The sequence below is a fragment of the Sphaerodactylus townsendi genome, linkage group LG03, assembly GCF_021028975.2.
Source record: "Sphaerodactylus townsendi isolate TG3544 linkage group LG03, MPM_Stown_v2.3, whole genome shotgun sequence".
Taxonomy (NCBI): domain Eukaryota; kingdom Metazoa; phylum Chordata; class Lepidosauria; order Squamata; family Sphaerodactylidae; genus Sphaerodactylus; species Sphaerodactylus townsendi.
Genome location: NC_059427.1, coordinates 140925170 through 141045948, shown reverse-complemented (window position 1 = coordinate 141045948; position 120779 = coordinate 140925170). Strand labels below are relative to the sequence as shown.

At 44.6% G+C, this 120779-nt stretch overlaps 2 protein-coding genes across 2 annotated transcripts; both read left to right on the top strand.

The window, feature by feature from the left end:
• Nucleotides 1-16506: 16506 nt before the first annotated feature.
• ESYT1 (extended synaptotagmin 1) lies at nucleotides 16507-88885 on the top strand. Its single transcript, XM_048489628.1, has 31 exons — nucleotides 16507-16947; nucleotides 46790-46831; nucleotides 46920-47054; nucleotides 48221-48294; nucleotides 50578-50650; nucleotides 52180-52269; nucleotides 52756-52811; nucleotides 53534-53657; nucleotides 53763-53939; nucleotides 54151-54233; nucleotides 54543-54591; nucleotides 54914-55003; nucleotides 56072-56164; nucleotides 57544-57615; nucleotides 58057-58143; nucleotides 58227-58376; nucleotides 59996-60148; nucleotides 61075-61251; nucleotides 67826-67908; nucleotides 71167-71215; nucleotides 71312-71401; nucleotides 72072-72167; nucleotides 73288-73359; nucleotides 76435-76521; nucleotides 79545-79688; nucleotides 79773-79936; nucleotides 80736-80834; nucleotides 82086-82217; nucleotides 83388-83490; nucleotides 83878-83927; nucleotides 86541-88885. The coding sequence occupies exons 1-31, from the start codon at nucleotides 16513-16515 to the stop codon at nucleotides 86572-86574; spliced, it is 3363 nt and encodes a 1120-aa protein (XP_048345585.1). The 5' UTR covers nucleotides 16507-16512; the 3' UTR covers nucleotides 86575-88885.
• A 6473-nt stretch (nucleotides 88886-95358) lies between these two features.
• On the top strand, nucleotides 95359-120084 carry LOC125430098 (myosin light polypeptide 6-like). Its single transcript, XM_048491853.1, has 7 exons — nucleotides 95359-95631; nucleotides 103822-103849; nucleotides 111282-111425; nucleotides 113839-114012; nucleotides 116950-117027; nucleotides 117776-117818; nucleotides 119772-120084. Exons 1-6 carry the CDS (start codon nucleotides 95461-95463, stop codon nucleotides 117802-117804), a joined length of 624 nt encoding a protein of 207 aa, XP_048347810.1. The 5' UTR covers nucleotides 95359-95460; the 3' UTR covers nucleotides 117805-117818; nucleotides 119772-120084.
• The last annotated feature ends 695 nt before the right edge of the window (nucleotides 120085-120779 follow it).

Below are 120779 nucleotides of genomic sequence, written 5' to 3'. Positions count from 1 at the left end.
GGCTGGGGGGAGACACCCAGTGCGTTGAAGTTTCCCAGCCGGGCACTTCGCTTCTCGAGTGGGAAACTTTTCACAGCTGCACTGGGGGCATCCGGGTTTTTGGCGGCCTCGGAGAGGTCTTAAGCATGCTCCTGGGGGAGGACCCCCCTCCAAACCGAGTTAGTAGGCCCCCCTGCGGACTGCTCTACGCTCCCTCCGGAGGAAGTGTCCCGGCCTGCATGGTGGAAAACAATCATCCTGGGGCTGTCCCCTGGCGGTGGAAGTACTGCGGCGAGGAGACTGGCTTGAATTGGAAGCTGAGGAGGACCCGATGTCCCTGGCAAGCCTTAAGCATATCGGCCAGTTCGGGGTTCTTAGCCGAGGCCGTGATTGCTCTCGCGGCACTTTCGGTGGAGGCGTTTTTTTTCCCTTGGCGAGGCGCATAAGGAATTCGTTCATGGAGCCACCCTCGCTATCCTACCTGCACCTTTTTTGAGGGCTTCCTGGAGCCTATTCACAAAGAATCGGCATAGGACTCTTGAGGTTTCTGCCGAATGGTGGAAAAGCTTTGGGTCGGCTGCCCGGCGCTGGGGAGACCTTGACCGAAGGCATGCTTGTAGAAGAGCATGATCGGAGAAGCTGACGCAAAGGGTGGCCTCACAACTTAGGAACAATTTGTCGTTGGGGGGTTGGCGAAAGCATCGAAGCCGTAAAGCTGCGCAGCGGTATAGGCGCCGCCAAGGCAGCTCCCCTATTGATGCATTGTTGTCGGAACTCGCTTTCCCAGATCACATACTGCGCAGGGTTCAGAACGCATCGCGAAAGGTGGTTTTCCAGTCATCTCTGGAACCATTAAGGTGATTCCTTGCGACTGCTTCCAGCATGCCTCTCCGCAGTAGGGAGCTAAAGTGATTCCCTACCAATCCACGCATTGCCCTTGCGGAGTTCCGGGGTGGGGAGTGTGTTATAACCCTAAAAGAGGCGGTACTTTCGACAACTGTAGCGGATGACCCCATCCTCCCCCTTGTTATCTGTGCTTAATTGAAGCGCGGGCTGGGGCAAGGGATGTCCGGCATGCGATCTTCCGTCAGGGTTTCCTTCTTTTGCAGCTTCGTGGTTAACCACGTTCTGCTAAAGGTTTTGAAACCCAGCGCCACATGCTATGAGGAGGTCGCGGTGGCTTCAGAAAATGAAGTGAAGGGAGGGTGGCTGAGCGGCAGGAGAATTTGAAGGAGGCGGGGAAGCAAGGGAGGCAGAAGGAGGACAAGAGGCGTCCAATTTGCAGTAGATAAGAGAAAGTTTCGGAGGTGAAACTGGAAGCTGAGAAGGAGTCGAGAAAGGAGGGCGATCTACGACAGGGAGCCATAGACCTGCACAGGCTGATGGCGACATAACATTGTCTCCACGTCAGATAGCAGTGACATCGGCCAGTAGGCTCTGTGTGAAGAAGTCGCCCGATGTTTTCCCCAATCCTTAAGATTCAATGTCCCCTTTCTGCGTTACCATGGACACTGAGCTTCCAATCTCCCTCTCAACCAATTTGCGCAGCTCCCCTCTCTTCACTACGGAGACCCTGCAGCTTTTAAGCTAAGCGCTTTCAGTTAAGCTAACGATGCTTGTCATAAGCCCTGCTTTTGCAAGCTCCCCATACTACCGGTGTTCCATTCGGACCAGAGAGAATGTCCCTAGGACTTCGGGTCCCCTGGATCGCGCCGATCCAGCGGATGGGCGATACCGAAGCGTGGAGTCCCTGGATGCGCCCGATCCAGTGGGCGTCGGTACCGCAGGCCGCCTTTCCCAGGCTGACCCGGTAAAGCAGGGTGGAGGTTCGAGGATTCCCGGGTTTCGGCACCAGCTTGTAATTAGTGCCAGCGTGAGTCAGCATAAGAGCGAGGCGAACTGAGGCGGAGATATCCATCTGAGTGGAGAGTGCCAGCAACGGGATCGCGGGAGCCCGTGGTCCTGACGACTCTCTCGCGTGCTAGCATCTGGCACCTTTTATTAGGGTTTCCGTGGGGGCGTGTAGAAGGGCGGTCCGGGGGGAAACCGGGAGAGCGGGAGACCAAGAGATCATCATGTGATGCATGATCTCACCTGGCTGGTACGTGCGGGAGGAAGCATCAGCGTCTGGGTCTAATCCTGGCCCGAGGGCAAGGGCCCATTGTCCCTTTGTATGGGACACCTGGTGGTTGTGAGCCAGGCAGTTCATGACCCGTGACTCATCGGGGGGTGAGGGGCGGGGGAGCGGTGCGACCAGAAGATCGTAGGAGCGCCGGCATCCTGGCGCTCTACTTACGGTGCTGCTGGGTCAGCGGCTCATCCCTACAGTGGAGGTCTTGCACTGCTCACTATCAGAGTCAAGTAGTCGATACCACCTTTGGTGATCTTCACATTTAGCTCCTGATCAACCACAATCCTCTCACCACACCAGAACTTCAGGAGGGGCTTCACACACCGGCCCTCCTGCTGAAAGTGACGTTGGTGTCCTTTGGCATGTCGGTTTCTGCCGTCTCCCCAGAATCTTCTTTCTCAGGGTGATCCTCACATGAATCATAGGATTTGATGACGTCGAGAGATTAAGTCACAGTGCCTGTGAGCGCCCTTTTAGAAACCTTTCAAACCTTTTTTAACTGACAGTTTTACAATCGTGGCCTTCTCTCTCTTCAACTGTCTTATCTGGGAAACTTTGTAGTGACTGGGAGTCCAGATGTGGCAGTGAGCTATTTTAACGCCAAGCTCTTTTTATCCTCCTTCTCAAGCCCCTTTCTTGTCTAGTGTTCTTTTATCTGCATCATTTATTGTGTTTTGGGCGAGTGCCTGAGAGGTTCTGAGAGGTTTTGGCTGCCAGCCCAGGAGTTGTTTTTTGTTTATCCATCTCCTTTACGGTGAGCAACCAAGCTCCAAGACTTTTGCTAGAAGAGAGGAGATGAGCTCATTTCCCGGGTTCTCGCCAGCATAAAGCATGTAAGCAAACCAAAATGGATCAGTTTTATACTGAAGTTCCTGTGCCTGATGCTGAATGGGACATGCTAATGGATATGCGGTGCTCGATGTTGAAACTGGGACAGCCCCACTGGCTCCTTTAGGGACCACATACACAACACCTTCAGCTCCAGCTGTGAGAGACACCTGTGTGATCGAGATGCCTACCAATCGCTGTAGAACTTTAACCTTTGAAACGTAGAGTCATCTGCAGGATCAAAGTCTTAACTCTAACCCTTCTTTACTGCTTAATCTTCTGTCCCAGCAGGCTATTTTGATGTCTAAAACTTTCGAATTGATATCAAAGTGCTGAGTGTTGAGTACAAAACAACTGAGTACAAAACAGTGCTCCATGGTGGAATGGCCCTTCCTGAAACCTATTTGCTCGGGTCCTAATAATAATAAAGGGTTGCACATTTTATTTGATTGTCCCAGATACGCTGATTTTAGACCTGATTTTCATTGTATTATCCCTCCTCTGTTAAGGCATTCTGCTCCTAATCTTTGAGCTTGTTTTTTTGTTAAATAGTGGCTCATCTGTGATATTGGAGACAGTTGCAGATTTCTTGGGAAAGGTTCTGGTATGTTGATCCTCCCCTGTATTTCAGATTTTGCACTGTTTGTTTGTTTCCGACTCTGTATTTTTAATGCCGATCAAAGGTTTATTTGATTTGGTTCTGGTGGGTTTTCCGGGCTGTATGGCCTTGGTCTGGTGGATCTTGTTCCTAACATTTTTGCCTGCATCTGTGGCTGGCATCTTACAGTGATATCACCTCTGTGATACACCTCTGAAGATGCCAGCCACAGATGCAGGCAAAATGTTAGGAACAAGATCCACCAGACCACGGCCACACAGCCCGGAAAACCCACCAGAACCAGTTGAATCTGGCCATGAAAGCCTTCGACCATACATTTATTTTATTTGATTGTTATCTTGAGACTGGCAATTGGCAGGAGATTGAAGAGTAGGGAGAGGGTCTCACTGATTTGTAGTGTCATCATCATGACACCAGTTACACACACACACACTCTCCCATTTTCCTCCAGCTGCCCAGTTGATCAGAGCAGGAAGGATTGGAGGGGGGATCTCCCAACACTGCAGGAACCTGGCATTCTTAGTTGTATTCCTAATCACACTGGTTACGCAGTAAGCCCTACTGAGCTCAGTGGGATTTTCTTCTGAGTTAACATGTGTCCGGCCTTGAAGCCCTCTCCAGCTATGTGGGCAGGAGTGCCAATTGCCTGGAGAAAATAAATGATGTCCCTTTCATAGCGGCTTAATGGGATGCTATTTACCTCCAGGTCATGAAAAGCTTCAGCTGTCCGTATCATACATTAAGCCTCTATTAAAAGGGACATAACAGTTTTGTCCAGGCTTGCTGGCAACTCTGTGTTGTTTGGGCCATATCCTTATCACAAATTTGAACTGGTTCGCTTAATCTCCAGTAATCCTAGAAACTAGTTCCGGGAGAGAGAGGGGACTGGGGAATCCTAACAGAATGTTCAGCAGCTTCCCAAAACTACTATGCCTGGGATAATTTGAGAGAAGCCATGACCGCTGAATTGATATAAATGTGTAGCATGGATGTGTGCTAGGAATACTCTCCTACAACTTGTCATAATTGATCAAATTGCAGTTCATCCATTTCTTGTGATTATGAACAGAATTGGCACAGGAGACAGATTCCCACAGATGCCTGTAGTGGTGGAAAGTGCCATCAGGTTGCAGGTGACCATGTTGGGTTTTCAAGGCGAGAGGTGAACAGAGGTGGTTTGCCGTCGCTTGCCTCTGCTAGTGACCCTGGACTTCCCTGGTGGTCTCCAGTCCAAGTAGAAGCCAGGGCCAACTCTGCTTAGCTTCTGAGATCTGATGAGAACCGGCTAGCCATAGTCTGAATTTAAAACCATTTTCTAGTCTTATGGAAATGCATTTGAAAATATGCAGATGGGGACAGCAACGTAATCTAAAGAAAGAGTGAGGGGGATATGGCCATAATCCCTCCTTCATTGTCTTACTGCTACCCATATCTCTGATCTTAACCTTTTAAACAAAAAAAATCACGTTGTACCAAAAACATCCAAATATCTGCATCAAAATAAGAAAGTTATAGTTCTACGTTATGCAAACATACAATGAACATAAATAATACACTCCAAGTGCAAAACATAAGCCTTTGGCACAGAATGAGCATTTTTTTCATTTTATTTTATATGTTAACTATCGATTGTCACAATCAGTGTTCTAACAGCAAAAAGCTGTGTGTGATGAAACTGCACAGAAAAATCCTTGGATTAAAAAAACCTGTATATCTGGACTTTTAAGCACAGTATAATGTTCTGGTAATTAATAAACAGCCTTTTTAGAAGAGTCAAGTTTGTTTTTATTTCATTTTTATGTGTTTATTGTCTTTCCATAATGGAGACATGGTAACTTCTCAGGGAGATCATTGGGGAAGGACATCTGTATCACAATCAGGGGGTTTGTTTTGGATTCTACTAAGCAGACAAGAAGGCAAATCTCACCTTTTGGCCAACAGCATGCTGAGCTGCAGCAAAACAGGAAAAAAGGGCCAGACTAGCAAGCATAATTCCCACACCAGGAACAAGACATCACATAGGGAATTAGGATCTGCCCAGTTGCCCTGGAATTAATATCAGCTGGGGGAACAGCAGAGAAAGGCATAGCAGTGTGGAAAGGCACAGGCCTTCTCACATGAATTTATCCTCACCACAGCAACCTTGCCAGGCAAGTGAGGCTGACAGATTATGACAGAATTTGAACACAGTTCTCACAGGCCCTCTTCTAACCAGTACACCACTCTCAAAAAGTGCAAATTCAAGCTGGCTAGGAAAGCCAGTATGGAGTCCCAGGTACATCTGAACATAATCTTGTGACAGGCTACTTATGCTGATTAGCTAATCCATGTGTCCATCATTTTGACTGGCAACCAACCCCATCATCTCCCTCTCACACTCAGTGAGCTCATTATCACCCCAGCAACCTTTGTGCGCCATCTGCCCCCTCCCCTTCTATGCACATGTGGTGCACCAGCCTTCCTGTCTGATCAGATGCCAGCATCTGGGGGAGTGTGCAACCTGGAAACTCCTCTTTTACATAAGCATACTTGTGCACACATTGGGGTGTGTTAAATGGTAAGAGTATAGCATAGCCCGATCTTGTCAGATATTGGAAGATAAGTTGGGTCAGTACTTGGGAGACCTCAAAGGAAAACTCTGCAGAAGCAAACCACACACACACACTGCCTATCAAATCCCAATGACATGGCTCAGCCTGGACTGGCTAGGGACCTCTGGGAGGAAGACTCAGATGGAGAGAAGGGGATAGTTTTGGTTCCAAATTCCCAGGCACTGACTGTAAACGCAGAGCCTGAGCAGTCAGTAGTTCCAGCAGGATCAGGTCCACAGGCTCAGGCAGAGCATTCAGGCTGGGATCCACAGGCAGGTCCAAGCTCTGAGATTCCCCAGACAGGGTCTAGCTCTAAGACCCTTCAGCCTCTTGATACTAAGCCAGAAGGGACCCCCCCTCCCCCCATCTCCAGAGCCCCAGGAGCAACGCAGGAGGACACTGCATGCTAGTTTACAGCAAAGGAGATGCAGCAGAAGGTAGCAGCTATGGGGCGAGCTGGATTAGATGCAAAATTGTTGCAGGAGCCAGATTAAAGTAACCCAGCTGCAAGAGGTTATTGCACTAGAGAATGGGAGGCTGGCTATAAAAGACAGGTTGCAGCTGAGCTAGCTTGTGGCAGTAATGTTGTGGTTCAGTTTGCAGGTCACTGTTTCTAGCCTCGTCTTGGTTCCAGGCTCTGTGAATTTATTAAATGACTGAACCAGTTAAGAACTGTGTCTAGATTATCTTTGGTGCCTGAGGGCCCGTCTACGACAATGACAACTATAGCTATGCATCAACCCCCACATTTATTGAACTGCATCGGGAATACTGAAAAGGCAGGTAAAAAGGCAGCCATCTCTTTTGTCCTGGCAATACCTTTCTGCTTACATAAGCTTCGCTAACAGACTGCAGAAAAACAGGTCGAAGTTTCCGATGAGGAGGAGAACTATGCGTGTCTTCTATCTCTGACAATTCACAATGGGGTAAGAGCTAGGCTAAACCAAGAAAGCTGGCAGCCTCACAGTGGAGCGCCTGAAAGTGAGAAGGAGAAGAGTTTGGATTTATATCCCCCCTTTCTCTCCTGCAGGAGACTCAAAGGGGCTGACAATCTCCTTGCCCTTCCCCCCTCACAACAAATACCCTGTGAGGTGGGTGGGGCTGAGAGAGCTCCGAGAAGCTGTGACTAGCCCAAGGTCTCCCAGCTGGTGTGTGTGGGAGTGTACAGGCTAATCTGAATTCCCCAGATGAGCCTCCACAGCTCAGGCAGCAGAGCTGGGAATCAAACCCGGTTCCTCCAGATTAGATACATGAGCTCTTAACCTCCTACGCCACTGCTGCTCCGGAGGCCATTGGCCCTGTTGCCTGCTTGGCAGATGATTGGCATTGTGAATGGACTCCATCCTGGTGTCTTCATGGCCTGCAAAGAGTAGAAAGGCACCAGAGCAGGAAGGACTAGCGGCAAAGAGAAAGTGGGTTTCAGAGGTTGCATGTGAACGTGCATGAAGCTGCCTTTCACTGAGTCAGATCCTTAGTCCATCAAGATCAGTGTTGTCTACTCAGACTGGCAGCAGCTCTCCGGGGTCTCAGAGGCCTTTCACATCACCTATTTCCTGGTCCTGTCAGGGAGCTCAGGTGGGGTTTGCAACTCCCTCTCGTTACCTTGGGAGGAGTTCCTACATGGTGGGCTACCCCTGTTAGGGAGGAAGATTGCTAATCAGCCTGCACAGAGGGATCCTATCCCTTTAATAGATGCTTAATGGGATGTTATTTACCAGGTGATATCATTTACCTCAATGTAGAGGTATATCTCTAGGAAAATGTAGCCTGGTGCAAAATCTGAGTTTCCCATTCCACCCCCACCCCCTTGTATGGACGGCCACCCTTACCCACCACGACCAGTGTCTGGAAGTGTATGGACCCAGGGAGAAGGAAGAGGGGTGTGGGGGCGATTTCCCCCCCCGCCACGTGACTAAATGGCCGCAGCCCAAGGACATTTTGAACACATGTTCCCCTGGGCAGTACACCCCTGCCTCCAGGCAATGACAAGCTTCAGCTGCCCATTCTTCGCAATCCATACTGGCTCCACTATGCAGTATTTTTTGCCTGAACCCTGGGGCCCGGGTTTGGAACTAGTTATAAAAGTCAAACATAGAATGGTTACTCTTCCTGACCCTCAGCGATAGGATGATTTACAAATCCAAATTCAATTAATCTTGGAAATGGCTCTGGAGTCCCTCCTTCCCTTTAGAATTAGCTGAGGGCCCTGAAATAGTTCTGTACCAGAAGATGGCACCATCATATTTCTGACATGAACTTATTCTACGATAGCAGCTGGATTGAGGGCCTCATGCAATGGCTTTCACCTTTTTTTGCGCTAAGTCCACTTGTCAAGGGTGTAACTCTATTTAGGGTTGGACTTTTTATCATGTTAAAGCTTGGCTTGATTCCAGGGTCACCTGACATGCAATAACTTTTTTATTTAAAATAGGAGGGTAATCTGATCTGATCTGCCACATAATTGGTTACAAGAAAGGGTGTAGAATCTTTCAGTAAAGCATATTTATGGTCCAGGTTAACAGAATCAACCTTTTTTTCTACCAAGTTGATGCTCTAGATGAAAGGCTACATTTTATTGAAAGGTGGGACATAGGATCTTTAAAATAACTATAAGAATGGCTTTATGTATTTTGTGACAATGCAGTATTTAATACTGATGCAGCATTCAGTATCCAAAGAAGCTCCATCCCTTGATAAAATGAGCCTCTATTAAAGGGACAGGTCATTTTTCATCAGGCAGCTGGCAACCCTAGGCCCTTCTGTGCCATATGGAGCGATTCTGGGTGAATCCAAATAATTGCTTTTAAAATAAAGTGCTTCTTAGGTGGAATGATTGGGCATACATTCAGCCTCTCAGCTAATGCAAATGAGTTGCCTCAAGTGGAAAAAAGCAATTAACAATTAAATGTCATAGATTTTATGCCAACCTCACACATTTTAACGAGGGCAGGAAAAGTTTGCAAACAAAGAATCCTGTAGACTTTATTCCTGCATTGGGTGAATGCCACTTTTAAGGCAGGGTTTTTTCTCAATGCGGAAAAGGGTTTCCCATGAACATTTAAGAATACTTCAAAAAATGATTGCAGAATATATTCTTCTCCCTTGTTATAACCATTCTAAACGGGTCTACTCAGAATCCTGCTCAGATTATTCAATGAGGCTTACTCTCAGAAAAAAAATGTTGTTAGAATTGCACTGTTATTCTACTATTATGCCTGCACTAGCAGGCTTATTGATGATACAACACAAAGCTCTGACATTAGTATACAAAATATCTAAAACTAGCGGGGCCCGGCCATGCATTACTGTGGCTTGCATTACTGTGGCTTATTGTGGTTAAATGGGAAAGGAACAGTAGCAGCAAATCAATTGCAGAGGCCAGCAGTACGTGCTCATGGAAACGCGCAGGCTGATACTGTGCGATGTCATTGATGTGTGTGACCGCATCCTCCTTCACTTCTCTTCCCTTGCATGCCACCCCTCCCCCTACCTACCTCCCCTTTCCCTTTGCTAGAGTGAGTGGGACATATCCAGATGCTGTGCCCCCTCCCTCCTCTCCCTTGCATGCCACATGGTTCCATTTTTATATATATAGAAGATTTCTACTCCTCAGCAGCCAAGCATGCTTAATAAAGGAGTAAACCTAAGCCCTAAGCCCTGCAACAAATCCAGATGCCAACCGTGTCCCCAAATCCACTCAGGCAACACTATTATGGGACCTAGTTACCTCAGCAAGAGACTCATCCACTTGCTCATCTTTCAGCATAATTCAGCATCATATGACAGCTGTACCCTTCTGCTGTTTATGTAGGACAAACAAACCAGTCTCTGAGCAAAAGGGTAAGTAAAGGGCTACAAATTTTACATCAAAATAGGCTATATTCAAAAACCAGATAGACAACATAGCCTCCCAGTCGGACCTGAAAGTCGCCATTGTTCAACAGAAGAAGTTCAAAGGAGAATCCAGCAAAAAATTGCTGAACTAGAATTTATCAGCAGAGTTAACTGTGTGCAGTCACAAACGAGGTTTTCTCTATTTGATTAGAACTGCAAAGCCAGTGCTGTTGCCCATAGCAATTACTGTGACAGATCCCTGCATTTATATTTTCTGCATATGACTTTTGCATAGAAATGGCACAAACAATATTTTATTAACATTTTCCTCTACACTCACCTACACGTATATCTGCTGCCTGAGAATACACTTAATTTATCTGACAAAATGGACCACAGCTCACAAATGTCCATGCCACAAAGAGTTAACTGACTTTCTTTCCTATTGGGCCCAGAGGAGAAAACTATAACTGTGACATCAGAAAACCATTTCTGATATTGCTGCGGGCAAGAGGGAACTACAGGGTTGGATCCAGGCAAGAACCATACAAGGTGGACACCTGTTCTTCCTGACCTTCACTTCCCCCTAGCATCCATATCCAATCCCAGAATAGTTTATTCCTACAATTGCAAAACCCACATGATGGTGTAATAGCCATGTCACTTGGGCCACTTACACAAGTCTCAGGAGAGAGGGGTTTAACCTTTTTTCCGTGGATGGGGCTGTGAATCAAGCTGCTGCAAAAAGGTTGCCCAGACTGATTACAGACAGAGGCACAACTCAATGGCCAAGATGATCCACTGGAATGTATGCAAGAATTACATTAGGATGGTTAAAAAATGGTGGGAACATCAACCAGAGAAAGTCACGGAAAATGAGAAGGTCAAGATCTTGTGGGACTTTCAAATCCAAATGGACAAAGTGTTGGCACACAATACACCAGATATTACAGTGATCAAGGACAAGAAAGTGACCATTGTCGACATAGCAATAACTGGTGACAGCAGGGTCTAGCTGAGGTCGTTTCTGAGGCCATCCTGAGCCAACCAGTGGTAATTGGCACCCTGGTTGCCATTCCAAAAACACTTGGGTGGCATTTAAAACATCTTCAAATCAACAAAATTAACATCTGTCAGATTCAGAAGACAGCCTTGCTGGGATCCACATGTATACTACGCAGATACATTACAACATCCTAGGCCTCTGGGTGAGGCTCCAATTATAATGAAATGCCAACAACCAGCAAAAGAACTGGCAACTGTGATATTAAACAAAATTAAATAACAATAATACTAATAGAGATTAAAATTATATTCAGAGGAAGCTGAATGAATAGGTTAATATGTTATTAATATGTTCGTAGTCAAGGCTAATTGTTTATCTGGTGCCTACAGGTGTTAATTACATAGTTAAATAGCAGAATGTTAGATGAAATAAGTAAGATAGAAGTCTGTCTTAAATTTGTATCATGTTTATATTTTATTGAACATTAAGATCCATTTTATTATTGTTTTGTTTGTTATTTGGTTTAATATTTTTTCTATAATTTTCTGTTTTGGTGGGTTTATGTCTGGATAACAATTTATAAAATATTATTTTAAAAATCTGGGATATTTTGGAACAGAACACACTCACTTAGCTGTGACAGTATTTTCAGCAGCTGAATCTTGAATGAGGGTCTCCGGGAGTGGCATTAATAGTCTGTCTATACAATCACATTCTAGACATTTATGTAAAGCCAAAATCTCTGCTGTCCGTGGTTATGAGCAGTTTTGCTCATCTTCAGTGAAAGAAGGGCTGAACATCCGGTCAAACAGCTCTTCCGTGCCAGAAATGCTTCTACCCAGATAAACTTATGAAAAATTTAACAATCAATGCATTAGTAGAGTAAAATATCTCCAAGACTGAACACCTCATAAAAACAGTCTGTGGGCGTTACGGGGTGTGGCTTGGAAGCGACTGGTTTCAGTTCAAAGCCTTATTCTATGCAGAGCCAGGCACGCCTTCATCCATTGTTTTCAATGGACCTGACTTTGCATGCTTGACTCTGCAAAAGATCAGGCTGAATTCCCGATTTGTGGTGACCTTAGTATAAACCATATGCCTGTCATATGCTTTCATTTCCCTTTAAATAGAAGTGACAATGCATAGCTTTGATTGATAAGCAAGCCACAGGCCTGCCTGCAGCTCTGTGCCTTCTGTCTGTGTGTGTCTGCAGCACAGTTCTTGTTGCTTGGTTGCAAATGGGTTGCAAATATTAGTCTGTCATAGCAGAATAAAACAAAAACCCAGTGGCACCTTAAAGATTTACAAAATTTATTTCAATATTAATCTTTAAGCTGCCTCACAACATTTTTGCTTCCCTGTGATCTGCACTGATGTCATTAATAAGCCAAATAACTGTTAACAGTATTTATATTGTGTGTGTAGAGGGCTGTCAAGACACAGCTGATTTTAAGGCAAGAGACTAACAGAGGTGGTTTGCCATTACCTTCCTCTGCATAGCAACCCTGTTATCCATCAATAATAAGACCATGGTCCTCAGAGATTTCTTTGAGGACCAGAGAGGGGGATCTGGCATCTATCACAGAGGCCTGGGTAACAGAGAGGGAAACAGTGGCCCTCAATGATCTCACCCCACCAGACTCTGTGGCTATCCATCAACCTCGGACACAGGGCCAGGGAGGTGGTGTAGCTATGCTGATCTGGGATTCCATCCCTTTTTGGACAACCCCCAGTGCCGTTGCCTATCCTCGTGATAGGCACAGGGTAAGGCCCAGTCCACAGAGCAAAAGCTCTGACCAGTTACAAAAATAACCATCCAAAAGCTTCTTCAGTGTTCAGAGATTTATTGTTTTCACTCAATTCTGCGCAGAAGAGGGAACTCTCCTCTGTTAGCAACAGGGAGGAGGTTCAAAGGGGCTGTTGCTTGTGTAACATAATTTATACCCTCTTACAAACATCCCTCCTTGTCTTCTGACCATTGGCTAGATTTGCAATACGTACACATTGCCATTTGAATCTCCACTCCTCTCCAAAGCCCACCTTGCTTTCCACAATTGGGCGTGTATTCTTTATGTCATCTTGCCCCATTCAGAGATCTTGGTTGCTATAGCAACCAAGTTTTACTTCACCCTTATCTGTGTTTTTCTGTACGCCTTGTCTCCTTTATCTTTCTGGTGAGAGGCCGTACCCAAATTCCACAGCATGTGTATCAGACTTTACTGAAAAGTGCAGAAATCTCCCCCCTTTCTTCCAAGCAAAGCCTCTCTACTAATAAAATTACAGTTCTTTGTTTAACTAACAGCATCTTACTGATCTTTTATAAATTACCTCTAATATACTTTATATGATTAAATATATGGCTTAAAACATTATAAACTATATGTTCATATCACTCGGCTGTCCAAGTGCCATGGTCTGTCTCACATTCTGATTGGTGGCTGTTTTTGGGTAGCCGTGGGGAGAAATGAAGCCCCCCCTTTTTTCAGTCCTGGATAGGGCCCGGTGCAGGCCTTAACACAGCAAGCAGCAGCAAAAAAAACAAAAAAACAAAGTGGTATAGCATCACATCACATTGCCACTCACATTCTCATATTTTTGTGGAAAACTAGAGACTCCCCCATCTCCCGTGATAACATTTGGCCCAAAGTGCACATCTCCCTAGCTATCTGTGCCAAGCAACCAGTACATGTACAGAAAAGAAAATGGGGACATTTTGGGAGTCCATTCCTGATTAACCCAGGCGAAATGGCACCCGGTTGATACCATGAGCAGAAAACGTGTTTGAGGGAATGTTTTGGGAAGGGTGCACTGCAGTGGTCAGCGGCTCAGCAGAGTTGAAAACTGACATGACGTCAGGTGGGGAAATCAGGGGGCGGGCAGCGGGGCAGGGAGATCAGGCAGCTGGGTGGGAAAAATAAATTGGTTGTGCTCCTGTGATGTTTGCTGTGGGATTTTTGAAAATCCCACAGTGAGGGAAATATTGTGGGGCAAACCTGCTTTAAGACCAGGAACCGTGCAAACTTCTTGGCCAGACTGGGATATTTCCCTTGCTCAACCTGGGATATTTAAACTGTACAGAACAGCCAAGGAGTCTTGAAAGTACTGTAATAAAATAATTCATATATACATGAAAACATACAAAACATTGTCAGCTATTTTGGTTAAGACAGGACTGCTAAATTATCAGGCTATTGGAAGTGGTTACTGGGATTTGTCCAGCCCTTGATGATAGTTTGGGAAGGGAAATTTCTTCAAAGGAATTCATTCAGTTGCCCAGCAAACATAGTTTCAGGCAGTTTGTTAGATCTGCATTGTTTTTGTGAACAATTTGGTATGTTAGTGTGATGTAGGGGTTAAGAGCGGGTGCACTCTAATCTGGAGAAGCGGGTTTGATTCCCCACTCTGCCACTTGAGCTGTGGAGGCTTATCTAGTTAACTAGATTAGCTTGTGCACTGCAACACATGCCAGCTGGGTGACCTTGGGCTAGTTACAGTTCTTTGGAGCTCTCTCAACCCCACCAACTTTACAGGGTGTTTGTTGTGAGGGGGGAAGGGAAAGGAGTTAGTAAGCCCTCCTCCTCCTCACCCTACAACCTCAGGCATCTTGAATTGAGGAGCATAATGCATATTTCAAATAGTCTTGTTGTAATCACTGGTATTATGGAACAGCATTATCAGAAAGCATTCTTAAAGGGAGGCAGCTGAGGCTGACTTATAAAATGTAGAGGTGCTTGTTTGTAGAATGCTTGTATTTACTTTCTAGTAAGAGATAGTAACTCTTCATATACTCAAGGAATCTTGTTAATTACTGATATATGTGGCCACAGGCCCTGGTTTAAATTAATCTCTGACCTGAAAAACCAGAATGTGTGCTAGGAAACCTTGCTGAAGATTAGGAGTGGCTTTGATATCTTTGACATATTGCTTCAAGGATTCAAATTCCCCAGCTCTGAGAATTTATCTGTGTGGGTGTAGCAGGTATATTTCTGCAGACGAATGAAAAAGCAGGCGTGGGAGTACTGGGAAAGGGGAAAATGTAGCCAGTGTTGCAAACTGGACAACATGAGCACTGCTTTCCTGATAAATGTTCAGTTGTTGCCATATTATTGTAATTTCACACTCAGCTTTTGAGCTTGCAGTAGGCCTATGAAGGATCAGGGCATTTTTAGCAGGGGAGCAGCATTTGTATTGTATGAAAATTGTGGTTATATCATCTTCGTCTTGGGAGGAGGAGAGATGATTGGTAAATGCTGCTGGGACAATGAAAAGCATAAAGTAATTGAACAGGAATGCAGCCTGACAGGATTTGAGTATTGTTTGCCAATGATGGTTGTGGAACGTTTCAAATAATATTTACCAATGGAATTACAATTTATATCAAACTAGTAGGGCTGCGGGAATCAGGACCCAGTCAAAATGTTGACATCATTGAGTTTCTAGCTATCGCTACCAAGTGTATAGAAAGAAAGGCTCACTGATTTGACTCATTTTTGGGTAATTTAGAGGTTGTTTACCAGAACCAATCTATGCTTTGATTCAGATCTTATTGAGAACTGTTAAGTAAACAAAGGCATATCTCAAACTCTAGATTGGACTAGATATTGGACTACCTATGGTGTATGAAGCAGATGGGAAAAGGCCTTTAAAAGAATGACCTACTTCTGTCCAGAGAGTTAAATGTATTAATCTTTTGCAACAAAATAAAACAAGCATGCAAAATAATAAGCTATTCCAGGACAAGCTGTGTGTGTGTGCGAGAGAGAGAGAGCGAGTGAGCTCAAATTTGCAAATACACTGAAGTGAGAATCTGATCAAGTGAGCTGTGGCCCACAAAAACTTATACTGGAAAGACTTTCTTTAGTCTTTAAGGAGCCCCTGGGCTTCTGTTTCATACTGTATAAGCATATCATCTACTGAACACTTTTAAGTGGATGAAAACATTAAATTCATTTTGTGCAAAGTCAAACTGATGTGCGGCCCTAATAAGAGGAAGACTTCTTCCTGCTCCACCAATAAATCCGAAAGCAGATGGCCGTGGTTACCCGCGTCAGTAGTGTGGGAAATGCACTCTTCACATGACCAGTGGCACTTTATTCTTCGTTCTGAAATAACACGTTCCAGGTCAGGCCGAAAAAAATCGACATTAGCTCAAGCCGCAGGGAGGCTGTAAGTACACTGCAGACACCCAGACACTGCCACTCCTCCCTTCCCACCCACCACACTTTTAGTGGACCAGTCGGAGAACGAGGAGGGGCGTGGTTTTCGCACGTGGCCCCGCCCATCCGAATAGCTGCAAAATTAGCCTCATAAAACGGAAGCGAGCAGGCGAGAGGCTTTCATCGTTGCCAGGCATCCTTCTCTCGAAAGCCTAACGGTCCAATAAGAACGGAAGGGGCGTTCTATCTTCTCCTCATCGCCTAGCCTTTGTTCAATCCGAGAGCGGGGAGGCGGGGATTACTCACCACCGTCCAATCAGGTAGCGGGCAGGGGCGTCGCTCCTGCTATGCCTCGCCTTTTTCGTTCCATGACCGTAGCAGCCGCGGGAGCCGTGCAGTCAGCCGCAGTGAGCCTGGCGCTCTTCGCGGCCATGGAGCGAGGCTCGGGGCAGGCGGCGGCGTCTGCAGCAGCGCCGGGCCCGGGCCCGGAGGTCGCCCCCTCCTCCGGCTTCCGCTCGCGCGGCCTGGGGGGCATCGGCTCTGCAGAAACCCTGGCGGCGCTGGGCGCGGTCGGGCGGCGCCTGCTGTGGTTGCTGCCCGTGTACCTGGCGGGCCGGGCGGGGCTCAGCCTGGGCTTTGTGGTGGCCGGGGTGGCCGTCTACATGGGCTGGAAGAGCCGACGGCTGGGCAAGGAGCGGTCGCTGCGGCGGGCTGGGCTGCTACTGAGCGACGAGGAAGGGGCGGTGAGCGGCGCGGCCAGCTCCGCAGAGCTGGGCCTGGGGAAGAGCGATCTGCCCGCGTGGGTAAGAACCGTCCTCCCGCTTTGCCCCCAAACTCTGGCTCCCGTTCCGGGGTGTGTGTGTGACTTCTAACGAAGGCGAGGTGCAGGGATCAGTAGTAGTGGCCCCATGTACGCAGACCTGCTGAAATCTGAGCCCTCCCAAATCAATGCACTTAAGCGAAAGTGTTTTTGCAAACGCCTGTTGGCAGTCACTGAAAGCGCTGGAATGCATCTCGTTGTCAGGACCGACCAACATAACCTAACTCAGTGACGCAAGCTTTTGAATACTCCAGAACTCTTCATCAGGCTGGTTATTCAAAGAGGGAGAGAGAGAGAGATAGGAGTGGCTTCTTGTGTGCATTTCTGCCTCCTCTCCTTTTCTGAATTCAGAAATGTGAGGGCACAGCTTGAGTACACGAGGATAATATGATATGTGTTTTTATGCAGTCATGCAGAGAAGCCTTCACAGGTTTTGTGACCACAGAAATGTCTGTTATATTGCCTGCCTGGATAATAGTTTTAACTAAGGGTGCACCTGCCAGAGGGACATGGGGAAACCCATGTCCCTGGGCACCACCTATCTGGTCACGTGGGTTTTTTTTTTGCAAAATGGCCCCCCACAGACTGAAGCCTTCCACGGGCCCGCTGTGTGCCCCTTAGCCCGGCCTTGCAAGAGGCTGAAAACAAGGCAGCAGGCCAGGGCCACTGCCGATGGAGGTTGAGTGGGGGTGGAGGATAGCAGCAGCTGGCGGGTCCTGGCAAGCCACAGGTCTGCCGGCTGCTGCCACCACCCCCAGCTCAAACCTCCATCAGCGCCAGCTCTGCTGCCTCTGAAGACAAGGCAGCAGGCCTACGCCACCGCGATGAAGTTTGAGCTGGGGGAGGGGCAGGGGGCGGCCATAGTCCGCGGCAAGTGAGTCCCACTATTCTTGTCATTCTGGATTTCCATTCTGACTGGGAAAAGTATGCTGGAGCTTGGCCCAGCAGTGCAAGAATTCTCCAAGCTTTTGCGTTCTTTTCAGCCATCTCCCTTTTGATGTAAGACAGCAAATTGTCTGCTGTCTCTCAGTTTGTGACACAGTGGTGCTACTGACCAACCTTCCAGGCTTGTTGTAATGACTACATCAAGATAATGTACCTGAAGAAATGTGGATACTATGCAAGTGCTATACATGCTTATCATATCTTTATTTATTTAGTAGATACCTGGCTTCTCCATCCAAATAGCAGTCGGTTGGCTTATAAGAATAATAAGTTCTGTGGCCTTAAATCCTGGTGTATGCCTCCACCCTACTATCCCTTTGTCTGTCTTATAGGATAGGAGCTTGGATCTATCAACTGGTAAATTTCTTTGTTTCTGTTTTACATGTAGGAAAAATTTAAATTATTACAGGGAGAAAAGTATGGAAAGACAGTTTGAACTTGCTACAACAGGGGTCTGCAACCCACGGCTCCAGAGCCGCATGCGGCTCTTTCAGCCTTATACTGCGGCTCCACATGGCCTGGAGGTTGGAGGGTAGCGTGGGCATGTCCCTCCAGCCGTTCAGAGCAGCGCTGGAAGGAAAGGTGAGTGGAGGGGCCGAACCGGAGGCGGCTCCATGCATGAGGGCACCGCTTTTCGTGTCCCCTCCACTCACCTCTCCTTCCAGTGCTGCTCTGGAGGGCTGGAGGGACACGCCCACGCTGCCCTCCGACCCCTGGAGGTCGGAGGGTGGCGTGGGCATGTCCCTCCAGAGCAGCCGCCATCCCCCTCTGCCATCCCCCCTCTGCCCCACAGAGCAGGCGGCTGCCTGCTCCATTGGGCAGAGAGGGTTTCCCTGCCCGGCACCACTGCCTCCTGCAGCATGCGAAGCGGTGGCACCGGGTAGGCCACAGCTGCCATTCCCCCGCTGCCCCACAGAGCAGGCGGCTGCCTACTCCGTCAGGCAGAGGGGTTTTTCCTGCCCGGCACCTCCGTCTCCCAGCACTGGAAGGAAAGGTGAGTGGAGGGGCCGATCCGGAGGTGACTCCGTGTGAAGCCGCCTCTCTGGCTCGGTAGACCTTTGGGGCCATGAAAAACAGGTCCAAATGGCTCTTTGGGTGGTAAAGGTTGCTGACCGCTGTTCTAGAAGAACATATAGAAACCTCCCTGAACAGCAATTGCTTAATTTAGTATTTGCATGTGACTACAAGGTGTTAATAATGCCCACTTGGTATTCCCATCTTCCATCTCTATCCAATACTTCCTTTCTTCTCCTTTTTTCATAACCTTACACTGTGCTTCCTGTTTTTATCAAACCCTATACACTCTATTAAAATTGCATTTATTTATTTAAAACATTTATTACCTGCCTTTCTTCCTTACAGTGTTTAAGGCTCCTTATAGGATAAATAAAACATATAAAATACATTAACAAGTTTAAAACCCAGAAACCCCCCCCCCCCCCCCAGCCTTGACTTCCTTCTTCTCTTTGCAGTATCTTCCTCGCATGCCTGAAATTCTTCCCTGGAGACTTTGCCTCCCCCCCCCCCCCCCCCCCAAGTTCTACAAATCTTGGAGTCATCTTCTGCATCTCTTACCCTATTCCTTACTTGATTTTTGGCTGCCCTTTCTGGGATTTGTTCACTTTATACTAGCGAAGTGTTCGACCATGAGATGTGGAAATAAACTCTGAACAGTTGAGTAGAGGGAAGGTGCAAAGCAGCAGATATGTTGCTATTCTATGGTGATCTTCCTATATTCGTTGTTATCAGGTGTGTCTTTAAGTAGGGGAAACCGTGTTCTTTCCATTGCATCCTGTTGGGCTGTCTGGTTTGCCCAGGTTTAGTTATGACAGTACAGAAGCAGACCGTTCTTACTGTTTAGGATCAGAATGCCCCAGGGAAACAGAGGAAGGCACTGCTAAAAACTGATCAATAGTTTGGTCATCTAAAAACTTGGTGTGTGCAAAAAAAAATTGCCCTGAGTTTTCAAAATCCCACTCCTTGTATCTAAAGGGCTGCGGATCTGAGACCTGCCATGAAGCAACGGATATAGAAAGATCCCGAGTCTCTGGTTAGACTCTTGGTGCCTTCATATAAGCAGAGTTTGTAATTTGTCATTTTTTTTCCACAAGATTGTTGCTTCTATCACTTGATTACTTTGATGCATACGGCTGTTGCAGATCAGTTATCTTGTCACTTGCCTGGAGAAATGAGAGAGCCTATAACTGTGCATGTTTTCAAGCCAGACATGTGAACTTGCCCCTCGGTTTAAAGAGGGACACGAACTGCAAGGTTTGGATTACTTAACTAGGTACAAGCAAGTCTTAGTCAACCTGAGGCTGAGCCTGTTATCCCAAATATATTAGATACTTGCTAGATGAAGTGCATACTGGCTCTTTTAATCAAGCTGGTATTGTCTGTTATGCAGTTGCCAAAATGAGCAACCATGTGGACATCTCTGTAGCCCTGCTTTCATGGTGGAGTAGGTTTCCCATCCTGCTATCAGCTGGACTGATAGGAGGTAGGGAAAGCAGAAGTTGGGAGTCAGGGCTTGGATAATCACTGGTAGGTTACAGAAGGGGATTCAAAGTGTGGTTGGTGGTTTCGGTGGCAGTTGCACACTCCCTTCAACATGTGGTACTGGTCTGAAACACCCACACAAAGAGTTCCTAAAACGTGTTATCTTGTCATCTAGCAGAAACCTCATCTCTCAGGTTGTTAGCTTCACCCACTGGTTTCTTGCCTTCTCTGGATTTCTACATTGTAGCTTTTCCAGAGAAAAAACATTTGCTATGATGAGGCTTGCCACATTCCAGTTGTGGTGTATAGTAGCATCATTACATGTTCATGCTCAGTGGTCTGACTTCCCTTCAATGGGAGAGCAAAACAGGATATGGAAGTCATAATGGGGGGGGGGGGTTATAAGTTTTAATCTGTTGGAACCAGCTCTTTTGTTGCTTTAGGCTTTTGCGTCGTTGCTGTTGGGGCTAGTATTTACTGCAATGGAGGAAAGTTCATGAAAAACTCTCTTTCTGTGGAAATCTTGACTAGTCTGTCCTTGGAGTAAAGTTGGATACTTGTGTGGAGCAAAATTCTGACAGAGCTATTGTCACTGCAGCCGCAAAAGGATGGGGAAGATCTCTCTTCTTAACAGCCACGTACTAAGTCTACTTCTGTTGCTCAACACCAGTAAGAGAGATCAGAGGACATGAGGCTGCAAGTTAAAATTGTTTCTTGGTGTGAGAAAGAGCTTGTGATTCACTGCTGCACTTTATTGGTAAAGATGGGAGTTTTGAAATGAATAATTATGGGTATCTGAAATACAGCCGAAACAACCTTGCTAACTTATCAGCAGCCTTGAATGCAGCTTTGCTTGGAAATTTGCCCTCCGAATGTTTGTGGGAGTAGAGGATGTAACTTTTTGCAGGAAGACGATGTTCCATGTGCGTGAAAAGGATTTTTTAAATACCTCTTTGAAATTAGTTCTGTAACTAAGGTTGCCAGCCTTCACATCTCCCAGAATTACAAGTGATCTCCAGATGACAGAGATCAGTTCTTCCGGAGAAAATGGCTGCTTTAAAGGGTGGCATCTATGGCGTTATGCCCCACTGAAGCGCCTGCCCTTCCTAAACCCTGCCACCCCCAGGCTCCACCCCCCGGATTTCCAGGAATCTCCCAAGCTAGAATTGGCAAAACTGTATTATAACTAAGTGGGCTCATGTTTCATGAAGCCCTTTGTTTTAGCCCCCCTCAGCCCAGACTTGTGCACTGAAACAACAATAAAGTCCTGAGAATCTTCAAACAGTTTCATCAGGACAGGCTGATTAAAAGATCATGTAACTCCTCCTCCTTCCGTGCTGTGGTTACCAACCCTGAAGGCAGAGAAACTTCCAAATGGCACTTTGCCAGTCAAAATGGAGATTGTATTCAGCGTGACAGTCAGGCCTGTAATATCATCGCAGCTTTTTAAAAAACAAACAAACTTGTGTTTGAGTGCCTGAGATTACTTGGCTTGTATCAAGTTAAGATGAGAGCCTTAAAAATGTCTTCTTAAAAAACAACAACCTTCTACAAACAAGGGAAGAGCCGGTTTATTACCATTTGCAAGCTTAAAAGGCAGTAAGTCTAGGAATGGCTTTTCCCATCATCCTTTTAAAGGGTGGCTGTTCTGTGGGGCTGGTATGTATGTGTGCCTGCTGTCTGCATGCACACAGCCTGTGAGGATTAAGTGATTCGTTGCATACCATACATGGAGAGTTTTGCATTTGCTCGTCACAGCACTGATGACCACAGTCTCCTAGACTTGCGCTGAAATTCCCAGAATTCAAACCGTTGCGCATGGCCGATGCTGTTTGTATTTCAGGCTGTAATTCTAACATCTGGAAATCAACAAATGGCTCAGGCGATAAATAAATAGTTTTACTCTAGGAGTAAGCTGTTTCCTTCTTGACTTTAGAACCGCAGCGGTGTGCGGTATAATTCTGTCCATGTTTGGAAGCCATGGCTTGCTTCCAGTTAAATGTGCTTATGGCTAAAGAAAGCATTTTTTAAACTAGTGAGGTCTCTGACACTTGAAAGAATTAGCAGGAATAAATGTTGATTGTCTGTAAGGTGCAGCTAACCTCCTGTTGCCTTCAGATGAAAATGTGTTCTGTTTTGCAACTGCCTGTTTTCCTTCTGCAACTTTCCTTCAAATATCTTTTACATGCCCTTGACCACTCTTTCTCCTTCTGCGTGGCTCAGGTACCACTCCTGTACTGTTTCACGCCCCTCCCCTGCCTGCTTCCTGCCTCTGCTACAAACTGCCACAATCACCTGGCTCCTCCTCCCTCCCACCTTGTGCTTCTTCTTCTCCTGCCTCTTAGTTTCAAACTCTGTGACTTCAGTCTTCCCCGATGAAGATCCTAGTGCAATATATGACCCATCCTCTTCAAAACTTTCGTTCTCTGTAAGCCTGTTCTGTAAAGGATGTTCAAAGAGTTTGCCCATTGGGCTGCTGTGTGGTTTCCTCTGAAGATGCCAGCCACAAATGCAGGCGAAACGTCAGGAGAGAATGCTGCTAGAACACAGCCATACAGCCCGGAAACCACACAGCACCCCAGTGATTCCGGCCGTGAAAGCCTTCAACAATACATAGTTTGCCCATTGCTTGGTTGAAGAGCTTTTGAAGCTCCTCTGCAATCTTTTGGGAGGAGCAGGAAGATGACATTTTGAAGTTCTTAAGGCGAAAGGAAGAGAGTCAGCTGAACTTCTAAATATAAGGCCCAGATGTTGGTTATTTTTGCTGCTTTAGCACAAGGCAGGCCAAAGAGCAGTGGATTAAGAACACAGAGTTTTGTGCACGGGCTCTCTGTTTGGGCAGCAGTCCTCTCTGAAGTGATGACCGTATTTTTTTTCCTCTGAAGTACCTTTCCTCTGAGTTTCAGTTAACATTTTACAGGACCATTAGCTGAGCTGGAGTTTGAACTTGCATCTCTCTGGCCCATGGTCAAGGTGCACGGGATTGTTGCTCTGCTGGACTGTAGATTCCAAGAAAGTACACCAGTAGCTCCCAAATGGTGTACCCCAAAAAGACTGGTAGCAGGTCATGTGAAATTTATTCATTGAGCCCAAAGCCCCAGTCTGCAGAGGAGGCATCCCTGTAATGTCTCTGCTCAGCCCGCTCCCTCAACTGCTCACTTCTCATCATCCTTTGTACATTTCTGCATCGAGTGTGAGTGAATGGTGCCGTCATGCAAAGAATTCGGCAGAATGCCTCATCCCCACCCCGTAAGGCTGCTGGTCATATGTCTGGGCGAATCACTATTATTGGTTTCCTTTTCTTGCAATCAGGAGCCAAGCTTTGAACAGTGACTCGTGTAGAAACATAAGGGTGGTCTTCTTTGAGGGCAGTTTATTCTTATTCTTTTAAACTTTATTTACACCCTACCCCAAAAAGTTTAATTTGTTCTCCCCTGCTCTTTTGATGCAGGTTTAGGCTGAGTGCCTATGACAGTGATGACGAACCTTTTCGAGACCGAGTGCCCAAATTGCAACCCAAAACCCACTTATTTAGCACAAAGTGCCAACCCGGCAACTTAACCTGAATACTGAGGTTTTAGTTTAGAAAAAACGTTGACTCCGAGGTGTGCGTTACTCAGGAGTAAGCTTGGTGGTAGTCGGTGGCTTTGCTTTGAAGCAACCATGCAACTCTTCCAACAGGTGAATCATGACCCTAAGAGGGTTTACTCAGAAGCAAGCCCCATTGCCAGCAACCGAGCTTACTCCCAGATAAAGGTTCGCGCTTTAGTTCTTCACATGAAAATCAATGTTACCTACACCGCTTCCCCAAAACTAGGTCTTAGGTTTAATGCTAATAATCGAGCCCAGCGGCCCAGGCCAGACTAGATGTGTGTGTGGGGGGGATGGGGGTGACTCTGTTTGCGCGTGCCCACAGAGAGGGCTCTGAGTGCCACCTCTGGCACCCGTGCCATAGGTTCGCCACCACTGGCCTATGACTTGCTAGTGAGCTTCCATAGCAGAGTGGGGATTAGAACTTGGGGTTTGGAGGGATGAGGGAGTCTCAATTTGTTATCAAAATTTTGGTGAAAAATTAGACTGTTCCAAACACCTTCTGGTCTGAAGAGCTGAATGTCTAAAAGAAAAAAGTTCTAACAGTTTAGCTGAATAACTTTGGTTTTAAATAATAGATTTTAAGAATATGATGTCCCTCCAACTTGATGTCCCTCCAATAGATTTTAAGAATATGATGTCCCCATTAAAGCCTCAACCACAAACGGTACCTAGCCCAAACTGAAAGATCCCAAGTTTGCCAAAGATGCGGGAACGGAAATTGAATAGCTCTGAGGTGCATCACCTGAATCTAAATGGAGCTAAATCATCAAAGTGCCAGCAGAAGTAGAACTCATGTTCCCTTCTCAAGTCCCCTGAATGTTGGTCGGTGTGGATTTAGCACAATCATACAAGATTGAAAGGCATTGTGTGAGAGAGCTGCTCCATGAATATTTAATCTGTTTTATAGAACTGTCAGATTGGAAGGAGAACCTCTAACTTGCCTTATTCCTTCATGTGGTAGTTTTTGACTTGGAGGGGTTTTTTTAATGTGGGGGAATGTTTTAAAAGGATGGAACCTCTACCTGTAGTCTGCTTTAATACAACCCAGTGTGAGTTTTTTTGAAGGTTTTCTTTTGCTTAGAGCAGTGATGGTGAACCTTTTCAAGGCCGAGTGCCCAAATGGCAACCCAAAACCCACTTATTCATCGCAAAGTGCCAACACGGCAATTTATCCTGAATACTGGGGTTTTAGTTTAGAAAAAATGGTTGGTTCCGAGGTGTGCGTTACTCGGGAGTAAGCTTGGTGGTAGTCGGTGGCTCTGCTTTGAAGCACCCATGCAACTCTTCCAACGGGTGAATCACAACCCTAGGAGGGTTTACTCAGAAGCAAGCCCCATTTCTAGCAACTGAGCAGTCCGAGAAATATCCCAGAATCCCCAGGGTACAGGAAACAATGTTTTTGCTTCACTGGTTTCCCTTCACGTGTCTCACCATCATTTACACCTGAGCAGGGGAAACGCTAGCTGAAAAAACATGATCAACACTCCTTTGCCTATCTGTGAAAGTAGTTTCAGGGTAACTACTGAGTGTTAGGCTAAATCGGAGAGTGTATATTAAGCATTTATCTTCCAAAGCTGTAATTCTTACCTGTGGGGTGAAGATATTTCACCACAGAGAGGAGCCAGCGGCTGGAGAAAAGGAAACGAAGAAAGCCAAAGGTGGGTTCCTGCACGAAACAGGGCTCTGGGAAATATAGGAGTTGGAAATGAAACCCCCCCTCCCCCCGGTCTAAGAGCATGATGGGCTGTGAAGATGTTTGCATAACTAAGAACCCAACCCAAAGGGAATGTACACTCAGTGCAAGGGAGACCCCATATAAGAACATAAGAACATAAGAACTAGCCTGCTGGATCAGACCAGAGTCCATCTAGTCCAGCATCCTGCTTCTCGCAGTGGCCCACCAGGTGCCTTTGCGGGCTCACATGCAGGACGTGAAAGCAACGGCCTGCTGCTGCTGCTGCTCCTGAGCACCTGGTCTGCTAAGGCATTTGCAATCTGAGATCAAGGAGGATCAAGATTGGTAGCCATAGATCGACTTCTCCTCCATAAATCTATCCAAGCCCTTTTTAAAGCTATCCAGGTTAGTGGCCATCACCACCTCCTGTGGCAGCATATTCCAAACACCAATCACACGTTGTGTGAAGAAGTGTTTCCTTTTATTAGTCCTAATTCTTCCCCCCAGCATTTTCAATGGATGCCCCCTGGTTCTAGTATTGTGAGAAAGAGAGAAAAAATTTTCTCTGTCAACATTTTCTACCCCATGCATAATTTTATAGACTTCAATCATATCCCCCCTCAGACGTCTCCTCTCCAAACTAAAGAGTCCCAAACGCTGCAGCCTCTCCCCAAGTCAGTGGCGGTGAACCTTTTCGAGACCGAGTGGCCAAACTGCAACCCAAAACCTGCTTATTTATCGCAAAGTGCCAACACGGCAATTTAACCTGAACTTTGAGGTTTTAGTTTAGAAAAAACGGTTGGCTCCGAGGCGCACATTACTCGGGAGTAAGCTTGGTGGTAGTCGGTGGCTTTGCTTTGAAGCAACCGTGCAACTCTTCCAACGGGTGAATCGCGACTCTAGGAGGGTTTACTCAGAAGCAAGCCCCATTTCTAGCAACTGAGCTTACTCCCAGGTAAAGGATCGCGCTTAGTTCTTGTCATGAAAATCAGTGGGGTTTAACAGCGCTTAATAGGGTTACCTACATTGCTTCCCCAAAACTAGGTCTTAGGTTTAATGCTAATAATCGAGCCCAGTGGCCCAGGCCAGCCTAGATGTGTGTGTGTGTGTGTGGGGGGGGGACTCTGTTTGCACGTGCCCACAGAGAGGGCTCTGAGTGCCACCTCTGGCACCCGTGCCATAGGTTCGCCACCACTGGCTTAGAGTCACTGTAATACTGGTAAATCAATGGTAATCATATTTTATTGTTATTATCTTGTTATTTTTGAAACTGTTTCTGTATCTAAATAAATATTGACTGGTAATCTCAGGCTTGGATTAGAAGGCAAATAAAGTGCATTTGATAAGGTTAATTTAGTTTGGATAGGCTGGTACACAATAGTCTGGTGCAGTATCTTTCACCTCTAACTACTGTTAAGAGATTAGGAGCAGAATATGGGATTGAGCTCGTAATGTCTAAAATGACCACATTCTGTGTTCTTTTTCTGATGGCCTTAACCACAGGTGAGCGTTATGTCTGTGCTCAGGTTTGTGGCCAGTGTCACAGGGTCTGTTTTAATGGGGTACCACTGATTGGCGTTAACATTGGGTAAGGTTGATACTAGCATAACTTCGACCATAGTGAAAGGTGAGGGGAATTTGTGCATGAGATGGAAGGGATGGTAGGAGTAAGTGATACCATGGTGGATTCCCAGTCTTTTAAGCTTGGTTAAGGACTGGGGGTTTTATATTTCCAGTGGGCCATAGGCAGGTAGAATGAGAATCTTGCAGTGTACTGATCCATTTTATACACACTTTGCAGGAACTGAAGCTTGTCCAGACCAAAACCATATCTTTGAAGTTTAAGAATAGAATAGAATAGAATCTTTATTGGCCAAGTGTGATTGGACACACAAGGAATTTGTCTCCGGTGCATATGCTCTCAGTGTACATAAAAGAAAAATACATTTGTCAAGAATCATAAGGTACAGCACTTAATCATAAGGTACAGCACTTAATGATTGTCATATAGGTCTAGTAAGCAATCAGGAAACAATCAGTAGTAATGAAAACATAAAATGTAAAATCATAAAATAAAATAAAATAAAATGTCAGCACAGGCTATAGTCATACAGTCATAAGTGGGAGGAGATGGGTAATAGGAATGATGAAAAAGAAAGTAGATGCAGTAATTATATAATGAGAGTATATAATAAATAGTTTAACATTATCGAGGGAATTATTTGTTTAACAGAGTGATGGCATTCGGGAAAAAACTGTTCTTATGTCTAGTTGTGCTTGGTGTACTTGCAGTGCTCTGTATGGCGACGTTCCCAGAGGGTAAAGAGTTGAAACAGTTTATGTCCAGGATGTGAGGGGTCCAGTAAATATTTTTTCACAGCCCTTTTTTTGACCCGTGCAGTACATACAGGTCCTCAATGGAAGGCAAGAGTTAGCCCGAAAGCAATTGTTTTTTTCTGCAGTTCTGAGTTATTCTCTGAAGTCTGTGTGTCGATCTTGTTGGGTTGCAGAACCCAAAACCACACAGTTATAGAGGTGCAGATGACAGACTCAATGATTCCTCTGTAGAACTGTATCAGCAGCTCCTTGGGCAGTTTCTGAGCTTCCTGAGTTGGCATAGAAAGAACATTCTTTGTTGAAGTAGCTTTTTTTGATGACATTTTTGATATTAAGGTGACCATTTTAGGTCATGTGAGATATGATGGAGCCTAGAAATTTAAGGAAGGTCTCTACCTATTGATACTGTGTTGTCTAGTATTGTGAGAGAGGAGGTAGGATGGGAGGGGTTTCTCCTGGAAATCCTACCACCATTTCACACGGTTTTTAAGTGTGTTCAGATTCTAGATGACAGTTCCAGTGGCACCGCTTGAGGCTAGTTGTTCAACCTCCCGTCTGTATGCGGTTTCATCGTTGTCTCGAATGAGACCAATCACTGTTGTATCATCTGCAAATTTCAGTATTTTAACAGATGGATCGTTTGAGATGCAGTCATTGGTATACAGAGAGAAGAGAAGTGGTGAAAGTACACAGCCTTGGGGGGGCCCTGTGCTCATTTTACCGGTGTCTGATGTAATTTTTCCTAGCTTCACCTGCTGTTTCCTATCTGTTAGGAAGCTTGTGATCCACTTACAAATATGCTCAGGTACTGCTAGGCAGGAAATAGTAGAAAATGTAGAAGCCATTTGAGAGCATTCCACCGAGGCAGCCCTCATCGGCGCCATCTTGGTGTCATACTAAGCCATAGTATCTGGCTGTTTTGCAAGTAAATAGTCTGCTTGTACATATTTGTGTTGGTTGTTTGTGGTGTACAGACAGCCTAAAAGAAGGAAAGAGGGCATCTGTCTTCCTGCTTATAAAAAAAACAACTTCTTGGCTGTGATTCCTGTTAGCCATAGATGACAAGTGAATCTTTTCCTGCCTATCTGGCAATGCTAGCCATTTAGGTCCTTTCTGTGTGCATATGGGTGAAGCTAGAATCTCTGCAGTGGAAATCTTTGGTGTAGAAAAAAGGCCCCTCAGCCTGTGCCACGGTCTGTCTTGCAGTTCTAACAGCAGTGGTATTTGGGGAATGTTTCTGTCTGACTCACCACTTGCTTCCTACACTGTTTTATCTTGAACAGGAAATGCTGCCGCTTTTGCTCATCTTGCAGTCACACAGTTAAGATCTGTGGGTGCAACATTTGGGGCAGGCAGTACAAGGGGACTTTCTAAAAGTAACCAGTCTGGCATCTCCCTGCTGCTTCTCAAACACCTTTCAGCTAATTGTTTTATCTTGTGACTGACTCCTTAAAAAAAATTAAGCTACCCCAGCTGATGCAAAGATGCCCATGGTTTCTACTAAGCAGACCTAGTACATACATACATAGGAAAATAATGTACCTGCATCTCCAGGTTCAGAGGAGGATCTTCGAACTATCTCGGTTATGATAATGTACTATGTTCTACGTTTGCATACTGACATTTCCCTGCCACTTTTAAATGAAAGTTTCTGACTGAAATGAGCTTCTGTTAATTCATAAGAAAATCCCCACTGGATCATTTTAGTGATCCATCTAGTCCCAGCACCCCTTTTTACACTGTGACCAACCAATAGCCCAGTACAGTAACAAACAGGAACTGGACCCAAAGACTTTCCCCTGCTGTTTCCTCCTAGCATTGCTATTCAGAATTATGCTTCCTCTGAACGGGTAGGTTCCCTTTAGTTACATGGCTAGTAACCCCTGATAGACTTGTCCACAAATCTAATTCCCCCTGGTTAAAGCCATCTATACGTGTGACTTTCACTACATCTACTTTGGGTTTTTATTTTTGCCTGGCTATAACTGGGTCATGGAGATGTTTAGAAGTTTATTTATTTAATTTATGTACCCTGGAATTTAAAAATATACCAACGATTGAATGGTTTGCAAATTGTAAAATGCTCTAATAGTAACCAATTCTAACAACTTAAAAATAACAGTAGAAGATCTAACAATAAATCGTGTAAAATATCACTATAAATTCATTCATTTTCCTATGAAAGGAAATATTTTGCATGGCTTTCTGAATGGTTGCTGGCCGGAGCTGAAACCAGTGCTTGAGTAACATTTTTGCCCAATGTTGTGGATCCACAATATGTGTCTGTGACCCTTGTTGCTCTCAGAGGTTCTTGGATAGAGTCCAAAAATTAGTACAAACTGTGGACTTGCACTATTATAGGGTCCTTGAAATAAAAGGCTGGAGATCTTCTGTGGCATGTATTTTGCAGGCATCTTGCTTGTGCTAGAAATGGCATGCTTGCATAGGAAGTGTGGGCTTATATAGACTGATAGTCTGACACGTGAACTATATTCAAACATCCTGTTAAATCATATTTGGTTCAACTGTAGTGGTGAAAGAACTGTAGTAAGTCAATCAAACGAAAATAATGCATCCCTGTTTATGTTTAAACCTGGGGTGTCTGCTTTTAACTTCTTAGCAAGGGAGTACATCTGCTGTCCATGTGGTCTGATGACGGCAAGATTAATTGTGAATCCATATGTGTAGAAAGCCACGTTTACTACAAATTGTGGTTGTCCTGGGAAATCGCAGTTTAGTACCATCATAGTCTGACTCCAGCCTTGTCCAAATTTGTGTAACAAAAAGGGACTTTGGGTTAACCTGCAGTGGTGTGGAATGAAATCAAACAGTCCTCAAAGGCTGGTGGCAGTTTGCATTGAAGAAGGAAGTGCTTAACCCTTCCCCTGCCAGTAATTTTTCCAGCTGCCTCTGCTTCACCCTCTATTCTAGATCCGTGTTTACCTCAAGTGTAAAAGAAGTAGGTGGAGAGAAGCAGATGGACAAAGTTTGTAAGAAAAATCAGCTGGCACAGAAAGGTTAAGGACTCCCCTCCCTTCTGCCCTTTCTTTCTCCCAAGAGTATTTTGCAAGGGAAAGGGGGTTCTCAGGAATTCATTACACATGTGATTCTTGTATCTGTTTTTGGTGTGTTAATGGAGCGCCTTCTTCTCTTCAATCTAGGCTTCTTCTCAGAGTGGACTGATTTTGTAATAAAGCTGATTTAAATCGCCAGGAATGATTTTAATTTTTTGCTCTCAAAGTTTCTGATGTTATCATGTCTGTTACTGACGCTGTTTGTTTACTTTGGTCGTAGACTAGTATAAAAACATTCAATTAGAAAGTTTCAGGAAATTAATCAAAATATAAGTTTTTAAACAATTTCCATCAATAACACATATAATATAACTAAAAAATTAAAATGAGATTTTAAACTGCATCTTTACCATATTTAGCATTAAACCCTCTGCATGCTTCCTATCCAAAGACTTGGCCACCTGCCTTGAAGTCATAGGATTTTCACCAGCAAGTAATTTTTCAAGACTTACTTTATCAGAACGACCTTGGAAATTAGCCAACAATGGATAAATAATTTTCAGTCATAGCTCATTGTAATATAAATCATACATTTCACAAGCATTCATGTTTACAGATTACTTGTTTTGCAGTAAAAACTTCAGTCTAATCCAAGATCATCTTTGGTCATGCTGCTAACATGATTTTAAATTGATTCAGCTTAGAGAAAAGACAAGTCTTTGTGAAATTAAAGGACATCTGTTTGGCAGTCTCTGTACATACAGATTTCAGGGAAGTTAAATTGAAGTACTTTTGTGGAGGATTATGCTGCTGTTGGCTTAAATAGAAAATGAAGTTTGAACTCAGCATATTTGATAACGGATCACGGATTCCATTTTGAGGAATTCTTCCAGTCAAGATGAAATTGTTGTGCTTCAAACTCACTGAATGGCGTGCCTGTTGACCTCTTCCCAGTCACCAAATTCAGGTTTACCAAAATCAGTTTATTGTCTCAGAGTAAATGAACAGGTACATTCTAGAGAGTTTTGCTGAATCTAAAATTCCCACACTAAGCAGTAGCCTATATTCCCCTCTACGCATACCCTCCCCCTAATGGTTTCCCCCAAAGCGAAAGAGTTCAGAGGTCGTGCAGCTCCTCCAAGCTTGGAACCCAATCAGGGACAGGTGCTGTCTGGCTAGGGAGGAAAACTATTACTACAAGCTTCTAAACAAGCCAAGCTCTAATACAAGCAGAGGTTCTTTGGCGCCACTTTCTCCCAGACTCCCCTGGGTGAGGATGGCAAGACCATAGGGATGGGGCCCTGACACTGAAATTTTACATCAGTCGGACTTGAGTTAACTATGACTGACTTGTTTCACTGTTTGTGGGGTACATTTATGCATAACTAACTTTCCTTAGGTTCCACCCATAAGGGAGTATTTTAGCATGTTTGCATTCAGATTTCATTTAAAACCAGACCTTTTCTTTTTAAAAAATACATTATAGAATTGGATTTTTGATGAACAAACTGTTTTAAAATTTTAAAAATCATGCATGTGCCCACATTATGCTTTTGTTTAGGGACCCCAAACCAGTCTTGTCCCCAGGATGTAACCCTACTTGATTTTTTAAAAAATTGGTAACCCTAATCTTCAGTGTTTGCTCCCAAGCACATAGTGGTCAAGGCATTTGACTTTTTTGTGTTGAGGAACTTTGTTGTAACAAAGGTCTTAAAACCTTTTTGAGAGTTGCTTTATGTGAGCATGCAATCCATTCACTGAGTTCATCCCCTATTCCATGTGTGCATTTGTGCCATCAAGTTGCAATCGACTTATGGTGATCCCAACAAAGGACCCAAACGCAAGTGAGAAGCAGAGGGGGTTTGCCATTACCTTACTTGGTGGTGTCCCATCCAAGTACCAACCCTGCTTAGCTTCCAGTATCTGATGAGATCAAGCTATATGTTCCTTTCCACCCATGCAATAGCTGGTGCATCATATTAGGTCATAGTTAAAATGACTGGGAATCTTCACAACATGATCAGAGGGACTCAAAGGGGATTACATCCTTAAAACCAGCTAAGATTTTATTTTGCAAATATAATACAAATACACAGAATGTAAGCTATTACCCCATTTACTGGTAACTATCAACTCCAATTGCAAAAGCATGTCAAAAAAGCTCTACCTTCCTGTATCTGAAACCCATATCTGTGCCACACAACCATAATGTAAAAGACCCCAAATGCATGAATTGTTCCTTGTGTGACACCTGTTCAAGGAATCAAGTGTCCACAGTTGTGGCAGGAGCTGAGGTCTGAAGTTTGATTTCCTTAATCTCAGCCAAGAGCCTTATCCGGGAAGATCCATCTGTGTATGTTCAACCCGATATTCATTTAGGAAGGCAAACATGTTGACAATTTATTCAGTCCCCAAACAAGCCTAGCAGGTTTGGAAGTAGACCTAGGCAGAGTTTGCTTTTCTGCCAGCTTACCTACTTAAGGTTTGTTGAATGGTCTTGGAGCAGAACTTTAAGTTGTGGCATTGCAGGTGGGAACAGAGTACATATCCAAATTTGGTCTTCATTTTTCCAAACATTATATTGGAATTTGGTTGAGCAATCTGACATGAACTAATGTTCTCAGATGTGGGAGACGAGTTCATTTGTATGACAGAAAGTAAAAGATTGTTCTATGGTACAGGGAGACACCTGCATTCAAGTGTATTCCTAGGGCTTTACTAATGAAACTGTGCCTCATTATTTTTCAAGCCATGTTCTAGGGAGCCCAGGGGATTCTGGGAGCGTGGCAACGTAAAGATTAGGAACAGCAGACATGTTTCCCTGACAGGCAGCTTCTCCACAATTTCCAGTTTTCCCTTGAATGTTTAGCCATGAAGTGTTATATGTCTGGGTTTCATCACTGGCAATAGTGAGGTTGAAAAGTCTGGCAGTGACTTAACCATATGCTTCCCCTCTTGCCACCTAATATATGTGGTAGGATGGTTCAACCTAGCCAGTTTTATGCCATGCTATTATTCTGTATGTAGTTTTATTTTCCCATGGGATGGAGTACAAACCGGCAACCTCTGCCCCAGCCTGTAGTGTAGTAGTCCAGGAAAACCTTTACCTTTCGTTCTCCTTCCTGTGTTAAATAGGTTTAGGTCTTGGTAGTGCTGTGCCAGTTAATGTGTAGATCTTGGATCACCATCTCTACTTCTGTTTATTTCAAAATTTCTACCCTCTCTTTTATGAATTCCAGGCAACTTGACATTCAACATAATTAAAATCAGATACAGTTGGAATTAACCAGTGTGTTCCTCTTGTCTGTGTTCCTGTGGAGTGTTTATAACAGTGCAGTATACACATACAGGAAGCGGAGGTGAATTGGGTGAAAGCAAGCTTGTAATTGTGTCTTGGCTATTCATTCTAGGAAATCCAAGAATTGCCTCCAGGCAACATGGCAAGGAAGCTTTGCAAAGAATTCATTTCCCTTTTTCCATTATAGGACAGTTGACTAACATTGTAGGTAAGTGAGCAAGCGGGTGGTCAACATTTGTATGGGATATACCTGTGCTCATTTCCTCATGAGGAGGTGTTTTACCTCACTGCTGCAGACGCCAGCCTGCAATGCCTACCTTCAAGCTGATTTACTCCAAAGCAAAAGCCCCACAGTGGCTATTTCAAACTTGCAGAGGACAATCACACTCAGACTTGTATTCATTTCTAAAATGAAAGAAAAATGACAAGTAATATCCATACACTTTTCCTACTAGATGAAGCATGCAAAAAAAAAAGTCTAATGAGAATGTATCTTATCTAAAAAGGTATCTTTCTGTTACCACTGTGCACTGAGTAGAATGCTGAGCTAGGATCTGGAAGATCCTTTGTAATTGAAGGTTGCTGGATAACTTTCTTTTTCTTTCTTTTCTTCTTTTTTTTTTGCTGTGAAATGACAATTGACATGGCAACCCTATATAGTTTTTAAGGCAAGAGACATTCATAGGTGGTTGGCCATTGCCTTCCTCCACATCATGACTCTAGTATTCCTTGAAGGTCTCCCATCCAAATACTAGCCAGATCAGGGCTGAGTATATGACTGGTCCAAGGTCACGCAGCAAGTTTTCACGGCGTGAGTGGGGATTTTTTCCCATATCCTAGTCTGATAACTTAACCACTACTCTACCGCAGCTCTCATTCTTAGTCTAGCCCAGTGGTTCTCAACCTTCCTAATGTCGTGACCCTTTAATACAGTTCCTCATGTTGTGGTGACCCCCAACCCTACCATTTATCTATTTTACAGATGGAGAACACTGATGCAGAGAGTCTTAGGCGGCCCCTGTGAAAGGGTCGTTAGACCCCCAAAGTGGTCGCGACCCACAGGTTGAGAACAGCTGGTCCAGCCTGTATTATGGGAATAAAGTGAAGAAAGGATGAATAATGTTTTGGAATGCTTTGTAATGCCATGGGGTGTGTGTGTGTGTGTGTTGGGGGGGGGGGGAATGGAGTACAAATTCCTAAGTAAATAAAAGATTAATATTCCTACATCATTACAGTGGAGGAGAGACAGACACACAATCAGTCTTAAGCTCATGGATACTGTGACAGTGGATTGGAATAAGCAAAGACAATTTACAGAATAATTAATAAACATTAGCTCCAATGAGCACCCAATAACTGCTGGTCACAGAGGCAGCTGTTGAATGGTAGCTCTTCTATGTTTCGTTCAACAGCAGTCTTTTTGCTACATGTCTGCCTTGATGTCTCTTTTCTTGCCTCTCAAGTTCCTGTTCTGCATCTTTTCCATCTGTTCCCAGCCTTGCCCCAAGGTTCTGCTTCCCTCTGGTTACATCTTGTAATATCAGCATTATACCTTGCTTGCCTTTGTGGCGCCTGAGCGTTGCCTAGTTTCCCGTGTCAGGAGCAGATGTTCCCCATTCCTCTGTGTGTGCTTTGGGCCTCAGCCTCTCCATCAAAATTACACATGAAACAGGTGCTCTCCCCACTCTAATTCGTTGCTTGGTGTTCTGCATTAATACCTTTGATTATAGGACACTAGGCATTCTGACTCTTCTTCACAGATTAGGAGGACTTAGAATTTCTGAAGTGCAAAGGAGCATATTGGAGTTTAAAAAATTGGGAGAGGTTGCTAGGAAGGACTGGAAAGTGTGGGATATGAAAACCTGCGAGACCTTGAGATAACATTATCATCTATCTATATATATAAAAAGCTAACCGTGTATTTGTTAGTGATGGTATAACTCAGTAACTGCTGGACCAATTCCTCTGAAAATTCCCAGCCACTATAGTCAGCCAGGCGAGAGTGTTTTTAGATGTTCACATACCTGAAATTTCACACCTGGCCCAGGTAAAACGCCTTTTTCCTGCCGCTCCATGGTGAAGGACATGCAGCTGCCTGTGTGTAACTGTCACCCTTAGACTGTTCGTGCAGCTTTGAATGTTTGCTCAGATGGCCAGATATGAGCAGTGAAAACAGTACATAGGCAATAACTCGAGTGGAAGTGAAACACATATACACACATACACACGAGGGAGAGGGGAGGGAGGGGAAGGGGTGGCATGCAAGGGAAGAGAGGGAGGGAGAGGGAAGGGACGGAGGGGAGGCATGCAAGAGAAGAGAGGGGAGAGAGTGAGGGGTGGCATGCAAGGGAGGGGAGGCAGGGGGCCCAGCATCTTGATATGACCCACCCACCATAGCGGAGGGAAAGGGGAGGGAGGGAGGGGAAGGGGTGGCATGCAAGGGAAGAGAAGTGAGGGAGGGAAGAAAGTGAGGGGCGATATGCAAGGGACGGGAGGGAGGGGCTAGGCACCCTAGATACCCTGAATACTGCGGTTACAGTTAAGAAAACCAAGCATGCATTACTCAGGAGTAAGCTCGGTAAAGCAACCGTGACATGGTCAGTCAAACAATATGGGGCATGCCTTCCAGTGGAGTATTTTTTAAAAGGTGCATTACAAGCATTACGTGCATCTGTTGTACAGTATATCAAGCTTGTCTATTATAATTTTTTACAGGGTTGTTCCCCACCTCTTTCAAATAAAGTTCCCGTTTGGAAGAAAAGGTTATATTTTTTCTATTTCTAAGGAACATTTGTTTTACAGTGCAGCTTGAAGTCTAGTCAGTGGGTAGCTCGAAACATGCACACATCTTAAAATTAATTTGAAATACTTGTGACCAATTGATAATTTATTTATATTTCTTTTTATATTTATACTTTACATTATATCCCGCCAATCTCCCAAAGGACTCAAGGGAGAGAAGGGCACGCCTACCCCCTATCAGCTACAGAGGAAGCAGTGCTGCTGTTGGGCATAGCATATGAATCCAGATACAGAGATTGTTCTCCTGAATCAACAATCCTCGGGCTATATTAAGAAGGGACTGCAAGGTAGATTACCCATACCTACTGAATTTGATTTGGTTCATCCATAGGTCAGTATATTTCTCTATGGAACTGAGAATATGAGCCAGAGATTATAACTGGGTTATGATTATTTATCTCTGAGTTGATTTGATTAACTTCGGAAGCTTCATATTTCCAGAGGCTGATGGTGCCGTTTCAACCCCTGAGCACAGAGTAGAAATATTTTTAGAGGGTTGCACCCCAGGGTTAGCTAATTGTACAGCTAATTAATTATACAGCACACAAGATTCATATGGCCGTTACGGTTTTGATTCAGTACCGAATCATGGTCCAGGCTGTGGGAGAGGGACTTTCTTCAAAATAGTTAGAGGCAAAACACTTTCAGTTACAGGCAAGACACTGATTACTGGAATTGTTTCCATCCTGCATCCCCCTAGCTTCATCTTAGACTTTGGTGTTTTCATTGAAACCTTTTGGGAATGTACTTCCTGCTTTTGTGTGTGCTGAAGACGGAGAAGTGATTATCCTTTGATTTAATCCAGTGTCCACAATTCTGTTCTCTATCCCTTAACGCAGTTATCACTTCATAATTGTGCCTTGCTGCATGCTGGAACTTCTTGCCACTAGATTGGTACCTTCCGTGCTCTTACTGAAATGTATGAGACTTGCTCTAGCTTGCTGCTCTTATTCATTGTAATGGTAGGGCACAGGAGAGCATTATGGTGGATTGGGTCCTAAATGCCAGGGTTACTATACCAAAATTCCTTAGCAGTGTTGGATAATTATTTTGCAACTCATTCTATCCTAACCCCTTTCTACTTTTATCAGAGTTTATACCTGAGCAAAAATGCATTGTGTAACTTATACTAACTGATCTTTTTCTCCCTCAATACTTTTTTGAATTTGGTGCTTTTATGCCTATTTTATGACCATTTATCAGACTTCTCTTTAGTGTTGTCTCTCTTCCCCACTTTATGGATTTCTGTACACCTCATTCACATTTAACTGAGTACTGGAGTCATCTAAAATTCATGTGCAAATCTGCTGCAATTTAAACCCAGAACAAAATGGGATGTCTGTCCCCCTTCCTATCACACACGCACTCCAGAATATATAGCCCAGACAAGAGGAGGAAGCTGGTAAAGTGGCTACAGACTATTAAATGAACAAAAAATGTATTCAGAGAATAATATGTAATAAGCCTGTATTATGGGAATAATTGGTTTGAAAAATGGCAGACTTTTAGGCTGCAGCTACATCCTTTGTTCAATTACTGCTTTTTTCAAGGGCCTCTGTTTTTCTTGATCACATTTTACTTTGATATAATTACATCTCACTCAGTATGTTCTGCATTTTGTGGCCATTTTGCCTCTGCTGTTTACCCTTTTTGTTTTCATGATTGTGTGTGTGTGCCTGCCTGCCTGCCTCATGAGGAGTGCCCGCCATCCAACAAAGCGGACCACAGTCCACTAAAGCGTGCCACCCGTTCATTTTTGCCGCAACGAACTAACATGGCAACTTGTCTAGAGATTCTCTGCCCTTGAATATCAACGTCAGAGTGTTAAGGCAGCAAAGACGGCAGTGCTGTAAACAAAGCTTTTTCTGTTCTTGGTCTCCAAACCCCACCCTCTTTATGTGGATGAGAGGAAATTAAACAGCTGCGAGGAGGGCCTGTTCTTGACATTTCCTCCCTTGCCCTGAAGAGCTTCTGTGGCTTTCTTCAACAGTTCTGAAGACTAAAAAGAGAGAGAAGTGATTACAGGCGCATGGATGGGAGTCTCCAAAAGCTGCCTTCTCCTGTCTGGCTGGAAAACACACTCAGACTGGAAGGCCAGATGAAGCCTGAAGGCTTAAATTTGGCAGTGCCCCTTGATCGGGGTGCCGCCTCCTCACTCAGCAGAACACGGGCCCTTTTGTCTCAAGGACAGAGGAGTCTGTTGGCTGCTTTTGTCTGGTCTCATCCCTCAGATCATCACAGAGTACAGACTCTGGAGTGGCTGTTTTCTGCAGGAAGCAGCTGTGTATGGAAGTGTACAGCCTGCACTTCATAAAAATATCTTCTTCTGGGTGGAAAACAGGGGGACGACAAGGACTGCATCACTAAACCTGTGCTGATCTCTTAGTTACTTTTCCACTGCCAGTTTCAATCTAGGGGGGATGCGCACATACTTTTGATTTCCTTTAGAGACAAGATACCCCTCTCCCGACCCTCTCAAGCTGAGTTTTAACTTGCCCTTCGATTGCCAGCAGAGTGGTATTTGAGCTGTTTAACAAAACAAAAATGGTACACAGCAGTAGGAACAAAGCAGTTCCTGGATTAACTCTCCTGTTTTTTTCCACTCCTGTCCCTCTAAGAGAAATTGAAGCTCCCTGGGTGGAGACTGTGTCACTTCTGAATGGTGCCTAGCAACCTGTGTTTGCTCTTCTCATTCTCTCCCCCGCACCCAGGTTACCAGCCCAACTGTCATTGGCCACCTGGCTTCTCAGAAGCAAGGGGTAAAATAGCCTGGAGCTCTAGAGGCCCAGACACTGCTGTGAAAAGATTGCAATTGCCAGCTGCTTTCTGAGTGGCTGCCAAAGGGCACTGCCTGTCAGAAAGCTATTTGTGGCAAAGCGTTTCTTTCTTGCCCCTCTTCAGCAGGTATAAACTGCGCAGAGCTTCGAAATACTGGTTAAGTGCTGTTAGTAGAGTTCCAGGAAAGTTATGTGACTTTGCGGAGAGTGGGAGGATCATCCATACCATCCATCCTGACTCGAATCGTCTCAATCAGATTGTGCCAACAGAGACAAACCTGGACCACTGTCAGGTTTTGAGACTGAAGTCAATAAGTGGACTCTGGTAACTGGATCAGAAGTCTTTATTGATGACAACAAGTACCTGGCTTTCAAAAAGCTGGTTCTGCCAGACCACGAGAATACAGTTGCCTTTATCCCCCCAGAATTCCCGCCATAGTTCACCCCTCCCGGTTTCCCATGGAATATGATAATAATAGGACAGAAAGAGAGATGTCTGGGAGTTGAGCATCTCAAGGCTAGCGCAATGATAGTTCTCAGCCACCTGCCACCCCTCCTGCTGGGAAGGCGCCAGGGTTGCTCCTAGTTAGCTACAGTTACAAGCATCAAAGGAAAATGAAGGGAAAGATCCATTAACATATCAGGTGAAGGAAACTGCCCCCTCCCCACAGCCAGGTGTGACTCCACACACTCTCTTCCATCCCTTTGATGGCAGAAGAGAGACATCCTGACAGCCACAGTTCCAGAATGTGTGCAAAGTAAGACACATCACATACTATAAAGACACTTAGCTGGCTAAAGTACTTTGTTTTAATTTTGTTCCTAACTGCTTTCTTGGTGGTGTTTGCAAGTCCCATATGATTCATTCTGTAGGCCAGGGTATCTCAGCCTTGTTGAGCCAGTGGGTATTTTTTAAATTTTGAAAAATTGTAATTACCGATTACTGAAACCGATTATTACCATTTATTACCAATTACTGAAGCCGATTTTTACCGATTACTGAAACCGATTATTACTGATTATTACCGATTACTGAAACCTACTATTACCAATTATTATCAATTACTGGAACAGATTAAATTTTGAAAAAGGGTAATGGGTATCACCATGAAATGGCGTTCATGGTGTGCAGGTCAGTCACAAAATGGCTGCTATGAGGGAATGGAATCAATTTTTTCCTTTGGGAAACAGATGCAATTTGGTTTCAGTTTCCAAAGGAGCAAGGAGGGTTTGCTTTCTGCACAACCACAGAGAAAGGTTGCCAAGTCCAGACAGTGAGAATGTGTGTGGCCAAGCGAGGCTACGCCAGTGTGGTATAGTGGTTAATGGTGGTGAACTCTGATCTGGAAAACTGGGTTTGATTCCCTATTTCTCCCCAAGAGCACCAGACTCTGGTGAACTGGATTTATTTTCCCACTCCTGCACATGAAGCCTGTTGGGTGACCTTGGCCCAATCATGCTTCTCTCAGAACTCTCTCAGCCCCACCTAACTGCCTGTTGTGGGGAAGGGAAGATGATTATAAGCCATTTTGAAACTCTTTTAAGGTAGAGGAAAAGCAGGGTATAAAACCCCATTCTTCTAAGAGCTGTGATGCATCAGCCCAGGATGAATTTACCATTTTGCTAGTCGGTAAGCTGGTATGGAAGCTGGCTGTTGTTGCTTTTCTGTTTCATTCAAGACCCTTTGGATTTTGTACTCCACACTGAAAAAGCAACAGGGCACCACAAACCACACTGGCAAGCTTCATGGGCCCCTGTGTTTGGAATCCCTGCTTTTAACTGAGTTCTAGTTCTAGGATAGAATGACATGTGTTGGATTCAAATCCCTGCTCTGCCGTGAAGTTTGCTGGGTGACCAGTCATTCTCCCTCAGCCTAATCTACCTCACAGGATTGCTGTGAAGAACAAAAGCAGAAAGGAGAATGATGTGCTCTGCCCTGAGCTCCTTAGAAGTGAAATAAAAATGTACGGGAGAGGGAGAGAAAGAAACACATGGGGGGAAACCCAGCAATTTTCATTTCACAGTCTGTGGGTTTGTGGCTAAGACTGTAGGACTCTAGTTTCCTGACCCATCTGTGCCAAGCCAACCCTACTTTTTTTTTGTTACCATGGTGATTACCATGCAGGAAATGAGCTCCAGTGAACCACACACTGGAATACCTGAAGGTAGCTGAGTAGATGGCAGAGACTTTCCGAGAAGCAGCTGCAGTGCCCTACTGACAGGTCATCCAGAGCAGAATTTACATCCTTTGATACCCGTCACCTTCTTTGGACTTAGGAGGGTGTAAATCTGTTCAGGTTTGCACTGTTTATCAGCCCTGCATCAGGATGTTCCCACCCACATTTCTTCTCTTATCCCTGATATCTCATTTCTCCTTGAAGCTACCTTAATTCATAAAAAAAAACCTTCCTAAACCTGTTCCCCAGCCTTGTGTACACGACCTTCCTAGGAATTCCCTATTCTCTCAATACCCATCACCACCAGACAGTATTTGGATCTGAAAATGTATAAGGCATTTTCACCAGTAGGCTAGTTCCTCCTGACAGTGCTTTGGTGATCCTGTGGAAGAACAGCTTTTGAGGGGGGGGGGGGGGGGGGGGAATCTGCTTGTTCCAACCTCTTTTCCTATAACTGCATAAATGTTTTCTTTATCATGAGACAAAGCTTTTGCGCCCCTGTACCAAACACTGCCAAAAGCTCCACCCCAAATTCTGCAGCAAAGGTGACCCACATTCTGTTCTACAGAGCATGGCTTGCTTTTGAGATCCAGCTTTGTTTTAAATAATTGTTTTTGAAATGGGAAACTCAGGAATTGAAAGTGAGAAATGATGAGAGCAATCTCTTTAGGGGCCAAAGCCATAGGCTAGTGTGGGTGGGAGGGCAAAGCCAAGGTTATGTAAGATGCTGGGGTCTTGGTGAGTCAGTTTGCAAACATCCTTTACCAAAGTAGACAGTGGTCGTCGAATCCCCACTTGAAGTTTGCACGCAGATCCAAACCTGTTCGTTGTGAAACCGTGTCCTCTTCATCGGAGTTTCTCCCTCCCCACCGCAGTGAGCACACAGCAGACACACCCGGTTGCAGAACTCTTAGCAATCCCCACCACCAGGCGAGCTCACTTTGCCGGTCTCCCCTGATTGGCTGGCATGCCTTGATGGGGCAGGACCTTTTCCCACTGCGGAAACGTACATTGAAGGGCCTGATTAAAAAAAAGCGTGTAAAAGTTTAACGTTTAATTGTGCAAACAGTTAATCGTTACCTGTGTAAACCATTAACAATTCAAAGTTACACTTTTGACTGTTTAACGTTTGCGTCCCCTTCTGCTGGGCGATCGCAAAAGCGGAAACAAAACCAAGGAAAGGCTGCGCGCGCATCGCAGTGCTGATTGGTTGCCCGAATTCCGTGCCACACTCCAGGGCGGGAAACAAGTCAGGGTTTCAACCCTCATCCCTCCCCTCGGATCAACTCTGAACCCTGTTAATGGGGTCTGTGCCACTAGCAACCAGGTCCTGCCGGCAGCATGATTAGCTTGGGGGAGAATGGCGTAGAAACGGAATCTGCCACGCAAGCAATGGGGAGGTCGTCCCTCAAACCTGGTTAGTTTGTGTTCTAAAACCTGGCTAAGACAGTAGTGGGGATTTGACCAGTGTTCACATGAGTTCAAGCTTTTCCTTCTGTCCGACAGGCAGCAATAAAAATACCTCCCTCATTTCTCCAGTGAGTTTACCTCTTCCTACTTCTGGTGAAATGGACTCTGACCTTTTAAAGCTTAGGCCACAAAACATTTAATTGTGTTGAAGATGCAAAAAAGCTGCAAGAAAAGTTCTGGGGGAGTTTGCAAGATGTTGGATTCTGTGGTTGATAGTAGATGATACACTTATGTGGCATGTTTACAGAATGCAGATATCCCGTTACAGATTTTGAGGGGTTTCCCTCTCTCTTAAGACATGTCTTCCATTTATCTGTTTATTAGATTTTTATCCTGCCCTCCCCACCAAGGCAGACTCCAAGCAGCGAAAAGAAGGTCTATGTGTGTGCACAGGTATTACATATGCACACGCTTTTTTGGTGCTGAGTTAAGCCTGGATCTTTCTCTCCTCCCCACACCAGTTGCTCTCCTGTCCAAATTTATCAGCATCTTTTGGTAAAATCTGCCCTCTTTTAATCTTGCTGGTATCACATGCTGTTGTAATAGTTACATTTTGTCCTTGTCTTGTGATAGTTCTGTGAGTGTATTCCAAAATAGCGCAGACTGACTCTTTGCAATTGTGCTAGATCATTCCAGTTAGAATCTTTGAGAATTAGGAGTTCTCTCTAAGATCTACTTTTTGGAAGTGAAAAAGAGCAACTTGGCTGAATGGCAGAATTCTAAATGTGTTGTTCTGTTGTTCCCATACATCTACAAACACACATACAACCATGCACATATTTTTTATTTTATTTACTTAAGTTATACCCATCTTTCTCCCAACAAGGGATCCGAAACAATTTACATTGTTTTCCTATCCTCCATTTTATTTTCACTAACTCCGAGAAGGAAGTTTGACTGAGATGGTGGGACTATCCCAAGGTTACCTAGTGAGCTTCCATAGCTGAGGGGGGATTCAAACTTGAATCTCCCAGATCCTAGTCTGACACTTGCCACAGGTGTCAAACTCACAGCCCTCCAGATGTTATAACATGGTGCTGGCAGGGGATGATGGGAACTTTAGTCCATAACATCTGGAGGGCCACAAGTTTGACACCTAAACTACTGCACTTCACAAGCTTCCTGTATATGTATAACTTTAATGTTTTTGACATTTGGATAATCAGTGCTGCCTCCCCCCTCAATTTGCACCCCAAAAGATGTGCTTGCCTCCAGCAATGTCTGTTTTGTTTACTCCAGTTGAGTAAGAACATGCCTATCAGTCAAGTGTATTTTCATCCTCCCATTTTCCCAATGAGCTCAGAAATCCTCCTCCTCAGTTATATCTTTACCACAAGCCTTGGGAGATGTGTTAGGCTGAGGAGTGAGCTTCATGGCAAAATGGGGATCTGTCATGTTAGTGTTCCTTCTGACTCCTGTGTGGGGAGTAAGGTGGGGAAGCTAAAGTGAATAAATTTCATATGTTGTATTTAGAGTAGTCTATCATTCTCTGGTTCTGTAAAAAAAAATCCAACGTGAAAGAAAGTTCCATATAGGACAAAGGTCTGCAACCTGTGGCTCTCCAGATGTTCATGGACTACAATTCCCATCAGCCCCTGCCAGTATGGCCAATTGATGGGAATTGTAGTCCATGAACATCTGGACATGTAGTCCATGAGCATCTGGAGAGCCACAGGTTGCAGACCCCTGATATAGGAAATCATAGAAATACTGCAGCTGGTTGTAGATTTCCAGCTCACATGCATCAAGTTGTGCATGTAAGGTACATATTATGCATGTAGAATGGTTGCATGCAGCATGGGAGCCTCATAGTTTCCCATTTCTTATTATTAGGTTAAAAAACAACCCAAATATAAACAAGGATCTAAAATGCAAATTACTGAATACAGAACTGCCATCAGTTATAAAAGTTCAAACTTCTCATTCTGAACAGAAAAATCATTCAATTTTTTTCAACTTTCTGGACATTTGGGCTGTGTTATAGATCAGTTTACACAGGCAAATGCACTCTGCTAATTTCTCCAGCCACTCCTCCTCCTTCAGGATAAGTATGTTATGTGTGGAGTGTTCTTTCTGTTTTCCACATGTGTACACATAAGCATATGTGCACACACAAGCATGACTGCTTTCTTTGAACTAGTCCTGGAACAATATTTGCATTCTGTGAAAAACTGGGGAAAAATGTTCAATTTACCAACAGTGTCAACCCTGAGAAAGAGGAAGGGTTTGTGTGTGTTTCTGATAGCAGTAGCCTAGGATATTAGGGGGAAAGTCAGCTGATTTTCTCAAGGCAACAGTCAGACAAACACCCTGTAAAAGCATCCTCTGCAGTCCGTCCTCTTGCCCTTTCTATTCTGAGCAAGTCGATTAAGAAAGCAGAGAAAATTGCTTCACTGAGCAGCTGACACAGCGGTGGGTGATGACTAAACAGCACAATGTGTTCCAGGGATCTGTGGCCCAGGATCGTGGTCCGCTTAGAGTTCTTCTTCTCTTCCTTGACCCGTGTTCAGTCTTATCTTCTCCTGACAGCACTGTGGCTTATTTAAGGGTCCCAAGTCCCCAAGTATTTGTAGAATGACTGTGTACCCAACAAATATAGCCTTTTTTGCACTTCTGAAATTGTTTTAGTTTATGGTGCTAAAAGGGACCCATGAATTAGAGGCCAAAACTAAGTGATAATGTTAAATTTCAAGTTTGGGTCAAGGCATTAGTTAATGACTGATAGAGGAGGGGATAGGTGGGTATCACTAACAATTTCAGTGCTGGGGATACTTGAAAGCACATTCTTGCAAATTTATCACCCAGCTGCTAATTCTGTCACTTCCTTTTGAAAAAAAATGAATTTCAGAATGGTTCATCCTGCTTCAGGGTTTCCTTTTTTCTATCTGTCATCTTTGTTTACTGCACTTTCTCCAAGGATAGCATGCAAGAGATAATCCTGGCTTATCCTGACAGCAGTCCCATTGTGGCAGATCAGAGAGAGAGATGGTGATGGGGGTCACCTGGTGAGGTTTGTGGCTGAACAAGCAATTTGCACCCCAGCCTGTTAGGTCTAAATCCATCTTCTACAGTGTTTGTCTAGTAAAATTGCAGTTGTTTAGAATGCCCACAATCTTGACTGTAACCAACATTCCTAGCTGATCCACTTTGCAGCATTGGTGGGGAATTTTTTGCTTCTCCCCGGGGAATTTCCACAGCACTTTGCTGGATCTAATCCATGTCTCTTTTCCTTTTTAGGTCAGTTTCCATGATGTTGAGAAAGTTGAATGGCTCAACAAGGTGAGAAGCAGTGGGCTCTTATTATTTCTCTCCTGTCCTTGATCATACTGCATTTAACATCACCATTTCTCTACTCCCTGCATGATAGATTCTGGCCCAGGCATGGCCCTTCTTTGGCCGGTACATGGAGAAATTGCTGGTGGAGAACATCACACCCAGTATCCGGGCCTCCAACAACCATTTGCAGACGTTCACCTTCAGCAAAGTTGACATGGGGGAAAAGGTAAGAGCCAAGAGAGGAATATAAAGCTAGTGTGGCATAGTGGCTAGAGTGCTGCGCAAGAATCTGGGAGTCTGGGGCTTGAATCCCCACTCTACCATGGAAATTTAGTGGGCCAATCACACTTTCTCAGCATAACCTACCAAGAATGATTGTTGTTAGGAGAAAAAAGTAGTGGGGGGAATGTTTTGAGTAACTTTGGGCCCCCTTTGGGAGGGGGGGGGACATTTAAATACCTAAATATTTGTTTAGAGAATTGGGGGAAAATCCCAGTGTATCTGTGCACAATAACAATCAGACTCCCCTCACACCAGAGTGGCCACAAACATGTGGAGCCCTTCAGAGGTCAGTCGGCACAGTTCTTCAAGGCATTGTCCCATCTCTGATGTCAGCATCCACAAGCTAAAAATAAATGAACAAAGAAGAAGGAAATATAATTTCCACGGAACAAACTGACCTAATAATGAATTTGCCACAGCTTATCATATATACAAGGATTCAGCAATAAAACCCCAACAATAACTACTACTTTTTGGAATGAAAAAAGCAGGATATGAAATTTTTGGCTGCTGTACAAAGAATCACCTTGACTCAAGGAACTTGTGAAATGTTTCTGTGGACCAGCACTGTTCCATAGCGATATGGCAATTAATGTTTAAATGAAAGCCCCCCCCCCAGTGGCCTGAGGGGGAATGGCAGCTGCAGCCATCAGTTGAGGAAAGTACAGAAAACTGCTGTGGACACTCCATTGCCACTGTGTCTTTGTGCAAAACATTGTGGTTTACACACAGTCACTGAAGTGATTGTCTCAGAACACTGAGGAAAAGTTCACCGAGGAGACTGGAGCAGGGAGGAATTCCTCCCATCTTTTAGTGATATAGTGGTTAAGAGCAGGTACACTCTAATCTGGAAAACCAGGTTTGATTCTCCGCTCTGCCACTTGAACTGTGGAGGCTTATCTGGTGAACTAGATTGGCTTGTGCACTCCAACGCATGCAAGCTGGGTGACCTTGGGCTAGTCACAGTTCTTCGGAGCTCTCAACCCCACGCACCTCACAGGGTGTTTGTTGTGGTGGGGGAGGGGGGAGGAAAAGGAGATTGTAAGCCCCTTTGAGTCTCCTTATAAATCCAAACTCCTCCTCCTCCTCTTCTTCTTTTTTAATTCCTAGCCACTCAAAATCCTTGGAGTCCAGGTTCACAGTGGCACGAACAAGAATCAGATCCTGCTGGACCTAACAGTCAGGTGAGCATAAGGCTTTATTACCCTGGTATGTTGGTTCCCCAGAAAAGCGTAGAGCTCGCTCTCAGATGAGCTGTATTTTAACATTTTGGATGTGTTCTGTATATTCTTCCCTGGGAAAGTGCACATCCTGAGGATACCTTCCTGAATCGGGGAAGTACGAATTGCATCAAGATCCAATGGATAAGAGATACAGATAGGAAACCCTGGAAATAAACAGTCTGATTTGGGAAGGAGGCATCTTTTGGGGATTTTTTTTTAGTATTCCCAATGGAAAAATTGGGCAATTTGGGGGAGTACAGGAAAAAACTTGTGAAAAATCTCTCTTGGAATTAGTGGAATGCTTTTTAGGATCTGGTATTTCTTATTCAAAATTCAGAGCATGAACACTTCTATGTAAGGCAATCTACAGAATTAGATTATAACTTCCAGCTATACTGAAAACCTGTGTAACATTTACTATGCTATAATGTATTAATGTAGTGAGTTCAGCATTTTCAGTGTTATAGAGTATATCCAAATATGGCTCTGTCCAAATAATACACTTTTTTCTAATCTCATCTTTTATTTTGTCCCACATCTCAGACAGCAAAAAGTAATATACATGTGCTAACGCAGCAGAGGATACAGTCGTTTATAGCTCTACCTCAAGTACTGGACATATTAGCAGTTTTGCTTGTAGGAGTCTAACAGTGCAATCTAGAACAGAGTTACTGCAGTCTACACCCATTGAAATCAGTGGGCTTAGACTGGAGTAACTCTATTCTGGATTACACCATAAGAGCCCCATTGAAATGGAGGGAGGCTGAATCCACTCCTTAAAGCAGTGCGCCACCACATTGGTGGATTTGCCCTCCCTGGGGCACTTACCCTAGCAGAGGGGCAGTCCCATCGGTTTGCAGCTGCCCTCCCATCGCTGGATTGCAGCACTGAACACTTCGCCAGCCTCCCTGGGGCAGGTCGGGGGTGTGGCCAGGGGAGGAGCTGACATTGCTTTGAACTTAAACTGCCCTTTCAGGTGGGTGTGCGTCTATTGAGGCCCATAGAGGCTCCTGGGCGGTGGGGAGGCTGAGTTTTCCAACCATTCTGTGCCGCTTGGGGCAGCTGCAGCGCTGCAACTTGATGCCTGGCTCCTCGATGGGGCTATAACTATGCAGTCCAAAGGGGACGGGGCAAAATGGCATTGAAAGTGGGGGAAGGGTTGCACCAGTGCCTGTGCCATCAGTGCCATGCAAAGTGGCATGGCTGCTGGCGCTGAGGGACTTTCCCTGGCACAGGGTGCTGCAGCACAATAACCAGTCAGTGCTCCTCAATGCCATAATTCCTGTGCTTCCAGAGGCTGCACCAACGTTCTGAGATGTTCCCTGAGGTGGAGTCAATCAGCTCCAAAAGGACTTTCAGGCTGTAAATACCCCCTATGCCAGCAACCAACTTATACCACCCGAAAGCGTAGCATAAGTCAGACTTCCCAATGGGACTTTTCAGGCAGTTGTGTTTTTTGAAATGCTTCTCTCTTCGAACACCATCTGAAACCACATTGGAGGCAGCACACATGCATTGCTGCAGCACTGTCTCCGGCCATTACTCTACCACCACCACCACCCCCTTTGGATTGGGCTGCCTGAAATTAGAAGATTGTAACTATGTTTAGGATTGCACTGCTGTATTTCTAAATCCCATTAATACATTAATAGTTTTATACGAAGTTATAAATAATTCATTTTATGTTGTTGAAGCAGTAGAGCAACTTTAGATTTGATAGGAAAATAAATGTTGCATATAATTCAATTTCCCCCAACATGTTGAAGAAAAACAGAGGGAGGGGAAGAAATCCTCCCCCCCCTCCCCCAGTGGCTTCAGAGATTTACCTGTCTGATAGGTGGGTTAAGCTAGCAGGAGAGCCAGGAAATTTAAGGCCCCTGTCGGTGAAACTTACTAGGTGACTGTGAGGTGCCTCTCAGCCTCTTTGAATTTTCAGGACTATTGTTAAGAAGGGTAGGACAGATAACTAGAGGGAGAAGCGTCTTTCCTTCCAGTTAATCAGCCCAGCTGGCACTTTATCGGTTCATGGAAAGAAGGAGGTAGATTGGTTCAGCTTCCTGTGAGCCCTCTTCACAGAAAGGCAGAGGTTGTGTGTAGACCCATTGCCACTTGTATTTGTAGGTCATATTGGGACTTCTGCCATGTGGAGGACAGGGGATTATCAAAGATTCATTGTTGTCAGATTTAACAGGTTTCTTTGAATTCTCTGGGCGCTTCATATCACTGTCTTTCTCTGTGCTGTAGCTATGTCGGTGATGTTCAGATTGATGTGGAAGTGAAGAAGTATTTCTGTAAGGCTGGGGTGAAGGGCATGCAGGTAAGATGTACCATGGCTGAGAAAAAGGTTGCCAGTTAGGAGCATTTGGGGGGCAGAGACTAGAGAAAATATCACAGCATCACTAACATTCTCAGCGTTCCCCAGTCACTCGTAAAAAAAGAAGGATGTGAAGGGTTCACATCCAGAGCGTCATAGATTCTATAATATTGTCTCCCTCCCCACTCATTTTTGCTTCTGGTCTGAAGAGAGGGGCCAGAGTACAACAGTGGGAGATCACCCACTGCCATGACCGCTGAGAACGGTATCTTGACTCAGTGGATTGAGATTAGATACGGGCAGTAGAGAGGCTGATGTGATTGCTGATGATGCTGTGTGTGCTCTAGGGAGGATTTCCTCTCAGCATCCTGACCTAGTCTGTCTTGTGGCATTAGACATTTCTCTTCCGCCTATAAAGTATCAGTGCAAGCTCACAACAGTTCCACTGTATGTCTCTACCTTGGCTTTCCTTAAAATGGCATTGCTTCCTTGCCCATACCCTCTTTCTTCTGATAATTCAGTGTTTAGTCTTCCATCCATCCAAGCTGAGTTCCTTGTTTCAATTTTAAAGGTACAGTAACCTCAGGGAGAAAATAAGGGCTGCTCCATCCATCTCTTTATTGGTGTTCATTCCCTTCAAAATGACATGTGAAAGAAATTCCCAACCTCCTCCTCATTCTACCTGGTTCCTAAATTAAGGGTTAATCCTAGAGGCATGCTGTACGCAGGGTGAAAGCATTCCCTCTACTGCTTTTCGGAAGGAATGACACCACCCAGTGATATTTTACGAGCTTCGGGGACATTCTGTGAGTCTTTTGGCACTTTTATTGAGAACCAGTGTGGTGTACTAAGAACATAAGAACAAGCCAGCTGGATCAGACCAGAGTCCATCTAGTCCAGCTTTCTGCTACTCGCAGTGGCCCACCAGGTGCCTTTGGGAGCTCACATGCAGGATGTGAGAGCAATGGCCTTCTGCGGCTGTTGCTCCCGATCACCTGGTCTGCTAAGGCATTTGCAATCTCAGATCAAGAGGATCAAGATTGGTAGCCATAAATCGACTTCTCCTCCATAAATCTGTCCAAGCCCCTTTTGAAGCTATCCAGGTGAGTGGCCATCACCACCTCCTGTGGCAGCAGATTCCAAACACCAATCACACGTTGCGTGAAGAAGTGTTTCCTTTTATTAGTTCTAATTCTTCCCCCCAGCATTTTCAATGTATGCCCCCTGGTTCTAGTATTGAGTTAGTTAGTTTTGGAGCAGTATCTGGGAGACCCAGATTCAAATCCCCCCCTTGTGTCATGGAAGCTCGCTGGGTGATCATGGGCCACTCACACTTTCTCAGTCCAGCCTACATCACAGGGTTGTAATGAGGGCAAAACAGAAGAAAGGAGAATGATATAAGCGTTTTTGATGCCCATTAGGTGGGGTGTAAATGAATTAAATAAATGTTATCTTCTATTTGCTGCAAAGTACAGGTATTAAAATCATGTCGGTTGGAAACCAACCAAGGGTCAATCTTCTTTTCCCCCCAGATGCATGGCATGCTGCGGGTCATCCTGGAACCTCTCATTGGTGACGTCCCTATTGTCGGGGCACTCAGTGTGTTCTTCATTCGCCGGCCAGTAAGTATTCCTCCAGCCTGTTTTCATGCGGCTTTTCTATAGATCGGATTGAATGTTTGTGATCCATAGATCAATATGTTTGGTTTGTGATCCAGAGGTCAATATGATCACATCCCCCCCCCCCCTTTGGCCATCAAGTTACAACTGACTTACAGCAACACCATAGGGTTTTCAAGCAAGAGACTTTTGGAGACAGTTTGCCATTGCCCTCCTCCGGATCACAGCTCTGGTATTCCTTGGTGGTCTCCCATCCAACTACTACTCAGGGCTTACTTTGCTTAGCTTCCAAGATCTAACAAGATCAAGGTAGCCTGGGCTATCCAGGTCGGGCCTTTGCATCCCATACAGTGGCATATCTGCAAGGGGGAAGGGGGCGGGGTGTCAGATTACCCTGGATGCAACGGCATGGGGGTGGGGGGGTTGCATACCCTCACCTTACAAAGTATTTCTATGACTGGTATAAAAATGTGTCTCCTTCCTTTGCAGACTCTGGACATTAACTGGACTGGATTTACCAACCTCTTGGATATCCCTGGGTTGAGGTAAATTGTTCACCTTATAGTAATTTCAGATTTGGGGATTTTTTCCAGCCAGAAAAGGAAACTGCATGAAAACAGTTATTGTGCTTTCCATTCAAATAGATCCCCAATGGGAAGAAAGGTGGGATAGAAATAAATTAGTGAGAACAGTGTGACTCTGGCCAAAACAAATCAGTAGCGGGGAGTATTTCAAAATTTCTGCCATATATAAAACTGAACTTGCTTAGAGAGAACTTTGTGAAGTGAGGAGGCATGATTAGAGAGTCAGCATTGCATAATGGTTCAAAGGTTCTTGATAATGGTTCTAGGATCTTGAAGTCCCTACTTTGCTGTAGAAGCTTGCTGGGTGACCTTGTTCACCTTATAGTGGCTTCAGATTTGGGGTTTTTGCACAGCCAGGAAAGGAAAATGGTCCCCCTATCTCAGCCTAATCGACCTTCCAGGTTGTTGTGAAAATAAAAAGGAAGAGAGAACAGTTATGTTATAAGCTGCTTGGGTTCTCCATTGGAGAGAGAAGTGCGATATAAATATCTAGAATAAATAAACAAAAATAAATTATGAGGGAATGGAGGAATGTGTGGTTGCAGGAGGAAGTTTCCTGGAATGATATTGTTGTTCAGGATCACATGGGAAAGGCACATGGGAAAAGTTTAGGCACATGGGAAAATTTTAGGGGGCAGTATAGCAGGTATGTGGGTGCTATGTTAAAAAGCTTTCTTCTGCAGCTCAGTTTCTGACACAATGATTATGGACTCCATTGCCTCTTTCTTGGTTCTGCCCAACCGCTTGCTCATCCCATTGATCCCTGACCTGCATGACGCAGCTGAGCTCCGCTCTCCTGTGCCCAGGGTAAGACTAACTCCAGAGTGTTTGTGCGCACGCGTGTGTGTGTAAATAAAGGCTTCTGAATTAAAAAAAAACACCCTTGTACCTGATGCACTTTCTCTTCTCTAGGGTGTTGTCCGTGTGCATCTGATAGAGGCCAAAGATCTACAGTCGAAGGATAAATACATCAAGGGGATGATTGAGGGCAAATCAGACCCATATGCCATTGTGCGAGTGGGTACCCAGGTCTTTACCAGCAAGGTCATTGATGAAGACCTCAACCCCACATGGAATGAGACGTATGAGGTAATTAGCCACCCCCTTCCCCTAGGTAGCAACTTTAGTACACATATCTAAGAGGATCTCGACCTCCATTCTGTCTTTTCTTCGTGACTTAGCTTTTTCCTCTTCATACAACACAACTGTCGTTCCCTTCATTTTGCTGTTTGAAGAGCACCGCTCCAGCCTACACAGTAGTTGGTGTCGGCTCTGACCTCCCACCCCACTATCCCCACAGTTCATTGTACATGAGGTACCGGGACAGGAACTGGAGGTGGAGCTGTACGACAAGGACCCTGATCAGGATGACTTCTTGGGCAGGTGAGAGGCTAGATTCTGTCTCCAGCTCTGGCAGGAGAATGTGGCCTAGTTGAGGCTGAGTTCTAGGCCTTTGTTGTTGTTCTTCTGATGCTGAAAAGATTGGGAGCTAACCAGTGAGCCAGAGCAATTAAGACCCCAGTCGGAAAGCCAATGACTTGGTCCTCAGTTCTGGAAATAGAATCTTCTTGGAGATGAGGTGATATCTAATGGGACCTATGTGACCGGTGGTCACTTAACCTGCTGCGCTTTTGGTGTTACTGCTTGAAATGCAGAGAAAAGCAGATAAACCACTATTCTTTCCTTTCCTAGGATGAAGCTGGACCTTGGGGAGGTGTCCAGGGCTCATGTGCTAGAGGAGGTGAGCATGATGAAATTATCCGAGTCAAGCAGCAGGTCAACAGTGGAGTCTGATTTTTATTGGCTATAAGGAAGTGAGGAAGGCTGGAGAGGGATGGCTTGGTGAAGATGGCTGGTGGTTCTTGAGGCCCTTGATCTCCACCTCAACCCTTGAGAGGAGTGGTGTGATGAAATAGAAGTGGTTGGCTGACTGTGAAGGCTAGAGGAGCTGTAATTGATGGCAGCAGAGAGGGATTTATGGAGATGGGTAGTATGATTAGAAGGACATCTCATTGACTGTCAGTAAGCAAGGCCCTGATGTTCCTGATTCTCCTTCTTGGCAGTGGTTCCCCTTGCAAGATGGTGGCCGGGCACGTGTGCATCTGCGCCTGGAGTGGCTTACCTTGATGCCAGGTTCCTCCAAGCTGGATGAGGTAAGAATAACAATGGATCTAATTTGGGATGGATAAGTTTGCAGTTCAGGGTTACATGTTGGCTTTATTGTCTCCCCAAATGAATATAAAAAGCTGCATTATATTGTGTCATTCCACTGATCCTTTTAAGGTAAGATTGGCTTGTATCCAACCATTCATACGAAGAACCATTCATACAAACAATTCCCCTCCTCCTTCTCTGTTCTTATGAAGCACTTTCTGAAAAGGTTGTTCCCAGGGTCACATGACATGTATGGAGAGAATGGTGGCTGTGTGAATTGGAGGGAATGGTGAAAGAATAAGGAAATTGCTCCCTCTTTCAGGAGAGCTGCTCTTGCTGCTGCTGGAGGAGGAACAACAGTGTCTGCCCCTCCTTCCTGCTCATTCCACGTGTGGCTCCTCTGAACAGGTCCTCTGACTCCGTGGATGGTTGATCCAGGTGTCAGAAGGAGCTGGTGGCATGGAGAAAAATGTGGGAACACTGTTTCCAGAGACTGGATGATTGGGTACAGCCCATTGTCCATGGTAACTGGCAAGAGCTCTCCCAAGATGTCAAGCAGAGGTCCACCTCAGCCCTCTTACAGAAGATTCTTTTAAAGTAGAGATAGCAAGTATTCTTGAGTGAGTGTGGCTTTCTTCACAGTCCTTCCTACAAAGTGTTCCCATAGAGAAAAGGCTGCTCAAGGAAAGGAAAGGAACCTGCATGGACTCAAGACCGGAGATAGCAAATTCAGTATCGGAGCTGCATAGTAGTTAAAACAGGGGACCAGGTGTCCTGGTTCTGATTCTATGGGGGCAGTAGACTTTAGTGGAAGACTGGGCTGGAAGATATGACGTTGGGGAGCTAACTGGGGAAGCCTCAGTGTTAAAGTTATGCCTGCAGTCTGGTTTGAGTTCAGATGGGTTGAAAAGAGAGATAAGAAGAAGATTTTTACAGATATGCATGGTGAAATCTGTATTTTCCATTGAGAGCAAGTCTTGATCCAACAGGTGAACCAACTAGGAACATTATGAGGAGAGATTCAGAGCTGGCTAAATGTTATTTTTCTTTCTTGTTTGTTGTTGAAGGTTCTTCAGAGGAACAAAACTATCTCCTCAAAGCCAGAGCCTCCATCAGCTGCCATCTTGGTTGTCTATCTGGACAAGGCACAAGAACTCCCGGTGAGTAGTAAGAAACCCCTTCGTATGGAATTTTTGATGTAACTGACTCTGTCATCATCTAGACAAGGCTGTTCAGATGTGTGGGTATGCATTTAAGTTTCTTATCTCACCTCATTCTAAATGATTAAGGGGTTTAAAAACAGAATTCAATTTGATTTGTTGTTAAAAGAGAAAATATAGGCAGTAAGGTGATCTGGAAACTAGTGTCTGGGGAGGGAATGGCTCTTTGAGCTTTCACCCTTTGAAAGAGGGAAAAGTCAGTTCCATCTCTCTTTGCTAAGGTGAAGAGTGTCTACCACCTTCCCTAGAAAACTGAAAGGGCTGTGTTTTCATGTCAGCTAAATGGATGTGAGAGGGACTTACTCTCTGTCCTTAAAAAGGACTTGCAAACCTACTATAATGCCAACATGGACCTCCAAAGGTCCATGAACCCCAGTCTACTTATGTTGAAATAGTTCATTATAGCTATTCAGAAATTAATCTTTACTCTGGGACACCAGCTATTGTTAGGAAGTTGGCTGAGTGTGAAACTGATATGATCATACTGCAATAGCTATTAATAATCTCTTCAATTAATAGATTTATTTTCTTTTAATGTAATGGAGCATGAACTTTTGGGGGGGTACATGGGAGGAATTTAAACATTTGCAAGTTGGTTCCACCTCTGCATTTAGAAATAGTAAGAAATGAGAAGTTATGGTTATTGCTTAAAAGATCAAGGAGTTGGAGAACCTGCACAGGACCAAAGCAAAACGAGAAACAAAGCAAAACAAACGCGTGATTGGCGTTTGGAATATGTTGCCACAGGAGGTGGTGATGGCCACTAACCTGGGTAGCTTTAAAAGGGGCTTGGACAGATTTATGAAGGGCAAGTCAATCTATGGCTACCAATCTTGATCCTCCTTAGCAGACCAGGTCCTCGGGAGCAGCAGCAGCAGCAGGCCATTGCTTTCACATCCTGTATGTGAGCTCCCAAAGGCATCTGGTGAGCCACTGCGAGGAGCAGAGTGCTGGACTAGATAGACTCTGGTCTGATCCTCTTTCTTATGTTCTTATTGGCTGGTTTAACAGAAACAGTTAAATGTGTTGGATACTTTTTGTATGGAAGGATTTTTAGCATTTTTAAGATATATTTTGAGATTAGAAATGAATCCAGAAAAAATATTTAAGAGACTATTCTTGTTGTTGTAAACGCATTTGGCTCATAAAACCCCCCAAGAAAAAATAGTTCTCTAACAGCAGATTAGGTTTTTCATTGCGTCCCTTATTGGCACAAGATTTTATAAAAGCAGAAGTGGACTTCCTTGTTTATAGTATCCTGTTAATTTTCATATTGTTCTGGACGAGCCCTTGGTTCATTGTTTCTTGACTGTCCACAGTTGAAAAAATCCCTCAAGGCGGCCAATCCTGTTGTACAACTCTCTATCCAAGATGTCACTCGTGAGAGCAGGGTAAGAGAATATGTATTTTGTTTTTATCATGCTGTCTCTTCTCAAAAGGATGTGAAGCATCTTACCAAAAAAGTGTGAGGTTTAGTAGTTGTTACCCTCTGGACTTCCCCAGCTGTAATTCTTTGGTGGAGATATCTTGGATAAACAGATCTGGGTTTGCAAGGTGAAAATGTCCCAAGTAATGTCTCTTTTGCTGTCATTAGAGCATCATCCAGTGTAGTTACCCCTTGCTGCTTGTACCACTGGCAGGATGGATTTACCTTCTTCAGAGGGCAGCAGCTTCTAAACCGCAGTTTCTTGCTGAGGGGGTGACCTGCCAAAATAACTTCTGGATATTAGATGCTTAGATGGCAGATGACCTGCAGAAGTTAGTTCTATTTCTGTCTCTCTTTGAAGGAACCACTAGCAACTTAGTCATTCTCTGGCCTCTCACCCTACCAGGTTGTCTATAACACTGTCTCCCCTGTCTGGGATGATGCCTTCCATTTCTTTCTGCAAAACCCAGCCAAAGACGATATTGACATACAGGTAGGTTTTGGCCGTTTGTCTGAGTCCTATCTGTTTTTCTTCCCAAGGAGGCAGTAACAAAAACTGTTTTGTTCCTCCTTCAGGTCAAAGATGACAACCGGCAGACTACACTGGGCTCTGTCACTATCCCCCTGTCTCGTCTGTTGAGTGCTGACAATCTGACCCTTGACCAAGGGTTCCAGCTGGAGAACTCTGGACCCAACAGCCGCATCTACATGAAACTCATTATGCGGGTAAAAGACTTTGGTGTTTCAGTGTTGCATTTAGGGGCTGCCACTGATTATGACAGTGTGGTTGTTGTCAGTGGCGATGATCATGATAACTGAGATAACTTTTTCCCTTTTCTGCCTAGCCCAGTGGTGGCGAACCTATGGCACTCCAGATGTTCATGGACTACAATTCCTATCAGCCCCTGCCAGCATGGCCAATTGGCATGTTGGCAGGGGCTGATGGGAATTGTAGTCCATGAACACCTGGAGTGCCATAGGTTCGCCACAATGAGCCTAGCCCAATATCTGATTCTCAAGATACTTTATATAAAACTGCAGTGAAATGTTTGAAATGCATTTGAAACTTTTTTTAAGAAAAAGAAAATGGAAAGAGAAGAGAAGAGAAGAGAAAAGGATAGGTTGCAGTTAATGACTATGAGTCCTTGTTGTATTCTCTTTGCTGCTGGAAATGCAGAGGCATTCATGGTGACCGCTGGAGGATCCACAAGGGGGGAATTCTGTGCAGTATCCTCTTGTGTCTGCCATTTCCCTGGCCTCATTTATTTATTTATTTAAATTAGTGACTGAGATATTGCTATAATGTAATGATGCTATATCTTTCTACTACCAGTGGGGGTGGGGAAGGCAGCAAAAGACAGCCAGTGGCAAGTGAGGAAAAGTTGGATATGAGGGGAAATGGAGCTGAATATGGTGCTGAATGAGGGCAGGGAGATGTGGAAATCTTCAGTCAAATAAATCCCAAAGCCACGCTGAGTACAATCTTCCTGAAGAGATTGTATCATAAAAGGTTTCAGAAAACATACTGTGCAGTAGGATAAAACCCAGAAGGTGAATGACTGCGTGACAATGTCACTAGGAGCACCTCTCCCCCTAGAATGCTGGGGGGCGGGGGGCGGGGGGGTGGTTTGCTGCAAGGGACATGGAGAAAAACGTCTGTGTGGAGGCAACATGAGGTAGATACTGACTATTTTGGACAGGGATGAAGACTAGGTCTTTTTCTCTCTTGCTTCCTACTACCGCTTTGCCTGTAAGTTGAATCGTTTCCCCTCTGCATTGCAAGGGATCCCTTTTGTGCTGCAAGCAATCTTCAGATGGGCCTTTTAGAAGTGGTGCAGTCGCTTGGGAGTGGCAAATACACTGGGTTTCTATGTGATTATCTAGTGTCCAGGTTTGCAGCAGGACTTCCTCTGCTATGGGGAAGGAGGTGTTAGGGAACAGTATTGCATGAGTCTTTCCTTCAGTGGACCAATGGAGAGCCAGCATGGTGTAGTGGTTAAGGGCAGGTGGACTCTAATCTGGAGAACCAGGCTTGATTCCTTAATCCTCCATTTGAACAGCAGATTCTTATCTGGTTAACTGGACTTGTTTCCCCACTCCTACACATAAAGTCTGTTGGGTAACTTTGGGCTAGTCACAGTTCTTCAGAACTCTCTCAGCCCCACCTACCTCACAAGTTGTCTGTTGTGGAGAGAGGAGGGGAAAGGTGTTTGTTAGTCCCTTTCCTTTACAGTCTCCCTACAGGAGAGAAAGGGGGATATAAATCCAAACTCTGCTTCTTATTCACCTGCAACATAAATTGGCTTTCCATCCTGATTCAGCCCTGTATGCTGCTATTTCTGTAGGTCTTATATCTTGATGCCCCTGAAGGTGGCCTGACCCCCCGGCCATGTCCTCCAGGATCTCTGAATGTTACCGAAAGTGCCTGTGTCGGCAGCAGCGTTGACAAGACTCCTCGGCCTCTTGCAGCCAGCCCTGATGCCCAGTTTGGCACTGAGGTAAGATCACGCCATGGAGAAGGCTGTTATTTTCCAAGTCATTGCCCTGCTGGGTGAGATACAGCACATACAGTCATGAGAGGGCATGAAGATCAGGATCAGGCTGGTTTTTAAGAAAGAAATTTATAAATATATGGCTTTGATTAAGCCAGAATAAATATTTAAAAGTCTGTCATAGGATCATTATTAACCAGGTTCAAAAACAGATAGAACTTTCTTATTTACAGTCTCCAGTGTTGCTTAAAAAAAGATGATCTTTCATTCAAATAAATTACTGATCTTATCAGCCCAATGTTATTTTCAGCAAGGACTTTCCCAAAGCCGACATGTAAACATAAATAGCTCCCTGTTATGAAAAAAGCAGCAATAAATGCTTTCTGTTGTCCTCTGACTTGCTGGACTGGATCAGAACATCCTGTCTCTAATAGAAGCCAGCCTGGGAACCGACAAGTAGGTTAGAAAACCAAATTTCTCCGCTGTGTGACCCTGGCATCTGTTGTGCAGATGTATATTGTCTCACAATGTGGAGTGTTGGACTAGTATCTGGGAGACCCAGGTTCAAGTTCCCCAATGGCATGGAAGCTTGCTGGATGACCTTGGACCAGTCACACTCTCTGGCCCTAACCTACCTCACAAGGTTGTTGTGAGGATAAAATGGAGAAGAGGAGAATGATGTAAGTTATTTTGGGTCCCCATTGGGTTTCCATTGGAGTACAAATGAATAAAGTAATTACAGGAACCAGGTACTCTTAAAGTCAAATCACATTTCATCCTCTCCCCACTTCTTTGCCAAAGAGACTTGTGTTGCTTTCTTAAAAATGCAGGCTGGCTGAGGGACCCCAGTGAAAAAATTCCCTGAAGCATATGACGATCATTGCAGTTCTGTCAGGCATACTGAACTTGCCCTCATGTAATCTTGCCCTCAGAACGTGATTCGTATTCATCTTCTGGAGGCTGAGAACCTCATTGCCAAGGATAACTTCATGGGTGGGATGATCAAGGGCAAGTCGGACCCTTACGTCAAAGTGCGCTTGGGTGGCCAGAAGTTCCGCAGCCGTGTCATCAAAGAGGAGCTCAACCCCCGCTGGAGTGAGATCTATGAGGTAAGAATGCCCCCTTCCCTTTTCAGGATGGGCGCTATTGGGCCCTCTCAGTCCTGACTAATGGCAAATGACTGGTTTGGCTGGGACTAGTTTAAACAAGGCATACAGTTTGTTCCCTATGTGAAAATGACTGTGCTTCAAAGAGGAATGATACTGCACCTTGTACTTTGCTTACCCCCCCCCCCCCCCCCCCCCCGGTGCTTTTTTTGCAGCACAGATGGGTGCCAGATGGATACCTGGCAGTGTGTTAGTCCAACTCATAAGGCATGTGTCAGAATGCATCCAAAACGACAGATTGTGGAAAACTAGAACTGTATGTTTTGTTTGTTCAGGGATTTCTCTCTGAATAATCTAGATACCTTGTAGTAGGTAGGTTCTCTTCTAACTACTGGTCCATACTGCAAGTGGAAATCATATGCATGGGGAAGTTTGTGGCTTTCCTAGGAACACAACACCCCATTGGTGCATATGGAGCTAGAGTGCAAATGTAGAAGTTCCTCAAGAAGCTGCAGGACCAAATGCCTCTCTCTTCAGCCCCTCAATATGGATTTCTCAAACTGTGTGTTGCATAAGATTATCAATGACAGTTGTGTGATCTAAACAGTGCCACGGTGACTTATTAATTGATGCACTGTAGAATAAAATGTTCTTCTGTGTTCTCCATCAAACAAACTGAACCATCAAATGAAAATGTTTCCTAGATGAACTTCAAATTTTCATATACATGCAATCCCAGCCGAAGTAAAATATTTTTTACACAACTCCTGCACTAGTACTAGTACTTGATAATATATGTTTTAAATGGTTTTATCCAAGACTGTAAACTACCTTGGCTATTTCATACAGAAAGGTGGGGGTAAACTCATTTAAATAAATTCTGTTCCCAGTAGAATCATGGATGAAAATCAGTAATTTCACAAGCCCTTTACATCTCTGATCTTGGATGCTTGCTGATCTTAGACAATTAAACACATTTGTTTTCATCACTGCACAAAGAAAATGTGTACAATGTAATGACCTCAGCAAACAGGAAACCCACTGTACCCTAGCTGCCAATAACTATAACAAATCAACCTAGAATGCAGTTTTTAATAAAGAGTAAAAGTGCAAATAGGTGCCATAACCATACATCCTATATTAAAATGTAACAAGGAAACAACATCCTAATATCAATATTTTCTTATCGTGGATCTACAGCTGGGAAAGTGACATACAAGTTGTAGTCTTTTTGAAACGCCACTTGCAGACAATCCTCCTTGTTTCTGTGTGGATTTTACAGACAGGCACAGGAATTTAACTTGGACAATAGTCAAAGGTAGTATTCAGAAAACTTCCATGCTCTGTCAGTCCTTCAAGCAGACTTTGTAGGGGTCCTTCGATTAGTCGGTTTCTTGTTCTACTGAGAGCTGTAGTGCTTTCCTGGTGAAATTGACAGAAATGTGCTGAATATGCAGTGCTGAATATGTAGAATAAACTGCACAGAACGCCACTCATGGTAAGCAGCGTTTTCAGGAAAGCGCAGTAGCAGTTGGGCTTCCACATAGCAGGTCTCCCTTCCTCAGCTTTTTATTTGGGAAAAAAATAGATACTAGAATATCATTATATTGATATAATGTACCAGGTTCTCTAAATTGCTAGCATTCATTTAAAAAGTAAGTCTCTAGCCCTTTTCATTATGGATTTATGCCTTTTCTCTCACGTTTTTGCAGTACTAGCTGGCCACTTTCCCAGAGTGTGTTGCAGTGCGTTTTGTGTACACTGTCATGTCTCAAGAAACAGGAGTCGGAGGAACAAAACATAGTACTTTATTCCATAGCTGCTACTCACACATAGCCTAAAATCACTCTGCAGCTGTGCTCAATATAACACACTTACTGATTACCAATTACAGTGCAACAGCTGCAGACTCTTAAAACAATACAATACATTACACTCCTTCCCCCTAACTCCTGTAATAATCTGGTGGGATTCTCTTTCGCTGCGATCGTTTCAGCTCCCGCTCTGGCTCCTGAGTCTGTGTTTGTTCCTGGTTCTGCAAAACAATTGGACCATTTGCTTGTTTTCCTTATCCTGCATCTCCATCCTGCCCCTTAGCGCCCCAGATTCCTCGGGGGACAATTGGACTATTTGCTGTTTTCCTTATGCTGCATCTCCCATCCTAAGCCCTTAACGCCCTATAAAGATTCCTCGAGGACCTGGGGTTCCTGATCTACTATTGGACCTGGCACTCCTCTTTCTTACTTGGTCAACATGTCTGCGGATCACCCGCCCTTCTTCAGTTCCACCCTATAAGACAAGGCCCTGTTGGCTGCCTCACAACTGCTACAGGACCCAACACGGACCCTGCTCCATAATTTCGGACATACCCGCATTATCATCCCTATCAAATGTCGAGGTGCTTTCAACGCTTGATCTTCTTTTCGTGGGCCGATCATCAACTGAATCGGGATGCATTCGGTCCAACAGCGTCGTAAGATTTCCGATTCATTAGCAACTCCATAAGGACTCCTCCCGGTGGCTATTACCGCGGTGTTATGTGCTGTAATGTTAACAAAAAAATGCGCCAACCCGGCGGTGCCAATCCCCTCTACTATTATTAAGCCGCGAAATGCATCGCTTTTGTTGTATGCGCACCATCGCTTTCTGCCTGCCGCGGCTAAGTAGCCCGGATGAAGAAAGGGGCCGAGGTAACCTGGCGAATAACACCATTAGCCAGGAATACTCTAAACTCCTTGGATACAAGCAGCTGTCCATTATCCGATACCACCATTATCCGAGGGAGGCCATGGGTTGCAGAAATAACTTACGCCAGTGCCCTAATTACTGTTTGTGATGTCATTGACATTACTGGCACTACTTCTAATGCCATTTGGAATATGAATCCACTCGATGAAACTTACACCTGGCCTTGGAAGGCCCTGCAAAATCAATATGTACCCTTGACCACGGTCTTTTTGTGGACTCCCCACCCATTGATAAGGTAAAGGGGAGAGGCCTGCAAGGGTGGGAGCAGGTCGGCGTTATCTGACACTCCCTGCACCCTGGCCACCCATTCTTCTATTTCACTATCCATCTTTGGCCACCACACATAACTGCGGAGACGAAATGCCTTCATTCTCACTATTCCAGGGTGCCCTACATGCAAGGCCTCCAGCACCCTAATCGCTTAAAGCTGCTGGGATCACGCTACTCCTATTTCCCCACAGTAAGCACCCTTGCCAATGGACAGATATCTCCGTGCTGCCTCATTCCAAATGGTCTGAATTTTCCTCCTAGCTTACCCAATGGCCAACCCTTCCATGCCCAGTTCAAGAGACTCGGGCGAAGCACTGGAGTCCTTAGCTGAGCCTCTCTGCTATTTCTGCCGGCTTGCACTGGAGGCTCTGATAATGATTCCAACATCAAAACCTCCAAAAGTGGGGTAGTGAATGCAGCACCTCCTCCGCTTTGTACTGGCTTAAGCGACTCAAGCATCTACATGCCCAATTTTCTTTCAGGCTAAGGTGCTGCAAGACATAATCATTATGCATTCAGGAACATTGCCCACCGCCAGCATTCTAAGGGGACAATATCTGTGGTGTCTGGCGCTCTGAGGAAGAAATAATCCCAACAGCGGCTTATGGTCTGTAACAATCACAAATGGTCGCCCATATGCGTAATCATGAAACTAGCTGTAACCCCAGCCACTATTGCTAATGCCTCCTTATCTATTTGCGGCGTAATTGCAGCTCCGTTGTAGACTTAACGTCCTAGAATAATACGCAATTGGAGCTTCCCGCATATCCTCCAATTGATGGCTCAACACTGCTCCAACTCATCGCATCACGGGGAGGCATCATCGCCGCGATCAAAATTAATGGCTTCCTCTCATCCAAAATGAACCAATACACTTTCTGATGACAACAATCTTTTGACATCTCGGAATGCCTTCTCTCATGCTGACTTGTCCACTGCCACACTGCCCAGCTTATCTAATAAGCGGTGCAGTGGCTCTACTAATGGCCTTATGACCTTTAAGAATGAATAGTAAAATTTAGCTTAATCCCAAAAGTATGCCTGTAGCTCTTGCTTTGACTGTGGTGCTGGGGCATCCCTGGATGGCCGCCATGGCACCTTTGCTGATGTCGGGAATTGGATTCCCCTTGCATCTACCATGTATCCCAAAAAAACTCTACTTAGCTACTCCAAACACACACATTTTCAACGCTTGACGCAGCAACCCTACATCTGGAGAAGCTTACTGGCGGTACTTTCCGTACCCGTGTCATCAGTTCCTCCTCAGTTGCACCTACCCACTATCAAGACATCATCAAAATCACGGTATGACTCCGGCAAAGTTTCTTAATATTTCTTCCATCCAAGCTCTGGAATATCCCAGGAGCTACACTCACTCCAGGTAAATTGCAGCCGCTTTACTCTGAATGCCCCCTGTGAGTCACTATCGTCTGGGCTTCTGCAGTGGCATCATCCACTTCCAGCTGTTGGTATGCCTGCGCTAGATCTAATTTTTGCAAAAACCTTTTCCCCTGCCAGTATGTTGCTAACAACTGACTGACAACTGGCGCACTGGAGTACGGGATGTTTTCTGCAATGCCTTGTTAATTGTGCCACTTATAATCAGCACAAATGCGCACATCCCCATTGGCCTTCAGGGGGGGTCACAATGGTGGAGTTTCCCATTTTGCATTTACCACTGGTTCCAGTATTCCCTGTTCCAATAAACCGGATCTAATTCTGCATCCACTTTAGAAGCATACATGAAAGCAAATGGAATCTGGCGTGATTTTAGGCGTATTGGGGGTACTGAAGGATCAAGAATCCTACAATGATATAGGAATTGGACCCACATTATACTGCCCCAGTCCCTCAGCAAACACACTCTTAAATTCTTTCCCACTAGCACCTCCCATGTTAACTTGCTAACCTCATGAATTCCAGTAATTGCAATTCCCAACCTCCCGAACCAGTCCAGCCTGGCCACCAGGCTTGTCCGCCTTCCTTCCACTATTAACAATTTGCAAACATCCATCAAACATATGGATATTTCACATGCACATTACCATAACATGCCAACCACAGGTACTCTATGTCCTTGATAATCCGTGAGAGTGGTAAAGCTTCCACCAGATCCTAATGTCCAAATCATCCTGTGGGCAAAATGTCTTATAAAGTTGTCCCATGAAGCGATGGAGAATGCTGACCCAGAATCCACTTCCATCACACAAGGGACATCCTGGATCCCTCACAGATCACCGTCAACTTATGCTGGATCACCGGGTTGCACGTGGTTAATTACATCCAGCTGCATGAACACACCATCACACTGCACTCAAGTGGGCGGGGGTTGGCCAGCCAAGCCAGCTACATGGGGACCAGCAAAGGTCGATCCACCCAGAGTGTAATGTGTAGCAGATGAGCCGGGAACATGTCTTCTTGGTCCTTGATGCCTTTTTTTTCTCTGCACACTCTCCCAATAATGCCCCCCAGTGTTTTACAACAGGAAACATTGTGCCTCTTTAAATCTCTTACACACTTTCTCTCTCATGGGGCTCCACACAAGCTCAAACATTTTTTCTCCTGCATTGACATCCTCCCTCTCTGTTGTGGTGGTCTCCCCATCTTCATTACACCATGCTGCGATCGTCTCTGAATTTCACCATTGCCAGGGTCTACAGATCTCACTGCCAGCTGTTTGCAGTCTCTGTGTGCTCCTGACGGTCGCACCTCACGAGTGCAGAGGCTGCAGCAAGTTCAAAATTCAAAGGCTTCTTAATTTATGCCGTTTGGAAGGAGATCAAGTCTGTCTTTGCCAGCAGCAACTTTTGCAATGATGCCTCTCTCAGGCCACAGACCAAACGATCCACATTAACATTTCTTCCAAATTGGAGAAATTGGCATTGTTGGTGCCAACCGTCGTAAGGGCTGCAAGCATAATCTGCAATCGCTTTCAGTGACCCCTCCTGATCACGTTTGTAAAAAACACTCCGTCTAGCGAAGCTAAACTTCTGACGGTTGGGGGAATGAAATGGTTTCCTTAATGCAGCTCAATATCTCTACAAGTGGCGTTGCTGATAAGTCTCTTGGCGCTATCGAAATGCTAAAGGCGAGGTCAAACACCGCCTTCCACCACAGAGGCTCAAAAACACAGCTCTTTTCCTTTCTGGGTCTGTTATGCCATTTGCCAGAAGATAAAATTCCAATCGGGCCTCACTTAACTTTCCTGCCACTTCAAAGGAAACTCCAAATTAAACTGTTCCAGCTGCCCTTGAAGAAGGCCATAATTTACTTCACATTCCGCGACTTCACTAAAAACCTTCCAAGACCTTTCATAAGTTCATCCTCGTCGCCAATATGTCATGTCTCAAGAAACAGGAGTCGGAGGAACAAAACATAGTACTTTATTCCATAGCTGCTACTCACACATAGCCTAAAATCACTCTGCAGCTGTGCTCAATATAACACACTTACTGATTACCAATTACAGTGCAACAGCTGCAGACTCTTAAAACAATACAATACATTACATACACTGAATGCATGCTTAATTTGTGATGCTCTTTTTCACATTCTCCAGGTCATAGTGAATGATGTTCCAGGCCAGGAGGTGGAATTTGACTTGTATGACAAAGATGTTGACAAAGATGACTTTCTGGGAAGGTTAGTAAGAAGATGATGGACAAAAGCCACAGAGTGCAAACCTCTCTCCCTCTGAGTAGGGAGTAATGGAAAGTACCTGTGTAACGTGAAATGTCCATGAGAAGGGACTTAGAGAGAGCATCCCCAATGCCTTCCACTGTTTTCCCAGTCATTGTCAGCCCCTGGTTTTTGAGGTGATAGGGTGTAATTGTTCTGTGAAACAGCAAAATACAAGTGGTCTTATATGCTTAAGTCAGGAGTCCCCAGCCTTTTTCAGCCTGTGGGCACTTTTGGAACTCTGACATCGCATGGTGGGTACAGCAACAAAATGGCTGCCACAAAGGAACAGCTCTCATTTCTGCCTCTTTTGGCCTTTCTGCTCCTTACACCCTGTTGGCTGCAGAAGCGAAGTGGGCACTGAGAGAAATAGGGAGTGCACCAGGCACAGAATGGAGAGGGGCGTGGGCTGTTCCTGGCTTCACTTCTGCTGGGACAAAAGGGCTGCTACAGGAGGCAGAGCCAGCCACAAAATGATTGCCACAGCTTAACTTCAGTAAAACAATGCATATCCTTGTGTTGTGGTCACGGCTTCTGTTAAAGCAACACTTAAAAATATCTGCAGCTGCCTGTCAGATCTCCACTGGTCTTATCAGAAGCTTGGCTGGCCCTATTCAGCCCCATCCTAAAAGCACTTGGTGGGTGCTCCGTTGGAGACCCCTGAGTTAAGTTATTTACTATGTTACCTTTCAGCAGGTGATATAATATTTGAATAATGTTGACCAAAAGTGCCAAGAACCCAGCTGAATTTCAGGTCATCCCTGTGTCCTGCTGCACTGGAAGGAGGCTTAACGCTGAACTCTTATGTGAGTCAGGAATTCTGTGATGTCCAAACTTAACTTTTGGCCTTTAAAAATAACCATGGGAGGGAAGGGAATGTTGACTGGGGTCCCAGCACTTCCTTCCATGATGCTTTCCCAGTTGGAACCCTTCCCCCAAGCTACTTAAAGTCCTGGAACATAAAAGGATGAGTACCCAGATTCTGCATATCTTCTCCTGGGTTTTAAAGTAACTGGAGGTTAATTTCATCTGGGAAGTGGCATTGTAATGAAGAATTAATTCATCTTTTCCCTACCACTGTGGCCAGTCTCTCCCTCCCCATCTGCCATCCCTAATTCATCTTTAACTCCTCACTCAGCAGTATGATGATATACTGACATATTTTCCCTTTTGCCACCATAAAGGCTATTTTTTTTAAAATGGTGATTATCGAGAGAAGGGGGCTGGACTATCTCTGGAGAGCAAGGCTAACACTCCTGTTTTCCCTTCTGCCCACAGTTGTTACGCTGGTTTTAATTTTCTTTCACTCTGTGTGCTACGCTTGGAGCAGGCACAGAACCTCAATAGCTGGGCTACCCATGATGCCTTCCTCAAATGCCTGAAGAATTCATTATTGAGGGTGTGGTGAAACAGGCTTGCTTTGCCTGGCAGACCCTATTCCGCTCTCTGCACTTTCCCAGGAGTTGCCAACTTTTCCTGGGGAGGGCTAGCTTTCTCTCTGGGTCAGGGGTAGGGAACCTTTAACACTCAAAGAGCCATTTGGACCCGTTTTCCATGGGAAAAGAAAACACTTGGAGCCGCAAATAATTTTTGACATTTAAAATAAAAGACCAACGCACTATATATATGGGGTTTTGAAAACCTTTATTCTGCTCTCATTCTGGACGAAGCTGGCGGAGTGAGATGCGCCCTGCCCTGCTGCCTGCAGGGACGAGAGCAAGGATGACCTGCCAGCGACTCAGCCCTGCGCCCCGAAGCTGCCAGGAAAGCTCTACGCCCGGCTCTCGAACAGAGTGAGGAGAGGGGAAGCCAACACAGTGGGCGCCGCCCAGCCGAGCCGTTACAGGCAGTTGAGTAGCGCCCGCCCTGTTACGCCTCGCAGGAGGCCGGGCAACGGGATGAGTTTGGTGGCTGGAAACTCGTGGAGCCACAGTGCAAGGGCAGAAGAGCCGCATGCAGCTCTCGAGCCGCAGGTTCCCTACCCCTGCTCTGGGTAAACCGCTGCCACCACTTGATCATTTGAGGACTGCCTGCTGGGGAAGATCAGGATTCCCCAGCTTCCTTTCCAACCGTGAGGCCTCTGCCTCAGTTTCCCTTGGTCCCCCTCTCTTGGGGTCCACAGGGCAGACCGGAGGAAGGAAAAGCTGCTCAGCCTTCCTCCCTCTCCTGTTTAGATAGCACAATCAAGACAGTGGGGCATTCATGGTACAGAGAACCATTCTCCTCATCTAAGGTTTTAAAAGTATTTATTAAAAAGAAAAATCACAAGTATCTTTTAGCACCGCACCAGATTGAGCAAGGGTTTCCAAAGCAAAGGCAATATAAACGCAAATCCCCTGCCCCTGTATCTTAACATACCCTAGCTAGGAGTTATTGAACATAGGGTAGGCATGTAAAACTTAGAAGGTTGCAATTCTCAAAGAGTTCACATTACCTGACTAAGCACATGGTCCAAAAAATGGCTGCTGCCTTCCCAGCCCAGGCAAGAGGCCTGCTCCCCAGCAGAAGGAAAGAGAGAAGAGCCCTCGCCCCTCCAGTTCCAGCAATTTATCAGATCCCAGATCCCACCCTCCTTTGATCTGGTCAGGCTGAGTCAAGATATCTTTTCCCCCTAGGTCAGGTAGCACTTCCTGATGATCATCTGGAATTTCTAAGTCCTCCAAATCTATGATACCTGTTGGGAGGAGGGGAGGAAAAAAGAAAAGAGGAGGAGGAGCCATTTCTCTATAGGGGACTTCACAAGCTTGGGGCCTAGTCTTGAGGCATAAGTCGAGATTCAGCAGCCTCTTCTTCTCACAGTCGAATCTACAAAATGCAGGACACAGAGTATGTAGTCAAAGAGCACATGGCTCCAGGCTTAAGCAAGGGAGCTAAAAGCCAAATACTTACAAGGGAAGGTGCTCAGATTCACCAGACAGTCGAACACGAAGTTAAATGCCACCTGAGTTCCACATATGGTCATCAGAAGACTCTAAATATTGAGCAAAACCCATCCAGAATCTATCTAGAAAGTTCACAACACTATGCTACTATCGTTATTAACAGTACCTCAGATTCCTTGGGACGATGGTGGGTCTAGATTAAGCATTGTGGTCCACCATCACCCCACCCCCACCCCCAAACACACAGAGAACCAAGTTAGTTTTTTGCAAGGGCCTGTGGCAGGAAAAGGTAAATGTTTAAGTGAATAATCTTGTCCCTCTCCTTTTCCTCACCCCACAGGTGTAAGATCCCTCTAAGACGAGCACTAACCTGCAAGTTTGTTGATGAGGTGAGATGACTCTGCCAACAGTATTGAGGGAATCAATCAAATGACGTGAATCTGTAGCTCTGCACTCCTCTTCTTACCCTGTTCTTCTTTTCCCAGTGGCTCCCCTTAGAGGACGTGAAGTCAGGACGGCTCCATGTGAAGCTGGAGTGCCTGCCTCCCATGCCTAGCGCTGCTGAGCTGGAGCAGGTAATGGGAGCAGCCAGGAAGGCTGGCAAGTGGGATTGACTAGTTTGGGCTACTCCACCCTGAGAAGAGGAACTTACCCATGTGGGGAACAGATCAGAATGCAATGGGATCTTGTCATGTATGAATGTTTCCCCAAGAAGAATAGAAACAGTTTTTAGGGGTGGGGGTGGGGGGTTAGTGGGAAAACAGGGCAAGCGGAAGAATTAAATAGCTAGCCTCCCTCTTAAAACTGGAATCCAGCAGCTGCATTCTGTTGTTTTTTTTAAGTGAATAGGATCACAGTTCTATATGTAACAATTTCTGCTCTTGAACAACCCAGACTTGTAACCATTACATGGGATGTTCCAATTGACTGTCCTTGGACTAGGGCAGGGGTAGGGAACCTGCGGCTCTCCAGATGTTCAGGAACTACAATTCCCATCAGCCCCTACCAGCATGGCCAATTGGCCATGCTGACAGAGGTTGATGGGAATTGTAGTTCCTGAACATCTGGAGAGCCACAGGTTCCCTACCCCTGGACTAGGGGATGAAAAAGCTGTCTTGTCTTGCTTTACCATACAAGCAGTCCTGTACTTCAATGAGCAATGTAGCATCCTGAATCCACCCACTGTTCTCTGGGGGTGGGGGTGGGGGCAAACCATATGGACCATCTGTGCGCACCTTTTTGCAGGTACTGCTGGTGAACAGTTTGATCCAGACACCAAAGAATGAGGAACTGTCATCTGCCTTACTGTCTGTCTTCCTTGACAGGGCAGCCGAGTTGCCGGTGAGTGGAGCTGCAGAGCCCTTTTCAGCATTTTGTTGTTCTAGATATTAGTACTGGAGAGTCCATTCACAGAAAGTGTAAGCTGTGAATTGTCCCTTAACCAGACTACAGCAAAGCTCATTAATTTTAGTTCATTTAGATCATCGCAAAACTTCCTGTTGGACCAGAAATATCTGAGTTTGAATTCCAGCTCAGCTATGGACTTCTGGGAGGTCTTGGGCAAGCTTCCTAATTTCTCCACTTGTAAAATGTGCAAATGAGCACATTACAGTTACTGGAAGAGCAGTTTGACTAGATAGAGAGTATTCTAACCTGGTGTCTCATGAAAGATCGCTGCTCACCCCCCTCTGCCCATTTTTATTAGTTTGTGCTTTTCCCCAGTGCTGTAACTATGGTGATATCTACTAAGGATGCTCAGAATCCTAATTGGTTCCCATAACGTGCTACTTTAAATTAAATTGTGCAAATGGATCTACCTGCATATCCAAATTTGAACATGGAAGCAAAATGTGATCATGAGGACTTACAATCTTTTTACAGTCTACTTACAATCTTCTTACAGTCTTCTTACAAAAAGTGAAAAGTGAGATTCTTGCAAACTGAGTGTACAGAGAAAACAGACTTTTCTCTGTGATACACCTCTGAAGATGCCAGCCACAGATGCAGGCGAAACATTAGGAACAAGATCTACCAGACCACGGCCACACAGGCCGGAAGACCCACCACAACCAGTTGAATCTGACCGTGAAAGCCTTTGACAATACATTGAGTGTACTTTGTTTTAAATATACATGGTCTTGAAGAATACATATTGTTCTGCCTTGGTCAGTGGAGGAAAAGGCATCTAAACAACTATTTAGCGTACAACACATGATGGTTATCTGCCCTTCCCCTTGCTTCACCCTCCTGTCTAATTGTGTTCTTTGTACAGATGTTCCTGATGTAGGAACTTCTACGTAGTTGAGTGTAATATTGAACTCATAGAAGTGAGGCTATAACTCCCTTAGGAATGAACCTATGCTAATTATAGATGTAACATATGGCTGTGTTTACAACAGTGTCTCCTGTCACTGCCTATACTGCTGAACTTGAACTTGTTCTATCATTTTCACCTCTCCAGATGAGAAAGGGCTCAAAACCCCCAAACCCATATGTCAGTCTTTCTGTCCGTGGAACCTCCTATAAGACCAAGGTAAGAACATTGAGAAGAATGTGTTTTTGAGGGGACGGGACTATTTGCATGTTGTGAGGGAGATAAACCTTGCTTGGTATCAGGAAGGCGAGGAAAAAGAAGCTGAAACAGAGAAGCGACAAAATCAAGGGGCTTATGGCACAGCTGGGTTAAGGGTTTGTGTATACACATTTACCTTCACCCTAAGGGCAAGGCCTTTTTTGTACCTCTGTGACTGGAAAATAAAATTGCAACTAAATCCAATAAATCGCTTTCTTGTAACCCCCAACATCTTTGCTTCTGTGTTTATATGCTGAATCCTCATTTTACATTTGCTCTCAGTGACACAGAGGTCTCCTTGACTTCCCCACCTGCCTTTTAACAGCCTCAGTTTGGAAGGAGAGGGTTCACCACCCCACCCTCACGCCATTCTCCTTCCTCCTCCTGGCAACTGTCCTCCCCCTCTCGATCTGGCACAAAAATCCTCCTCCCAGCCTTAATAATTGTTGTCGTATCTGTCTATTGAAGGGTTCTTGAGGAACTTGAAAGCTTGCACAATATTTTGTGTCATTTTGAGTGACCCTTATAAAAGGGTACTGGACAGCACTGTCAAGTTATAGCTGACTTGAAGGCAACCCCATAGGGCAGGGGTAGGGAACCTGCGCCTCTCCAGATGTTCAGGAACTACAATTCCCATCAGCCCCTACCAGCATGGCCAATTGGCCAATTGGAATTGTATGGCCAATTGGAATTGTAGTTCCTGAACATCTGGAGAGCCGCAGGTTCCCTACCCCTGCCATAGGGTTTTTGGGGCAAGAGATGTTCAGAGGTGGTTTGCCATTGTCTGCCCCTATGTGCCCTGAGAGAGTCCCCAGAGAAATGAGACTGGCCCAAGGTTATCCAGTAGGCTTCATGTGGGGGATTATACATATTTGGTTTATTGTTCTGGATTTTATGAGGGCCAGTTGTGACTGACATCCAGGGCTGTCCTCATCACTCCTGAAGCTGCTGAGGCTCAAATAACCTCCAACGCTGTCCACCCACCGTACTCTAGCAGTCTTTGCCAGCTTCTCCCAGTCTTGCAAGATGAGATCTCCCTTGCCCTGGCATGGCTCTCACACGAATACATGAAGCTGCCTTGTCCTGAACCAGGCCACTTGGTCTGTCAGGTTCAGTCTTGTCTGCTCTGATTGGCAGCAGTGCCCCCATCCTGATGTCTTTCATACCTAGTCTTTTTAAAACTGAGGCTGCTGGGAACTGGACCTAGCAGATGCTCAGGTGCTGAGCCATATCACCTCGTCCTGGCTGCCCAAGTCAGTGCCCTGGTGCTCAGCTGATGAACAGCACTTTCATGTCCAGGCAAGTGCAGTGCCTCCTCCTCCAAACTGTCAGCCCCACCCCATCCTGGTTTGGTTTGGTTTATTAGATTTGTATACCGCCCTACCCCCGAAGGGTTCGGGGCGGTGAACAACAGCTGCAGGATAACATCAACAATAATCATAACATTCAATAGTAACCAACAAAGCATAATAAACAGGAAGTGAATAACATGGCATGAATAAATAAATAACATAGTATTTTAACCCAACATTCTAGCTATAATACATACAGCTTTCCGACATTGGGTTTATAATAGTACAGCATCAACATAAGACATCACTACCTGCCCCACCTTCTTGTCATCTGGCAGCCTCTTTGAGGCTGGGCACATTCAGCCACACTGTCCCTGGACATGTTTTAAATCTAATCCCAAAACAGTAACATACAGATGAGAGTTGGGAAAATTAAGATTAAGCATATTTGAGGTTCATTTAAAATATTCAAATGAGTCATTTCATGTTTTGTTCTGTTTTTACGACATAAAGCACTTGTACCTTCTTTTGAAATGCAGATCAATTAAAAGTGCATTCCCTGCATCATGAGCAATTGATTCGCTTACGTTGCCAGTGCATTTTCTTCAAGCAAAAATTGTGCTGTCTTATATCACGGAACTGCCTTATTCTGAGTCAGATCATTGGATCGTCCAGCTCAGTATGGACTAGAAATGGCTCTCAGGGATCTCAGAATGAGAACAGTCTTCCCTGTTTGAGATACTGTAGCCACAGATGTCACGTACTGAACATGGGGCTTCTTTGTGCAAAGCATGTGCTGTACCACTGAGTCAAACTCTTTTCTCCATGATTGTGCTCAAGTAAAACTGCATGTTTGCCATAGAAACCTGCTGTACTCTGCAGCATTGATTGGCTGACACTTGCAATGCTACATGTCCTCCTATCCAGAGCAGTTTGTCAGTGGGAGGAGCTGTGGCTCAATGGTAGAACATGTGCTATGCATGCAGGAAGTACTGACTTCAGTCTCTGGCCTTACCACTTAAAGGCTATCCAGTAGCGGGCCGCAGGAAAGGTCTTTTTCTGCAGGAGCCGCTACCAGTCAGGGCGGATGATTCTGGCTAGATATATTGGTGGAATGGCCATATAAGGAAGCCTCTCACATTCAACTTGTTAAAAATTGATTTTAACAGATAACAAATGAACAGTTAATTGGTTAAAAGGTCATGCAGTGTTTTTTTTTAGAAAAATAGAGACAGTTCTCCAGAAGCATGAAGGGAAATATGACCAGTTACTGAACCAGAATTTGAGTCATTAGAAAGAGCACCTGTTAACTAGATTAGCCAAGCTAACTACAGAAGAGGAACGCCGGCATAAAACTTGTGTTTAAAATTCATTGATGTACCCCTTGTAATCAGGAACCTAGTACCGGCATTGATTTTATTGCAAGAAATGGTTAGAAAGCCAGGGTTCTTTACCCAAGATGTTATTTAAAACGAATATTGATGTAAAAGAATCAATCCTATCACTAGGGCAATACCAATTCTACTGTGAAAGAAGAACTTGATTTCAAAGTCCCAAGATGTATGGATTTCAAATGTCTCCCAGCTCCCTCCACACTAAATACTTTTCTTGTCATTCATTTGGATTGAGAGCCCCCCACACCATACAGATTGCTTCATGGAAAGCAAGAACCAAACCTCTTTTCTTCCTTCCACATCTTGCAAATATTGCAGGGTTTGGTCATGGCTTCTCTCTGTGTTCTCAGGTTGCCTCTCAGACAGCAGATCCAATTTGGGATGAAGGTTTCTCCTTCCTTATCAAGAAGCCCCATTCAGAGTCTTTGGAGTTGCAGGTCAGTCTCTCATTCCTGACCCATTCATAAGAACATAAGAACAAGCCTGCTGGATCAGACCAGAGTCCATCTAGTCCAGCACTCTGCTACTTGCAGTGGCCCACCAGGTGCCTTTGGAAGCTCACATGCAGGATTCCTTCTTTAAGCCAAGGCACCTCCTAGGTCCTTTGCTGTTTGGGCTCAGAATGCTTTTATCTTTTTATTTAGAAAGAACTGATGTTTCTGTCCAGAGATTTTTGTTGAAGGCTATTCTGGCAAGATGCAGGACAACCAAAAGTCTAGGGTAGAGCTAGGACCGTGTAAGTGCAGAACATGTGAAAAACAGGCATTATCAATCATGTATAATTCAAAATAGAAGGATGTAATGAAGTATAAACCAAAACTGAAATGTAAATTTTACCAGATATGTTTGCAATAGAGTAACATGGATTGACAATTTATATGAACACATAGAGCATAAGAACTAGCCTGCTGGATCAGACCAGAGTCCATCTAGTCCAGCACTCTGCTACTCGCAGTGGCCCGCCAGGTGCCTTTGGGAGCTCACATGCAGGATGTGAAAGCAATGGCCTTCTGCTGCTGCTGCTCCTGAGCACTTGGTCTGCTAAGGCATTTGCAATCTGAGATCAAGGAGGATCAAGATTGGTAGCCATAGATCGACTTCTCCTCCATAAATCTGTCCAAGCCCTTTTTAAAGCTATCCAGGCTAGTGGCCATCACCACCTCCTGTGGCAGCATATTCCAAACACTAATCACACGTTGTGTGAAGAAGTGTTTCCTTTTATTAGTCCTAATTCTTCCCCCCAGCATTTTCAGTGAATGCCCCCTGGTTCTAGTATTGTGAGAAAGAGAGAAAGTATTGTGAGAAAGAGAGAAATATGATGAGATCCTGGGTACAAATTCACTTCAGTACCTTTCTGATATCTTCTTCTGATTGAATGAAGAATAAGAATCCTGTCCATATAATCAAACTGTGTAAGAAAACAGTAATGTTCATGCAGATAAAAATAGTAATGTTCATTCAGATAAATAGTAATGTTCATGCAGATTAAAAAAGATAAAAATCATCATCATAATACTAGACTGAAAAGATGTTATATCTGTTGGATAATCTCCTCTTAGAGATTACACCTTTGCACAACAAGCAGAGTACACTGAGGCTGAGCACAGCGGAGCATATCCCAAACATGTGTGTGAGCTTTGGCACAAAGAAAAGTCGGATTCTTGTAGTTTCTAATCTAATAAAAAGAGTATTTATTAGTGAACTCCATTCTGGATAGAAAGGTAGATAGGTAGGTTCACTGTTCTAATCTAGCTGGATGGAGATGGATGCACTCAGCATCCATCCTCCCTGTGCACATGGTGCAGTAGAAGGTTGGAGAGTAAGAAGACGAATGAGAGAGAATGAGTCAGATGGAAGGAAGTCCCTGAGAGTATCAGTCTAACATCAGAGGGATAGTGCCAGCATGATAGAGTAAAGGTGTCAATCCCTAGGTCCCTATCTAGCATCTGGTTTACTAGTAAAATCCCCTCTGTGGTGGAGGCAGGGAACAGTGTAAAGTCCTTCTCTTCCAACAATATCTTCATATCTTCATGACAAGATAGATGTGGAGGTAGAAAATAATAAATACAGCGTTAAAATGTCAATACGGGTAATTTCCTGCACAAGCTACAAAGTAAATTTGGAGGGAGGGCTCAGCCACTCAAGGGTTGTAGACTTTGCTGTACTGGCAGGGCTGTTATCAGTAGTGTTAAGCTGCATTATTTCACATATACAGGTGGCCTCTCTTCTACATGTTCAGAGAAAACTGATTGAATTGAAGGAACTGCTAGGCTAAGCTGACCCTATCTGTTCAGTTCATCTTGTGCTCAGAATTTTGATGTAGTTTGGCTCTTCAAGAATAAGAAGTTGCTGACTTCTGGGATGAAATGCTGCATAAATATGATTTAATATCTTCACTGCTCTGTATTAGTTGTTAGCTACAACAGTCAACACGTGGTGATTCTGCCTTGCCCCTTCTTGACTCAGCCCATGCTCAGATAGCTTTAAGAAGTTACACCTGAGCTGGACCGGATGGTTTCCACGGGTTCAAATTTGTTTGTTGCCTTCTTGTGTTTTAATGTGTTTTAATTGGTCTAGCGCATCTGTGTATTAGTAACAGTGTTTTAATTGTTTTACGCCACCTTGAGTGTGAGGGTGGGATATATATTTAATTTTTTAAAAATTTAATGGATGATGAGCATGGAGATATTCTTTGAGCCAAAGAGGGACACTGTAGGAGTGCGTTTCTCCTGAGACCCCTCCCCCTGCTGTTTCAGAGAAAGCTTTGGTGTGGTCAACTGTCCCCTCCCAAACTCCCAAGAACTGGTAGAGGCCAAAGAGCACACACGACTTGCTACCAGGGAACCCTGAGAGGCAGAGATCAGCATGCTTAGGAATGATACAAGCTGGCTGGGCCGTGACAAGCTGGAGCAAGCGGCTTTTTTCAGCTCCGTAGGGAAGGGAAAAGGAACCCACCACCACCAACACTTTAATCTTTTAAGCTGTAAAGGGGAACTGTTCTTGGACTGCAGCTCCCTCACTCAGGCCCCTTCCGCACACGCAAAATAATGTGTTTTCAAACCACTTTCACAACTGTTTGCAAGTGGATTTTGCCATTCCGCACAGCTTTAAAGAGCACTGAAAGCAGTTTGAAAGTGTATTATTCTGCATGTGCGGAATGAACCGCTGATCCACTGTACTCTGAGGTGGTCAGTTACCTCTGCTTAAAGACTGGAGGGAAAGTAAATCAGCCATGGATAAAGGTGCCCACCCTCTCAGCTCAGTCTCTCTGTTTGTTCAGATCCTACAAGAAGGGATGTCCCCTTGAAGCTGAAAGAATTGTAGGGCATGGGAGAAAGAATTGTAGGGCATGGGAGAAACCTTTGGAATGGACTTGGAATATCTGCCTGCTGTGGGCCCAACCCCTGCCCCCCACACATCATCCATGAAATGTTTGTTATGGTTTATCTTGTCCCCACAGGTAAAGGACGATGGGCACGTTGTGGGTATGATGTCGCTTCCACTTTCGCAGCTGCTGGCAGCAGAGGGGCTTGTCCTGGACCGCTGGTTCCCCCTTGGCAACTCTGGTCCCGGGAGCCAGATCCTGTTGCGAGCGCAGCTTGGGGTAAGTGGGGTTCTGTAAGGGGAGCGGCCGTTCTGAATTGCGGTGGAAGATTCTGTGACCGCTTTGCTTCTTTTTCACTCACAGCTTCTTATCTCCCAACACTCTGGTGTGGAGGCCCTCAATAATGGGGCAGGTGAAGAGAATGGAGACAGTTCCCACAAGGGATCCGAGACTGAACTGTGTATCAGGGAGGATGGAGACTCTAGTTCCGCGCAGGAGCTGCGCCAGCGCATGCCTCACGCCCACAGGTAAAGAAGGGGTCCACTGCGAAATGGAATGGGTATTGGATCACGAACTCTTAGGTTTTCTCCATGCAACCTTCATCTTCCACAATAAATAAGCACTTTTTATTCCCTTGTTGTACAGGGTCCAGATATCTTCCTTTAAGGTAGTGCTTCTGTTGCAGGGATATCACATTTCCTGAGCATGCAAAGTCCAGTATTTCATATCTAAGGAGATGCAGTTCCTCCTGCAGACAGAACAGCCATCGTATTTTCATTGTCATGTGGTTGCATGAGTGTGACTTTCTCCTACATCACCTGTGACATGCTGAGCGACTCCCCTCCCCTCCCCCAATGTTACTCTTGTACTCTTCTAACTGCCACTGTTCAATACTTCATGACATCTGTGGGTGAAACTTCAGCAAATTAATAGTCCTGCCTTTTTCTCCTGGGTGCTACCAAGATCTTTAAAATGTTATCTCCCTTTCTGCCTCATGTTTCCCTGCAACTACCAAATATCTTCATGTTACCTGGTTGTGCTTCCAAAAAAGAGTATAAACACATATACCATTCCCTTTTTTTCTTTTATTCAGTTTGTACTTAGTCCAATTTCCAGCCGAAGTGGGGCTCAGGGTAGCTTACAGTCAAAGGTTAAAACATGATACAATGGTAAAGACATCAATTAAGACACTACAATGTGAAGTATAATTCTAAAACCATTCCTATGTAGACATTTCTAAAAATTCCTATATAGACAGCTGCCAATTAATAAACTCAAATCTAAGTATCTATGTATATTCATCTATATCTCCCTTTTTCTACATAGCAATTTGGAGCTGTCGGACTCCCCCCTCGGCCAACTGCGTCTCACTGTTTGGTACCACGTGGATGCACGCAAGCTTGTTGCCATTGTGCATGCCTGCAGGTAATGTCCACAGGACTGAAGGAAGTAGTGAGGTCTTGAAAGCTGTTTGCACCAAAAGGTGTTGATAGAGGTGCTTGGATTCTCCTTGCTAGAGGTGGAGAAAGATGGCTTTTCCAGCCACTCTGCTGGATACCTCCCCCAACACGCCAGAGCAGGGATGGTTTCTTGGCTTTAGCCTCGGTGTGTGTGTGGGGGTGGGGGTGGGGGTGTGGGGGTGGGGGTGTGGGGGGTGTGGGGGGGTGTGGGGGTGTGGAGGCGGGGAGGTCTCACCTCCCAGATTATCTGTGATGGTCAAAAATGCTTTAAGCACAGGAAGCTGAGGGATTATCCAGAATCTCCCTTCCCTAAATGTGCAGTGGCTCTGAACTAAAAATGATCACTTAATTTTCTTTTCCATATGTAATAGTGCAGGTGATAGGTTTGCTGCAAGGGCATTGTCATAAAGAGAACAATGGCGAGGGTCCCCACACAGATGCCATAGAAGAGGGAGGGAAGATCATGAAATGTTGGGCACAGCTACATGAGCACTCCCTTTTTAAAAGGCTACATAAGCACTCCTACATTTCAGTGATGCGTTTGTCAGGGTGGGGGGTTGGCGTTTTAAACAGCTATATCAGTCCATACAAAATCCAAAAACAAGAACAAAATCCATGTAGCCTTTCATTAGGACCAACCAAAACCTAATCATTGAATAGCTTTTGAGCTGACCAGAATATCAGAGCCCTTTGGGGATGGGGCGGTATATAAGTTCAAAAAATAAATAAATAAATAAATAAATATTGCAAAAAGCTTTAAAGGGGGCAGGGTGGGGGGGATAGATTTCAACTTTAACAAAAAAGACCATGACCGATATTTTTTATACCTTGCAAGTAAGTCACAGTTTCAGCCTTACAAGTGTGTAATTCTGTTTTAAAATGGCACTGTTAAGAGAAAAAGCGTATATTGTTCCCATCCCCTTTTATCATCAGAACAACCCCGTAAAGTAGATTAGACTGAGAAATTGGCCCAGTGGGGATTTGAACCCTGCATTTCTCGTCTAATTTCTGTAATCGCTGTATCACGCCAAAAGAGAAAGGGAGCGAACATACTGCCTTTATGATTCATTATTTTATGAAGAGTTGAACCCCCTTATGTTGCCACTCAAGATGCCCATAGTTTCACCTCCCTTCAGTGCACAGAAATAAGCTATTAAAAATCTGTCCTGCTATTTTGCTGTTGCTGTATTCTGTTTCCTTTCCACCCCCAATCCAGGAACCTTAAATCAAGCACTAAGGATTTTCCTGACCTCTACGTCTCTCTCATTCTTCTGCCTGACAAATCCCGTGTCACCAAGAGAAAGACCACTCTGCGGAAGAAGACACTTAATCCTGAGTTCAATGAAAAGTAAGGGATGATCAAAGTGTGTGTGTGTGTGTGTGTTGCGTGGCAGTGTTTCACTTTAAAATTGGGGAAGGACCTGCAGAGAAACGGAATCGGTACTATACCACTGAACTATCAGATCCAGCTTTTGTTTTCTAAAGAAAGGATTGCTTCATCTTGGTTGCCACTTTGTTAATCTATCAGATGCTGAAGTAATTTAGTCATTACCAAAGCCTATAAAGAAAGCCACCTCCTTCAGATTGCAAGTTCTGGGCAAGGCTGTTAACAACAGTATGTTTTGAAGGGCATTGATTCATAGGTTCACCATGAAAGCAACTTGGAAGCAACTTGACAGCACTTCTCTCTGTCTGTCTCTCTCTCTCTCTCTCTCTGTGTGTGTGTGTCTCTCTCTCTCACACACACACACACCTTGCCCACAGAGGGAATGAATTTTTTCACATCCTAATTGAGTGAACACTGAGGTGCTAACTTACATGAAAGAGGTGAAATTTCCCGCCTGTATTTAGTAGAGTACTCCAAGGTACGGTAACAAACATGATCTCAGCAATCATCATCGCAGCCCTGCAGTATGAGGCAGTGTTTTTATTCTGATGCTGTCAGCATGGATCTGAAGCTGAGAGACAGCTTGCCTTAGCCCACCTGCCATGCAATTCCTACATGCAACGCACCTTTCTAAGTCTGTTGAAGTAAGTGGTCTTAGAAGGGTGTGACTCCGCTTCACATTGCACTGCTAATGAGTTCATACCAGAGCCTGATTTGAACTGAGGACTTTCTGATTTGTAGCCTGGTATGTTAGCTGTAAAGACTTTAATTAGCACTGGATCAAGTACACCCACTAAGGACTGATGCTCACAACATGGCTCCCAGTGGTATTTGTTTCCATGCAACAGGCTCCTCATAGCATGTGGTGGTTGAGAATATGCATTGCTTTGGTCCAGATACCATCTAGTTCCAATACCCTTGTTACCTAAATGAGACCAAACAAAGGATCTTTTAATGGGTCAATCCTCCCTTCCCACAGTTACTGTCCCCAAGGCAATTTAGGTTCCCTATTGCAGCCATAAGCATGCATTGACACAGCGAGCGAAAATTCACTCTGTGATTTCACCACTTTGATTAAAACTTAAATCAAAGTTTAATGGGCTGATTTGTGTTCCTTAATTCCCCCAACAGGTTTGAGTGGGACGTACCCTTGGAAGAAGCCCAGCGAAGGAAGCTGGAGGCCTATGTTAAAAATGGTGCCTCTTTCATGTCACGACCAGAGGCAGTTGGAAAGGTATGGCGCATGGTGGTTAGGGTGATTTCTGCTTTCGAAGAGAAGAAGAGGCGTTTGGATTTATATCCCCCCTTTCTCTCCAGTAGGAGACTCAAAGGGGCTTACAATCTCCTTGCCCTTCCCCCCTCACAACAAATGCCCTGTGAGGTGGGTGGGGCTGAGAGAGCTCCGAAAAGCTGTGACTAGCCCAAGGTCACCCAGTTGGCGTGTGTGGGAGTGCACAGGTAAACTGAATTCCCCAGATAAGCCTCCACAGCTCAAGTGGCAGAGCGGGGAATCAAACCCGGTTCCTCCAGATTAGAATGCACCTGCTCTTAAACACTGCACCACTGCTTTAACAGAAGAACAGAAAGCAGCAAGAATGTGTCCTCTGTGTTTTTCTCCCAGGTCCACCTTGACCTTTCACAGATGGACCTGACTCAAGGCGCTGCCCAGTGGTGAGTATGGGAAGAAGATCAAAATGTCCAAGGAAGAGGTAGCAGTACAAACCAGTTCTCTTTTCTACATTAGCAGGCTGACAAAGAAGCATTTTTCTTGGGCAAGGGTCCTACTTGGGCTTCCGTTTTCATAGTGAGGGGATTTTTGATATGGAATTATATCATTATTGAGGCCAAAAAGAGACTAGCCTTTATGCTTTATCAGGTGAATTGGACTCTTTCAAATCTTTTCTCCTTTATCCACCAAATCTGGATATATATATATATACTAGCGGGGCCCAGCCACGCATTGCTGTGGCAATTGTCCTTCTCATCACAGTCTGCAACCCACACAGATGTCCATGCAGGTCCAATGATCCAGTAGCATAGCTCTTTGGGTAATAAATGAATCCTCTTTCCCTTTTCAATTCAAACTGTTATATGGTGGCGTCTTGTTCTTTTATTATAAGGTAACCCTTTCCATTCCACAACGGCACTGTCCAGAGTGCGAATCCCGCTGTCCATGAGGCTGGTTGCCACGCACATTCCTGGCTTGGGTAAGGCAGAACTGGGGCAAGGAGGCTATACCAGGCAGGCAGCTGAGGCAGTGTGGTGAGTAGCGTTTCAGATTGAGGCCAGCTCCCTGGGTTCTTAAAGGCCACATGCAAAGAAGCGGGAGCTAGTAGTGTTGGTTCTACTTCCCACCCCGTGGATTTTCTTAGAAGAAAAAAGGTAAACTCCAGCTTGCTTTTAGTAAAAGAGAGGGATGGTCATGGGTGAGGAAGTGGGAGTAGTGGTGGCTACGGGGAGGGCAGAGTGAGGTGTGTGAGAGGGATGAGCTGGATGTGCTGTGGTAGCAGTGGGTGAGGTACATACTGTTAATTCCTAACAGTATTAGCGATTTACTGGTATCAGTGTTCATCCCTGCCCATCTGCAGTACAACAAACATTCTAAGTCCTCGCTATACCAAGGCTCCCATAGGCCACAGACAGACATGCTGCACTAACATTCTAAGGGTGACACTCGCTAAAACACTGTGCCAGCTTCATGGCCTGGTACCCCAGGAAAAGACATTTTACCTGGCTCAGGTATGGACTTTCAGCAATTTGAAGGTCCAATTACCTGCCCGCAACAGGGAGGGACGTCATGTGAAAATTTGAGGTCGATCCGTCCAGCCATTTTGGCGTTAGGGAGTGACTAACAAAGTCACGGTTTGCTTTTTATTTATATAGATGAACTTTAATGAATTGCCTCAGACAGTATTAATAAAGTCTTTCCTTCTTTCTCAACCTCCTCCCATTCCTACATGCTGCATCATGAATGCGGCCCTTTAGTAAAACTGTTTACTGAGCATATAAGAACATAAGAACAAGCCAGCTGGATCAGACCAGAGTCCATCTAGTCCAGCTCTCTGCCACTCGCAGTGGCCCACCAGGTGCCTTTGGGAGCTCACATGCAGAAGGTGAAAGCAATGGCCTTCTGTGGCTGCTCCTGAGCACCTGGTCTGCTGAGGCATTTGCAGTCTCAGATCAAGGAGGATAAAGGTTGGTAGCCATAGATCGACTTCTCCTCTATAAATCTGTCCAAGCCCCTTTTGAAGCTATCCAGGTTAGTGGCCATCACCACCTCTTGTGGCAGCATATTCCAAACACTAATCACGTGTTGCGTGAAGAGTGTTTCCTTTTATTAGTCCTAATTCTTCCCCCCAGCATTTTCAATGAATGCCCCCTGGTTCTAGTATTGTGAGAAAGAGAGAAAAATTTCTCTGTCAACATTTCCTACCCCATGCATAATTTTATAGACTTCAATCATATCCCCCCTCAGACGTCTCCTCTCCAAACTAAAGAGTCCCAAACGCCACAGCCTCTCTTCATAAGGAAGGTGCTCCAGTCCCTCAATCATCCTCGTTGCCCTTCTCTGCCCTTTTTCTATCTCTTCAATATCCTTTTTGAGATGTGTATTTAGTTGCATTCTTTGCAATGCACCCATAGCAGTGATGGTTTTATTTATGACTGCATTGACTAATTTAGTTTTTTACTGATTGGCAGTTCTAATTGTGATTTTAATTGCTGCCTTCTTTTTATATAATATTTGTTTTATTGCAAGCTGCCTTAAATTCTGCAAGGCAGAAAATTGGCTAATGTTTGTAATAAATAAATACGTAAAAGTAAAAAAGTAAGTGAATAGTAAAATGTATAGCATAAAAATAAATACCAGCATTATGATAAAGAATCAATCATTTAAGTATCTAAATTAAAACCACAAGTACATGTACCATATTTAGGAATTGAATTCCATGTATGGAATTCCAGAGCAAATCTGGTCAGTACTTCTGCTGGACTTATGAGGGAACATGAGAACTTTGTAGCATGTGAATGTAATATGTAGTAACCCACTGTTTTCCTTGCTTCACTGAATGGAGGGGTTGAAGATAGCCTTCCATCCCTTCTCCTAATTGCAAGGAGGAGATGAATCAAAGGAAGTTCCAGAAGGAAATTGTGATTCCCTTGTCAACTGTCCCTGTAGCCCTAGAGAAGGTCCTATTTTGCAGGTTGGGAATTTGTTGCTTTGAGGCTGCCTCCTGATGGGAAGTCATAGAACTGTGATGCTCATTTTCCTTCCCTACCTTGCAGGTATGACTTAAAAGATGACAAAAGCAGCACCTAGTCGCTCCAGTGCCTCCTTTGTGAAATCTCACCGTTTGAGGAGTTCAAGAGCTGGCACGAACGTCTCCACCACCCTTCGCCGCAGGATTTTAAGCTCACCCCCTGCCAAACAGCCTTTTCAGTGTTTTGCTTTGAAGCAATCCTAGCGTTACATTTTTATAATCTTATTTTCAGTGTGAAGCTGGTAGGGATCGAGAAGCGACTCGTAGGCGGAGTTTGAAGGAGGTGGGTGGAGTCACATCCTGCATTCACCCTTTGTGCTTCTTTCAACACAGCAAATCACATTCTGCCTTTTTTCTTGACCAAAGAAGAGAGCTTTTTCTTTCATCCTTCCATTGAGGACAGACGTCCTTAGGGGCTTGTTGTGAGCCAACTCTTTCAGCAGCCCCCAGAGAGGCTACAAAGTGGGCCTTAGGGCTGTGTGTGCCAGTTGGAAAAGTTTACGAAGACCAACGTGGAGGGACCAAATATTTTTCCACAGTAATAGTGGGCAAATAGCCAACAGACCTCCTTTGGAACAAGGGATTCCAAGCCTGAGCAGGGTCACTGGTATCCCCAAAGGGGATCAAGTAGCATATTTTAGCTAGGAAGGGAACATTGTTCAGCTTGTGCAAGGGACAGGGGTTCTGACCCAGCCCTCCTGTTACTGTGGTTTGAAACTGACATGGGTCATGTTTCAACCAAGGGTTTAAAAAGGAGAGGGTGCAGTAGCCAAGTACTTTTTATTTGCAGTGTCTTTTATATTTTCCACCGGTTTGTGGACTCCATGGCTCTGGCTTTTATGCATCCCGCTAACGCCTCAGTGGTACAGTATCCATGCTGGCAGCGGCAGCTCACCCTAACTTTATCAACCATACCCATTCTTTCTGTCTCTGGCTCCTGCTTGTCGTCTTTTCTCACTGCATATTCTGCCGCTTCTGTCTGCAGTATCTGTGCCATGTTTGGAGATTTTTTAAAGATGAATGTTCCCTGGTGCCTTCTTGCACTCAAGTCTGGAGTTGGTGAGTTGGGTGAAAACCTCTTCCTCCTCACCTGACTGCACCAAGTTTTAGGGCTTTGTGCATTCTGTAGCAAGGGAACTCTTAATTTGCAAATATGCAGAGAATTCATCTGACTGTGTATGGACTCACTTGCAATATTTGCGTCTTGACTGATTTTGAATACACTGTGTAAGACAAATGGAAGGAGAGAAGCAGGAGGTGGTAAAGAGAGGAGATTTGCTTTGAGGATCCAAAGATAACAGGATTATTTTGACGTAAACAGCTTAAACACTAGGATCCTCTTGCTGCTGCTTTGCTACAATCATCTAGAAGCAAAATTAATTCAACAGTTCTGCATGGTATTTATTATAGCACTATATTCCTCACAAAAATACAGCAATATCCATCCTCAAAAGAAAGATTATACTATAATATGTTTATGTGGAAGGAAGTCCTATTTGTGCATCTGTCCCTTTAATTGGTAGTTTTTACCTGTTTCTTTTAAAGCAACTTCTGTTTCTTGGCTTGTGCTTCCAATTAATTTCTTCCAGTTCCTGAATTAATATTTAATTGTCTAGTTCCTGTTTCAGGAGGGAGGCAAGTTAGCTACTGATTTTCGGTATACAGCCAAAACAATTGCATGTTCTTTTTTCACTGTGCAGTTGTGCAATCACGGTAATAAAAAAAGAAAAATAATGTCTTTGACTGTACAGAATTAGTCAGTAATCAAAGTCCCCTCCTCCTGAAAGTGACCAGGGGGCAATGAAGTGACTCTGAGAAGCAAAAGCCTTTCTAAAACACGAAAGGAGAAAAATGCCTCGGGACAGTAGCCTAAAGAAACCTCAGGAACGTCTTGTGTATCCAATCTGGTCTGGCCAGTGTTTGTAATTAAAAAAAAACTGAAGTCAGGTGGAAAAAATAGGAGGACAGTAAAGAAAGCAGTAGAATACAGTTTTGCTGTAGCAGCATCATATGTAAAAATGCGGTAAATTATTTACATTTCAGACTTAAATGGCGAGGGTGAAAAAAGCCAGAAGCTTTACTGTGATCCAGCATACACTGTGGGACAAATTTCACATTACATAACAGCTGTGAGGAATGGCTTGTGGATTCAAAAAGAAAAGAACAAAAACCCAAATGGGTTCAAAACAATGTTGCTGGGGGAGAAAGGGCTCCAAGCCATTTCTCTGTGCAAAAAATGTGCTGGGTGAAGTTATTTTCTGATTTTGGTGTTCCACGTGGAGTATATATGCACATGGAGCTGCAAGATAGGGCAATAACTCTCCCCAGCATGGTTTTCATGTTGGGAAGACAGCTGCGGGGGGCGGGGGGGGGGGGCTCTCTCATTCCAAGGCCATTTGGCCTCTCTCTCAAGCCATTTCCCAAGCCCAACTCTTTAAAAAACGGTAATGTGTCGTTTGGCCCTGTGTTTGCAATTTTTAGGTATTCTGTGTTAATATGAAATTCCAAATACTGAAGTTTCTGAAGCTTTACCCCCTTGCAAGTGATAATTAACTACTTATCAATTAGCAGTTCTCTATTACTTTGGGGGGAAGGAAATAAAATGGGGCAAGGGCTCCTTTTTTTTTAGCCTTTCCATCATCCCAAAGCTGTACTCCCTTGAAAGAGACTCCTTCCAGAGAGGACGTGAACAGTCGAAATGTTCCATTAGCAGAATGGAACTTTCCTGCCTTTCTTTTCTCATTGCCACCCACTGATCTCCGCAAAATGCAGTAAGGGGGAAATGGTGTAAATCAGGGGTGTCCAACCCAGGGGCTGATGGGAATTGTAGTCTTTGAACATCTGAAGCACCAGAATTGGACACCCCCTGGTGTAAATTGTCAGTTGTGCAGTTGGATTCCAGGATTCCCTTCTGCTAACTTGAATCCTGTGACTCTCTTCTAACTTTTCCTTCAAGGGAGAAAGACTTCCATACATGACTTTTTCTGATGGAGAAAAACATTTCTGTTGGAGAGAAAGACTTCCTGGAAGGGAGTCATAGGGTCTGACTCTTACCCTGGATCCAGTGCATTGCCTGCAATACCTGGGTTTTGGTTTCTGCAAAATTAGTTTTTTGTCTTTACAGATGATCCATTTAGTTCTTTGAAAGACACTCTAATTGTCTTAATCTAAAAATCATGTGGATAAGCCCTCAGGGAACTAAATCCTGGCCAATGCCTCACCATATATTTCTTGCTGCCTTTCTGGACTTTGCAATTTGAGGTAGGGGGACAGGACATGCTTCTGGCCTTCCCAAAGTACAGGAAGAGGGGCAAGCATTTTTCTGTAGTGCTGCTCAGTCTGCTGCCACTGACTGTTTTTCTATCCTTTGCTCCACCACCACAGCTAGATCTCCAGTGCTCAGCCCCTTCCCCTCTCTGATAGCATGTGGCACCTTCTGAGCTGCCAAAGAAGCCAAAATCGTTATTTGTAATGTATTTATAAAAGATTTTTAATTGCTTATTTCTGTGCATACAACATGAATGTGTTTGAGAGAGCAAAACCTGCCTCCTCTCAGGATCTGGCTCTGCTCCCTCTGAAGCTCGTGGAACTGGACCGTGGGGGAGGGGGGGATCAGCATGCCTGGAAGATGCCTGGTCAGCCTGCTCCCTTTCATGCCAAACCAGTTTGCGCTATTCTTCAAGCAAGCTTTGCTGTAGAAATGTGTTTCCGGCACCTGTGCCTTTTTGTAGCAGCCACTGTTAACTTTGTCATAGCCAATAAAAAGAGGAGGAAAATGCGTCTGTGCTTTAAGGTCTATTTATTCCTTATCTCGGGCAACAAGATCTCGATAAAGAAAACTCTGCCCTCGGGCTAACGAGTCTGAGATTCTGTAATTCCAAACCTGCCACGGTTAAATGGTTGCTCCAGTGAACAATGCCTTTCAAAGAAAAGGACTCATCAAATTTAATTGACACGAGGTCATATCACCTGGTAGGTACCTGATCCCATGGATGGTGTCTTTATGCCTGTGAGTGAAACAGCCCCTCCCTGATACCCAATCTTGGCTTCTGTCCCACCTGCACTGACATCTCCCCAATTTGTGTTGTGATGAAGCAAAATGAGGTTTACACTTTAGGCAGCATATTGGAATAGTTAAAGGCACACTGATCATCAGACATGTTTGTTCTCAATAATAATAATAAGAGTTTGGATTTATACCCCATCTTTCTCTCCTGTAAGGAGACTCAAGGTGGCTTATAAGCTCCTTTCCCTTCCTCTGCTGTATGAGCCTGTGATGTCGTTCTGGCCTTTCAGTAGCTTTGCATGCCAGATAACAAGTGGCCTGCTGACTTCTCCAGCAAGCTTTCTCCCAGGCTTCCAAAGAAATAATCTCCTCTGTAGGAGTTTCCTCCTCCTGACAGAATAAAATGAAACAACAAAACTCCCGGCTGCAAGATAAGGAGAAAGTCCAATAGCCTTTTTATTTAGGAACCAGAGGAAGTCTCTTCAGGTAATCAAGAGAGAATGGATAATAGTCCTTAAGAAGCCAAACCTCTGAGTATATTTTAGAAATGATCCCCCAGCCTTGTTGCCCTCCTCACTTATCTGACCTCCCTCAGCCCGCAGATGGTGCTTGTTATATCAGCCATTGCCATTAACCAACCCTCAGGTGTTTTCATTCTAAGAAATAAATCTTATTTCCTACAGGCAACGCTCCAACTGGTAGTGCTCGAGGCTACCATGCAACTCATTCTTACATCTGCCCACACCTTGTGAGGTTAAGTAGGGCTGAGAGAGTTCTGAAGAACTGTGACTAGCCCAAGGTCACCCAGCAAGAATGTAGGAGTGCAGAAACACATCTGGTTGACCAGATCAGCTTCTACCACTCAGGTGGAGAAGTGGGGAATCAAACCCAGTTCTCCAGATTAGAATCCACCTACTCTTAACCACCAGATCATGTTGGTTCTCAATACCCTCAACTTCACAAGAACCCTGGTGGATCAGACCACTGGTCCATTCTGTTTCACTCAGCAGCCAACTAGTTGCCCTGGAGGGCCAATAAAACCATGGTAGACTACTAGATGCATGTTGTATGCACCACTCCCCATTCTCACTCTTTTTGTTACAGGAAAAGGCCTCTAGGGACATGCTGTTGAGAGCAGTGGTGCTAAGGCATTGCTTGAATATTGTGTACTACCTCAGGTGTCTTTTTATCAGAAGAGATGGAGCTAGAGGAGTAAATCCTGGTTTGTACTGGTAGGAAAATGAGGTGCCAGAGCCCCAATGCAGTAGAACTAACTGCACAACTTCTGACTGCTGGTGGAAAATCTCCTTTTGAAATGTTTTGCTGCATTAAAAGCTCCCTGGCAATAGAAAAGAAAAGAGAGATGATAGAACCTTTGCTCTTACTGTACTAGTTTTCTTGTTAGTGTATACATATTTTATGCAAAGGAGTATTCAAAGCTGGAATCTATCACCTGCAGTCTAAAGTGGCCTAGTCCTGACTTCTGGACTCTGCCCCTTCATTCTCAACTCAGTCTCCTCCAGCATGGTGCAGAGGTTAGGAGCAGTGGACTCTGATCTAGAGAACCAGGTGTGATTCCTCACTCCTCCACATGAGCAGCAGACTGTGATCTGAAGAACCAGAAATAAATGAGCTGAGAAGGATGCACCTCTTTTTAGGATTGCATTGTAAAGCAATAAAAAGTTAGAAGTTGTGCTCTGGTAATCTCAGTGTATGTCTGTAGTTACCTCAACCCCAGGACCAGTCTGGGAAAATATATTTGTCTAACAGACAAGCTGACTCTGGATCCAAACAGGATGATTTAAGACACAAGTCAATTCCATGTGCTACACAGTCCAGCCAATCAAGGATCAGGCAGCGGTTGTGATGACAGGATACCATGCAACTAAATTGAACGACGTGATGATCCCCCCACCCCTCAAAAAACCCAAATCAAAGTGATAGCAAAGCTTCCTCACACAAGACAATTTTGCACACATGCAGACTCTACACTCAACTACTGAATTAGTAAAATGAGGAATGGTGTGCTTCATAATAAGTGAAATGCTTTGCAAAATCATATGCATCCATTTTGGCATAGACCAAAAGTTGCATGGCTGTTCTTATGCCTTTACATCCCTCTGCTATCGGTAATCTTGGCAAAGTTACCAAAAGCCTCAAGAGGGGAATCTGAAGTCTTATACTCTCTTTGGGCCACAATCTGGGAGACTCGTGTTTGAATTCTGACATAGGAGTTTGCCAGATGACCTTGGGCTGGTCACACTGTAAGACAACTTTATCCCTTAACATCCCTTAGGGGATGGGGCGGTTTACAAATATAATAAATAAATAAATAAATAAAGGTCCAGCTGTAGTTGTGACTGCTAAAAAGATGGGAGTTGGGTACAACATATCAAGGGAAGGGCAGAGGCGTAGCAAGGGGGGAAAGAGCCCGGTGCAGTGGTGTGTCCTACGCACCTGTCCTGCCCCTGGAATGCCCTCGCCACCCCCCCACAGGGGTGCATATCCAATGCGTCACATGCCCCCTGGCCCCTTGGAGCTACACCTGTGGGGAAGGGGAAGTTTCCATGCTTACAGAGAGGTGAGCACCAAAGAATCTACAACCTCCATTCTCAGCAGAGGACACTGGAATACAAAAAGATAACTCCAGCTGCTAAATTACCATAGAAAACCAAGCTGTGGGCAAGCAGAATCACAAAAGGAAGTTCTGCAGTGCTCTCTTCTTTAAACTCCATGTTGACTTTTACCCAGGTTGGGGGCTTCTGGCTGTGTCATCAGCTCTACCACCTGTCATGCCCTGCTGGGATTTAACAATAATTATATATATGGAGAAACCAGCTTCAGGGGAAGGAGTGGGAGGGATGTTGGCTTTTGAAACAGGCACAAGACTAAATCCTCCCCTTTAATAAAGTTGTAACACAAAGTTGTCTGGAATGTGGGGAGGAAGTCTGCCAGGACAGCTGGAACCATTGATCAAGTCCTCCTTAGCACAAAGCCAGGAGGTTTGCCTTTGGGTTCTCAGCTGTCCTGTCAATCTTCATCTCTTTTGTAAGCTGTAGAATATACACTGATGTGTCTAGAGCTGGCATCTGACGGTTGCAGACTGTTCCACTGGCATTCATTCAGCATCCTGACTAGAACTTGGTGGGGAAACATTCACAGGAAGAAACTGTTTGACTCAATACTAGCTTCCAGATTTCCTCGTCCCTAAGCAGATGTGCCAACATCTGGGATGGGGAGCTGTTTACTCAAAAGCAAAGCTACACCTGCAATGTTGGCAGACCTGAGGAGCCCAAGTCCTCGGCTCTTTGAGGATTGAATTATGTGGTGAGGTGTATTTTCTCTTCTAGATGACGCTCAGCATTTATATAGCACTTTCTAGGTGTTCAAAGCTCTACATGTGCACTGTCTCTTAATCTTTACAACCGACCTGTAAAGCAGGTCCCTATTGAGATCACCAGGCCCCCACCTGGAGATTGGCAACTCCAATTCCACATGTGTAACCATCAAGACATGCATGCAACAGGTGGGAGGATCCTTTTATTATTTTGATAGACAAAGGGGAAATATCAACTCCCCCTGCTTCTGTTCATAATATTGGGGAAATAAATGGTTTGCTGCTATATTACTATTAGGTACATTCTAAGTTGCCAACCAGGAATGAGGAGTTGATAAGAAGACTGACAGATGAAGGGGGGGGGATTAGAAGAGGAGAGAATGAAATCGAGGCATTTCATGGCCGTGCTGGCAGGGACTGATGGGAATCTTACTCCATTAACATCTGGGGCAACAGAGTTGGGCACCCCTGCTCTAGGTGGTAGTTGGAGATCTCCCACTATTACAACTGATCTCCAGGCAACAAAGATCAGTGAACCTAGAGAAAACAGCTACTTTGAGAAGTGGACTCTATGGCACTATACATACCCCACTGTAGTTGCACCCCCCTCCAAACCCCACCTTCCACCCCTAAAACCTCCAGGTATTTCCCAACCCAGAGCTGACAACCCCATTGAGGAAGAACTCCTAGTTACTAGAGATTGTTTAGGAGTGGTGCCTTTCTTCCTGTATTTGTCTCCCCACCCCCCACCCCCCGCCTTAATCTTGCAAGCAAAAGTACAGCAATGTCAGGGCAAAATATGTGGGGCTGGGGAGAGATGCTGAAGTCTTTTTGGAGTCCCACACAGCTCTGTTTTTCTCTCTGCACATTGAGGCAGGCTCATGCAAACATAACCTTCCCTGCAAATAAAAACCAATTAGTTCATCTAAACATTCTTTGTATCAGCCTCTCCAATTCCCACACTGTGTTAGCCTTGAAATCTTCAGCATTATGTTCTTTGGCTGACCATGCTACCCGGGGTCTATCATGTTCTCCAGATAAACACGTTGCCATTGTCTTGTGATAAAGCAGCAGCCCCCATGTTTTGAGTTGCCAAGAATTGCAAAAGAGCCCGGAACAAGGAGAAGAATGAAGAAACTCCATATTGGGGAAAGTCCCAGGTAAATATGCCACAGAAGATAGACCGGGCTCTATTCTGTAGCTTTATTAGCATAACGGTTAATCCAGCCTGGCTGAGCTTTTATAGATAGTGAACCCCACCCTGGTGTGCCTTGTGTCCATATGACTGGCACAGAGACATTGCTGAGCTGGCTGGCTTGGTGCCTCGAAGGCATATCCTTAGTTGAGCTGGCTGGCTAAAGGATGCTTTGTTGCAGCAAAGCCCTTGGAGATCTCCCGGACTTGAATGGAGGGAGGAACTAGCATTGCTGAAGGTGACTGATGCTCCCATTTTTAGACACGTTTACTCCTCTTGGACTGACATCACTGTATCCCACAGAGCTATTTAAGCAGTCACAAAGCAGAGCCAGTCTGAGCTGGGGATCCTACCTGAATAAGCCGACTGCCCCTCTGCTTCCCACCAAGTAGGAGACACAGAGCAACATGCCCCCCAAGAAGGATGCCCCCGTGAAGCGGCCAGTAGCCCCTCCTGCCAAACCGGCTGCTAAGCCAGCTGCCCCAGCAGCTAAAGCCAAAGTGCAGGATACAATGCCAGCACCACCAGCAGCACCAGAGAAACCCAAGGAGCCCCCAATTGACCTCTCCAAAGTGGTGGTGAGTGAGGCATGGCATGGCATGGCATGGCATGGCATGGCATGGGTGAAGGGGCAAGACTTCAGTATTTTGTAGCTTCGATTGGGAAAGAATCTGGTTGGTGTAAGGAGATGGCTGTCAGGTTAATTTCCCGGCTCAGAGGTCATTCCCTACGAGGAGCATTTTCTTGGCGCATGGTGGGCCAGTTCGTTATATTTCATTACTAACATGTGGCTGAGGGAGGGCATGAATATGGCTATAACTGGGAGCATTCAATGTGAAGTTGCTGTAGCAAGAAGTGATGTTGAATATTTACCTGTGAATACTGGGAAACTGGAAATACAGAACACAGTTCTGTCCCACTGGACACGCTGTGTAGGCAGGCACAGTCCCTCATTCATACCCAGATCTGCAACAGACACCAAACCCCACTGCTCTATGGGTTGTATGCACCTACTGGAAACAACTTATCTTGAGGCGGGAAAGCCTGGGTGAGCGAGATGGCAAACATTTGCATCCACCAACACCTTGCATTGATGGAATGATGGATCCAGCCTGCTGTTTCCATTGAATTTCTCTAAGCTCTGATTCAATTAAGAAAATGGGGTTACTGGAATGCAGAATCTAATTTTTTCCTGTTAACAAAGCCTTATGTACATTTTTGTATTTTGGAAGAACTTGTATTTTGATCCATTCAGCCACCTAACTCTAGCTGATGTAAAACAACAAATCTGATTTCTCTTACTATAAGTAGTTATTTAATGGTGCTTGACCTTCAAAAGACTGTTCTTCAGGCATAAATGATTGAAACAAAAACAACCCTTAGAATTTACTAATCATTTATTTAATTCACTTTAGAAAAGATAAATGATCTTCCAGGAATGTAATTGTTATAATTGTGGTTACAGCAGTTTAAATCTTATCTGCCTTCACAACTGTCCTGTGAAGTAGGGCACCATTGTTTCTATTTTTTAAGACAAGCAGCTAAAGGAGAGAGAGAGAGAGAGACAGAGACAGAGACAGAGACAGAGACAGAGACAGAGACAGATTGTCCATCGCTAGAGAATCAATGGGTGAGCAGAAACTGAATCCAAGTTAACGAACTGGCAAAATTCACATATGGCCCATAAGGGGCTCGTATCACTGAACAGGTGAAAAACAGGAAAAAAATTACAAGGGAACTGGTACTGAATTAACTAATGGTCATAAAGGAAGTGTGATTTATAGGAGCATTTATTTCTGCCTTTTCAATGCACAGCATGGTGCGGTGGTTAAGAGTGTCAGACTACGATCTGGGAAACCCAGGTTTGAATTCACACTCTGTCTTGGAAGTTCACTGGGTGACCTTGGGATAGTCACCTTCTTTCAGCCTAACCTACCTTCAAAGGATTGTTGTTATGAGCATAAAAAAAGAGGATGGAAAAAATGATGGTGTAAATAGCTTTGGATCCCAAGTAGGGAGAAAAATAGAATATATTAAGAGAAAATAAGTACCGTATATACTCATGTATAAGTCGAATTTTTCAGCACATTTTTAATGCTGAAAAAGCTCCCCTCGACTTATATGCGGATCATTAAACATTTTTGTGTGTTTTTACTTTGCTGGCCAGCAGGGGGCGCAGTTTTTATGCTAGCGGCACCAAAATTTCAGGGTACCCTCAGAAGACACTCCTGATATTACCAGCCAAGTTTGGTAATGTTTGGTTCAGGGGGTCCAAGGTTATGGACCCCCAAATGAGGTGCCCCCATTCCCCATTGTTTTCAATGGGAGCTATTAGTAGATGGGGCTACCCTTTTGAGGGTCCATAACTTTGGACCCTCTGAACCAAACTTCACCAAACCTGGCTGGTCTCATCAGGAGAGTCTCTTTATGATACCAGCCAGGTTTGGTGAAGTTTGGGTCAGGGGATCCAAAGTTATTGACCCCCAAAGGGGATGCCCCATCCCCCCATTGTTTACAATGGAAGCTAATAGTAGATTTTCCATTTCTGATAATATCCCTCTTAAAATCTAAGTTGGGTTACATTTGGACATACAGATGATGATGAGGAATCCAGTTTTGGAGGATTTTAACTCTTGTGTTTTAGCTTGGCTGCTGGTTGAGCTAAGGTTTTTGTACTTTTAAAGTTATTGTTGATACCATATTGTTCTTGTTGACCCTCTTTTCCACTTACAGAGCCAGTTTACTGTTTTTCTTTGAAATAAATATTCAAAAACATTTAGCCTACTGATGCCTCAATTGATGTAATTTTATTGGCATCTATTTTTATTTTTGACATTTACCAGCAGCTGCTGCATTTCCCACCCTCGACTTATACGCGAGTCAATAAGTTTTCCCAGTTTTTTGTGGTAAAATTAGGTGCCTCGACTTATATGCGGGTCGACTTATACGCGAGTATATACGGTAAGCAAGCAAGCAGAGAGATGATTTCAGCCTCTGTCTAAAGGACCACAATGAGTCTCATGATTTTAGAAGCTACACTGACACAAAAATGAGGACATTTTGAATCCGCCGCTAGGTCTCTTATCTCTAGGCCGGGTTAGTTTTCCAATTAAGTCACCCAAGTGGCTGTCTGGGGCAGCACCAGATCATACACCACAGGGACTCTGCTTGATTCTGGCCATCTGTGGCGTGGGATCCTCTCTGGGCCCACAACACCACCAGCGGCTTCAGCCCAAGCCCCAGTACAAATATAGACTTAAATATGCAGAAACTACAATAAGGTTGCCATAATTTTTCCTGGCAGAAATTCTGTCCAACCACAAACCCAACTGGTGCTAACTCTCCTTGCTACTGGAAAGTTACATCTACTGGATTCTCAGTCATGAAGCTGTTTAGGGACAGGGTCACTGAAAGTCATCAGGAAACTATGGTGGCTACTCAAGGAAGCCATAAAAATGCTAGACATTGTTGGGAGAGGGCCTCTGGGCCTCCTCTATTCAGCAGTAGTATCTGGGAAGGACAGCAAGCTAAGGTTAGGAGGTCAGAGGGACAAGATAAATTTAGCAGTTGAAAAACCTCTTGTTATTTTAATGACAGGTTTGAAACAGCAGGAGCAAAAGCCTGGTATTGGCCTTGCATTCTTGGAAAGCCAGACCAGGGACAGGTGGCCACAAGCAAGGGATTAGAATATCCCCCCTTTTTTTTACTGGGAACATTTATTTCAATCTTACCTCTGTGGTATTGCTGGGCTGGGATGCTATCTTCCGAGCCCAGAAGGATCAAGTTGCCGGAGGATTGGGGTTGTTCAGTGAGCAGCCATGCCTCTTAATGCAACAGAATTCCTGAACCATTGATGTAGGGGCTCCAGTAAAGTGAATCTCCATCTAGATGAAAAAGCAAGCCCTTATTTGAACCTGACTTAAATTCCATTTCCAGGAACCTCCTGCTGGATTAGAATGACTACCAGACTAAGCATCTCCAGTACACCGAGGACTGTTCCATCAACAGAATAGCTCCCCAGTCATGAGACTAGCATCTGCCCCTTAATGTACAAAACCTTTGGACTTGGGGAGGAGGGGTGAGCATAAGGCAATTTATATACATGATATACATTTCAACTCACTACATCAAGCGAAGAAATGGCCTCATATAAGGAGAGAATTGAGGGGCACCCTAATGTGTCAACCTAATGTGTGGATTATCAGAAGGGTTTCGTTTAGATATTTTACAGGTGGAATTCTTCTCACACACCTTATTTCTAATTTGTCTCCTTACAAGCTACCCTAATTGGAGTTCATGAAGTTTATGAAGTAGAGAAACAGGTTTGCTATGGAAAGTGGCATCATCCCACAGGCTGGCATCAAGGAGAATAATGCAATAGGTTTACAGGACAAAGTAGGGGGCTAATATGACAAAATCTAGATATATAAGATCATCCGCAATAAGTGACCCCCATAAAATGGGGAGAGAGAGAGAGGGAGAGAGAGAGCTGCAGTGGTTAAGAGTGGGCAAATCTAATCTGGAGAGCCGGGATCGATTCCCTGCTCCTCCACATGAAGCCAGGTTGGGTGATCTTGGGCCAAAGTTCTCTCAGAATTCTCTCAGCCACGGGGAGGCAGGCAGTGGCAAGTCACCTCTGAATGTATTTTGCTTTGAAACCCCGGGGGCACCATAAGTCAGTTGTCTTGACAGCACATTCACATATTACGAAGAGAGTCAACTGGCAACCTTAGGCATATGCAAAGGTGAAGGACTCGACACTGTAGCGGGGCTTCCCTGCGGAAAATTTTGAAAGAGCTCTTCAAACTTCCGCTTCCCTTTTCTTTTTCTTCTGCTCCTTCATCCCACCCTGAAATGTTTGGGAGTTGGTTTGGAGCCCCTCTCTCTTCATCAATGCCCAGCCACTTCCCTGCGACCACCCAGTAGCTTCACAATCGCCGAAGCCGGCTGCAGCAGAAGCAAAAGCCACCAGGCTGGCACAGTCGCACTCACATGACCAAAAGGAGCCTCCGCTTGCGGCACCATTTTAACTGAGGGCAAAGCTGCCCAAACTTGCTATGACTCTTTTCTTCCAGCAGGGGCTTCACTTGATAATACAAGAACACCCTCAATTTTTCCCCCAGGACAGAAAATGAAGAAAACTGGACCGTCAAAGTGAGAGACCTGTTTTCAGAAAAACGTGCCTGACGCTTTTGTGTCAGCATACCTCCACCCAACCCCTTCCATTAAGTTCAGTATACCATTAAGACCTATTGTTTGGACAGAACTGATCCCAAATTTGTCACTGTTCTACCCAAAGCAAAGTCCTTTGGTTAAATGTAAGATTGGTCCAAATTCCAGTGCAGCCATAAATAAATAAAGGGCCTTTGGTAAGATATACTCAGGCTTGGATCTCATACCTTGTTTCCATTCATGCTTTCTTTTTCTTGGCCACTGGCGGGGGATGACCAGCTGCCCTTGCAACATGGCAATCTCAAACGATCAAACAAAAAAGTACCCGAAGACTGACTGATACACTAGTACTGGTAACCCACAGCACAATTGGCAATGTTGTATAACCAGCACAAACACTGCAGATGAAAGGACATTAAACACGTGGCTAACCAGGCTATGACTACAAACTATTACTGGTCTCTTGAAGGGAGGGAGACCAGGGTGCCACCTCCACTTCGGGAAAATCCTGGAGATTTTGGGGGTGGGCAGTGACTATGGAGGATGGAGAGTGAGGAGAGGAAGAGGTCAGTGGTATATGATACTGCAGAAGTGTCTGTTTCCACTTTCCACCAGGGAAATGAATCTCTGTAGTGTGCAGAGGCGTAGCTAGGGGGAATGGAGCCCGGTGCAAAATCAGAGTTTTGCTGCCTCCCCATGTTCGTTTGTGTTTTTTGTATTTTTGTGTTTTTTTCAGTTTTTGGCTTGCAGGGGGCATAGTTTTTAGACTAGCAGCATCAAAATTTCAGGGTATCTTTAGGAGACTCTCCTGATGACACCTCCCAGGTTTGGTGAAGTTTGGTTAAGGGGGTCCAAAGCTACTATTAGCTCCCATTGGAAACAATGAGAGATGGGGCACCCCCTTTGGGGGTCCATAACTTTGGACCCCCCAAACCAAACTTCACCAAACCTGGCTGGTATCAGCAGGAGACTATTCTGATGATACCACCTAAGTTTAGTGAAGTTTGGTTCAGGGGGGTTCAAAGTTATGGACCGTCAAAAGGTAGCCCCATCAACTATTAGTTCCCATTGGAAACAATGGGGGATGGGGGCATCTTCTTTGGGGGAACCAAACTTCACCAAATTTGGCTGGTATCAGCAGGAGTGTTGCTGGACAATATCCTGAAATTTTGGTGCCGCTATCCTAAAAACTGCACTCCCTGCCAGCCAACAAAGCAAAAACATTTAAAATATCAAAAATAAAATTTTGCCCCCCCCCCAGCCGCACGCCCAGTGCGACGCGCGCACCCCTGTCCCCTGGTAGCTATGCCACTGGTAGTGTGGAGATCTATTATAATTCCAGGAGAATTCCAGGCCCCACCTTGAGGTTAATACCAGTTGCCTTAGAGCAGTGGTGGGATCCAAAAATTTTACTAACAGGTTCCCATGGTGGTGGGATTCAAACAGTGGCATAGCACCAATGGGGCTGGGCGGGGCACGACGGGGGCGGGGCATTAATAATTTCTCTGTTACTGTAAAAATCTTTTACTGTAAAAAAAAAGTTCCTAATTTCCATCTGGTATCTTTCTGTCCATAATTTAAACTCATTATAACAAGTCCTATTGTCTACTGCCAACAGAAACAACTACTTCTCCTCTAATTGACTGCCTGTCAAATACTTAATACTTTCAAATACTTAATTTTGTTTCTAGAAATCAAAAGAAGGATACTTTCCTCAAACAAGGAACTTTACCATATTTCTAAAACATGTTTTTATAACAGCCCAACAGGGAGAATTATCCCGTTTTCTACCTTCGCTAACCAGCCACATAGGAAACAACAGGACTTTATGATTTTTGGACCTAATGGAATTTCTAACGGAAAAGCAGACCCAATTAGTAACCCCCTCTCGGCACACACAAATAATTAGTAACCCACTCTCGGGAACTGGTGAGAACCTGCTGGATCCCACCTCTGCCTTAGAGGGAGACAACATTTGGGGGATTCTAGTTAACCTGGGGGCCCATGGAGGACAGCAAATAATTTGCTTTCATATGATGTTTTGGTTGGATTTGGGTGAGGTAAGAGGGGGCCGGAGCAATCTATAGGCTCAGGTTGGCTCTCAGTAGTCCTGAGAATATAGAAAATGCCTGTCTTTGGACTAACTTATTGGTGGGAATACAGACATTATGGATTGCAAGTTACTTGGGAGTCATAACTATAAGCATCAAAACAAACAAACAAAAAACTATGCCACCTATTTTTCTTCTCCCAGCACATGAATCTTGTCTCCCTCTTTCTCTGATAGCACTGACAGGGTAGAGAAAAGGAATATTAAAAGCATTAAAGTTGCGGGGAAGATTATTAGAGCATCTGCCTGAGGATAAAACAGTCTAGCTCTCGGAAAAACATGCTCAACACTTTTGTGCCAGCATACCTTCACCCAACCCCTTCCATTAAGACCAGTAGATCATTAAGGCCTATTAACATCTGTGTTTGGACAGAATTGGTCCCAAATTTGTCACTGTTCTACCCAAAGCAAAGTCCTTTGGTTAAATTTAAGAATGGTCCAAATTTCACTGTAGCCATAAATAAATAAAGTGCCTTTGGTAAGATATACTCAGGCTTGGATCTCATACCTAGTTTCCATTCATGCTTTCTTTTTCCGTTGCGGAGCTCCAACGTTCCTTGCTCAAGAGGAATGGGCCTGCAGCAGAGGATTATCTCAGCAATGGGTAAAGGAAGCTCAAGTAGACACCAAGGAAAGGATGCAAGATTTATATCTACTTTTCAAATCTATGAAGAGGATAAGTGAGATCCATAGTTATTACTTGAATCCAATCTTATAGGTTAAAGCAAGCAAGGATTGTAAACAATATATAAAAATAAGATTAATATGCATGCAGTCCAATTCTATGAATTAGTTAGAACTAAGTCCTGCTATGTTCAGCGGGACTTACACTTAAATGTACATAGTGTTGGTGGTGGAAAGTGCCATCAAGTCACAGCAAGCCCATAGGGTTTTCTACGCAGGAGACTTTCAGAGGTGCTTTGCCATTGTCTCCTTCTGAGAGGGCTTAGAGAGTTCCAAGTGAACTGTTACTTGCCCAAGGTTACCCAGTAAGCTTCATGTGGACAAATGGAGAATTGAACCTGGCTCTCCAGATTTGAGTCCACTACTCTTAACCACTACACAAAGAATTGCAGTCTTAGAATTCCAACTTAATTTTTTCAGTATGTTTCTAACCCTTAGGGACTACATAGATACATTTTAAAATGGATTGATGTGGCTAATGAAGCTGTCCTTCAAACAATTTCAGGTGAAGGTTAAATGGACAGGACAAATGTCAGAACTGACACATGCACAGAAAAAGATGGATGGTACATAAGCTTAGCTGTCCTGATTAATCGTTAACGTTCTTCTTAGAGCTTTAACATCTGCTGTGGTCATTCAACTCTGCCTGAAAAAGGGTTCTGCAAGTCCTAAAGACTGCTTATTATAACTTTACATTTCCATCCACAACTTAGTCTTGGCCAACAGTACACCCCATTTCAAGAACTGCACTCGTTTCCTGTAATTGCCATAAATCTCTGATCACTTTCATTCCTCTTTCCAGATTGAATTCACTAAGGAGCAGCTGGAAGGTAAGTCCACTTCCTATGCCCAGCCAGTGTCTTTCCTAGTCTTTACAAATGGGTGTGTTTGGCTTAAGCAAAGCCTGTAAGCAAACTTCTCTGTGATTTACAGTGGAACCCCTCTCTAACTACTATTTTGTGTGCATTTGGCATGTGTTTGTAGTTTATATTCCCATAGCTCTCAAGGCCAGAATAGCTGTTACAATAGAATAGCTGCATGTCTGCTTTTGACAGAACCAGCTCCAGATCTTCTCCTCCATAGCATATAGTAATACAAAACGCATACCAGTACATCCCCGCTTCCACATCCTACTTTCGGGAGCAGGAAAGCTCTGAGTGCAATAACATCATGTCACAAAAATTTTAATAATGTGGACGATGTCCAGGTATACCTAGTTGTAGCCTAACAGCATAAGCCACTGATCCCTAATGTGGTGCCCATGGATTCCCTGGCACCTGATCGTGTGTTACCTTTTGCCCACTTGTTACTTTCCCAAACAACTGCCCCAAAATCAAAGAACCAGACCTGGCTTCTCTCTACTCCACTAGGGTAAGAGAGAAGAATTGTCAGCTGGCCAGAAGAACCACTTCCTGTTCCTTTATGAGAGGCTTAAGCTATGAAAATGAAGCTTTTCAGTGAAGCTTTTCAGTGACATGGAGACAAATTCCATCATCTAGTATTTGCTGCAGATCAAACAATGCAGAGGTTAGGACTAGAAGCATTTGGCAGTCTTAGTGGGAGATGCTTTAGAAGAGCCCAGGAAGCATCATGTTTGTGTCCATTTGGAAACAGCTACCTTCACCATAGGAGGATGCATTGCTTGAAACCTCTAAACATCTCTCAGCTTTTTGTGTTTGGACCCAGAGCCATGGCAGCCATTTTGTTGTGGCTCACCCTACCTCTCAAAATTCTCAGAACATTCATGGGTTCATCAAGGTGGTGGGCCTCTGGCAGAAATAACTGCAGATTATCTGGGTTAAAATCCTGGAAATATATAGCTCATATAATCTACTTGACCAGTGACATATTTCCTTCTGCTAGTCATACAGCCCCCAGCCTCTCAGCTTCCGATTGAGCAAACAATTGTTGCACCTGTTTTGCAATTTAGTTCATTCAGTAATGACTGTTTACCAGCTCCTGCAGGTAAGGGATGATCTCATATAGATAGGCGCAATCCCACTCGCAGTCCCTTCCACTAAATTATAGTTCCCCTTCAAACTTTTTCCACTTTTAGCCACTTTACCATTAGTCCTTATTAGTGGTTTAGTTATCCCCTACTTTTCTTCTTAACTAGCCTCCCCATTTAATATGTTAGGGCATCCTTGTGTTTCTCAAATGGGGGTATAAATTGTTTGTATATGTAATTTTACATTGGTTGAACCCTATTGTAAGCTTCCCTGAGCCCAACTTTGTCAAGAAAGGGTGGGGTAAAAATTGACCAAATAAAACCAGCAAATAAAATAATAACGAGGGTAAAAGAGATTAACTTAGAATGCTAAGATATGAAGAATGCTGTATCTTTAATAATGGTAGAATGAAAAAAAAAAAAAAAAAAAAAAAAAAAAAAAAAAAAAAAAAAAAAAAACGAAAAACAAAAAAAAAAAAAAAAAAAAAAAAAAATAAAAAAAAAAAAAAAAAAAAAAAAAAAAAAAAAAAAAAAAAAAAAAAAAAAAAAAAAAAAACATAAAAAAATTTTAAAAAAAAAAAAAAAAAATTTCAGCAGGAACAGTTTATCATGTGAAAAAAATTCCCCTGAAAAAATTCCCTTACAGAATTTTTTTTAAAAATGCACTCTTTTGCATCAGCTCTCAAAATGGTTAAGAGGAACACAAACAAACTGCATAATATTTCTGGCAAAATGGACATGATAGTAGAGAACAGTTCAGGTGGTTTGTCAACTGGGCTCCCAAGGGCCATTTCCTTCAGATAATAGGTTCCAGAATACAAAATGCACAGAATGATGAATGCAAGCATGTAGGAATCATGGCTTTTCTTTTCCAAATCAACTGCTGACCATTTATAGGCTTTTTTGGGCAGCTGTCTGTTGAATGGCGCTTCAGATGTTCATAGACTACAATTCAAACAATACAGGAAGGCCCTCACTTGGTGCCATTTCTAAGGGAAGATAAAACAGAATTCTTCAAGAAGGCTTTTTGGAGACATTAAGCCTTAGATACCCATGCTCAGAGGCAACATCAGGGCAGTGGCATAGTGCCCAGGGGGCGGGGGGGCATCTTGCACCAGGACGTGTTGGTGCGGGGGCGTGGCAGGGGTGTTCCAGGGCATGGCAGGGGCACAGGGCATACACATGCCCCGAGTGCAGTTCCCCCTCTCTATGGCTCTGCATCAGGGAGATCTGGATGGCCCCTGTGTGTACAAGATGGACCATTGGTCTGATCTTGCAGGGCTGATCTTACACTCTTATGTTCTTTTTGAATGTTTGTTCATTTTGTTATTGTTTATTGTTTTTTAATTTGCAAATGATATCAAGAATTGTAATTTGTTGGCTGTGTTGGGTTACAGTTATTCAGAGAAAGCTGATGAAATGGGAGGGATGACAGCTAAAGTGCTGTGGGTGGACAGCTCAGAGAGTGGCTGATCGAGCACGGCATAGCCCCCATATTAGAGCCTATTCCGTGGTGGTGATGGCAATGAATATGCAATATTCCTTCACTATCGTTGCATCTGCAGCTAGTCCAAATGACCTGTTCTGTGTAGTTTGGGGGCTTTTGATATCATAGCCCCAGGGGACTGGATTCTAACCACACAACAGCTCGCTGCGACGTATTTGCTACCTTGCAGACAAAATTGCCCAGATTTGCTTTCCGTTGCATGTTGGCATGGATGCATAATCGGATGATGTGCCTCTTTGTCCAATTTATATGGATAGCTTTCACCTTGCAGAGCTCAAGGTTGTGACAGGATCCTTGGAGAGGTGAGACCTCCCACCTGTGTTCTGATAAAACTGCCAGAGAGGGGCTGGCTGAGTAGGTAAGGGGAATGGTAAATGATTCCTTGAGGGTGGGGGTTATACCATCCATGTTCAAGAAGGCAGTGATTAGACCTGTTTTTTGGGGGAATAACCTCCCTAAGCCCTACTAGGTTAGAGAACTTCTGGCCAGTCTCCAATCTCCCATTCTTGGACAAGGTGCTTGAGTGGGTTGTTGCTTCTCAGCTTCAGGGGCTCTTGGAAAAGATTGATTTTTGGGACCACCTATGCACTGGCTTCAGGTTGAGGTTTGGAACAGACACTGCTCTGGATGCCCACTGGTTTATTAACTCTACTGAGAACTAGACAAGGGGAACGTGATCCTGCTAATTTTGCTGAGCTGCCTCTTGGTACTAAGACTGGAGGTCACAATGTTACTGTGTGTGATCTGAAACCTATTGGGGGCAATCTCAAAGGGTGGTGCTGAGAGATTCTGTCTCATGGCTGTTGACCTGTGAGGTGCTTCAGGGTCCCATCATATCCCCATGCTTTTTAATAACAATGTGAAGCTGCTGGGAGAGGTCATTAGTAAGTTCGGGCTGCAGTGTCACCAATATGTGGATGATACCTAGCTCTACCTTCCCCTCCCCCGCTCCACACCTAATTCCATGGTTGGTTTTGATAGTCTGAACCTGTGTTTGGAGTCAGTAATGGGCTGGATGAGGGTGTGAACAAGCTGAAACTTAATCCCAACAAGATAGGGGTTCTCTGGGTTAGTAGAAATGTAGACCTGGGACTTGAGATCTCTCTTGTCTTGGATGGGGTTATATGCCCCTTGAAAACCAGGTCTGCAGCTTGGGAGGGCTACTTGACACAGTGGTCACCTTTGAAAACCAAGTGGCTGAGGTAGTTTGGAGTGCTTTCATGCAGTTTCAACTGGTGTGACCACCGTGTCCATTCCTGGGTCAGTCACATCTAGCCACCGTGTTCCATGACTTACAGCACAATCCAGAGGTGGACAGTATCATGGCTGGGAATGCGTAAGAGCAGCACAGCTAAGCCAAATCCTAAGCAGTTTGCTGTGCCACAGCCAGCTTCAGGACACCAGAGCGGAAAGCCAGTCTATAGGTTTGGCATGCCGTGGCGATGCAGCAATGTCAGCGTGGAGAGGGAGGAGCAGGGGTCTTGATGGCTAGGTCGGCTGCCATCCATTAGAGAATAGATGTCAAACTCAGGCCCTCTAGATGTTCATGGCTTACAATTCCCAGCAGCCCTGCTAGCATGGCCAATTGGCCCTGCTGGCATGGACTGATGAGAATCATAGTCCATGAACACCTGGAGGGCCTTTGACACCTATGCATTGGCAAAGAGAGCCCAGGGGCAGGGAGTGGCAGGAGTAGGCAGATGAGCTCCTAGCCACCATCCAATCCATGACCCCTGAAAGAGACAGTGAGAAGGCAGGGAGACAGTCATTTCAGTCTGGCTTCTGTCCTACTGTCCTACTGCCCATTTCAGTCTGGCTTCTGTCCTACTGAACAGAGATGGCTCTAGTCACCCTTACAGAAGATCTCCAGAGACAACTGGATCAGGGCAGGTTAGGTTAGCGCTGCTGCTGTTGCTTAATCTGACAGCAGCATTAGATACAATCAACTATTTTCACACACAGCTAAGGGAGTCAATGTTTACACACAGGATGCCAAATCCAAAAGTGTTCAATCTTTTCCCCTTCGGAGAGATACCTCCTCCCTCTGTTAGTAAGCTGGTTGTTTCACCAATTAGAGAACAGGTCAGCTTACCTAATCAAGTGCTGAAGATTTTGCGCTTGCACTCGGTGACTGCGCTTTGTTTTTGGCTGCACTTCCAAACCTTCTTTATCCATGCAGTTCTGCAACTACATTACCCTAAACAATTGAGCTGGGTGAGAGCTTGCAGATGCAATACCAGCTGCACAAAAATCCTTTTTTTGTAGCCTGCATTGTTTGTCATTTCATAGGATTTCATAAATGTCCAGAAGATGTTCTTGCTCCTTTGTCATAAGTGCTCTGCCAAACTTGCTGTCTAAGCTTGCATTTCATCCTCCATTGCTCCAAGGAGCTCATTTGGAATGGGAGTGAAGTGGACATCAGGGACAATCTTATTGATGGCCTCAAAAAGACGGCTAGCCCAGTCTTCCACCAGCTCATCTAATGTGTCACTGGGAGGCACTGGATCCCACAGAGTATTCTGGAAACCAATTGGATCCATAAGTCTCTGTGGGTGGGCATAAATCTGTGTGCCACCTAAACAAGGCAGGGATGAGATGCCTAAACGGGCCTTCAGGGCAAAATGGTCCAATCATGGCACTCTATTAATAGACACTGGGCCAATATTCATCCCCACACTGAAGATCAAATCCCGTGTATGTCCTGCTTGATGTGTAGGACCTGAACAAATTGCTGGTGTGTTAGGCAGTTCGTATGCCAGCCAGATAGCTAAACTCTCCTCAGCATCCCACAACATTTATAATCAGCTTTTCTCATAAAAATGGATCACAGGTTCCTTGGTTTGGAGCAATTACTCTTACTATGCCTGGAGACTGGTTTGTTTGTTTTTAGTGTAGACATGCATTTGGAAAATACCAACATACAGATGTAACTATCCTGCTATGACTCTCCATAGACAGTAATCACAGGTTGATTATGCATGTATCTGCTCTGTGATGGGTGAAAATGTCAGTTGCAGCAAGATTTCTTGTATGGATGTATTTTCTAGAGCCTCGCTTTCACTTTCCATTCTCTCTGCAGCAAGCGAGACCATTTCTAGCATGAGTTTAATTTGCTTCGCCACAAGAGCAAGATAGTTTTGCCAGTCAGCTTTATCTTCCCTCTGCCCACAGTCCGCCTACCTAGCTTCACCCTGCTGTCCATGCTTTCCCCCTCCCCCCTTTCATGTTGCCAGCTCCTTCCTGCTTCTCTAAATGCTCATATTGAGATGTCAATATTTCAATATACGGTAATAACAAAGAGGTTTTTTTCCAAGGAATAGTACGTTGAGTCTCTTTTTGGCTCCACCTCACCTCCCCCACTGTACTTGCACCCTCCCTGATGATTGGAAGGGTTTTTGAAAACTTTATTTCAAACCAGCCTTTCTTTTAAAACAAGCCTTTCTCTTCCCCGCTATGGCAGCAGCAGGAGGAAGAGAGAGTGAGTGAGTGTGTGTGTGTGTGGAGAGAAGAGAGATCTGTGCCTATAAGGCACAGTTAAGAGAACCAGGAAAAGAGCTGCCGTGAATCATCACGGCCGTCGTTGCTGCCCAGAAGGGCAAGAAAGAGCCCCCGGCTTCCGCCCTGGTAAGGGCAGATGGGGGGCCTCCCAGCCATGCCCCTTGTGGCAAGTGTTGCGGCACCAGCACTGCAACATCCTTTAGAAGAGGCCAGCCAGAACCGACAAAAGTTAAGAGTTAAGAGAACCAGGAACTAAGAGCCAGTGGAGTTCATCAGACAAACTGCACTTCAGGCTGCTTCCTAACATGTAAATAGAAAAATGTGAGACCCCACTACAAACCCACTGTGCAGTGAAGAGCCCCGAGGTAAGCCTTCAATTTTTCCAGCTATTTCTTTTTATCTTACTCTTCCCCCATGAAGCTAATATACACACAGTGAAGCTGAGAGAGAGTAACTAACCAAACTTTATGGCTGAGTGAGGATTTGAACCTAGGCCTTTGCATTCCTGCCCAGACACACTAACTTCTATGTCACACTCACACCTAGTATAATGACAAGCATAGGAAGGTCCCAGTTTCAGTTCCTAGCATCCTCAGTTAAAAGGAGCAGGCAGCAAGTGATGGAAGGAAATGAACCTCGACCTAAGATGATGAAGAGCAGCCACAGGTCTGAGTAGACAGTACTGAACTTGGCAGACCGACTGTCTGGACCTTGTATAAATGTCTAACATGGCTCCCCTTGCCCAACTTTGACACGTACATATGATATCATGAGTAATAAAATTAAAATGTACATTTTATTTTTGAAATGTCATGACTAGATTGAATCGTGATAATGATTTTGCAGCCCAGCCTTCCCCTGCCACAGGCCTTGGCAAAGTGAACCTATTTGCCACCCCGTGCTTAGGCCCATCCTGGGTCTCTTTAGCAATGCCTGTGTCCTACCCAGGGTTGCTACGAGACTAGAGGTGATGTCTATATATAACAGTGAATTCCTCGGCAACTAAATCTCTTCAGTGAGCAAGATGATGCTTCTTTGGAAGGGTTGCTGAGATCCTCTTGACCTTGGATGGGAAATAACTTCTCTCTGTTCATATTTTTTCGGGCTCATACCGTGATTTCAGGAAAAATGCTAAGCAGACTTCTCAACAGATGGTGTGCGTGCTGCCAGTTTCTTTGGGATTAATGTAATCGTCTGGTTGACAGCTGGCATGACAAGCTTGACATTTTATCCCAAAAAGCCCCAGGCCCCCCACTGCTTGCCAATTCCAAGACCTCACTGCATTGTAAGTTTGATCTTTTCTCCACAGATTACAAGGAGGCCTTTGGGCTCTTTGACCGAGTCGGTGATGGCAAAATCCTGTTAAACCAGTGTGGAGATTTGATGAGGGCCCTGGGCCAAAATCCCACTAATGCTGATATCATGAAAGTACTGGGGCACCCCAAGCAGGATGGTAAGTTGTCTCTGCGGTCACACATGCAAGGAAAGGTATGGTATCAGAACTGTAGGTTTCAGATTCAGGGGATTACAGAACAGTATTTTGTTCATTTAAGAAAAAGTCACTTTCTGTTTCTCTTTGGCCCCTTCTGCACATGCAGAATAATGCACTTTCAATCCACTTTCACAATTGTTTGCAAGTGGATTTTGCTATTTCGCACAGTAAAATCCAGCTGCAAAGTTCACTGAAAGTGGATTGAAAGTACATTATTCTTCATGTGCGAAAGGCGCGATTCCCCATTATTTCCCCTACCGTCTGTTCCTCTCCCCCTCCATCTCACCTCCTGTGGGCTTGTTGTTTGGATTTTTTAAAATCAGTAGTCTGTTTTCTGCTGATAATTTTTGACAAACTGGGAAAGCTCATGGGTGATGGGATTGGTGGGTGGGGGGTGGGAATGGCCTTGCTTATGGCGTTGGATGTGATTCCCCACTTTCTTAAATCCACTTTGGGTAGGATCTTTTAAGCAAGATCACATCCAGGCAGATCTGTGAAAAGTCATAGTAGATCCAGGGAAAACCCAGAAGGGAGACAACCAGGCAGTGATGTTGTGTGCAAAACCCAGAAGAACAATTGTTATTCAGGAGGTGTGACCACGTCCCAACCCAGCTCCTGGGGGCATGGTCATGCCTCCCAAGCCCCGCCCCTGGCCTCAGTGCTTATAAAAGCAGCTCTCAGAGGCCAAGGACGGCAGTCTCTTCTCCCCAGCGGAGAGGTAAGAAGGGTCTGCCAGCTCCAGCTGGGCTCCCAGCAGGTGGGGCGGGGGGGCAGGGGAGACTGCTGTCCCCAGCCTTGGAGCACTGAGGTGGGGGCAGAGCTTAGGGAGGCGTGGCCATGCCCCCAGGGTGGGTGGACGCGTGGCCATGCCCCCAAACCCACCCCATAAAAAATCTATAGCTACTTCACTGCCTGACAGGATGACTGGGAGAATGCTAATATTCAAAGCAGAGAGAAGTCTACTCTAATCAAATAACCTAAATGACACATACTAAATCAATGTTGAAAGTTAAATATATTGGCATAATTTAGTCCGCTTTGAAGTTTTGAGTTTTGAAGGCTGCAGTCCTGTGCATTCTTCCATGTATGCAAACCCTGCTGAATAAAGTGAGATATGAAAAAACACACATAGATGATTGTTCTGCTAATGACTTAGGAGTTCAAAAAGGTTGAAGGCAAAGAGTGGTGTCAAAACTGGAGCTAAATGGGCTTCAAGCTGCACATGGAAGGGGTGAGAGGTGGGAAGCTATGCAAGGTACATAAAATACATCTCCTGGTTATTGTCCTGGTTATTAATTTATGAAAATTAACTGTTTAGGGCAGGGGTGTCCAACTCTGGCACTTCAGATGTTCATGGACTACCATTCCCATCAGCCCCTGCTGGCCTTGAAAGTGCAGGGGCTGATGGGAATTGTAGCCTATGACTATCTGAAGCGGCAGAGTTGGACACCTTTAGGGGAACGCTTACACTGGTGCAATCAGCAACAAAATGTTTAGCTGATGTTCTAGTTGTCTGTTGAGCTGAGCTCCTGTAACTTGTTGCTGCTGAAAGCAGAGAGCATCTTCCTGAATCATAATGCTGTAAAGTGCTAAGAGGAGGGGGAGTAGTAAGATACCCCAAGCTTTATACCCACTAGATATGTGAATATTGCTAATTGGAGTGGTATTGATCATTGCAATACCATTAGTGCTTGTTGTCAGAAAAAAGTGTTCTTCAGAAGTTTTAAAGATCATTGTGCTGAAGCAAACTTCGAAGCGAGCGTGGGTTTAAACCTCATAAATCTGAAGCCTAGCCCAGTTCTTCCTCTGATCCTGTACATCTCTCTGAAGCCACAGGAACTTAGGCTGATTCCGCATGGGCCAAAAACAGTGGTGTGAAAATGGTGTGAAAATGGTGTAAAAGGATTTAAAATGGTGTAAAAGGGTTTACACCGTTTTCACACCGTTTTCACACCACTGTTTTTGGCCCATGCGGAATCAGCTTTAGAATCTTGCCATTTTCACAGTGTAAGATGCAGGTTCTCGCTCCTGCAATTGCAAATGCCAGAGTTGCTATCTGCCTGGAGAAAAAAAATCTATTCCCTTTAATACAGACTTATTAGGAAGTTGTTTACTAGATGTTATTATTTACCTCACCGTAGTAAAAAAAAAATCCAGTTGGCTATTTCCACACATTAGGCTCTATTAAAGGGACAGGCCATTCCTCTGCAGCCCTATGAAACTGATGTGGAATTGAAGGTAGTGTTTGGGAACTTGTAAGCTGCCCTGAGCCCTTTGGGAGTAGGGCAAGGTATAAATATTAAAATTAAATAAATTAACTTGGAACTGTTTCTTCTCCTTTTGCGCATCCTTCCATTCTCCCTCTTCCATATAGAACTGAATTCTAAGCGAGTGGAGTTTGAAGAGTTTCTGCCCATGTTGCAGACTGTTGCCAAGAACAAAGACCAAGGCACCTATGAAGACTATGTGGAAGGGCTCAGGGTCTTTGACAAAGAGGGGAATGGTACTGTCATGGGGGCAGAATTGCGTCACGTTCTGGCTACACTGGGTAAGTCTTAACTCCTGGCAGGTGAAAGAAGAGGACTTCCATACCAGTTTGGCTTTACTAGTTCTGAGACAGTTTTGGAATTCATGGGCTATGAAGAAAGATTGTCACATCCCAGATCTCACATGACTGGAGGGGTCTCATTCCTACCCACTCCACCTTTCTCCCTTAACTGAGGCATCCCAGTAGTCAGTGTGACATTTGAATTCTCATTTGGAAGCAGATCATTCATCAGTCATCTGGTTTTACTATTTGCAAAGTTCTTTCCTTCCATATTTTTTGAGAATCCAGATTTCTCCCCATATTCTAGTATCTTATCATCATCATCATAATCTATAAGTCTATTTCCCAAGCGTGATCCCCACCAATCTGCAGATATCTAAGTTTGCGGATTGAGGCCACACTTAATACCGGTACTGATTTTTCTGCAAAGTTGGGGAACTTCTAGGTTTGCAGAAATATCTGAAAAGTTTAAAAAGTCATTGAGTGGGGAGTTTAAATCTCCCCCCAATTCACTAAAGTGTTATCTGCACGTGCTCAGATATTGCATTTACTGTGGATAAGCTGGACAAGGGCCCAACAGTGGGTGCTGCTGTGGTAGAGTCCGGGACTGTGGCAGCAGCTATGTCAGCCATGGAGCTCAGGAACCACTCCAGGCCCAGCTGTGGTGGCAGCAGACTCTGGGAGCTGCTCTAGACCCAGCTGTGGCAGCAGCAGTTATCAGGAGCAGCTCCAAGCTTGGAGCAGCTCCCAGACATTATTGCTGCTGCTGCATCCAGGCTTCAAGGAGAGTGAAGCAGAGAGCGGCACCTAGCCTGGCCAAACCCAGAGCAAGGCAAGACAAGGAATTGTGCCTGGCTGAGCCTGAGATGAAGCACAGAGCGTTGCACAGCTTTGTCCAGCCAACCCTGCCAAGGCAAGGGAGGTAGTGTCCAGTATGTGCAAGACAATGGAAGCAGCTCTTGGCCTATTAAGGAAAGCACCACTCAGCCAGTTGATTAGGTGGGCTCACTGGGCTGCCTTTTCTTCCTTCCTTTTACCTCTCCCCCACCCCCCACCTTTGGGAGGATCAGACAGACTGCCTCTTCCTCTCTTTTGGAGGTAGGGCTATTTCCCAGAACTTTTTACTCCCAGTCTACTACTGCTGGGAGGATAGAATAATGAAATAAGGTGTATTTGAGTCCCCATTGTGGAGAAAAGTTGGCCATAAATGAAGTAAGTAAATAATAAATGCAGCTAAAGATGGAGGGGCATATAAAAGACTGATAGGTCAGTGGAAAAGAGAGAAGGAAGCAGAGAAAATTGAAGATGGGGATATTGTTTAGTGGATGGGAAGAGGAAATACTGTGGGCCAACTGAGAGAGGGGAAAATGGCTGCCCTTCATGAGCCTTTCCATGTTCCCCACCGTGCAACTGGGTCTGCCCTGCCAACCAGCACTACACAACTGGGCCATAGTTTTTATGGGTAGAGAGTGTCGGGGGTAGGTAGGGGAAAAACTTGGAGGAGATAACTTTATGTATCCCTTTACAAAAAAGAGGCAAATAGGGGAGGAGATAAAAATGGGGAGGAGGCAAGAAAGGGGACTATCAAAGATGGGGAACAGGAACTAATAGAGAGGAGGGAAATTCACCTCCAAGTCCTTTCAGGTTCCCACATGAATATATCTAATTCTTAATCTTGACAAATCTAGGGGTACTTAAAAGCAGAGACTATAGCTATGAACGGACAAGGCAGAGCTTTCTGCAAACCCGAAAAAGCTAACTCCCCAGGTTTGCAGAAAATTTTTAAATCTGAAAAAAACAAGGTTAGAAAAAAACTCCAAAATGATAAAAAGAACTTCTGTAGTTTTAAGAATTGGATGTCCTCAATCACCATTGGATGACAGCCACAACTGTTTTGCCAGGGTCCAGAGGCGTATCTAGGAAAAATGTAGCCCAGTGCAAAATCTGAGTTTTTTATCCCCTCCCCCCTCTTAAGGTCGGCCGTCCTCCCTCACCATGACCAAAGTCTTGAAGTCAGTGTATGGACCGAGGGGCAGGAGGGGTGTGGGGGTGATTTTCTGCCCCCCTCATGACTAAATAGCCGTAGCCCGGGGATATTTGTTCCCATATGTCCTCCTGGATGGCACGCCCCTGCCAGGGTCCAAGGTTGGTTTCTATCACTAAGAAGCTGAGAGGAGGCAAGGCCTTTTCCAGGGCCTTTGAGAGAGGACTCGTCAGGGCCAGATCTGGCAAAAACCAGTGGTGAATTACCCAAGTCTGGCTGCTTACTACTGTTCAACAGCAGCTACCCCTCAAAAAACAGTGTGGAGTAATAATTAGTGCTTCAAACTAGGATCTGTGAGATCTAGGTTTGAATCACCACTCTGCCGTGGAAGGATTCCTTACATGTCCCTCACTTGTCAATGTATAATATCCATTTCTCCATAGAATTGAATGAAGGTATTCTGGCCTCAGAGGCTGTTGCAGACATAGTTGGTATACCCAATTCTTTGCCTATGTATATAGGGCATGTGCACTGCAGGTTTGGAGAGGTTGTGTACAGAACCTTTAAAGGATTACATTTTAAAAATTATTAAAGGTTTACAAAATGAAGAGTTAACTTTGCCCCTGTTTGCCTCTTTTTTGTAAAGGGATACGTGATAATTCCCATCTTTGAACGGTACTGTTTGCTAAGCCACTGAAGAAGTTATTTAAACACACAGCGTAGTGTTAGTGTATAGGCTATCAAATTGGAACTGGGTAAAAATCCTAGTTTGGCTTTCCCTACCATGCCACTGGAGGATTTTCAAATAATTACTATTGTGTTATAACATAATAGCATTAGAACAATCTGTTGGCAAGGCCTACTTAGTTCTTCTGAATTTTTAGCCTTAAAAATGTTCCTTTTCATTGGGAAATATAGTATGGGAAATACACCCTTCTTGTCTGTTTTTTCAGGTGAGAAAATGACTGAGGAGGAAGTGGATAGCCTATTAGCTGGGCATGAAGATGCCAATGGCTGCATTAACTATGAAGGTGAGAGGACCAGACTGGTCATTTGTTTAAAGTCATTACTAAATCTGCCACTCTAAGGTCAAGAGGCTCCCAATATACTTCCAAAGTACAAAGCATATATGCTAAAATACCAGAAAACCACAATTCATAATGCAACAGCTGTTTAAAAAAAAACTGGTAAGAAAAAGCTGTTGAAACAGAAATAAAAGATCCAGTTAATAATAAAACTGGTACAGGTATAGTAGGAAAGAACATAATGGTACTCTACATATCAGAAGACCCCTGAGGACAGTACTGGGTTCATTTAGGTTCCATAGTAATAGTATTTCCCTGTATCAAAGGAAAATGGGTTGAGACTATTAAAAATAGTTCTGCTTGCTGCAAAATTGAGGTCCTCATTGGTGCTTAACACTGTATGAGCTGCTGTATGAGCTACATGTAGCATTTCCCAAATGCATCTTTGAGCTGAGCTACAATTTGAACCAGATCAGTTCTGTTGGTGACAGAAACCATGAGCGCCAAATGGATTGTAACTCCTAATTGTTTGAAAGGCCAGAAGAATTTTTAAAATCCCCAAACAAAAGAGTAGAGAGAAGAGCCCTTCAGTTTATCATTTTGGTACCACAATGGCTCATAACAATAAATGCTTGCTGGAAAAGAGGCACAAAATGCTTAAGGGCAGATGCCATTTTGAAATCTTGTGTGGACCAAACTGGAAGTCGGTAGGTTATTATAATTTCCTGACAGCTCTCTCCTTTCATTTCCACAGCGTTTGTCAAACACATCATGGCCGGCTGAGCAGATCTTAAGGAGTAGGTGTCATACTTTCAAGTATGGTTCCTTTGGTGCACTTATGTGTGCTGTTTTTTGACCCTCAAATAACTATTCCTTCCTGCAATCGTCACAGTACTGAACCATTTCCTCAGCCTGTCTTTGGATATCTTGGAACTCTTTTTATTAGGGTGTAGTGTGGTTTCTGGGCTGTATGACCGTGTTCTAGTAGCATTTTCTCCTGATGTTTTGCCTGCATCTGTAGCTGGCATCTTCAGAGGATCTTTTTATTGATATGATACTGTGCCTTCCAAACAAATATACACATAGAAAAGCAAGACATTCACAAAAATTGTACACGTGACTGTGTACTTTTTCTGTGTTTTTCCCTCTACAGCTGTGTAGACAAAATACTGTATGAGGCAGCTGTGAACATCCACTATCAAAATGTGAAAGGAAACCAGAATTGAAGTTTGTTATTTGTGTTCTTCTTTGACATATTCCAGAGAGTAAGCCAGGCTGTCTGCTCCAACCAGAGCAGCAGCCTCATAGTGCCTAATGAATGATTTTGCTGCCACGTAACCTCTCAGAACCTGAGCCCACTTCAGCAAAGTGTTATACTGTTATCCCTTCCACGTCACTGAGATTAAGGGTGTGGTGCCTCCTGCAATCTGGAAATCCACGTAAAATGTTTTGGCTCTCCCTTCGTACCAGAGAAGAAGTCTGAATTTTTCTTTTATTTTAACTTTTTAAAAGAAATTGTGTAAATTTATGGTATTAAAAGAGAAAATATATTGATACTATACAATACTATACATATATTTTATGCATTTCTGAGTTTCTAAACTTTTTTGTATTGTCTGTTGGCCTTTGCATGTCGTCTGCAGCTTCCGCAAAACTCCTCCCAAAATTCCCATTTAATTTCTTATGCTGACCCGCGATGTAACAAAACAGCAATGGGGAAAGTCGTGATGTGGAAGGGATAACTGTATTCAGTAGGCAGATGTGTATAAATACAGAAAGATACAAATGGAATAAAGTCCTGAGAGGGAAACCTATTGCCAAGAGAAGCCAGAAAGCCCAATACCCCAGGGCATAGGTATTTTATTTATTTATAATTTGATGATTTATAGGCCCCCAAATGGGCTAAAGGCAGCATGCAACATATTACAGTGAAACCTCGGTTTTTGTTGACGTTGGTTATCGTCAGTTTCGGTTTTAGTCTATTTTTTCCATAAAAATTGTGTCTCGGTTTTCGTTGGTTGCCTTGGATTTTGTTGAATTTCGCTGCTTTCATTGCCAGGCCCACGTGACCTTGCTGCTAGTTTCCTATGGAAATTTCCTATGGAAATCATTACCTTGGTTTTCGTCAGTTTCGGATTTCACCGATTGTTTTCGGACGGATTACTGACGAAAACCGAGGTTTCACTGTAATAAAAAATTCATAAAATCAACAATTTAAATCAATGTCCCAATATAATATCCAGTGTAATATCCAATGTCACCTTAATCCATTGCAAATAACATAAAAGGGGGGAAGTAGAGAGAGAGAAGCAGAAGCAGAAAGAGGCCAGTTCTGTTGAAATGCCATTAATGCCTGGCAGAATAGCTCCATCTTGCAGGCCCTGTGGAGCTCTGATAAGTCCTGGAGGACTTGGTCTCATTTGACAGAGCATTCCACCAGACCAGGCCAAAAAATCTCTGGCCCTGCTGGAAGACAACTGAATGTCTCTCAGGCTGGGGGATCACCAGTAAGTTGTTCTCCACAGAGCGAAGCGCTTTCCTGGGGGTATATTTGAAGAGGTGTATTACAATTATCAGAGAAGCCTAGCCAGCCAACCAAAGAGTTTCATCACATTATCAAATGTAATGAAGTAGGCTTGACCCCCCTCACCCAAGCCCTAAAAGCTGCAATACACTTGAGATTGTTTAAGGTGCCAGAGTATGCTTTTGTTCAGACATGCTTTGAGAACCATGTTTTTTTTCCTCCTTAGAGCTGTTTATGGTGATGATGAACAAATTGACCCTTCAGGCAAATCTCCTAAACTCATCACTCTTCCTTGGCATCAGTGTCCCTTTTTTCTATCTTTGTATAAAGAACACAGTCTCCCCCCCATCCACTGCTTCTCCCAGTATTGGCCACAAAGAAAATGGCAATGGGGAAACAGCAACCACAGTCTCCTACAGAACCAGAAGAGGACACCAATCACTGTTAAAACCTCTGTAAGAAACAACACTCCTTGTATCTTATGATTCTACCAACACCACTTTTTTTCTTGAACAATAAAAGCCTTTGGTTTTCAGGTGTTCCTGGTCTTAGTCTTGAACAACAACAACAACAACAACCTTTATTAGGCATTTAAAATAGGCTCTAGAGCGTTACCGGACATTTATGAAGTACAAATCAGGAGTACATTCAAAACGCAGACAGAAAGACTGCATATAGCAGTATACATTACTTAGAAAGTTCTGTCACTTGCAAAAGAAATGTTGCTACTTTTTCCAAGAGCATGACATCTGTATTGTTTAACAGAAGCTCCACAACAGAACTGTCAGAGTCTCTTTCAGATTTAGGGCCAGCCTGGGAGAGAAATTCCTAATGCCCACATATCTCGGACAGTCAAGAATAATGTGAGCAAGAGTCTCCACTTGGTTTTTACAGTGTGGACAAACCCGATCCGGGGGGGGGGCTTAGTCCATCATCATCAGCTTCCTTGTGTAACAATGAATGCAATGAAGAGCTACATCTCCTGAGATTGTATAGTTACCGGAGCAGTCCAAACTGTTTTGGAAAGCAAGGAGAAGACTGAGGTCTGTTGAGTCTGGATTTAACACATACCTAAATCAGCAATTTAGAATAAAAGTCCCTAAAAAATATTTAAAAACACAGGCGTTTATCAATGTCATTCTAAGCAGAGTTATATCCTTCCAAGCTCATTGAATATAGTAGTCTTGAAGAGGTATAACTTTGCTGAGGATAACAATGTTGGTCTTCTTGCATG

Coding starts and splice junctions, on each gene's coding strand:
- LOC125430098 (XM_048491853.1), top strand. CDS start 95,461: ATGCCCCCCAAGAAGGATGCCCCCGTGAAGCGGCCAGTAGCCCCTCCT. Junction 114,013..116,949: donor TCACGTTCTGGCTACACTGG/GTAAGTCTTAAC, acceptor CTGTTTTTTCAG/GTGAGAAAATGACTGAGGAG. Junction 117,028..117,775: donor TGGCTGCATTAACTATGAAG/GTGAGAGGACCA, acceptor TCATTTCCACAG/CGTTTGTCAAACACATCATG.
- ESYT1 (XM_048489628.1), top strand. CDS start 16,513: ATGACCGTAGCAGCCGCGGGAGCCGTGCAGTCAGCCGCAGTGAGCCTG. Junction 50,651..52,179: donor CTGGGGTGAAGGGCATGCAG/GTAAGATGTACC, acceptor TTTTCCCCCCAG/ATGCATGGCATGCTGCGGGT. Junction 72,168..73,287: donor ACAGGGCAGCCGAGTTGCCG/GTGAGTGGAGCT, acceptor TCACCTCTCCAG/ATGAGAAAGGGCTCAAAACC.